The sequence below is a fragment of the Meles meles genome, chromosome 19 (genome assembly GCF_922984935.1).
Source record: "Meles meles chromosome 19, mMelMel3.1 paternal haplotype, whole genome shotgun sequence".
In the NCBI taxonomy this organism is placed as follows: domain Eukaryota; kingdom Metazoa; phylum Chordata; class Mammalia; order Carnivora; family Mustelidae; genus Meles; species Meles meles.
In genome coordinates, this window is record NC_060084.1 from 1,806,815 (window position 1) to 1,923,774 (window position 116,960).

Below are 116,960 nucleotides of genomic sequence, written 5' to 3' on the forward strand. Positions count from 1 at the left end.
ACCTCATTACCTTGCAGACTGCCACCCCCCCCAGCCACCATCTGCCATCTCACCTGTCCCTGGCATATCACCGTCCTCCCGCCGCAGGAAGGGGAAAGACCATGCCGCCTTGAGCCTCCTCGTTCCTAACGGCGCCTGCACCTGCTCCCACGGGCGGCTGCGTGCAGAGACCGAGGTTCTGGGATGCACGCAAGCTGGGGGCCACGGGGACAGGACAAGTGCTGGAGAGGGCTGTTTGCTTTAGGTACGTGATGGAGTTTCCTAGCACAGAATTCAAAAGGCACACAGTGTACCTGTCCTGCCGCCACGCCTTCTGTCTTCTTTGCTACCAGGGTTCTGATTTCGTCTGGGCCATCGAGTCCTTACTGAAACCCCCCATGTCCCAGCTTTCCCTGGGTTGGGCTGTGGGACCCAGCTCCGCTGACAGCCCCTGCATGGCAGGAACAGGCTTCTGGAAGAGCCCTTCCCACTCAGCTGGTTTCTGTGCTCTGCATGGCCCTCCTTCCTGTGTGGAGGCCACGGAGGGCGGTGGTGCAGACAGGAAGACAGGAGCCGGGGGAGGTCCCTGCTGCCCCGGCTGCCTGCTCTGGGTCCCACGATGAGACGTGCTCCTGATTGACTACGCTGAGCCGGGTTCTGTTCCCTGACATGCACACAAGCAGCTCGCAGCCGGCTGGGGAATAAGGTGAGACGTCCCCTTCGCCTGTCTCAGTGCCCAGCTCCCCACAGGCAAGCAACATAGCAGCGCGCCGGTGTCTTGGAGCCGCCCGGAAGCGTGGATGAGCACACACGCACGCAGCCTTACTGTTGTCTGTCCTCAGGAGGAGTCGTCTGCGTCTGTCCCATCACGTCCTCAGTCCACAGCAGTTTCGGGTTGTTTCCTTCCCCACCCGAACGGCGCGCGGCCCACGGTCCGGCCTGGGCCATAGCGCTCCAGTCCCTCCCCGACCAGGCGCCGTGTGTGCCGCCCGGGCCGCATCATCCCCAGGGACGCGAGCAGAACCCCACGGACAGATCCGTTCCAGGCACACGCTTTCCAGGCAAGGATTTCGAGAGGTACTGTTTGGGCCGGTGGCTGAGGTTAGGAGGAAGCACAGAGGGAGCCCCATGAAAAGCAGGCTGGGAGACAGCCAGAGGGCGGCAAGGAGGGCGCTTTCCTTTCCCTTCTCCAACCAAAGGCCTGCCCAGCCTCCTAAGATACACGGCCCCACAGGCAGGAGGACTGGCCCCCCCCTCCACCCCCACCCCAACGCCTGGCTCCACCCCTAGGCTATATGCCCCCACCCCTAGGAGGCCTGGCTCCACCCCCAGGAGGCCTGCCCCACCCCCAGGAGGCCTGGCCCCACCCCCAGGAGGCCTGGCCCCTGCCCCAAGGACATACTGCCCTACCCACTAGGATATACGGCCCCACCCTTAGGATATGCAGCCCGAACCCCCTCCCACAATATATGACTGCCCCTCCCCCTCCTTCCCCCAATGCCTGGCCCCTCCCCAAGGGCATATGGCCCCACCCCCAGGAGGCCTGCCCCACCCCCAGGAGGCCTGGCCCCTGCCCCGGCTCTTCCCGCTGCCGCATCCCTCCGGCCCAGCCCCCGCTCTGGCCACCACCGCGCCGGTTCCTCGCTGCCTCCTTCCTGGACGGCTGCCACGGCCTCCCACCTGTCTCCTAGCCCCTCTCCTACCCCCTTCTCACTCCCAGCGTATGTCACTCGCCCCTGCTTAAGGCCGGTGTGGGGTCTGTTGCCTCCGGGGCGAGGCCAGGCCAGGCCGGGCCTCCGCAGCCGCAGCACATCCAGGCCCAGCCGCCCACCCTGCTTCCTTCATCTCCGCTCGGGTGCGGGAGTCAGACCCCCGCGCCTCCCCGCAGCCGCGCACCCAGCCCCTGCGCCTCCTCCCCTGCGGCCCGCGGCGCCCTCGGTGCGGCCCCTCCCCGAATCCTGGCTCCGGGGAGGCCGGGGCTGCCGCTCGCGGCTGGCGGCAGAGGAACCGCGGCTGCCTGCGGCGCGTCCCCCGCTCCACGCACCGGTCCGGGTTGAAGGTACCAGTGCGGTGGCGGCGGGGCGGGGAAAGGCGCAGTTTCCATAGCAACGGAGAGGCCGCCGCGCCGCGAGCAGAGGACCAGGGGCTGTCCTGGGAGCAGATTCGGTCCGGGGTGTGAGGACAGAAGGGACCTTCAGTTCCCGCTACTTCAGAAGTTCTCAGCAGGGTGAGTTCCCCCCAGGGGCATTTTTGGGGGTCGCTTCGGTTGGCTGGGAGGTGCTCCTGGCGTCGAGTGCACAGGGAGCGGCGCCCCCAAACAGCCTGCAGTGGGCACGGGGCGGAGCTGCAGAGCTCTCCGGCCTGGCATGCCGCGGGCCGAGGTGCAGAAACCCGATGCCAGTCAGGCCATGTCCTGGGTTCGCATGCGCTCTGCATCTTCCCACCCTCTCCAGAGCTCCTTTCAGTCTTCACTTACACGCCTCCAGTGGCGGAGGGCTCACTACCTATGGGATCAGACCCTACACGTTGAGGAGCTGGGGCACAGGCGCCAGAGCTGCCGGGACACCTGGGGGAAGACGTTGTGTCTCCATAGCAGAGAGGCAGCACCGGGCTTGCACTGAAGGCTTCAGGAGGAACGAGCCCGGGCAAAAACTAAGACACCAGCTTCTGTCCTCAGATTCTCCAAGGAAGAGGGTCCTCCAGAAACCAGGGGTCTAGGGGGGAACTCAGGGGGTCCTGCTGGTTCCTGGCCCAGGATCTCTCAGCCTGTGACTGCAGGGTGGGCAAGAAGGGGGAAGAGATCTGGGTTTCCAGAAGTGAAGTGTCTACAGGACTGACACCGTGTCTGTGATATGCATAGCAACGTACTTAGGGGGACAGGCACACACATGGAAATATGTCCAAAAATAAGAGGGTGGCTGGGGCACTGGGGTTAGATGGACCCGTGCTGGAATTCACAAGCTTGAGTCATGGGTCCCTGCCGACCCTTGGTTCTGTCTTCTGTAAAGTGGGCATGACCACGGCCCCTGCCGGGAAGGTTGGAGTGAGGACAGCCTTTCTGAGATATCTGCACTGACTCTGGCTGGTATGCCCGTCTGAAGTCTCCATGGGCAGCAAAGTTGCCTCTTGGCTAATCCTGCTGAGGCTGGGGCCTGGGGGAAAGCTGTAATTCCTTCTCCCATCTAAGTTTACAGACCCCTGAAGCTCTTCCATGAACCCCATAGGAATCCCTGCCCCAGTGAGAATCGACCCTTGCTGCTGGGCTGGCAGACTCTTGAGCCTGTCCTTGTCCTTCCCGAGCAATGGGGACTTTTAAACCTTGCGAGCCCAAGTGGCAGCGGGAATGTTCAGGCTGTTGGAGGCTATGGCCTCTGCTCCTCATCCCATCCCACCCCGAGTCCCAGCCTGGAAACTCTTGGGGTCTCAGACTGAGGCTTTGCTTTCTGCTCTGTCCAGGAAGGAAACAGGGCCAGTCCTGAGCAGAGAACAGGGCAGTCGGGCACTCAGACCTCGTGCCAGCAGCTGGGCGGTCTTTTAGCAGCTGGGGAGAAGTTGGCTATTTCTGTGCCTACCATGTCCCCAGGGCCCAGCCAGCCAGGAAGGCCACTCAGGACCAGGCCCATCCAGTCACCAGCCATGACACTGGTTTTCCAGAAAGTGTAGGCAGGATGGGAAAACGCTGTCTGGCTGGGAAGCAGGGGCGCTACCCAGCTGTGAGTAAGGGGCCACGGTGCCCGGGGCAGCTGGGTGTGAGTGATATGGCCCCAAGCTGGTTGGCAAGTCCGAGTGTGTGGGAAGGGATGTTGCCCACAGAGCAGCCCAGCCCTTCCTCCCCCTCAGGCAGAGCAGAAAAGTGAGGGTGTTTCAGGCAAGGGAATGGCCTGGACACGGGTGGGGCGTTCAGCGGCAAGGACGGAACCGTGGGCCAGGGCGGTCAGGCCCCTCCCGGAGGCAGCAAGCACGGCCGAGCACGCGGCCTCGGAGTCTGGCTCTGGGCTTCAAAGCCTGCTCTGGCTGTGCGGTCTCGGGCGAGTTGCGTAACTGCTCTGTTTCCGTAAGATGGGGATTACCAGAGCGTCTAGTCTAAGGGCTCTGGCAGGGAGCCCACGAGACAACAGTGAGGACACCGTGAGTGAGAAAGGAGCGTTAGTGCCCCTCGGCCTCGGTTTCCCCGTGTAGCAACTGGGAGAGCAGACTCTGTCCCATCTTCCAGGGCCGTCTAGATCTGATGTGCCCCTTCCTCTTGTCTGGGGATGGCGTCCAGCTCCCTTCCTCTCAGCCCTCTCCGAAAAGGCTGTTTGATTCGTTTTTGTGTGGGAATCTTCCATTAAAGATGAGGGCAGAAGCAGCCCATCAGGGGGCCGCCCCTCATCTCCCACCAGGCAGGGTCCCCGCCGTCCGCACGCGTCATATACGCACCGAGCACACCCTGGCCGCCCGCCGTCTTGTCCCGCTTTGCAGAACCTCCGCAAGGGTCTGTGGGCACAGTTTCGTAATCCTGGTCAACACTGGCTTTCCTTGTAACATTTATTTATGCGTTTATTGCAAAATAGTTATTTTTCTCCTCGTAAGAGGAGTACGGACGCATTGCAAAATATTCAGAACAGAAAAAGTGTGATGAAGAGAGAAGAAAAAAAGATTGCCCGTAACCCTAATACCCAGGGGTTGTCACTGTTAACCCCCTGGTGCTCACTGGGCCAGACCGATTTTCAAAAACCATCCCTGGAGAAAGGTATTTGCTCACTGATTTACACAGTGAAGGTCCTACATGTGTGCTTGCTGTGATATTTCTGACTTTAAATGTACGTACACACGCGCGTGCACATGTGTGCACGCACATATCCACACATGTATGTTCACACGTGTACACGCAGTCAGATGTTTTACCTTCTTGCATGGTCTCACACAGCCCCCGCGATAGGAGAGCAAAGACGCGAAAATAAACCGTGTTTAGAAGTTCTGCACATACTCATACCATCGCTAAGGGCCGCGGCCTCTGTCCCAGGGCCCTGCGAGGCTGCTGGCCCCACACAGCGGGCCTCCCTTCTTCTCCCCAGGCGGGCGGGGGACCGCGCTCCCGGCAGGCGACGGCCGCTGGCTCCCACGTCCTTTGCTGACCGCCTTGAGCCCCAAGCGCGCCTGTGCAGATCGACCCTCCCCTGAAATCTTTGAACTTGCCCATCTGTCTCTGCGCTCCGTTCCGCACTCCACGTTCGGAAGCTGGTCCCACCGCGTCTCCGCTGGGGGGCAGCCAGGTGGAGTCCGGCTTTTCACAATCGTGGTGAAAGGCTGCGCACTCTCCCTTGGGTGTGCCTTGGAGAGGGCTTCTTGGAAGTGACTTTGCTGGGTCTGGAGAGCACGTGGTAACACTTGTAGCTGCGTCTGGGGACGGCCGGTGACGCTCTGTCTGGAGGAACCGCGCTGATCACTCTGCCATCCCCTGCGGCTGGACGCGTCTGCTGTTCCCAATACTTCCCATGACACATAACACGGGGGGGGGGGGCCGGGGGGGAGGGACGTCTTCAAGCACAAAGTGGCTTTTGTGTCTGGGACCGCTCTCTGGCCGGTCTGGCTTTACCAGGGTAAAGGGACCCTGAGGCCCGTGCTGGACGGTTCCTTTAGAACAGCCAGACGCGGGGGCGCCTGGGTGGCTCAGTGGGTTAAGCCGCTGCCTTCAGCTCAGGTCATGATCTCAGGGTCCTGGGATCGAGTCCCACATCGGGCTCTCCGCTCAGTGGAGAGCCTGCTTCCCTTCCTCTCTCTCTGCCTGCCTCTCTTGTGATTTCTCTCTGTCAAATAAATAAATAAAATCTTTAAAAAAAAAAAAAAAAAAAAAAAAAAAAAAAAAAGAACAGCCAGACGCGCCAAAGTTTACACTGGAGGGACAAATCAGACAGGAATAACTGCTTTATGTTGTGGTCTGCGTGTCCACGGCAGCAGGAGGACAGCGCCCCATGAGTCGCCCAGCAGGTGGGTCCTACAGAAATATCTGACCTTAAAAAAAGCAACAAAAATCGAACCTCAACTTCCCTCCCCTGGGGCTCCAGCTTCCTATTCCCACGGAAGCAGATACTTCTGGCCGTAGAGGGGCCCAGCGGGCCAGACCACGCAGCCCTCCCCTACGTGGCGCCCGGCGCTGCCATCCATGTCCTCCCCCCACCAGGCTACAGGCCCCCCACTTGCTCCTGCCTGTGTTCACTGTTGCCCTGGGGTGTACGGTCAGACCCTACACTCGCGTGCACGGGTTTTCAGGTCAGTCTCTGAAACTGCACCTCTCACATAGGTTGCGAGAAAATCACGTGATCCACTGCGTGCCGTCCCCTCCCCCCACATCACCCCGACTTTGGGAGCCTTCCATTTGGATTCCGTGCATCCGAAGCCAAGGCCGGCTGTGAACCTCACGCACCTGCTCATCCGTGTCCGAAGCTCCGCCAGCAGAACCCGTGTCTCTTCAATACTCGGGTTTTAACCCGCCAGCTGCGTGGGAGCTGCACGTGTGAACCCTGCCCGCAGCGGACTTTCCTTCTCTGGGCCCTCGGGCTGCCCCAGGCCCGCCCCTCCTGCCCGAACCACCGCCTGCCTCCCTGCGGCACGCCAGCCGCGCATGGGTGGGAATCAAGGAGCTGCCGTCCCTCGGCTCGCCCACCCTGACTTCTCGGCCGCACTGCATGCCCACTGTCAGGGTCCGCCGCTCACGGAGTACCTGCTCTACCCACATGGGACGGCCATGTCTGGGGTCATCCTAACAATGGCCCTGTGGGCCAGCTAGGACTGGCCCCTTACAGATGGGACAGCAGAGGCTCCGAGGGCACATCCCTGTCTTGCAAGTGGCAGGCACAGGACCCCTCACCATGCCTCCGCCTGGAGCCCCACTCAGGTGTGTGCTCAGAGCACGCACGGGCCGGGGTGGGGGACACACGGGGACACGTGTGCGTCAACATGATGGCTGAGGGGTCTGCTCGCAGCCGCGAGCTGAGATCTGGGCGGGTCTGGCTAGGAGCCCCAGAGGCGCCCACCTGGCCCATATTTGGCCCCGCCAAGCCAGGTCTCGGAGGAAAAGGTGGGTGGGGAGCCAGCCTGCCCCTCGGGGCTGCTGTGAGCCAGAGGCTCCCTCCCGGTCCTGGGCGTGCCCTCCACAGGAGCAACGCGGGGCGGCCGCAGCAAGCACCACAGCCCAGACTGCGGGGCTGGGCACAAAGAAGTCTGTTCCCTCCCATTCCGGAGGCGGGAGGACTGAGATCCAGGTGTCGGCAGAGGCCTCTGGAGGGGTCCTTCCTGCCTCCGCTGGCTGCCAACGCGGCCACCAACCCCCCGCAGACGCATCCTTCCAGCCTGTGCTTCTGTCCCCACGGGGCCTCTCTGCTGGGTGTGTCTGTCTCTGTGTCTCTGACATCTGACGTTGGCTTTAAAGCCCCCGACTCCATCGGGCAGGACCTCAGCTTCACTGGAGCACGTGTCCAAAGACCCACGTCCACAGTAACTGCTGGGACTCGAACGCGTCCTGAACACACCCCAGCACCGCAGGTAAGGGCTCACTGAGGTGCCCACGTGGAGGGGCCCCAGTGCCTTTGCAGGGTGTCTCGTGTCCATCCGTGTCCCCCTTCTTGTGCACTGGGACGTGCTGCCAGTCCCCGAAACACGGAGACGGAAGAGACCAGGCGCTAACGAGGGAGCTGAGGTGCACAGCCATGACCGTAAATCCCAGAGGGGCTCGGGGTCAGCCGACACGGGGGGCTCCCATGCACACTGGCCTGGATGTGGGATGAGGGCACGGTTTCAGGGCCAGGCACTTCCCACGGGACACGCACCTGTCCCGTCTCAGGGACGTGAACTCCTGAGGGAGCCCTGATTGCTCTGCTCACCCTGTTCACAGCCCCGGGCATGGAGCAAGTCCCCATGAACACTCAGCACCTGTGGGAATGAATTCCTGGTGTGGAAGTCCTGCCTCAGTTTCCCCAACTTGCACACGGGGGGTTGGGCCCAGACCTAGACGTTCCATTGCAAACTGCCTGGGCAGCGCCACCTGCTGGACGGACCAGGTAGTGCACCTGGTAGGAACCTTCTGAAGAACTGGGGACGCGAGGTCCTGGCGCCTGGGCCCATCACAGCGATCTTCCCTTGAAGGCGGCTCCTGGGAGGCCAGCCATCCCGTTCCTTGGGCCCCCCTGTGGCTCGAGCTGCCAGAGTGGCCCGTGCCCAGTGATGGGGACCTCGGGGACGGCCCCCAAGTCACCCGCACTGGGGGGCCGGCCGCTCAGCCTCACGTTAGCACACACTCACACACCCACCGCCACACGCCGCTCACACTACCACGATGCACGCGTGTTCGTGCTCAGACTCCGGCTCTCACGTGTCACACGCGGTCACGCCCTCGCATACACTCTCACACCCCGCACTCGTGTAGGCACGCCCACTCACACTCGCCCATATGTGTGCCCGCGTGTACACACACTGCGTTCCCCACCAACGCTCACCCCCCCACACACACCCCTGCCCCCTCTGCCGGGCACAGTCACCCACACTCACGCATACCCTGGCCCCCCGCGCACACACCGCTACACGCGGCCTCCCTCCCGTCCGGGTGGAGCGTGGGGGAGGGTCGGCTCTCAGCACCCCGCGCAGCTCCCGGGTGAGCCCTAGACCACCTGCCCTGGCTCCCTTCAGACGTGCACACTTGCCCTCGGCTTTTCTGATTCGTTAGGTGGGGGGTTACCAGCTTTCATTCGTTCGTCGTCGAGGCCCCAGGATCCCATTGTACAAATTTACCGTCATCGAGTGTCGACGCTCCCAGGCTGCTTGCCATGACAAACAGTGCCGTGAACGCTGGTGCTGTGTCTGCACACCGGAGCCGTTCCGCGGCCGCCCTCCGCAGAGCACTGGGCACCGGGTGGCGCGTGCGGGGCCTTCCTGCGGCGAGTGCCACATGGCTGCGTCCCCCACCCTGACCACGCCTGGTGCTCTGCCCGTCTGCGGGGCGTGAAACGGTGGCGCGCCGAGACCCGGCCCGTGTGTTGCCGCGGGTCGGCGAGCCCCGCAGTGCGCAGCGCTCGGGGCCCAAGCCCTGTCCTCCGCTTGCCAGACCGGCCTGTGCGCTTTGCTCGCCTCTCGTCTGGTTCCTTGCCTTCCCCTGGCAGGTTTTCAGAAGTTCCTCAGAGGCTCTGGATGCTCCCCTGTCCTCGGCGGCTTATACTGCGAGTGACTTTTAGTCCGTGACTTGTGTCTTCCCTGTGTAATGGAAATCTCTACATTTTAAAGATTTTATGTACTTATCTGGGAGAGAGAGTGAGTGAGTGTACGCGCGCATGAGCCGGGGAGTGGGAGAGGGAGAAGCAGACGCCGCCGCTGAGCAGGGAGCCGGACAAGGGGCTCCATCCCAGGACCCCGAGACCATGACCCGAGCCGACAGCAGACGCCTAACTGACAGAGCCCCCCAGGGCCCCTGGAAATGTTCACATTTTTAATGTCAAAGCGACCAATATCTTCTTCCAGTTTGTGCGCTGAGGATCTTGTTAATTCCTTCCCAGCCATCGGGTCAGGAGGATGCGGCTTCCTTTCCCCCAAAGTTGTATACATTTTGCTTTTTTGCTGTCATAGGCCTCTTTGGTGTTGAAGGCAGCGAGCCATCGCAGAGTCAGACTGCTGGTCACCTCGGTCCCCTCCGCAGCCTCCTGCCACCCGCTGGCTCCTGTCCGCGCTCTCTGCCTCCAGCCCTCCTCACGTGCTCCCCCTCCCCATCTGTTCTCTTGTCCCAACCCCACCCTCCGTCTCTCCTGCAGAACAGTCCCCTCCTGCCAGGTCCTCCTCCTGCCAGCTCCGGGCCAGGAAGTCAAAGTAACGCACAGACGCTGTCACTTGCTCACCCTGCGATTTCGGCCGCATCCTCAGCCACAAAGCTTGACGCTGATGCCCACACCAACACCTGCTCCGACGTCCTCCAAACCCCCCTGCCCGCCCACTCTCCACCCCCGTCCACCCTGCTCTCCGCCCTCGGAGCGACCGGTACGTTCTGCAGAAACAGCCCTCCTTGCTCTCTGGCTTCTGGAGCCCGGAGGGTGCCCTGGTACAAGGTAAGTGGGAAGTTGCAGAAGGAGGTCCAAGTGTCTCCTCCTCTGGACCCTTCCCCCAGGGTGGCGTCTGGCCAGGTCTCTCACCTGAAGGTCAGGCCCTTTAAGGCTATGCCTTCACGTTCCCCCCACATTCCAGCCCCAGTCCCCTGCACGCTGCCCCAGACGCAGCGTGGATGAATCTCGGCAGCCGTCCACGTGGGACCACTGTGTCATCGTGGTGGCGCTCTGCCTGCCACACCCCTGCAAATTATACCCCATAAGCCCCTCCCCACACAGTCCTACTGTGGGTGGGCAACAGCCCCCCTCTCTCCTTCAGAAACCCCAGCTGCCATCAGTGGAGACAGAAGCCCCAGTAAAGTCAGAAAGGCTGTGGCAGGCAAATGCACCAGCGGGTTCTGAAGACAATTTCACTGGCGGTGACCGGTTGGGTCACTGTTCTCCGTGAGACGGGATGTCATAAAGACGTGTGGGGACGGTCAGCACACTCCAGGGCCAGCCTGGCTGCCAGAGAGCCAAGCTGTCCCCTCCCAAGTTCTGCTGAAAGGGGCTGCTGGGTGGTGAAGGGAGGGTGAGCAGGAGGGCGTGGTGACGGCCGGGATCCCCCCCACCCGCACTCTGTCACGGTCAGAGCAAGCCCCTCCTCCCACGCCAGCCTGCCTGCTGGAAAGTTAAATTCCCTCAGAGAGCAGTGACAGCGGCCAATTAGAGATAGAGGGACAGCAGGGGAAGGGCACATGCTTTGAAGTCGGGCCTGCCTGGGCCGAGTGCCCAGCGCTGCCGTGTTCTAGCTGGGTGGCTTGGGCAGGTCCCTCAGCCTCTCTGAGCCAGGTGTCCTGGTCCGTGAAGCGAGGGTGGCCTTCCTGCCCTTGGAGAATTACACAGACGTGGCTGTGACCCGTGCACACTGCGGCACACTTGGTTATGGTTAGCGTGCGTAGCCGCGGCCCGGAGCATTCCTAGGATGAACAAAGAACAGCATTGCTAGCTGAACACCACCTTCGAGCACGAGAAAAACGTGCATCCATTTAGTGTCGAAACCGCTGACTGCTGACCTCCACTGCTTAGTCACGGGTGAGGACGCTGGGACCCACAGAAGGTGAGTAGCTTTGCCCGAGGTCGCGCAGCCGCAGCAGCCGCGGGTCTGGAACAAGGGCCTTCTGAAACTGTGTTCAAGCCTCGTGCTGTGGCAGACACTACCACGGCGACTGGCCGTGAACCACGTCCTGTGGGGTCCCCTCCCGTCAAGTGTGGGCAAGACCTGTGACTTGCTCCTTTAAAAAATAAAAGATTGATTTGCGAGAGCGGGAGGAGGGGCAGAGAGGCAGAGAGAGGATCTGAAGCAGACCCCACACGCACGCAGAGCCCGACGCGGGGCTCGATCCCACGACCCCGAGATCATGACCTCAGCCGAAACCAAGAGTCAGACACTTAGCCAACTGAGCCACTCGGGCGCCCCCGTGACTTGCTTCTAACCAATGGAATGTGGGGTGCCACTACGTTTCGTCACTCAAGGCTCTGTCTTAGCCGGTGGAGGGAGACAGAGCCTCCCGAGGGCCTCGCAGAAGTAAACGGCCGTGCTGGGAAGTGCCCGTGGATGGAGCCGTGAGGCAGGGCCTGAGTGTGGCCTCCAGGTGCAGCCCGTGATGAAGTGAGATCCTGGGTCCTTCAGCCACAAGGAAATAAATGCCACCAGCCACCTGAGTGAGCCTGGAGCCAGCCTCCCCGGCTGACTCTCCGGATGAGCGCGCAGCCCAGCCCACGCCAGGACTGCAGCCCACGGAGAGGCCTAGAGCAGAGACGCAGCGTAGCTGGGCCTGGACTCCTGACCCACAGCAGCTGTTTGCAGCCACTAAGCCTGAGAGAGCGATTATGCAGCCTAGAAAATGAACATGCACGGACCTCCTGAGTTCTCCCGAACTTCCCACCTTTCCTACCCGCCGCAGGCGGTCAGGCCGGCGCCTCTCCTTCGCAGCTGTCCTGTTCAGGGCCCCTGGTTCTGAGCGGGCCCGTGGCTCTCCCACAGAGACCCCGGCTTCCGACAGGCGCGCGCAGCTCACGGTAAACACCACACCGCAGCCAGGGGACCGGGTTCCAACCAAGGGCTTGAGCAGAGGTGAGGCGCGCCGCTCCTGAACGCCTCCCTGAGCCTGGGGGGCGCCCGCCCTTGCACCCCCTTCCCGCTGGCTGGGGTGTGGCCCCACCTAAGCCCACCCGATTAGGCACCACGTGCCCCAGGGAACGTGACCCTTCGTCTACTCCGCCTGCCGCTGGGAGGTGGCCTCGCCTCCGTGCTCTCCGGGAACACCCCCAGCGGAAGACAGAGGCCTTGCCCGGAGCCACAGCCCCCAGCAGTCCCTGCAGGAGACCGAGGCCCAGCCTCTCCCCTCTGCCTGGGACACCTCCAAAGGGCCACCCCAGCCTCAGAACTGAGGTCTCTGCCTAGCAGCGCCCGGGGACCCCTCCGTGTGCAGATCTCCGCCGGGGGGCCTGCAGCCTGGTGGGCAAGCCAGCACCAGAGGACTCGGAGAGTTCTGAGTGAGGACATGCCTGAGCCTTGCCGGCCGGACCTTGACAGGAGAGATGCAGAGAGAAACCTCCTCCTCCGACGCTTCGGTCCTCCTGGTCAGGGTTAACACACCCACCGTGCACGCTGAGCCTGTCTCTGCCTCCTGCACCCACAGGGCTGTGCTCTCCGACCGGCCCTGAGACGTCCCACGGGCCGGCTCACAGCCCACCTGCTGCGTGGCCTTGAAGACAGGCGGGAGAAGACAAGGAGGGCCCCTGCCTGCCCACGGCAGGGTCCGCACGGGCTGGGAAGACGTGAGGTGGGTCGCAGCGAGAGAGGTGGCCAGCAGTCCGAAGTCCTGACGCACAGCAGCGTAACAGAAACGCGGCTCACCCGGGAAGCAGGCGGCTCACGCGGGACCACGTGGTCCCTGCTGGGGCCGGGCCTCCAGCCGAGGGATGACATGCAGAGCTCACACGGCCATGTGGGGAGCGACTCGGGGGGACCACAGAGGCCAGCATGTTCAGGACCCTGCGTACCTGACCTCAACCTTTACTATCCACCACGCGGAATCGATCACCACCTTAATGCCCATAAATGTTTTGTACGCCGACGGCACAAACAGATCCATAACACGTGGGGGCGACTGGGTGATTCTGGAACCGGGGCTCAGGCATGCCGGCCGGGCAGACTGGGTGTTCTCGAGGCTCTGGTGGCAGGGGGAGGGGGGAGTGGGTCGGACAGCAGCCGCCTGCTGGGCACCAGGCTTGGGGGGAATGGATCCGTACTCCGTGGACCCCTCGTACTCCCTTGTTCACGGAGGTCCCCCACAAACTGGTCCCTGAGCTAGGGCAGAGCCGCTGGGAAGCCACCTGTCGGATTCAAACACAGGGACCAGTGTGGTTCAGGGCAGAGGGTCTGGCCTCCTGCCTGGTTTGGGGGGACCCATGCTTGTCATTTCTGTGAACCTGGAGCTTTGGTGCGTTTCCATCTCCCATAGCCAGGCCTGTGGAGACTGTCCGGGGAATGTCCTGGGCTCCTGCAGGCCCTCCGCCCTCACCAGTGAAATGCCTGGGACTTAATGTCACTCCAAGACACGGGCATCCTGTTTGGCCTCCTCCCCCGTGGCCTGTACCCATTTCCCCAGGGGACGGACACACCCAATAGTCACCTGAAAACAAGTCTGCACATTATGTTCGGCTTCTGGGCGAGTTGTCCTAAGAACAACGATTGGGGAAATTGTGCAGGATCTGCATCAGGGGAGATGGCTCTGTGCGGTTCCAAAACCACAGCAGCCACGGCCACCGATCTGGGCACACCCTTAAAACACAGTGTTGAGGCACCTGGGGGCTCAGTGGGTTAAGTCTCTGCCTTCAGCTCAGGTCATGATTTCAGGGTCCTTGGGAAAACACTGGAGTCTCTGCTCAGCAGGGAGCCTGCTTCCCCGCCCCCCTACCTGCCTCTCTGCCTGCTTGTGATCTCTCTCTCTGTCAAATAAATACATAAAATCTTCAAAAAAAAAATAGTGTCGGGGTGCCTGGGGGGCTCAGTCGGTTGGGCGTCTGCCTTCAGCTCAGATCATGACCTCAGGGTCCTGGGATCAAGCCCCTCTCGGGCTCTCCGCTCAGCAGGGAGTCTGCTTCTCCGTCTGCCCTGCGTGCACTCGCTCGCTCTCTCCAATAAATAAGCACAATCTTTAAAAAAATACAAAAAATAAAATAAAACTTCCTGTTAAGTGAAAAAACCAGGTGCCTAAGAGTGGACAGAGTATCCGTATTTTCTGAAAGGGGAAGGACAGAACTTCCATCGTAGGCGTTTGGTCTCCACCCAAAAAACCAGCGGAAACTGAGACGTTAGCAAAAGCGTCCAGGACAGGGAGTAGACGCAAGTGTGGGTGGGCTCGGGTCACTGACTCCGATGGGCTTCCACCCCTGGAAGCCTGCTGCAGTCGGCCTGGGGTAAGGAACCGGCATCCTGAAAGGCTCCACGGCTGACCAACACTTGCCGGGCTTGGGGACCTTGTTCTGGACGATTTTGTCACCAGGTCTGAACAAAACCCACCCAGCAACCAGCAGCTGAACGCTCGGTTGGTGCTGCTTTCCGGGACACATGCCAGCCCTCCCCAGAAGCACGGTTGAAGGACTCCTTTCATTCCTGGTGACCCCTGATGGTGTGTGTGAGCTGGGGGCTCCCGACTGGAGATCAGCCGCCTTCACCAGCCTCCGTGGTCCCTTCGAGCCCAAGCTTGCGCCGCATCCCGGTTTCCACAGCAACAGCAGACACAATGGCTTCTGTGCAGTTCGGGTCTATAAATAATTTCCAGATCGCTCGTTGAGGTGTGAATGGGGTGGGCTCGGCAGGGCGGTTTGCGGTGGTGGCAGGCCTGGCCACCGTCCACGGGAAACGGGCACGCTCGGGAAGCAAGGTCGTAACCCTCTCCTGTCCCTCTGGGCCGGAGCGGCCTAGCCCCATCCCGCAGCAGTTTCTGCCTCAGAGATCATATCTGGGGCTGTTCCATCTTGTCTGTGAACCCCAGAGATGTTCCCAGCCGAGCCGGCTGCGTGGTGACAGGGGGCGACGTGGGTGTTCAAAACCCCTTCTGCCGACCCCGGGACTAAGGCAGGCTCAGAGGAGCACGGGCACGGATGTCGCTGCTCCTGAGCTGGCAAGGATCGTGCCTGTTGACTTCGGTGAAGACCCAGAAGGACCTCACGTTTCTCTGGAGCGAGGGGTGGATACCCTCCGCCCGGTACGGGGAGACCAGCCGCCTGTGCGTAGAGAGAAAGAAGGGGTGCGTCTGTCCAAGGGGATCAGGACAGGCTCTGGGGTGAACGAAGCTTTTTAAAAAGAACAAGGTGCACAGACGCTCCTGTTTGTGTAGAAGAGACACGTGCCGTGTTGTCAACACGCACCTGGGCGCACACATGTGTTCACGGGCACACGTACACACACGCGTGCGGGGAGAGACCATCTCCGCAAACACACACAAGAAACGGATGACCTTGCTTATTAGCTCTGGACAGGTGGGTCCTGCAGCCTAAAAGGTGTCGGGTAGAAGGAGACGTAGTTTTCGAGGCTAACCTCTCTGTAGCTTCCGCGTCTCGTTTAATCATTCGCACACATTAGTTTTTCAATTAAAAAAAAGATGAATGGCAGCGTGGGAAAGAAGAGTGGAGGGCAGAAAGCGAGAGGAGCCGGAAGGAGGGTGGGAGCCGGGAAGGGAGGCAGGGATCGCCACTCCTTCTGGCTTGCAGGGTTGCGTGGCTGGGAGGACGTCCACGTCGAAGCCCAAGGTGGCTGAACGTGCAGCCGCGATCCCAGCTGGAAGGAGTCCCTGGGGGTCCCCCCGCCCTGAGAGGATCAGAGACGTCGGGCAGCGCGCCTGCTCCCTCTGTCGCATGAGGACGGTGGCAGTCTGCACGCCAGCGTCCTCCCCGGAAACTGTGACCTTGGACGACTGGCTTCCAGCGTGTGCCGTTTCCTTAAAGCAGCCACGGGACGCGAGCAGCCCCCACGGGCAGGTGGGGAAGCAGAGGTGTGGGGAGGTTGCGGGCCGCGGCCAGCGCCGCAGGCAGGGGTGGCCTGAGAGGTGGGCTGGGGAGCCCAGCCTTTAATCACACAGAGTGGGGCAGGCTCTTTTGTTTTAAACCTCATAGGGCAATATGTTGGGAAAAGCCTGGAAGCTACCAGACCAGAGAGAGAGCACGTGAGACTCCGTGCGGCAGAATAACCACCCCGCGGTGTCCGGTCCCAAGCGCCCGGAACCCGTGAGTATTTACCTTGCGTGGCAAAGGGGCCCGTGTCCATGTGATGGAGGGTGTCGAGGGGAGTGGATTGATTGTTCCAGAAAATCAGGCGACGCATAAATACAGTTTAGGGGCAAGAGAGGCAGGCGGGGGGGTCAGGCAGGGGCGAAGGCGCTAGGCCACTGGCTGGGAAGATGGGCGCGGGCCAGGGAGCACGGCGCCTGCAGAAACTGCAGGAGAAGCCCGAGAACACATCGCCTCCAGAGGCCCAGAAGAAAGGCAGACCCGCGGCCCACTGTAGACGTGGGACGTCCAGAACTGGATCACGAGGTCTGTGGCACACTCTAGGACAGCAGAAAACCGTTCAGAGGAAAAGCGGCAGATTTCGGGGGCAGGTGATGGAGGGGAGGGTGCGGTTGGGAGAAGGAGCTGGAACACGCAGGCCGAGGGACCTGCCCCTCCATGAAGTGACCGGGCAATGTGCAAAGAGCTTTGGTCCACACAGTGTGGCAGGAGCGACGTGTGACCTCTGACCTCAGTTTTGAGGGCCCCTGCGGTCCCCACTCCTGCTCTCTTGGATGGCCATGAGGAGTCCCAGTCTGCAGAAGGAAGGTGAGGCCGTGGGGAGCCGAGGAGAGCCAGGCAAGCCACACCCACCGCCAGGCCCGTGGCAGCGGCCACCTCTGACCACGCAGCCCCGGGAGCCCCCAAACCACTACAGCCACGTGAGTGATCCCACACCGTCCCACGGAAGAGTCACCGGCTGAGACCAGCCCAAACCGCCCTGCTGAGGGTCAGGAACGTGTAAGTACTGAAGCCAGAACCCAGCCCTGCAGGCGCAGAGGTGGGGGCACCTCCCCGTTACTCTCCGCCTCTTCTGTCCTCAGTCACCAGACAGAGCCCCCGCTGGACCCGCTCTTCCTCACCGCAAGCCTCGGGGTGGTTGATTGTGGCATCAACATTTGAGAGATTGGGCCCCGAGGCCGAGAGCCTAAGATCCAAAACCCAGCGAGAGGAGGGAGTGGGCTTCAAATGCAGATGATCTGACGCTGGGCCCCCGTCACGGAGCTTTTGCTGGTCTGCTCCACTCGCTCACTCATCCCCGATAAGTTATGCGGAGGCTTTTATGTCCAGTGCTTGGAAAGACGAACGAAAGGCCGCGGTCCCTCTGTGAGCAGCTCTTCAAACAGAGTCGCCGTCCTCGGGGATGCTGGGCGTTCCGTTCGTTTCCCTGAAGAACGCGCGTGGACGTGAAAGTGGCTGTTTGGTCCGGGGATAAACTGGGGTTGTGCTCGGCTGTCACACAGAACTCCGTTCCATGGCTCGTCCAGCTAAGCTGTCGTTTTTCTTGTAAGACCCTGAGGACAAGAGTCCTGGGTGGACAGCAACAGGAAGGGGTCGTCCCAGTCTCTCTGCCCCGCTGTCCGTTCCCAACATGGGGTTTGTGGCCGCGGGCTTGGCTTCTGCCTGGCTGGTCCGGGTCACGTGCCCACGGCCGGCCTGATCCCTGCGGCTGGAGCGACAGTGTCGTGTGGCTGGCCCAGCCTGGGTCACGGGCTTCCTCTCTGGACGGAGGATGGGACTGTGAGACAAAGGGGGCCGGGAGCCAGGGAAGGAGTTACAGGTTGTGTTTTTCCCAACATCACTTCCCAGCTGCACGCTCTTCTATACTGGGAGTTTTCTGCTCCTCCCAAAAGACGTGGGGACTAGATCTCGTTCCCTTGAGCAGCGGGCTTGTGACTGCCGTCAGAGTAACGCTATCCCAGACCTGGCACTGGGTCATAGAAGTGATGCACCTTCCGCCCGGTTCTCGTGGGATGCCAGCCCTCGGAAGGCGGCCCCCATGGGGAGGTCCCATCAGCCCTCCGAGGGAGAGGACCTTCCGCAGATCTCAGCTCCCAGCCACGGAATCACCCTCGGGAGCCGAGCTGCCCCACCTGAGTCCGCACAGAGCACAGACCCGTGGTCCCTGCCAAGCCCCACTCAGAACACAGACCTGTCACCATACTGCACGATTTCCTTTTTTCTTCTGCAGACTAGGTTCGGGGTAGTAACCAGAGCAGGTGAGCGCGGGTGACGGACAGGCGAGCTCAAACACATCCTCTCTCCCAGGAGGTGGGGGCCAGCGGGCAGCAGGCGCGTGGAGACAGAGGCGAACGGTACAAAGACGCCAGGCTCGCCGGCGACAGAGCAAGGGTGCCGGGCCTGAGTGGGCCTCTGGCTCGCAAACGTGAATCTGAGCTGACCGTTGGGTTGCAGGCTGGCTGGACTGGAAGAAACCCAGAGACGGTATTTCCGGACCAGTGGAGAGTGAAGCATGCGGTGCATGAGGTTAGCACCAGGAAACGTTTGCTCCCCACCTGCCGTGCCTCCTCTCCGGCCAGGTGGAACCACACCCACCCACATTCCTGCACCAGCCTTGGTGGTGCCTTGGGCACATCTGGTCCTGGGGACCAGGGGCTCTCTGATGGCCCGTGCCCTGGGGCCTCTGCCCAAGTCCGGCCGCTGGCCGCTCTGTCCCGTGGCTCCAAATCCGAGTTTTTAATTATTGGACATAACCTTGAAACTTCAGCTCTTATCATTCCTAATTATTTTTTCTGTAAACTTTTTAAAAAGATTATGTATTTATTTATTTGACAAAGAGAGACAGAGAGAGCACGAGCAGGGGGAGCGGCAGGCAGAGGGAGAAGCAGGCTGCCCACTGAGCAAGGAGCCTGATGTGGGACCCAGGACCCTGGGATCATGACCTGAGCTGAAGGCAGACGCTTTACCGACTGAGTCACCCGGGTGCCCCTGTAGGTTCAGGTTTTTACGCATCACATCATCTGAGAGTACTGAGGGCTTTGTTTCTTCCTTTTCCAACTCGGAGAGTTTTCACTGCCTTTCTCACTCCCTAGGCTGGTAACTGCCCCCACGCATGCTGAAGGATCCTTGCCTTGAGCCTGATTTTGAAGACACTGCTTCGAATGGGCACCGCTAGGAATGGTATTTACTAAAGCATTTTGGTAGGTGTGGTTGATCATACTAAGAAAGTTTAATTGTGTTCTTTTTAAGACATTAAAAAAAAATTTTTTTTTAAATTTTTATCTTACGCAAGCTCCATGCCCAACGTGGGGCTTGAACTCACAACCCTGAGATTAAGAGTTGCTCGCTCTGCTGGCTGAGCCAGCCAGGTGCCCCGGCCAAAGTTTACTTTTGTTCTTCATTTCCCAGTTTTCAAGATAAAAGGAGGCTGAGTTTTAGCGACTGCTGTCCCTGCCTCGGTGTCCTCCTTCCGTCTGCCCCTGTGACGACTGACACAGACTCTCACTTACCAAATCGGTCCTGTACCCCTGCTGTAAACGTACATTTGTTCCGAAGTGGTACCACTTGACAGATCAAAGCCTGGGTCGCCAGAATTGTAGGAATCCTGGGTCTGCGCTCATGGGTAGTGTTGGTGTCCAATTTCCTTCCTCACCGTGTGTCCGGTGTCCGTGTTCTTTCAGCATCGGGATTGCGGTGGCCCCAGAGAGCGAGTCTGGAAATGTTCCTCCTTTTCTGTACTCGCTGGAAGAGTTTTTCGGACCACGGCGGTGATGAAGGTGCTGGTCGAACGCCATCCACGAAACGCCCTGGGCCCGGGCTTCTCTCCGTGGGAGGATTTGGAACGGCTGTACGGTAGCCTCTGGCTGCAGGACCGTTCCGACTCCCTCCTTTGTGAGCCTGTTTTGGCTGATGTGTTTTTTCTAATACCGTCTCCATTTCTCTGCCGCTGCCTGAATTGGAAGAACCCTTGTCCAGCCAGCTCAAGAGCACGGTTCGGCGCCTGCATCCGAGCTGCCCTTGACTCTCGGGGAAGCCCAGTCTCCTTCCATTCCTCTCTGCCTACGTCGGCATCTGAGTCAGGATGAAGCAGGCTGCAGGCAGCAGAACACTGGGCTCAAAATGGCTTAAACAACGAAGAATTGTGACGATTTAATGGGAGCAGTCCAGAGCTGGGCAGCTGCAGGGCTGGTTCGGGGGACAAGGGTGCCCCTGCGGACCCCGCCTCTTTCCTTCTGCTCATCCCTGGCACATTCGTCTGCACATGGAACATGATGGCGGTTGTCGTCAGAGGCATCACGTATGGGGACGTGGAAACACCCAGGAACAGATGTATCTCAGGCGTTACAAGACTTATGGGGCGGGGGGCGCCTGGGTGGCTCAGTGGATTAAAGCCTCTGCCTTCGGCTCAGGTCATGGTCTCAGGGTCCTGGGATCGAGCCCTGCATCGGGCTCTCTGTTCAGCGGGGAGGCTGCTTCCTCCTCTCTCTGCCTGCCTCTCTGCCTGCTTGTGATCTCTGTCAAATAAATAAATAAAATCTTAAAAAAAAAAAAAAGACTTATGGGGGGGAGGAAAGCATTCCCCCAAAGCAGCCCCCACACCAGGCCTTATTGGCTATAGGGTCAGGTTCTGACAGAGGTGTCCACCTCCCCAATGGGTGGCTAGCCCTGTGTGGCCGTGGGGGAGGGGGGCACTGGGCCGAAAACCACGTCTGCTCCAGCACCTTTGGGCTTTGCCCACAGGCCATCTCACCTGAGCCTCTCCTGACCTCTCTGGCCTGCTGCCACTCAGGTTAGCCCCACAGAAAGTTCGAGCACCCGCGATGTGCTGGTTAATGTTTAACAACAGGCTCTCAGGGGCTGGGAGGAGCCCTCATTTGAAGGTTTGCAGATTTCCAGGGTGTAAAGACACCCCCTTTGGTTGATCTCAAGCTACCGATCGAGGTCATTGACTGCAGAGCTGGGAAGCTGGAAGCCGGCTCCAGAGTGCTCCTCCCTGAAACCCACTGGACCCCACGAATGGAAGCCGGTTGAAGGGGGACAGTCTGCCCTCACCAGAGAGCGGCACTTAGGCATTAAAGGGGCTGCCCTCGGGCGCATGAGACCATGTGCTTAACACCTCCTATGGGCTAGTCAGGTACAAAACCCTATCTGATTCCTCCTAACTGAACATTTGCTCTCTGAGGAGACAGAGATGCAGAGACAGCAAGGCACACCAAGGCGTACACAGAACTGGATCCCAACCCAGGCTTGTCCCATCCGTGTCCTTCCACCCCAAGCAAAGGCCCAGATGCGGAAGAGACTCAGCTCACCCGCGTTCAGCACCCAGGACTCGCCGGGTGTAATTCCACCAAAGTGGAGCATTACTCATAAGAGCCCAAACTGTGGGGCAAAAGCACGTGTCCAGCAAGAAATGAATGCCCCGGCAGAGTGCGGTCTGTTCCGTGGAGAGCCGCTCAGCCGCAAGAAGTAGTGACATCCTGCCTCGGGCCGCCCTGGGCAAGAACCCGGAATGTTTGTCAAGTGAATGCGGTCGGCCGTGAAGCACCAGGCACGATGGGGTTCCGCGCACATGAAGTCTGCAGGGACGGAAGCCGATCGGCGCTTGCCAGGGGCTGAAGGGCAGAGGCATGGGGAGTGACTGCCCTGGATTCGGGGCTTCTCTTGGGGGTGATGAGATTCTGGGAACAGGTAGCAATGATGTTTGTGCAACTGTCTGTCCTGAAAGCTGCCGGACTATAGAGCAAATAAAGTACGGGATTGACTGAAGAGGGCTTCCGCACGCACGCGCACACACACGCACCCACACACACCCGCACGCACGCAGGCCCAACCGAGGCCTTCCACAAGCCTCTCGTGATCGCTGAGGAACTGGCCCAGTTGCCCGGGGCCCTGGGCTAAGGAAGCCCTTCACATGCACGTTTCCAACTAAGTCCTTCAACGCCCCTACGGCTGGGTCAGATGACCAACCCCATTCCACAGGTGAGAAAATGGAGGCTCAGAGTGAGATGGAGCCACGGGTAGTTGACAGCAAGAGTCGGGACGTGGACCCTGGTCCGTTGGACTCCAAAACTTGTGTTCCAGGCACTTCCCTGTCATAGAGTGGTACCTGGGTTGCCGCAGGACCCCTCTTTCCTCCTCCAGGATGCTGGTTCAGGTGACTCCGCACCTCGCAAGGCTACCTAGCCTAAGATCAGCCTCCCACCTCTCAGCAGGAAAGACTGTGTGCTGGAAGGAGGGGCCCTCTGTTGCGGGAAGGATACCTGGGGTAAGGGGACAGGGTTCCCGCTTCGAAACTCGGTTCTGTGGCTACACCGTGGGGTGACCTCAGTGAGCCCCATTCCATCTCCAGCCTCCTTTCGCTTACCTTAAAAAAGGAGGGACCCCACATATCACTGGTCCTCCACAGGGACACTACCGCCTCCTAAAGAGTATTCTAGAAATTTGTAGGGGTTCTATGAGTGGGACAGTTCCCCGAATGGAGAATCCCCCAACCTCTCCAACTTTCCAGTCTCCAACCCGACTGTCGTGGGCATGAAAGATTCTCTTATAATTTACGGGTCAAGAAACTAGCTCCATTTCCTGCTTGTCTGCTTTTTGCAGAGCTCGGATGTGCGCTGGGTTGTCCAGGACTACAATGACCACGCAGTGAGGGGGAAATCGTCGCTTCTACTTGGACTTGGCCAAGAGTCGGTCACCATGGACGATCCCATCGCTGGCAGCAATGCCTTCGTGGTGTCTGAGCCTCCGTGGGACACACCGGTGTCACCAAGCTTCCCCCTCCCATACAAGCGACGGACCACTGCATCGCCTAGTAGGGCCAGCCCCAAACACCTGTCTTTGAAATCCATACTGCTTTATTTCAGATGACCTTTCCTTTACGGTACGTGAGGGCCTCATGTGGGTTGTTTTTTGCAGTGGGTGTCCAGATAGATTAGGTTTCCTATGAGCTTCATTTCAGAATAAGAAAGGGAGCATTCACAAAAGTTTTCAAGGTGTTTGGCAGGGCTAAAATAGGTCTGGGGACCACTGAGCGCCCTTGGATTTCTTCGGCTCCCTTCCAGCTTCTAAATAATGAAATCTGACCTCAGAAAACTTTCTCCACAATCCGAACAAAACCGAGCGCGGGGTGCCTTTTAAACAATTCCGAACCCGTCGCTGCGCCACAGCGGCCCACACGCGTCCAGAAGCTGATTTCAACGCGGAGATCCCACGGACCCTCAAGGGGCTTCCTTCTGTCCCCGCGGAGGCCACCAGCCCGTCGGTCACCCACACGCACAGCCAACTTCCTTGCGTGCGTCCTTTTCACCCCAGGAAAGGAAAAAGCCGACACGCCCCCCTCAAACCCCTTCTTACATCACTTCTTTGCACTCTGGCAAGTTCAGTGCTCACCTGGAAGGTTTGCCGAAAGAAGGAAAGAAAATAAAAATAAATAGGAGATGACTTCCGAGGAAGCGTTCAGTGACAAATTTTGCTAAACCCGAGGGAGTTCACGCCAGGCGACATTCCTTCCTACTAATTACTGCTCCTGGGCTTGGCTCCCCTCGTCTCTCCTCTGGCTTATTGTGTCTTAACGGCAGCGGCAGCGAGCGGAAGGGTTGGGGCACCGTCTCCCCCATCTGCGGGGAACAGAATGTTCGGAACGGGTGGTGTCGGGGCTGCTGCGCAGAAATGGCAGATGTGCGGGGAGAGGAAGAAAGCAAACGGGAGGAGGTGAGGAGCAGAATCCACAAAGCCAGGCGGGGAGCAGGCCATGAGGAGGGGCACTCTGAGTTGAAGAGGGTGGCCCCCCAACATTCGCATCCGCCCGAAACCTCGGAACGTGACGTTGACTGGAAACAGGTGTGTAGTTAGGCTATAAGGAGGTCGTATGGGATCGGGGCGGGCCCTAATGTGGGCTCGCTCCTTGCGAAAGGAGGACAAGACACACGTACGGAGGAGGGGCCAGGTGGCAGCAGAGGCAGAGGGTGGAGGGACAGGGCCACAAGCCACGGGACGCCAGGAGGCCCCCGAAGGTGGAAGAGGCAGGAAGGACCCCAGCCCCTGCTGCCTCCAGAGGGAGCACGGCCCTGCCCACACCACGACTTCAGGCTCCAGACTCCAGGACTGAGAGGACACGTTTCTCTGGTGTGAAGCCCTCCGGTTTGTGGTCGTGTGTAAGGCAGCCACAGACAAGTCTTTGAGGACTTACACTGAAAAACCGAAAAGGTAAGTGTTGTGGACCGAATGTCCACAGATTCTTACGTTGAAAACCCTGGTGTGCCATGAGGAGGTGGGGCCTTTGGGATGTGCTAGATGAGGCCGTAAGGATGGAACCTGAGCCCTTCTGAGAATTAGGAGGTGCTTGCTGCCCCCGCTCTGCCCCCCATCACGTGAGGATACAGTGAGAGGTCACCAGAGCCCCGCCGGGCTGCACTCTGCCTCCGGAACTACGGGAAATGAATGCGTTGTTTACAAATACCTCCACACCACCCCGGCCCAGTGCATGGTTTTCTGCTGGAGCAAAGTTAGTTGACTGACCCCCACCCCTCCACCCAGCCACCAACTGCCCAGTTAATCTCAAGACCCAGAGTGGAGTGTGGGAAGGAGGAAGGACCTGCTGGGCTCTTGCCTGGCTGAAGGCTGGGGGCTTACAGGCTCCCTGCGCCCTGGGTGGACGTCAGCCCGAGCTGGCCGCGCCCCTTCCTTCTCCCCACTGTGCGTGCTTGGTACCAACAGTGGCCGGCAGGTACCGCGTCCTCCCTACAGTCCTGGCACTAGCCAAGTGAAAACAGCATGAATGCCGACGTCTGCGTTCCGTATCATCTCCCGAGAAGATAATTCTACTCGCACACACAAGTGTCCGCTCCATATTTCACCCTCAAAACAACTGCATTTCACCAAGTATCAGACGCCGGCCGTTGTCAGACGCGCGGCTGCCTGTATCATCTCGAATCAGAGACTTCCAGTGAGACACGTCCTCCCTGGCCAACACGTTTCAGACACGTTAACGCGCGAATCTTCGAATTGACGGCATGGGGTGCTATCGCCACCCCTCTGTGATGGGTACAGAGATGGGAATCGAGGCCGGGTGACGCCACTCTTACAGGATAGAGCCACTGGACGTTTGGCTCTGGGGCCTGAGCTCTGGGGACACACACCGCAACTCCCGCAGGGAATACTACCAACTCTACCGCTTTGACAGTGTTAGGCGGAGTGTCCTGGCTGTCACTCAATGGCCACTCTCCCCCTTTTCCTTTAGCATTACAAACCTTGGGTTTCCGTGGGCACATGGTCACTGGCTATGAACTACATTTCCCAGACTCCTTTGCAGCTAGCTGGCCATGTGACTGAGTTCTGGCCAATGGGATATAAGCAGAAGAAATGAGTAAAACTCCTGGGCCTTGAAAGGGGAGGGGGCGCCCTTTTCCCTCCTCTGGCTTCCCTCTGCCCTGGCTGGAACGCAGATGTGCTGGCAGGCGCTGGAGCAGCCGTCTTAGATCTCGGGGTGGATACGGCATATTGGGGTTGGCAGCACAGCGAGACAAAATACAACAGAGCAGCGAGAGTTGTCATGTTAGCCTGAATTGTTTAGCCTTGGGCAATTGTGAGAGAAAGAAAGAAACCTCTTCCTGGGTTAAGCCACTGTTATTTCAACCTCTGTTCTAGTAGCCAAGATGTAATCCTAATTAATACACATCATTGTGCGCCAGATGCTGCCCGGGAGGCTCAGTCCCTGCCCTCCAAGAGCTGGGGGCTCACCGAATGAGAACATATATAAAACACCCCATGCTGAGCACACAGCAGGCCCTGGGGAAAAAGTCGGTTCCTCACACGAACACGGGTAACCGAAGCATCAGTTTGCCCATCGTGACGTTCTCCTGCTCTCTCCAGATCCCACCCAAGCATGGCTGGAAAGGCAGTATGACTCTCATTTTGCTGGGTTCCTTTGCCCAGCTCCCTATCACATGCACCTTAATAAATACAACGTTCTCTTGGTGGGCAGAGCAATTCATAAGGAAGATGGGGGGCTGCCTCTACACCCCAGGATGGCACCCTTTCCTCAAACAGCCGCACCCCACTTTTCCTACCTGACTGCTGGCCACGTCAGTGTGGCTGTCTCCGCACCCTCTCTTCACTGGGCCAGAGCGTGGCTCACGACCCCGCCGGAGGGCCAGGGCTCTGCACCCCTCTGGCCACGGCAGCTGCTTTAGAGGAGACTCGGGCCCACGCTGAATCAACCGGCATCTGTTCTGGGGACTAACACTGGATGTGGCAGAGGGGGATCGAGCCCCTCGCTTGAGAGCTGGAGCTGTGGTGATCGTGAGGTCTACCGCAGTCAACTACAGCTACATAACAAATGACCCCAACGCTCATGACAAAAGACCACCGTCTCCCATGCGTATGGGTTCTGTGGGTCAGGACAAAGCACAGTGGGGATGACCTCGCTGCTCCACGATGTCTGGGGCCTCGACAGCAAGTCTTGAAAGCCTGAGTCTGGAATTCCCTGAAAGCCCAGCCTTTCATGTGGGCAGAGGTGGCCGTCAGCAGGGGCCTCAGGTCCTCTCCATGGGGGTCTCTTCATGAAGCCAGCCTGGGCTTCCTGATGGCCTGGTTGCTGGTTTCCAAGGGCTAGAGTCCCCAGAGAAAGTGAGCCACGTAGAAGCTGCTTGCCTTTTAAGGCCTAGCCTCGGGAATCACATGTAACTGCCACCACTCTTTGTGGATTGAGGCAGTTCAAAGGGCATTCAAGGTCAAAACGAGGGACTATAAACCCTAGTTCCTGACAGGAGTACATTAAGGTCACATTTCAGAAAAGCGTGTGGGATGGGATGTGTGTAGATGTGGCCAAGTTTGGAATACACAACAACGTATCCAAGTTTGGAATACACAACAACGTATCCAAGTTTGGAATATACAACAACGTATCCAAGTTTGGAATACACAAAAATGTATGCCCGAAGCCTAGAGCTACTGCCGTCCTTAGTCAAATGTTGAGGCCATCTACAAAACGGGGCCAACACAGAGGAAAGCAGAGCAGAGAGAAGGAGAGCCCCCTGGATCCAGTTATACCTGAAGCTTGACTCACCGGCAGACGGTCTTTTCCAGGTAGTGAGCCAATAAACATTACTTTTCCTTTAGAGATCTGGGTGGAATTTCTATCATTTGCAGCCAAAAATGTCCCAAGCAACATACAGACCGTAAGCACAAACATGCTTGGCTAAGGCAGGACTCCAGCAGTTAGCAGCATGAAGCACTCGCCCCTGCTTTGAAATGACAGGTTTTCCTCTGCTCTTGGCTAACCAGAGTCCCCAGGCCAGCATCCCCAGTATGAATCTGCCACTCCCTGTAGAGGGCAAGAATTGATGACAGTCAGTTTTTTACTTGGCTCGGGCTTAAGCAACCAAAATGTTCCCTTTTGCCACGAGTGCAATACAGGGTAGCATCTGGAAAGTGCTATCCAAGTGACTGCCCAGATCAAGGTGATCGTCAGCACAAGAGAGAGCAACCCCGGGGCCTGGAACGCTCCTCCAGGCTGGTCCTGCAGGGAGATGCCAGGTCTTGGGCAGAGAATAACAGCGCCGTAGCCAGCGTCTGCTCTGGGCCAAGCACTGGTGTCTGCCCACCTTGCTCCCAACCTGCCGCGACCCTGCAAGGGAGGTCTCATGTCACGAAGGAGGAGACAGAGGCCGAGAGAAGTCGTGCAACTTGCCCGAGATCCACACCAGGAAGCTGTGAAGCCAGACGTGTGGGTTTCTGACTGCCTGAATTCTTTCATGCCAAGCTAGTGGGGCTGGGAGGAAACCGCGCAGGGCGTTCTAGGCGAGGAGGACCACATGCTTGCCTCTGCGAAGGGAGGGAGGACCAGCAAGTCAGTCACGTGGCCAGAGCAGGGAGGGGAGGGGCTCGTCACGGGAGCAGAAGCGGATGAGGGGGCTTGCAGGTGGTCAGAGAGGCAAGGACTGGCATCCTGCCAAGCCCATTCTTTGGTGACCTGTGTGTAAATTGAGGCCTGGCCACTCTGAGCAGGTTTTCGGTTGTTGGTTGGCGGCTGCTGACCGGCTCCTGCTTGCCAGCCTCTCTGTTTGGCACTTGGCTGGGTAGACAGAAATGAGTCACACCCCGGTGCTGCCTGAGCCCCCCTCCCTCTTCCTGGGGTGCAGGCCGCCTGCCAATCCAAAATAAGCAATGCGTGGCTCGAGGGGTCAGGATCTGGGAGGGGAAGGAGCCCTGGGATAGGTGCTAGGGCTGTGAGCACCTCGAGCTTTGCAGGGTGGGGGGGGCCCCGGTCATCAGAGACCTGTCCCGCTGCACCACATCAGGAGACTGAGGTCCAGGGCCAGCTGTGCCTCCAGTGAGCCATCTGACCCTGGCAAGTCCCTTCCTCCCGACTCTCAGTTGCTCGTGTGTGTAAAATGGGGCAAGCCCGCAGCGTGCAGACCTCCAGGCCCCAGGCTGCTTGTCGATCCTCCCAGATCCAGGGCGCTGGGCTGCTCCCGTCTGACCTGCCATCAGTATCCATCCTTCCTTTCTGTTCTGCAAACGTGCCCGTCTCCGCCCCGGAACCCCCACCCAGAACCCAACATGGCTAGCAAGCGTCAAGCCCAAAATCCTGGGTGAAAGAGTGACCCAGCTGGGCATCACGTCCTGGGGACAGGACCCAACACAGGAAGTGTGGCCCAGAAGCACCCTTACAGTCGGAGTGGGACCCTTTCCAGAAGTGGGATGTGGCCTCATGTGTCAGAGCTGCTGGGGAAGGCAAGGCAGGATGTGACTAATGTCGGCCGTGGGTGTGACAGCCCGCCAGCCTGCCAGCCCGCAGCCTCATTGTTAGAGCAGAACAAATGCAGCCCCCAGCCCGCTCCCCTGACTGCTGCCTGCTCAGCCCTGCCCTGTGTCGGGTCCCCCTCCTCCCTTGGGGTGTACAAACCCACAGTGCCAGGCACTTAAAAATAGCATCCTACCCGAAACGTAGGCATGAGACGGAACTCCAGAAAAGGAGAAAGCGTCTCCTCCCTTGACTTGGAGCACGTGGACTAGGAGCGAGCGGTGCCTGGCTCTGACAAGGGGCCTCTCTCCGTGCCTTCTGTTCCGCGTAGGGAAGGGAAGCCCATGTGGTGAGCTCCCCATCCTGAAGCCAGCACCGCGATTCCACGGGGTGGGGCGTCACCGCTCCCGCCCAGGGCCGCTCTGCACCCTGGCCGGCCATGAAGGAGGAACGGACACGGGGAGCTACTCATTTCCTACCTTCCTCCCCGAAGGTCACCACTGGCTGGCTGTGACCTTGACCTCTCCACCCAGCCTCTCCCGCTGGGTCAGTGACGCCCCTGATTGCATTTCCTGCTGTATGTTTTTTTCCCCCTCAGCATTGTTGATAATACCAAGAAAGCAGAAGGAGCTAAAGCATTCAAAAATAGGGGTCAGTCAAGGTCATTATAGCAAAGGCACCAAAGAATACGCGTGGCCTTCCAGAAGCATCTTCAGAACGCCCCATTCTGTGAGTCGGAGACACTGTCATTTGTCACCGGATCACCCGTCCCGTAAGCCCCTTCAGGGGAGAGAGAGAGAAGCAGCAGCTGGCACGTTTCTTTTGACAATGATTCTAAAACACAGCCCTATTTCAGAAACATCAAAGTGTGGGGAAATACGCAATCTGGTGAAACGGAACGATTTGGAGAAAATGTTCTCGATACATTTTTAAGTGTACAAGAAGTGGGTTAAGCAACATCATACCCAGTCCTCAGAAAAACTAGCACGCACATGCAGACGTACGCTGTTCTCATTCAGCACTGGTCCCAGCCCGTGAACCGCGCAAGCCCACAAACAGGCCCGAGGGACACGGAGCACAAGCTCACGGCACGCGTCTCCAGGCGGGGCTGTTGGCGCTATGGGCTCTCTTCCTTGACATTTTCTGCACTTTCCGATTTTCTGATTTCATAGTCAGGTGACTAAAGTCCCAGGGGTTCCTGCTCCCTGCCACCGTCCACGGGTCCGCGCTCACCTCTCCTGAACGCCCTACAACGGGGACCCATTCGGGGCTCACAATCACATGTGGCAGCAGGAAATCTTTCCTGTTGCCATTCTGCAGACTGGAAAACAGACTCAGACAGACTGAGCAATTTTCCCACCAGGCTGGAGCCCAGTTTCATGCTCTGGTTAGCGTGAGTCCAGAGCGGAGGCTCCTAACTGTTCTGTGCAGACAGGAGATTCGCTGTGGTCCCTGCGTCTTCATGCCACAGGGCATCTAAGGACAGTGCTACCTCCCCACCGGCCAGGAAGGGAGGCCTTGATGTAGAGCCCGGAGAGAGCCCCTCATGCAGCTACCGAAAGGCTGGGAGCTAGGGCTGGAGCCCCCCTCCCCAGCTCCTTTGGTCCTGAGCCACTAACGTGTTCTATGGGATAAAATGAACACGATCAGGCTGAGAAAACCAAGACCCACCCCAGCACCCAGGCCACCAGGCCCTCCTGGAGGTGGATGTAGGAAATAGATGTTCCCATAGCCCCATGCAAGGAAGCTTTGGCCAGCCCCCCTGCACCCCTTTTCATGGTGTCTTCTCGATGGCTGAAAGGAGTCTCCAGCTTCCCCAAAAGAGAAACATTCCTGACGTCACTTCTTCTCAGCCGGGCAGCCAAGGGAGCAGCTGGGAGCCCTCCAAGCAGGGGGGTGTGGGACCGTGCTCATTTGCTGGAACTCAGCTGAGAATCCTTTCTCTAGGAGACCCCAAGAAACTGTTCCAAACAAACAAAAAGGCTGCTGGGGAAACTGGTGGCCGGGAACCCAGGGCAGTCAGTGTAGCCCTACAGAGAAGGATGGAGTCAGCAAATCCCAGTGTCACTGGTCCTGGGCCTCACCACCACCCGTGGAGCTCCTCGAGGCGCCAGGATGTGTGTCCATGGCAACAATCCGAGGGGGGCAGGATGGTCCCATTGTCCGGAGATGGAAGCTGAGGCCCCAAGAGGTCACGGACGCCGCTACAGCCAGAACGCAGCCTGAGCTCAGAACGATGCTCTCCCAGCTCTCTGAAATGCCCCTCGGGTCTCAGACTCCTTAGGAGACACCTTCGGAGACACCGCGGAAGCCATATACCATCTGCTTTAAAAAAAAAAAAAATGTGCACAGGCTTTTCGTGCAAAACGTGGTGGGTCAGTTCAGGGAGGTCAAGTGCTCCTTGAAGGCCCTTGATAAGACTCTCCATCAACTGTCTAAACACATTCACCGCCACCCCGCCTCCCTGGGCCAGCACAGTGGTCAGGGTCAGGGGAAGGATGCTTGTCTCCGCCTGCTACCGCAGCCTTGACGGGGAGAAGGACCAGAACTGTGTTGTCCCTGTGGTGGCCCTGTGCTCGCAGGACCAGGTCTTTGCCCGGTGGGATCCACCCCTGCCCCCGAACATTTCTGGTTATTGGGAGCCAATTTCTAAGCTTGTAAGACCCATGTCAGATGCCAGACCTCTAGAACACAGCAACAGGTATCTGTGTTGTCTTAAGCTATGGAGTTTTGTGCGTTATTTGTAGAACAATCACAGGGACCCAAGGCACTACCCCCCAGAACAAACATTTGGGGCTGCTTTCTCGGTTTCCTCACTCAGAGCGAGCAAGTCCACAAGCCTGGAAGCCAGCCCCCGGAAGAAAATTTCATCTCTCCTTTCAGAGCATGCCAAGATGCCAGGCGACCCCTAGGAGATCGGCGGGCTCCATGCGAACCCGCTGCGGCCACACCGCAGTCCCCGGGAGAAACGGCCACTGCTCACAGGCGCCAGACACCTACAGGCTGCTGTACTCACCGTCCCTGAGCCACACAGCAGCCCGTTATGCAGACAGGAAGAGGGAGGTGCAGGGGACTGAGTGGTGTGCCCAGGGCCATGTAGCTGCGAACCCCGGTGCCCCACCGGGCTCTCCCAGCCCGCTCTCGTTTCCGACACAGCCAGTGGTGAATGAACCCAGACACAGTGGGGGCGGTGCCGGTACGGTCACCGCAGGGCCGAGGCGGGGCACAGACCGTGCCCCGCGCATGCCCAGGGAGGGAGGAGGAGGAGAAGGCTGTCGTGGAGGCGTCGGCCCCTTGGTTATGGGTGGCAATGGGCCAGTGACAGTGAGATGATCTCGAGGGGGGCTCCCTTCTCACCACAGACAGCCCCTCAAACCTCCCAGAGGGGCTCCCGGGGACACAGAGCCAACAAGCCCCTTCCCTCGCTCTGGGAGAGCCAGCCATAGGGGGGGGATAGGAAGGCAGAAAGTGCCCGTGAGAGGTCGCAAAGTCCATCCCCGCTGGCAAGGAGACGAACCGGGCGGGCATGGCCTAGACCTTGCTGGAAGGGGCCCAGGTGGTCGTCTGGGCTGGCCGTAGGTGCCCCGCTGTGAAATGCCTGATTACGGAGCACAGACGTGACCGGCGGCTGGCTCTATCGGAGCAGGATGGTCCCCACGATGAGGGTAAGGCCCGACGACAGCCTGTCGTGAGAGGAGCCCATCCTGCTCACACCTCAGGCGGCATGGCGGCACGGCCTTGCAGAGACACAGCTGGGTAGGACAGATGGCAGTTAGAAACCCCGCACGACGGCCTGCGACCGCTGACCTCCTGAGCCTCGCTGGCCTCCTCCACAAACAGAACCCGAATCGCGTTCCGACTTCCAAACACTGCATTTCCGTGGACTGTAGCACAGGCAGAAGGCATATCCTGACGGTTCAGGGGCCGTCACGATGGCTCTGGTTCCCTTGTTTGTGGTTACTTTCAGCAGGGATATGGGACACAACCTAGCCAAGGAGAACAGGGGCTTCAGTGAAACATTTCTTTTCCTTAAAATTGATGCGCAAAGAAAGATCATCTTTCTCCTTCTGTTGGAAGCTGGATGTGATGCCCAGAACGGCTGCAGTCACTTGTGAGCAGGAGGAGAACCAGCACGAGGTCAAGGCTGACACCGCGAGAATGGCATATTATAAGGACAGAGGAGGCTGAGTCCCCAGTGCTGTCTGTGAGCCACAGCATGAACCAACTCTGGAGCCTTCCTATCTTGGGACCTTTTGGCTTTTCGAGCTGCTAGTTAGCGGGTCACATGGGTAACGCCACATGCTAACGTCAGAAGCATGCATGAGGAGAGAATAGAACATATCACCACTAAACGTTATCACACTCTTGATACAGAAAAACGTAGTCAAACACAGGTGACCAGGAATACGAAGATGTGCGAATCCTACCAACTGTTCTCCACGGTGGCGATCAGCTCCGGAAGGTAGGCTGGGTCGTGGGTCGGCTGGGCGATCCCCAGTGGCTCCTCTGCCTTTTTTCTCATCTGCTAATTAAGAAGTTAACCTCACATGACCCCCAAATTCTCTTCCAAATCAAGTCCTTCCCACCCTGGGACTCACACTACGTTATAAGGAAATATTAATATTTTGGGGAAAATTCCGCTCCGCAAGCATGAGGGTAGAAACATACTTGCACAAAACAGACCATCTCTGATAGACAAGATGCTGCGCTGATTGGAGAAATTGGCACGGTGCCACCATCTCTACAGAAGAGAAGGGAGACCTTCGGACGAAGCAGTGCAAAAGCTTATTTGGGACGTCGGAACGACCACCAGCAAACGTTTAGCAAGTGTCTGTTCAGGGCGTCCATCTAGAGCTGGAAACCTAAAGTGACAAACAGGTATCAGACCCAGTTCCCGTTCTCAGGGAGCTTAGAATTTAGTTCAGGCTCTAACAGACGTGTGTCGACGGGACTGACCTGCCCTTGGGAGGTGCTGGCACGGCCTTCCCGCGCTTCGTAACCAGGCTGGGCTCCGGCGGTTCCGTGCAGATGTCTGTGTGGCGTGCTGTCCCTGCACGGAAGAGAGAAAGTCTCAGCGCCGAGGAGCCCACGTGTGAGGAGACTCACACGCATGACGTGTGGACCAGTGGTTTAAAGAAACGCCAGCTGTGGAAACAACTCTTCAAACAAGACCGGAAGCCGACGTCAAACACACATGACGCACGGACCCGCAGACACACGTGCGGATCCGGACTGCGGTGGTCCACACGCGAAGGCGAGGCTTCCACTCGGTCAGGAAACCTCTGGCATGATTAGGGCCACGAGTGGTCAGGACGGGGGTCCGTGCGCTGGCTGCGTGCAGAGGGAACACAGCCTCTTCACCTGCGAAAGCAGAACCAGGAGAAACCATACGAAGTACCCAGCCTCTGGCAGGTCCCCACAAGGGCTGCGAGCTCACCTGAGCCAAGTGGAAGGGACACTCCATGAGGACCTTCCTTGTTATCGGCCTCCCGCTGTACCATCCTGGAGGGGGCAGGAGGAGCAGGACTGGGGACCAGGAAGCCTTTGTTCAGGTCCCGCTGTCAGCATCGGCTCTGTTTCCTCAAGGCCTGACGGCCTCCTCGGCCAGGTGAGGATAAGGATCTATTGATTTCAAAGGCATGTCACAGGGTTAAATGAGGCATGAAAGTGCTTTGTCCCCTGGCATTTCTGCCTTTCCTGCTTTGGGTGCCAAAACCTTTAGCTCGGCCGCACTTGGCAGGAGGCACAGAGAGCTCCCGGCCTTGGGGCCTAGCTCTGTAACTTGCTGCCTGTCCTTTAAAAGTGACTTGAGACTCCGGGCCCTGTGCACCAAACCCGCTGGATAAACGACGGCAGGTGTGATAACATCCTGTTGTTTTGCTCCGTGACATGGAAGTGGCTTGGGCCAACCTGGGGGTTGTCCGTGCTGTACACACACACACACACACACACACACACCCCATGCACACTAAGGTCAGGGGGACTCATTCGGCATCAAGAGCTCATTCAGAGTCCAGGTGACGTGGCAGGCTTCTCCCCCTGGCCGTTTCCACTGTTTACAGCCCCGAGCCTGTTGCGGGACCCCTACCTTCATCAGGACACACGAGGAAGATGCTCCTAGAGGGGCCACCAGCCCCCATTTCTTGACGCCCTGCTGAGCAGTATTTCATCTCATTCTCCGGCCACCTTTTGAAGCAGACACTTCTACCTCCGTTTTGCAAAGGGAGGAGGGACGCGGGAGAGGAGACGTACTGCAAGCTGGGGGTGAGAGGCAAGACGAGAATCTGCTCCTCGGACCTCCGCAGCTCCTGCCCTTAACCTCTCTGGTCCACCAGAGGGAACATGGGTTTGGGAAGGCTCCCGTGGGCAAGCCATGGTATTGGCTAAGCACGCACACAGGGAGAATTGTGGGGCGGGGGCTGCTTAAAACAGGAGAGAGCTGTTCTCTCTCAGCTCTGGAGCCACGAGCGCAGAGTCAAGGCGGTGCAGGGTCTGTCTCCCTCTGGAGGCTCTACGGGAGGTCCTTCCAGCTCCCGGGGGCTCCTCGCCTGTCTTCACATGACCTTGACCTTGTCTCCTCTTCTGGAAGGGCACCAGTCCTTGGATGAGGACCCACCCTCGTGACCTCGACTCGACCCAATTACACCTGCAAAGACACAACTTCCAGATAAAGTCACATCCACAGGAACCAGGGATAAGGACTCCAAAACATCTTTTTTGGGGGACACAACCCCTAACAGAGACTGTCAGCCTGCTGTCTCTGGGAGGGGATATAAAGGACCACACCTGCCCCCTTCAGAGGCACAAAGACGTCTTCTTCCAAGATCAGACCCCACCCCCTGCCCCTGTTCCCATGGCCTTGGGTCAGCCTTGCCTCAGTCGGGGGTTTCAGACGCCCCCTTCTCCTTCCTCACACCCACCGTCCGCCAGACGCCATTGATGCAGGGCCTCATCTCTCCTCCTCCCGCCTGAGGGTTTTCTTGGATCCCCAAATCTGTCAGAGACGAAATGGTTTCCAAACCCTGAACGGCCCTGCTCGACGTGGACCTTACTGCCCATCTGCAACCTTGCACTTGCCGTCCACGTGGCCCCTCGGTGCTCAGGGCTCCTCCCCGGCCCAGCACCGGCTGGGCTCCCAGTCCCCAGGTGACACACCTGTGCAGCCAGAGTCCCTTCTCCGGTCCTCACCTTTATGGCAAGGAAACTGCTCTTGGGGGAGCAGCCTGGGGACAGGCAGCTTTACGGCATGGGGGTGGGGTGAGCTACAAGGAACATTTCACCCGAGGACCCGATCACCACCTGCTAGTGCTTACCGAGCACCTGCTCCGAGCCGAGTGGCTCACGCCCACCGCCTCCGAGTCAATGAGGGAGGAGCTCCTGGCCCTCAAGCCAGGGACACCTAGAGCAAAAGCCTTTGCTGTTTGCTTCTTTCGGGGGTGGGGGGCAGAATGCAATTTTCTGGGTCGTTACCCCGAAGACGGAATTCGTTATGTTAAAGGACTCTAGCAAGAGTGCTGCGGGTCCCCAAAACCTATAAAACAGCAGGATAAAATGGGGTTAGACCCACTGGGCTCCCTCGTCTTCAGTAACAGCTCGAGCACAAGAAGAGAGGACGTGTGTCTGATTCCCATCAACCTCTGAAGCCACCGAGGACGCCGCGAGCCGAGTTCATTTCGTGCCTCTGTGTCTTTGCAGGGGCCCGAAGTTCTCCTGGGCGGGAGGCTGAATGCACACAGGGGCCAGGGGAGGGGAGCATGGCATCGCCTGACCGCACACCTTCAGCCCCTCATCATTCTCAGAGTCCCCATCCTCAGACCTTCCCCAGGAGCAGAGGTATGTTAATTTGTGTGGCTGCAGAACCCATTACCCCAACTCAAGGCTGGAACAGCACCCATATAACAGCTGGCAGCTGCCCATGCGAGAAATCAGAACAGACGCCACCTAGGATCTCTGCTCAGGGTCTCAGGGGCAGAAATCAAGGTGTCAGTGGCTGGGTTCTTGCCAGGAGGAGAATCTGCTTACAAGCACCAGGAGGTGTGGCAGAATCCTCTTCCTTGAGGCCAAAGGTCTGAGGTCCCTGTGTCCTTTGCTGGCTGGAGGTTAGGGCCACCCTCTGCTTCCTTCCCTTACGGCCCTGTCTGTTTTACATGCAGCAATGACATCTCCCATCCTCCTGACCCTTCTGACATCCCCGACACCCCCATCTGCCACCAGCCAGAGAAAACACTCTACTTCTAAGGCTCACCTGATTGGGCCAGGCCCACCCAGATTAGATTAGTGTTTGGATAATCAGGGGCTGGAAATCCTGGCAGGGGGGAGGGAGGGGAGGCATCCTTGGAATTCTGCCTACCCTGGGAGGTCTTACAGGGAGAACTGTTAGAGAGCCCCCTACTCCCATCTCTTGGCAGGGAAGAACCATCTTCCTCCCCCTCTGGTATGAAATGGGTGCTTTTGGGGGCACAGAGGAATTTGTAGAAATTCACCCCTTACCCTGAAAGAAAAAACAAAACAGACCAGGCCTCCGAGGGGAAACCCAAATATTCGTACTGAACAAGCCTGTCTTCTGCTGGCTGTGGGGCAGGCCATCCGTTAGGTCACACTTGGTTGGCCAGATTTTTTTTTTTCCTTTTTTCAGGGCATTTTAAAGTGACAGGCTGTCAGAGACTTTCAAAACTGACAATGAATGAATGAAACACAAGTGACCCAATACAGCGACTACTCGTCGCCGGGCGCGGATGACTGCAGCGGCAGCAGAATGCCCTCGACGGTCCCCACGCTCTCAGCACACAGGTTGTGGGGGCCCACAGTGCCGCCTTTCCCTCACTGAACTGGGCTGAATGGTGTCCCCCCAAAACCCACGTCAACCTGGCACCTTCTCTCCCTCGGCCCCTCTCCCTGCTCATGCCCCCCCCATCTCCCTAAAACTAAATCTTTAAATTAAATAAATAATAAATAAAAATAAACAGAAACAAAGATGCAAAACCTGATAGAAAAATGGGCAAAAACGTGAATAGGCAACTCATTAAAAAAAAAAAAAAGATACAAAAATGGCATTCTCTGACCCTTCCAAAGATCTGAGTCCCTGTTGTAATTTAATAAAACTGTTTCTTCTCAAACCAGACATAGTGGACTCTGCTGTTTTCGTTTTGTTTCATAAGCAGAGGCTGTTTCCAGATATCAATCCACCTCAAAGCACAAAGACTTTCCCGCCTACAGCGTCTCCAAAAATTACTTACACAGACCGTTGGAGACAACGGTGTGAAAGAGGAGTTCATGGATGTATTTTCAAGCAATCACAGTTTTATCACAACAGGAGCACTGCCTTCTGGGGTGAGCACCTTAAAGGAGGGAGCGTTATTGGATTATTGGACTGGGTGAGCTCTGGTGTGTTTGCTTAAAAAGAATCCTCCCATATTTTAGAGTTACACCTCTCACCCAGACAATATGTTATCTGCCTTTGGAATGTGTTTTTCACCTGGACTTGAGTCCGTCCTGCGTCTTGAGCCGTCAAACCGGGCGAGAAAGCCTCCACTGCGATGACACTGGGAAGAAACCCAGTTCCTTCACGTTGGCCCTGCTTCTGCTTCTCAGAAGCACCCAGGGGATCTAGAGGAGGTAGATCGGGTTTCAGCCTGGTGCAAGGTCCAGGTGAAGCAGAACTGCCTTTCGAAACTCTATCAGCAGAGCCCAGAAACAACCTGAATGCCCAGCTACAGGGGATTAGTAGAAGATACAGCAGCGCATCCAAACAACAGGATTCTGGGCTGCCCTTGAAAAACGGGACTTACGGCGGAGTCCGTGACATGGAAAGACGTCTGCGATACGTTGTTATACGGAAAAAGGAGATCGCAAAGTGTGGAGAACAGCCTTATTTCTGTGGAGGATACCACTTCTGAGAAAACAGGTGTGCATAAACACATGTGAATACAAATACAAATAAATACAATACAATAAAAATAAATATATTTCTATTTTTATTTTATAAAATTTATTTTATGAAATTTTATAAGATTTATAAATTTATATAAATTTATAAAAAATATTTTATAAAATTATTTTATTTTATAAAAATAAATAAATACAATACAATGAAAATACAATACAAATAAACATGTGTTTAGACGGATGTGTTTTAGAATGCTGATGTTGGTGATCACTGAGAAGTGAGATTATTTGTGACTTCTACATTGTCTTTTAGCAAAAAATAATCTCTGTACAAGAAGTATATATCACCCCATAATCAGGCAAAATAGCACTAATATATACATATATTATTACTTATATGTGTATAAAACCTCGAATTTCTTTGCTTTAAAATAGTCCATTAGAAAAACGTCCGTCTGCCGGGGTGGCATGGGAGCAACAGATGAACCATGGCTGGGGAAGCTGGACGACAGGGACACAGGGAACCGCTACACCAGTCAAATGATTTTGGGTGTGCTTGAGAACTCCCACAATAGACAGATAAGCAAAACACACAAAACCAAAAGCAGCAGGGAATTAATTGTGGGCTTTTAGAGATATAACTGTGGTGTGAGAATGGGGAAAATGTGAAAAATGAACAAACACACAAAAGAAATAGGGCTCGAGACTTAGCGAGAACCCACGAGCTCCTGGTGGTGTGACCTCTCTAAGCCTCCGTTTCCCCCGCTGTGTAGGAGGGAGGGTCCTTGCGCACAGGCAGGCCTGGGATCTGGACCTAAGCGATTATTGTGGGGGTTGCTCTGGTCCAAAGAAGCAGGTTACATGCCCGAAAGCCAAGCCTCTACTCCCCAAGGTGATTTTCAAATATCAGGGTGACTGGGGTTACCCAGAAGCTAGCGTAATGCAGAGTCCAAGACCCCAGCCCCTGGGAGTCTGACTCCACACCTGGGGTCAAGCTAAGGAACGTCCACCTTAAGTAAGAGCCCAGGGCAAGTCCCCGCTCTGGAAATGCCGCACCTAGCCAAAGGTCAAAGACATTCAGGAAAGCACGTCCTCCCTGGAGGTAAACGTGCAGCTGTGTACAAACGGCGCCAGGCGCGATGGGGACGACTGCCCATTTACGACTTCAGGTGGACTCGGCAAAGTCCAGGCTGGGAGAAACCGGCTGCCACACATGGGACCAGTCTCTGGTGCGCAGAAATAACGAATAAATGACAGCTCACCTTCGGGCTTTCCTCCAGGACAGAGTCTGGGCAACTGACGGGTCAGGGCGGGCTTCCCCCACACACCAACGGCTCCGCCCCGGGCCCACGGTGACCGGGCGGCATCTGTAAAATGGAACAGCAGCAGCTCAGAACCCGGCTGAGAGCTGCGGCAAGCACACGAGGTGATCGGGAGCTGAGGCACCGGGAGAGGCTCCCGTCAGTGACTGAGTAGGGACCTCACCTCTCAAGGCCTGCACGTAAGGGGTTTTGGGCCCCTTTGTCTTCTGTCTCAGAAAGGCAGGGCCTTGGACAAAGGAAAAATGAAACTCAGCAGGTGTCTCCAACTGGAGGCCACACACACCCCTCAATGAACCCTCAGGACCCCGGCACCAAGCCTGTGTGTGCGTGTGGACCCCGACTGTTCAGGGAGCGCTTGTCTTCAAGGGAGTCTCAACCGTAACCCTCTGTTTTCATTTTCCTGTCACAACATGGCCTCTAGGCTCCTGCTCTGGGGTCGGCTTGCGAACGAGACAGGAGAAGTGGGGTGACAACGAGACGGGAGAAGTGGGGCGACGGGGCGGGGTGGGGTGCGGGATCTGGAGTCCAGGTGGCCGAGCTCTGGCCTCAGTCCTGGTCCTGCCGCCACGGCCATGTCACCAGTACGACCTTCTAGCCGCAGGAAGTCGTCCCAGGCACATCACATCTTCATCGCAGAAATCATTTGTTTGGGGCATCTGGGGTGAACTCCCAGTCTCTCTTTCTCTAAAAGAGTATTAACGTATACTCCATTCCAGCTCTATGGAAAACAAAGACAGACATACTGTTCTGACCTAGACCTAGACGGTGAGCTCCCGAGGGCAGGGCCCATGGCACTGGGAGCCCCCGGCTGGAGTTAGGCACGTGGCGGGTATGTCCACTCCTGGGCGTGAACTTGCTCTTCCACTCAGCGTCTTACTGGGAATCTCTCCTGGTCTCAACTCGTGGCCCGCTTCCCTTTGACCTAGAACGCCTCCGATGGTGTGGAGGAACGCCTTGCTGCCTGACTTACCCCACGTCGGCCCCCCAGCCCCCTCCCATGGATCCTCAGGCCCCCCACTTTGAAGGTGGTGGAAAAATGTTCAAATCCCACTTGAAGCCAGGGATCACCTTTTGCAAAGAGAAGGAGAGAGACCAGCTCCCAACAGCTCGGAGCTGGAGGCTGTTTCAGGGAAGGAGCCCAGGGTGGGAGGGAGAGCAGCAGTGGGCTACGAGAACCACAGCCTCGTGGCCAGCGCTCAGGGACAATGTTGGGAGGGGGAGGCAGGTCAGCGTCCACTCTTGCCTCCGGGAGGCCCCCGGATGCTTCCCGGGGAAGAGGACAGTGCTGGCGCGTGGGCTATCTGCTCTGGAGACGGGACTGCAGGCCATCTGTTCCTTAAAGCGGAGGAGCTGGGCCTCATTCCTCTCGGAGGGGCCCACGTCCTTAGCGGGGTCTGGTCCTGCAGGGTCGCGGTTCACCGTCCGTGGGGCTGAATTACACGGCACTGCAGTGAAGCTGAGGGGAATCGCGCTGCAGAAGCGTCCAGGGGGCGGCCAGGGGCAGCCGCAGCCAGTGACTGCGGGCTGGGGGTTTCCCACGACGGAAGTGTCCTGCAGTCGGACATCCAGAGGCAAGAGGCCGCAGGCCTGTGCTCCCTCCGCAGGCTCGAGGGGAGGGTCCTTCCTCCCTCTGCCTCTGTCTTCAGTGGCGTCCCCCAGCCCAAGTCTCTGCTTGTTCTTTCCTGCTACAAGGGACACTGTCCATTTGATTCTCAACTAGAGTGTATCTGTGAAGACACTATTTGCAAAAAAAGTCACATCCTGAGGTTCTGGGTGGACATGACCCTTTTGGGGACCTCACCGTTCAGGCCAGTACAGGCATTCAACAGCAAACAGCACAGCCAAAAGTGGCAAGAAGGCAGGAGGAGTCCTCCTGGTACGTGTGGCTCAGTTGTCCCAGCCGTCCAGAGCCCCTGTTAGCACCTCTGACACCCACTGCAAGCTGGGAGTGGGGTCCTGGCTTCCTTCTACCGATGGAGGCCTGAGTGAGTGGCCAAGGTCACACAGCTGGCCGGAGCTGGGACAGGAACGCGGTCAGCTTGATGACCTGGGGGCTTCACAGCCTGGCTGGGCTGGATTGGAGGAACCCTCCACGCTGGAGGGCCCTGAGATCCTTCCGCTCCGAGGAACCTAATTAACCAAGAGAAGGCAAAGGTGTTGACTCGCCTTGATGTTCACATGGCTTCACTTCCACATAGCATAAGTTCTGGAATGTGGCTACTCTCCTGGAATCACTTGGAAAGGTGAGGTCAAAAAGAACAACGATTCATTATTTACAGAAATGAGTCTGTTCTGGGGAAATGAGGCAGGAAGACCCAATGAGGCCAGACTTCCCCTGCTGTCTATGCGGATTTTACACTGCCTAGAGTTGTCGCCCAGATGCTGGGATGCCTGGGACTGTCACCCGCACGCCGGGATGTTTGAGTCACCTAGTTCCTGGGATGCCTGGAACTGTCACCTGGTTGCTAAGATGTCTGGGGCAGTCATCCAATTGCTAGGATGTCTGGGACTGCCACCCAGTCGCTAGGATGCCTGGGGTAGTCACCTGGATGCTGGGATGTCTGGGACTGTCACCTGGTTGCTGGGATGTCTGGGACTGTCACCTGGGATGTCTGGGGTTGTCACCTGGAGGCTGGGATGTCTGGGGTTGTCATCTGGTTGCTGGGATGTCTGGGACTGTCATCTGGGATGTCTGGGGTTGTCACCTGGATGCTGGGATGTCTGGGAATGTCATCTGGTTGCTGGGATGTCTGGGGTTGTCACCTGGAGGCTGGGATGTCTGGGGTTGTCACCTGGTTAGTGGGATGTCTGTGGCTGTCACCTGAGATGTCTGGGGCTGTCACCCGGATGCCTGCTCCTCCTGTCACTGGCTAAGAGCCCCAGAGTGGCTCTGGGAAATCTGCCCAAGGAGTGGAGAGGGGTCAGGGATTGGGAAGCACATTTTCTTCTTGTCCCTAGCATGGCTCTGCAAAATCTGTCCAATCTTGAAGTCCCAAGGCTGGAGAAGGTCCTGTCCGGAAGTGCCCAGCGTCCTGGACCGTGTCCCGAAGAAATCCGCACACGGATCCGGTCCTTCGTCCCGCGCGCTGCCGAGAACCCGGGTGTGAGCTCCGCCGGGCGGGGAGGGCAGGGCAGGGCGCGCCCCTCGCCCCCGGCTCTCCCGGCTGTGAACCAGTGAGCCCGAGCGCGGGTCACCGACACCCGCACGCGGGACCTGAGGGCAGGGCGGGGGCACGGGGGCTGCGCGGGGCAGCGGTCTCCGCACGCACGGCCGCCGCGGGAGGGGCCCGGGAGCAGCCCGCAGCCCGCAGCCCCGCACCGGCCGCGGGCACCTGCGCCGCCCCGGCTCCCCGCTCGCGGACCGGAGGCTCACAGTGGCTCCCCGGGGGCGCGGCTCGCCCCGGTCAGATTGGGCGGGCGCCGGCCCTCTCTCCGCTCACGACCTTCTCGCGAGCCCCCGGGGCGGGACGGATGACCCCGAGCTTCCGCGGAGGCGCCCGGCGCTCAGAGAGGCCAAGCGACTCGGCCAAGGTCACACAGCCTCGCGGACGGGGCGCCGAGGCCCCGCTCCAGCAGCTGCGCGGGGACCCTCGCCGGCTCCCGACGGTGACGCCCGGGAGTCGCCCGGGAAGGCGGGACGCCCGGCTTTCGCCTCAAACAATGCTCGGCGCAAATCTGCGGGAACAAAAGCGAGCGGGAATCCGGCCCGGGTTTTCCGGCGCGCCCGCCCCTCCGGCCGCCGAGGGGCGGGCCGGGGCGGCTCCGGCGTGATCGACAGCCCCGAGGAGGCGTGGCCGCGGCGGGGGCGCCTGGGATTGGGGACCCGGGACAATCACGGGCCGAGAGGGGGCCGGCCGAGCCAATCAGCGGGGGGGGCGGGTCCGGCCGGCGCGGCTGTCGCGAGAGGCGGCCACCCCGCCCACTTGCGCCTCGTCCGGGCGCCCGTCAGCAGCGAAGGCGGCCGCGCTGGGTCCGGATCCGTCCGCGGCGCGGGGAGAGGCCGGAGCGTGAGGCCGCGCGAGTGCCGGCGCAGATCCCTCCGCCGCCGCCGCCACCGCAGCCGCAGCCGCCGCCGCCGCGCCCGCCGGTCCCTGCGCGCTCCGCGCCCGCCCGCCGCTCCCGACGCGCCCGCCCGCCGCCCGCGGCCTCCGACCCGGCAACGGCCGGCCGGCCCAGGCGCGGCGGCGGCGGCGGCGGCGGCGGAGGACGAGGAGGAGGAGCAGCGGCCGCCGCGGGCGGAGGAGGAGGCGGAGGCGGAGGCGGAGGCATGGCCCGGGCGGCTCCGGCGGGGGGCGGCCCGCAGTGACAGACCCTGCGGCGCGGGGGGAGATGGGGGCGGCCGCCTCCCGGGCGACGACGACGACGACGACGAGGAGCGGCCGCCGCCGCCGCCGCGCACCGGCCGCCGCTGGGGACGGGCGCGGGCCAGGAGCCCGCCCGTGAGCGGGGGGCCCGCGGCCGCTCGCCGCCCCCGGCCGCCCCGGCCGCCCCGGGCCCCCCCGGCGCCCCGCGCGCGCCCGCCCGCCGGCCTCTGGCGGGGGTCCCGCCCGCGCCGCGCGCCCCCGGCTCCGGCCCCGGCGCGGCCCGCGGCGCCCGCCCGCCCTCGCCCGGCCCCGGCCCGCGCGCCCCCGGCCCCGGCGCGCCCCGGCCGCCCGCGCCCCCCGCCCGCGCCCGCCCGCGCCCCCGGCCCCGGCCGGCAGCGGCGGCCCCCGGCCCCGGGGCGCGGCGCGGCGCGGGCGGCAGCATGGTGGAGAAGCGCTGCCCGCTGCAGAGGGACGGCGTGTACCGCTGGTTCTCGGAGCTGCCGTCGCCGCAGCGCGTGGAGTTCCTGTGCGGCCTGCTGGACCTGTGCATCCCGCTCGAGCTGCGCTTCCTCGGCTCGTGCCTCGAGGACCTGGCCCGCAAGGACTACCACTCGCTGCGCGACTCGGAGATCAAGGCCAACAACCCGGCCGACCTGGGCAGCCTCACCAACCTGACGGACGAGGTGGTGCGCAGCAAGCTGCTGGTGTCGCTGGCGCTGCTGGGCTCGGAGCAGCGCGAGGCGGCGGGCGTGCTGTACCGCACGCTCACGCACATCGACTCCATCATCCACAACTACGGGCTGCAGCTCAACGAGGGCCGCACGGGCGATGAGTTCCTGCTGCTCTTCACCATGGCCTCCAACCACCCGGCCTTCAGCTTCCACCAGAAGCAGGTGCTGCGCCAGGAGCTCACGCAGATCCAGAGCAGCCTCAGCGGCGGCGGCGGCAGCGGCGGGGGCCACGGCGGCAAGGGCGCGCTGCCCACCTGCCCGGCCTGCCACAAGGTGCGCGACCTCCGCCCCCGCGTCCGCGTCCGCGCCCCGGGGCCCCTCGTGGGCGGTCGCACCTGTCCGGGGCGCCTGGGCCTTGGGGAGGCCTGCGCGGTCGGAGTGCGCTGCCCCTTTGTGCTTCTCCTTCTTGTGTACTGTGGCCGCAGGCGCGGTGAGGCCTTTGTCCCCTTCCTGGGGCCCTTGGGCGACCGATCGGTCACGCTTGGTGTCGCCGCGGTTCTCCAGGCCTGGTGTTTCTTAGCGGGAAGGGAGGGCGCCGTGGGGAAGGGGGCCTTAGCGGAGGGCGCGGGCGCCGTGCGGGGCCCTCCCGGCCTGCGTGTCCTTTCCCCTGGTGGGCCGGGTGCCGCCGCGGGGCAGGCTGCCCGACCCGCACAGAAACACGTCCGCAGCCTTGGGCGCGTGCGGCCGCCAGAGTCCCGGGTGCTGGTCTCCTAAGGAATGTTGGGTTAAGGGCTCCGTCTCCAAACTAAACAGGAAGGGCCTTGTGGTCACCCGCTTGGAAATGTGAACTTTTGTCTACATGTTTTGAAACTATGTAAACACCAAGCGTTTGGGGCTCAAACTCCTTTTTCACAGCCCCTTGGGACCTAGTGCCGAAATGGGGCTCCGAGAGAACGGGTTTCTCTTTGACCCGGTGTGGCCTGTGTTCGGATGCCACTGGGACTCTGGGGGACACACCGCAGTCAGGACCCGTCGGGCTGTGTGCCTTTCTCCGTGTCAGGGCCGTTCAGGGCCGTTCTCGTGGAACCCTCGGTTCCTGTCTGTTTGCGGCTGCTGGTGGTCAGGCTGTCTCAGGCTGGGCTGTGGCTCTGCTCCGGTGTTTTCTTCAGAGATGTGGTCGTGCCGTCCGCATCAGGTTAACCCGTGTCTTGTCTTTCTCCGGTGATGGGGAGCTCCGGGCCGGTGGCTCTTCTGTTCTGTGTTGTTTTCAGCGTGTGTTTAAACGCCGGTGTGCACCTCCCGTTGGGCCCTGGTCGAAGGACGGTGTCCAGCCACGACCAAGGAGCAGCAGCGTGCTGGCAGGCGGCGTCAGTGCCGTGTCCCTGGGTGGGCTCTCGGGCCCCGATGGTCAGCTGCACGAGCTGCCGGCCTCCTGTTGGGACGCCGGCCACTGAGGTCTGGGTTTCCCTGTGCCTGTTCGGCTCTTGAAGGCGATCCTTTGTGTCTACACATTCACCCCTTGCTGAAGGGGAAGATGGCGATGATTATCTTGGTGGGGCGGCAGCTAACGTTAGAATGAAAACGTGCTTTGTAAAGGAGCCTTTCCGTCAAGTGAGAAATCCCTCTGATGACCCCAAGGGCCAGGCTCTCTCTCACCCCTGCCCACGCACTTGGAACTGGCCAGCTGTGTGACCTTGGCCAGAGTCCCGCCTCCGCTTGGTGTTTCCCTGTGGAGTCGATGGCAGGTTCCCTGCCCCCGGGCCTGTTGGAGGGCGACTCGCCGTCACGCGTGACGTCCCCAGCCAGATGTGCAGGGACTGCTCCCTCCTCTGCCAGGTCCAGCCCCTCGGGGTTTGTGGAGGAGTGCTGACTTAGGCGAGGCCCGTCGTTACAGACTGAAATATTTATGTCTCAGAAGGTTCCTGTTTTCTAAATTGATTTTTGAATAGTCACTTGGAGCTGACCGTGTTTTCTCTTCATCCCTGGGAAACTGGAGAATTCTGCCTGACCCTTAATGACAGCGTTACGGTGAGTAATCTGAGGGCTGTTGCTTCCCTGGTTCAGAGCAACCGCGGTGTCTAGTTTTCCCCACGTCCCCTCTGTCAGTCTCGTCCGTGTGACTTTTACTCTGGAGCCTGGCGACCCTCTGCTGCTCCTGCCGGCAGTTCCTCTGCTGAAATCTAACGTCCAAGCGGCTTCCCTTCTCGGTGTCCGGGGTCTCACCTGTGCGGTCCCCCGGAAGAGCAGCCCCGTTGGAGCCCTGCTCGCATCTGCTCTGGGAGCTGCTGTCCTTCTGTCTTGAACTCTGAGCTTAGAGCCCTCGTGTTTGTCCTTTAGGGATAAAGACACGGGTTCGATTTTTTTCTTCACTTTGTTTAAAGCCATAGTTCTCATAACCATGTTTTCTGAGATAGTCACGATTTGTAATCACGTCTCCCAACCCTCACTGTATTATTTGATTATTTTTCCTGCTTGGCGGACGAGCAGAAGGCGCTTAGGGGAGTGAATGAGTTAAAATAGACGTTTTCACGTTCAGAGAGGAAAGCAGTCGACGCAGCCGGGCTGATGGTGTAGCCGGCGGGAGGGTGGCTGTCCTCGCGGGCTCACGGGCACCGGGTGCCTTAGGTACACTGTTCCTCGGGGTTCAGTGTGAGCGTGCCATAAAGGTTGCCTGGGACTCTCCCTCCCTTCCTAGTTAAGTAGAAAGCCATACTTTGGGGAAAAGTTTAACTTTACCCTTTGCAGTCTTTTCTTTGTGTAAATGATCATGGATTAGAAGTACATGCTTGTGTTTTTTTAATTTTTGAGATTTAATTTTTAAAAATCATAAAATTCACCCTTTCAAAGTGTACATTTAAGTAGTTTTTAACATACTGACACAGTTGTGTGACCACAGCAACCGTGTCCTTCCAGAACATTCTCATCACCCCCCCCCCCCCCCCCCCCCCCCCGTACCTATCGACAGTCCCTCCCATTCCCTTTCCCCAGCCCCCGACAGCCAGTCGTCTGCGCGTGCATTTGCTTGTCCCGGACATTTCGTGGCAGCGGAGTCAGCCAGTGGGTGCCCTCCCGTGTCGGTGGCGCTCGCTCAGCGTCGTGTTCTCCCGGTTGACTCCTGGGGTAGCGCGCGTCACTGCTTCTCCACCTTTTCAGGGTTGAGTACTGCTCACGGCGTGGGTAGACCCGTTTGGTTTACCCACTCATCCGTGGATGGACACTGGGCTTGTTGCACGAGCTCATTTGTGCCCCCCCCCCGCCCGCCGCTGCCGCGGTTAATAGGCGCTTGTTCTCGTCCCTTGCCCCGCGCACGGAAGGAGTCGTCTTTGAGCGTTGTGCACACGTGGCCGTCTGAGGGACCTCCTGGCGGTGATGCGAGCCTGCCTGGGGTGCGGGCGCCCTGCACACCGTGGCTGCGGGTGGCGGGGCATGTGCTGCTCTGACAGTCGAGGCCCGGCGTGGTCTGCAGTCCATGTTGTGGTCTAGAGCTGGGTGGCTGCGCCCGCTGTCGCCGGGCAGGATGGCGGGAGGCTGCCCCAGCCTGCTGTTTCAGGATCCTCAGGACAAGGATCACAGCCGAACACCTGCTCCAGGATCTTGCCAGGGTGTGGAGCCTCTCTGAAGGGCTGTGGTGGGAGCGCCGTGGCGGACCCCTTTGTGGGGGGGTGTTCTCTGGTGCCCACCCCGGGCGCTCTGGGGTAAGCGGGGTGGGAGCGGGCGCGCACGTCCCGGGAGCCGGCTGCTAAGCAGGGCTGGCCCAGGGCGCTCTGTTGCACCGCTTGCTGCCGGCGGACAGAGATCTTGGGTTCAGAGGTGGAGGCGTGGTAGTTCCTGCGGGTTGCCATGTGAGGTCTGCATGCCCCTTCCGGTGCTGCCGCTGACAGTGACGCAGCCCTCCCCGGGCAGGACTTTGTGTCCTGCGGCTGGTGTCCGGCTGGTGTCCTGGAGGAGCTGGGACCTCAGAGCACAGTGGGGGGCCCCCAGCTCCAGCCCTTGCACTCTGGCTGTGGAGGAGGGCGCGGGCCTGCGCTCACTGCTGTCTGGCTGCCTTTGCTTCCTTAGTTAGCTTTGCTAATGGTGCTCCAGGAGATAATGTCCTCCCGCGTTCTGGATTCTTCCTTTTGGGCCAGCCTTTATAGGCTCCCGGACTGCCCTCTTTTTTTTTTTTTAAAGATTTTATTTATTTATTTGACAGAGAGAGATCATAAGTAGGCAGAGAAGCAGGCAGAGAGAGTGAGAGGGAAGCAGGCTCCCTGCCGAGCAGAGAACCCGATGTGGGACTTGATCCCAGGACCCTGAGATCATGACCTGAGCCGAAGGCAGTGGTTTAAACCACTGAGCCACCCAGGTGCCCCCCGGACTGCCCTCTTTTGATGGTGCACACATGATGGGATCGCTGAGACGCGCTGGCGTGCACCGTTGCTTGGTGCAGAGGCCTCCCGTGGTGGAGATGGCGTTCCTCACGCTCCTCAGCATATGTGCTGGGAACTGGTGCCCGCCAGGGGGGGAGCCCCCCCCCCCCCGGCGACATCAGGACCCCCATGTGCGCTGGTGCACCGGGGCTGTGTCGGACTCTGCTGAGGCTCGAGCTCCCGCTGCTGTTCTGGAGCGCCGCGGTGGAAGCTGTGCTTCATCTGTCCGCCTCTGCCGAGTGCCATGGTGATGCCCCTTAACGTGGTTAGAACGCGGTTACAGACCCACGCCCCGGGTACAGACCTACGTCTGCGCTTGCCGAGTTCCTGAGGCGCTGGACCTTTACCCGGTATTGGGCTTGGGTTTGCACACTTCCCCCTTCATCCTGCACACTTCCTTTACCTTCTCTTTGCACCGAGGACATTTGGGATTGATACATATTTTCCCCCAAATCAACAGAGGCATCTTAGGGCCTCAGCAGCAAGCTAGCAGAGGGGACATTTTTGGTCAGTTGGTGGCTGCCGACAGCCCTGCTCGTAAGAAACAATTTCTGTTACGTTTAGGGAAAAATAGTTTCTATATAAGTGTGCTCTTTTTTTCCCCCCTGCCTTGGATGGATTACATTTCAGAAAAAAGATCCTTTGGAAGTTTCTTTCTTTTTTTCTTACTTGTTTATTTTTGAGAAACCACCATTTAGGACACCAGTTCTCTCGTGAGTTTGGGACGCGTTGCCACCAGCTCTCAGCGAGCGCACAGGTCACTTGGGATTCTGTTTCTGGACTCTGGCCCACCCTGTGCCCTGCAGGGATCCGTGTCCGCCAGGTGGCTCGCCCCCGCTCCTTGTAGAGGTGCTCCCCGTCGCCGTGCAAAGCCGTAATCAAGAGCCTCATGAAATAGGTTAATTCTTTCTCTTCTCTTTTGTTAGTACAGCCAGAGTTTGTTCCGTCACTCTTGCACTGAATGGATGGGCGTAAAATCGGTTCATTCTTGAAGTCTGTGTCGCTCTGAGTTACGAGGCCTGGGGTTCTTGAGACTGAAGACCAAGACTGACGCCTTTCCCGAGCAGTTCCGGGGTGTAAGGAGGTGGGCCTGCACTCGCCGTGGGCCCCAGGGACTGGCGCAGACTTGGGGTCATATCCCAGCAGCAGCGAGGAGCGCTCTGGGCCTTGGGGACGCTTCTCACTGAGCCTTGCCTCTGAGTGGGGTTTGAGATTTTAGGTGAGTGTTTCTCAGGTCCATAGGAAAGTCACGAGCCCCTGGAAGGTCTCATGTGTGCCCTTACCCTTCCTTCCTTTTTCTCCTGGTTCTGAGACAGAGCCTTCTTTTGGTCACAGGCGATTCCCTCCGTCTCTGTTTTGGTCACATCTTTCTGTTTTCCTCAGGGGTGTTGCTAGCTCAGGTGTCTGAACTTCGCCGTTTCCTGCCCTCCCTGCTTCCCCCACCTCAGTCTTTGACCTCTGTTTTTCCACTTGGCACATAAATACGGTGACGGTTCCTCCCTTTAGCGTTTTCTGCCTCTGTTAGCCGCTCCTCTGTCCCGTCGTCACCAAGTCCTGCCCCAGCCAACCTCACTCCTACTTGCCAGGGGTGGTCCAGTTTTCACAATCTGGTGTCTGTCCTTATGACATTTTAATGCACAACTGTGGTTCTTCTAAGACATTCTGTGCGCGTATTTAAATAATACAGGATCTTCTGACGGGAGCCCTTGTGCAAGCTGCCCCCGCCCCCCGAAACGGTGCGCTGCAGCCCGCGCCCCTTCAGCCTATGCCTCGGCCTCCTGGAACCTGGCTTTTGCCCCCAACTTCTTTGACAAAGTCTGTTTTTAGTAAAGGGAACTCCGTGATCTCTTTAAATTAAAAAAAAAAATTAGATGACGTAATCAGAGGTAAAAATTGATAAGATACAAAAGAATATTAAGTGAAACATCTCCCTTTCCCCAGACACTGGAGAAGGGCACGTGGGACGTTTCAAGGTGTCGGCAACGTTCCGTTCCTTCACCTGGCTGTTGATCCCTGTTACTTTACATTTTAAAAGACAAGATTTCCTACCCTTACCCCAGTCTGCCCCTGTCTTTGTTCCCTCTAGAACCTTCCAGAGAAACTTGCTTTGTCTTTACAGAGCGGTAGTTGGCGTCTTCCTCCTGACACAGGTGTGTGCCCTGCTTTCTTCTCCCGACAGCTCGCTGGACGTGCAGTCCGCGGCAGGCCGTGGACCGTCTTTATTCTGGTTTCTGGCCAGCTGTCGAGTGAGTCCCTACCGGTGGACATGTGGTTCCCGTGTTACTCTTTCCAACAACTCAGTCATTTGCAGATGATGTACGTGACACCTGTATGGTAGGGTGTATGGCCTTCTCGAAGCCTGGAAGTGGGGTTGATCGTGGACCGAAGGGGGGGAGCCTCTGTAATGATTCTGGACGCTGCGGCCCTGCCTCTGGCGCCCCCACAGCAGTGTGTGTGAGTGCCTGTCGGCACGCCTCGAGCGGTTTGGGGTGTGTGAGCTCCCCGCGTCCCCGTCCCCGCCGGCGGCTGCCCCTGGCTGCGGGGGTGCCTCTCGGGGGCTGCAGTTGGCTTCGCGGGCCCCGAAGAGCGAGGTGGGACATTTCAAGCGAGCTTTGTATTTTTGGCAAGCTCGCCATAGCCTTTGCCCACTGCGTTTGAGGGGTTGCTCTTTCCTTCATTGTCAGGAGCTCCTGAAGTTTCAGGGGAATTGTCCTCTGGTCGTCCGTAGAAGCGGCGAGAACTTGTTTTCCTGCCTGTCGACGTTACCGTGCGGTTCCTTTTATCGGTCTCGCGCGGCTTCTGGGCTGCGCGTGGTAATTAGAAACGTGGCCCAGCTCGGGCCTGCGGTGTGCGCGGTGGTCGGGCGCGCCGGATGCACGGGGCGTGGTGGAAGCGTCGCCGTGGCGGCGTCTGGCACAGACCTCCGTGGCTTCTCATCTTCGGTTCCGCAGACCCGTCTGGAATTTATCTGGTGGAAGGTACAGCGCGAGTTTGACGTTTTCCGAATGAAAGCCCCGTTGCCCCAGCGCCGCTTGCTGGATAACCGGCCTTTTCCCTCTCGCAGTCGAGGCGACTGGACGGCCTCCCAGTTGCCTGGTCCACGGCGCGCTGGTCAGTCCTTACCTCTCCTCGCTTCCATGGGCTCCCACGCAGTGCAGTGCCCAGGGGAGGTGCTCTTTTCTGCGTGTAAGCTCGTGTGGGCATGGAGGTGCCTCCCCCACACACTGGCTGTCAGACTGGTGAGGCCTGAGTGCCCGTGCGGAGCCCGCCCCGTCCATGCCCAGCACTGCTGGAGTTGCTCCGGCTTCTCTGAGGCTTCTCAGTGTCTCTCGGCTCTCCTGCCCTTCGCGTGACGGTGTTCTCACTGACCAACCTCAGATCTGCGTGCCCAGCCACACCTGAGCTCCAGCTGGAGGGGCCAGGTGACTCCGGGTGTCCAGAGGCAGGCTCCCCTGTCCGTCTGCTTGACTGCTCTCCCCGTGCCCCAGCCGGAAGCCCATGCCTCTCCTCCACTTGCCTGCTCTCCTGGTCCCCCAGTTAGGCCCTCAGCAACTCCGCGGGCTTCTTTTCTGTTGACGCCACCACAGCCCGAGTCAGCGTTTCCCTGTCTGTCTGTCTGTCCCCTCTCTCCGTGTCTTTCTCCCCATCGCACTTGACACAATGGTCCCGTATATGGCACACTTCTGTGGAGGCGGACTTAGCTTATGGGCCATTTGCCAGAGAGCCAGGGCGTAGATTAAAATAGTTTTCAGGGAACAAGCACAACCCTAGCCTCACGTAACTTCATTCCTTCCCCTGAGTCAGGAACGCGTGCTGGCAGGCGAGTGAGTGATCACCTCCTTTTAGAATTCAGCTGATGTCATTGTTTGAAGTCCACGAGAAATAACTTGTAGCTGTTCTGTTGGGTCTTTTAATGAAGTGATCTGGAAACTTTAGTACCTTAACTCTTAGAAATAACAGTGACGTGTCCAACTTCTCATCTTGACCAAGACCCCTGGTCTGGCCTAGTCTGTTATGACAACCTGTCCCCGGGTCTGGGTCCTGTCTGCTATGACAGCCCATCCCACAGTGTGGTCTCCATCTGCTCTGACACCCTGTCCCCTGGCCTGGGTCCTGTCTGCTATGACAGCCTGACCCCCTGGCCTGGGTCTAGTCTCCAACGACAGACCATCGCCCCTGGTCTGGGTTTAGTTTATTATGGAAATCTGTTCTCCCTAGCCTGCATCTAGTCTCCTGTGACAACCCATCCCCCCTGGCCCTGCTCTTAGCCTATCGCAGCAGGTCCCATGGTGTCCCTGGAATGGTCTTGGTCTCCAGCGTGCAGGTCTCGGTGGTGTGTCCGCCTCCTGGTCCATACTTACCTCTGTCCGTGCCTGAGTCCCCTTGTGTTTGCTGCGGTCCCTCCCTCCGAGCGTTGCAGGCTCTGTTCTCTCAGACAGGACACCCGGTACCTGGGTCCCCCGGTTCTTGGCTCAGACTTACAAGCCTTCTGCGGCCTTCTTCTGTCCTAGACCTTGTTGTACTCCACTGAAGGTGGGTTTCATTAAATTTCTGTCACCAGATTTGACTTACTGGGGGGCAGAGACGGTCTCTTTCAGTCCAGAGTCTCGCGGCCCTGGCCACCCAGCAGGAGCTGCTCTGAGCATCTGCGGAAGCCGAGTGGGCGGGAGGCTGGGCGTTTATGAAAGGCCACTCTAGGGGAAATGTTTTTTTCCTTCGTGCTTTTGTTCCCTGTGGTCCTGCCAGTAACACCTGTTAGCAAATGACACTCTTCTTAATGGCGTTTGTGGGTGTTTCTCTTAGCCTGACATAGCGTGGACTCTGGTGCGTCTTTAATATCCGTATTCTGCTTTGTAATTTTTCAGAAGTTGGTGTGCAGACGCTTCCTGGGGGAGCCGCGCTCTGGGTGCCGTAGTTCCCATGGTGGTGCCCACGACAGGGAAGTGCCGGGCCTGGGCTCTGGGTGCTGGAGAGGCGCGGGCTGACCGGTGTGCGGTGGGTGGGCTCCGCCACCTGCGCCGCTGCGCTCCCTCTCCTGCTTCCGGAAGAGTCGCTCGTGCTGAGCCCTGGGGTCCGAGTTTGCCCCAGAAGGTGACAAGCCCAGCAGATGGTCCTCGTGCTGGCCGAAGTGTCGTGTGGCCGCCGTCAGCAGGGACAGCATTGTGGTTAGGAGGGAGCGCTACGGAGTCATGTCCTGACCGTCTGGGACTGGGGTAGAAGCTTCAGTAGCATGGCTAGGAGGAAATCGCGTGCTCAGGTTCTGCGTCACGGCGAGCCTCATTGAAGCGTGCGCGTAGGAACGCCTTCTGCCAAGGCAGCCTAGACCAGAAGAAATTACCTGGTGGGAGGAGCAGCATTGACTTACGGGGAAGCAGGTCCCTCCTCCCCTCTCTTTTGGGCATTTCGACAAAATACGAAATCTCGGTGCCACCAGCCTAAACCCGATCTGGTCACTAAAACCCCGGGGGTCCTTGAGAGAACCAGGCCAGGAGCTGCGGGGTGACGCGGCGAGAGTGCTGCACCTGGACGTCTCGTCCTGCGCCTGCTGGCCCCGGGGCTCCGGGTCTCGGCTCCCGCGGCTCCCGCGGCTCCCGGCGGCTCCGCGGTCCTGAGCAGAGCCCTGGCTGTGTGGCGCCGCTCTCTTTTCTGAGGCTGAGGCAGGAGGGCGGGAGCCGTGGCGACCTCACGATCACAGGAGTTGTCCTTCCAGAACGACCAGGAGCAGAGGCCGCAGGGGCGGTCGGAGGGGACCTTCCCGCGCGCTCCTCGGTCTTGGTCGCGTGCAGCCACCACAGTGCCGGTGCCGGGACGTTCGGTGGAAGCAGTTTGCCGCCGGTGACGTTAGAAGTGGCTGTTCTTACCCCGTGAAGCCACAAGCGTACTTAACGATGTTTCCACGTCTTCGTGCAAAGTGAAGGGCAGAGCGAAGGTGCTGACGCGAGAAGGCGTCTGGGGCCCTGGTGGCCCGCGAGCCCCCATGTGTGGTGTGAGCCCCCGTGGTACGTGGGACCGCCACCGTTTTGTCGCCGGCCAGAGAGCCCGATGGCCCCCCCATCCCCACAACCGTGTTTTCCTCGGGCGGTTGCTTGTGTGTTTGTGCGTGTCGCGTGCTCGCTCCTCCCTGAAGTCGAGTCCGCAGTCCCGCTCCGGCTTTTGGCTCCTGCGCGCCGCGAGGCCCCGCGGTGGGGCAGGGCGGGTCATGGCGCAGGTGTCAGCCCCCCATGGCGCACGGGGGGGGGGGGGGGGGGGGGGGGGGGCGAGCGCCGCCATTGTCGGGCAGTGACATGTGCACCAGGACCGTCCACCTCCTCTGGCCTTCATGCGGGGGTCGTCGCAGCAGTTACTTGTACGCGCGACACCCCAGGGGAACTGAAGCGCGTTCTGCTTTGCGAGTGTGGATTCAGAGATGCAGAGAACGGGTGCGCGGCCGGCTCGGTCGGGGAAGCGTCTGCTTCCGCTCAGGTCATGGTCCGGGTCCCCGGGTCGAGTCCCGCCTCGGGCTCTCTCTAAACAAGGAGTCTGCTGCTCCCTCTGCTGCTGCCCCCGCTTCTGCTCTGTCAGGTACAGAGATAAACTATTTTTTACAGATTGAGAAAATCCAGTCTTGTATTCGTCCACGGTTGCTCTTAGCCGGTTCCGTTCCTCACCAAAGAGCTGTGGGTGGCTCTGGCCCTTCCGGCCGGGAAGCTGTCGTTCAGCTTTTTCAGGGAGCCTGAGTCTGTGGCTTAGAAATTCCCGTTGTCTTCTCCCGGCCGGGAACGTCTGCTTCTTCCTGTGCTGTGATGGGCACTTTCCCCGCCCGTGCGAGCCTCTGTTGATGGGCTTTCTCCGGCCCTGAAGGGGGGAGGCCGAGCTCTCCGGTGGCCGCCGTCCACGTGCCTGTCCCCAGCGTGTGCCGGCCTGGCTACAAGGCGCCCGAGCGCTGTTGGCTTGAATCTGTCTTGCTTGGTGTTCTCTGAACTTATTGGATCTGTAAGTTTATGTCTTTTACTAAATTTGGGAAATTTTCACTCATGATTTCTCCATAGTTGTTCCTGGCTCAGTGTCTCCTTCCTTTTGCGACTCCCCCTGTGGGGATGTTAGGGCTTCTTCTGATACTATTCCACAGGTCCCAGAAGCTTTTTTCCCTTCCCCAGTTTTTCTCTCTCTCTCTCTCCTTGTTTTTTGGATTGGATGCTTTCAGTTGATCTGTCTTTAAATTCTACAAGTCTCCTGTTAATTCTAGACTGCTGTTAAGCTCATCCAATAGATTTTTTTTAGTTCATAACGTTTTTTCTCATTTTAGAATTTCTGTTTAAATTTTTTTTTGTGATTTAAGGCTTTATTTATTTATTTATTTATTTAGAGCAGTTCTAAGTTCGCAGATGAATTGACCGTCATGATCCGCTGAAGTCTGTGGTGTCTGTCAAGGTTCCCTCTCGCCGTGGTTCTGGGTGCGGACAAACGTCCCCCACCGTGGTGCCTCGTAGAGTATTTTCACTGTCCTTACAGTCCTCCAGGCTCTCCGCCTGCTTACCCCCGTCCCCCCCGATGTTTCTCCGTCTCCGTCGTTCTGCCTTTTCCGGAGTCGTCCGGTGAGGTCACGCGGGTGCAGACTGTCAGGTGTGCGTTTCATTGTCCTCAGTGCCTCTGCACGACTCGACAGCTCCTTGCTGCTGCTGCGTGACGTTCCTGCGCGTGGGGGGACACACACGTCCGGTGTTCATTTATGCGTCCTGGCTGCGGGCATCTTTTTTTTTTTTTAACACTTTTTTTTTTTTTTAAGATTTTATTTATTTATTTGGCAGACAGAGATCACAAGTAGGCAGAGAGGCAGGCAGAGAGAGAGGAGGAAGCAGGCTTCCCGCCAAGCAGGGAGCCCGATGCAGGGCTGGATCCCAGGACCCTGAGATCATGACCTGAGCCGAAGGCAGCGGCTTAATCCACTGAGCCACCCAGGCACCCCGGCTGCGGGCATCTTGATCGCTTCTTGAATTCTCACATTTTGAGTTTCCCTTTCTCTCCTGAAGTGTTGGTTTGGTTCTTAGATCCCAAATGTTTTCTTTTCTTCTGCTGAGCTCCGTTTCTCCTGCCGCGTCATGCTGCTCCCTCTCGTCCCGGCGTCTGCCTGCCTGGTGCCCGGCCTGTTGCTCCTTGTGCGGGTCACGTTGTTTCCTTACGTGTCTGGGAGTTGGGGATTGCTTCTTGGAGTTTGTGAAGGAGACACCGTAGAAACCCTGGGGTGTGTTTGGTCCCGTTTGCTTTAGCAGGCAGTGAATTTGGTCAGACTCCGACCCCGGAACTGCCTGCCTCTGCCGACAGCCGCCACAGCCTCTGGTGCGAGCCTGCCTTGTTGGTCCTGCCCCGCGTGTGCCTGTTTCCAGGGCTCACGCACAGGTGTGGGCAGAATTGGTATGCAGAATTACACATGTTCCCTTTCTTTTCTTTTTTCTTTTTTTCAAGATTTTTATTTGAGAGAGAGCAAGAGCGCTCGCGTACAGGTAGGCGAAAGGGCAGGGGTAGAGGGAGAAGCAGACTCCCCCTGAGCAGGGAGTCTGATCTGGGACGCGATCCCAGGACCCCAGGATCAGGACCTGAGCCCAAGGTGGCCGCTGCATGACGGAGCCCCCAGGCGCGTTCCCCTCCTGAGGCGTCAGGGGCTCCTCCCTCACTCTGCCGCCGGTCTCGGTTTCCAGAATTCTGACCTCGGGCTCCTGGGATCAGCAGGACCGTGGAGCTGGAGCCGCGCTTCAGCCGCTGCTTTTCCCGGCGCGTCTGCAGCGCCTGAAACCCACCCAGTGCGTCTCTGGTTCCAGGTGTCGAGCTTCCTCTGGCTTCCGCCTGCTTTGGGTCACGTTCAGCTTCTACGTGGTCCGTAGCGTCTGGTCACCTGGAGGAGGCTGGTCCGAGTACTCGGCCCTTCTGTAGACCCCGTGCTTCCGGTCCCCGCGTGTCGCGGTAGCTCGGGGCCGCGTGCTGCAGGAGGGATGAACTCTCTGTAAGCAAGTGTAGCCGGGAAGGAGGGTCTTACGCGGACTGTGACGTTCGTCCTTACAAAGGATGAGGCTCTGTGTGGAAGAGAAACGCGCTGGCCTGGTGGCTCGAGATCAGAGGGTCGCTGGAGGATGTGAGGGGGCGGTTGTCGGCTCTCCCGGTCCGGAGAGGGAGGCGCTGAGGACCTGGGAGTGAGCTGGCGGGAGGGGTGTGGCGGGTGGCGTGGGCTGTGGTCCCCGGCTGTCGCAGGCCTCCTGTGCTGACATACCGGTTCCCGGGCGGGTGTGGGGTTTTATATCTGCTGGAGGAGGTCAGTCTTTTCTGTCGGGTCCCGCTGAGCCCTTCCTGGCCTGACCTTTCCCTGCGTGGCTAACCGTGGACGCCTCCTCTCCGACTCCCGCTCGCGACTCACTGCGTGGCTTCTGTGGCTTCTGTGGAAATAAAATCCAGGGCGTGTGTTACTGACGCTCTCTGGACCTTTCGTACTTCTTGCTCGCATCCACATGCTTCCTGGTCATTTCAGGCTCGTTTCAGTGCTTGTCCTTTTCCGTCCTGGACGTCCGGACGCTGTACCCGCTGTACTGCCACGGCCAGCGTCTCCTGGGTCCCGGAGAAACCGTCATCCGGCACTCCGAGCCCTTTGTCTCCGCAGTTGTGTGTCACGTGGGGACCCAGAGTGGTCCTCACGGCACTTACCTCTCGGTGTCAGCCACGCGGCCAGTTTCTCAAAGAAAGCCCCAACACTGACACTCCTGTCGACCGAAACGCACGTCACAGCAGCACCGGGCACGCTGCCCTCAGCGTCGGGTCTGGATGGTAGAAGCGACCTGTGGCCGGTGCCTCCCGCTGCCCTTCGGAGGTGGCGTGTGCGGAACCGGGCCCCGCTTTAGTGGCTCCGTGTGGTGGGGGAGGGGCCGCGGCCTGGGCACCCGAGGCTCGAGCTGGTGTTCACGTCTTCCACAGCAGGCCGGTCGCACGATTGCAGTGTTTCTGGAAGGGACTGTCTTCCTGAATGCTCTGTTCTGTATTCACACGCGGTGTTGCCCTCGAGATTGTTAAGACTGGGTTGTTCCCGGACGGCCATGCCTTTTAAGTGTCTGTCACTTGTCGCTCCTTCTTCCTTCCTCTAGTAACCATTGGTTTCTTTGACTGCCCTGCCTTCACCTTAAATCCGCTGCCTCTTCTCTGGAGAACACGCCGCGCCTGTTGGCACACCGTGTTTGGAGTGACCGAGATGCTGCTCGTGCGGCTGTCCGGGGGGAAGGGCCTTCCTGCGACACCTGCTGCCCAGCTGGGCGTCTGGCCTGGGTCCGGGGGCTGTTTGTGGAGCACCTGCTCCGGCACAGGCTCCGCAAGAGCCGCTTCCTGGGCGCTGGCTGCTCTAACCCTGCTCAAGCCGAGGAGGCGCGTTGGGGCGCTGCTTTAACCCCTTTCGTAGGTTTGCGTCAGTTCAAATCTCGTCTTTAGCCAACCAGGCCCTTGACTTTGCACCCAGGCTGAGTCTGCCCTGCAGGGTCTCTGGGCCGGGGGTTCTGGGCACTTGCAGAACCGTTTGGACCTGGCCCCTCCTCTCACCGCACAGGCTCTAGTTTAACTGGTCTGGGGGGTGCCCTGCGGTCTGCATCGGGAAGAGCTTCTCCGGTGGGCGGGTGGAGGGCCGGGAGCTCCGGGAGAGGCCGCCCTGCTCTGAAGGCTGCTGGCGGAAGGACGTGGTTTCACAGTCCCTTTGCGGGGCTCGTGTAGCCAAGTGCTTGGTGCCTTTGCCGAGGTTTTGAGCAGTAATCGTTTCCTCTTTTAACGGTACAGCTCCAGGGTAAGAAAGTTTAGAAGGAGTGTTTTTACGCGGAGAATGGTTTCTGGTTAGCACTGGCTTGCACTTGGGCTAAGTCAGCACATAGCTTTCACTACCAAACTATCTGTTTTCCTTTTCTGGTTTTTAGAGACGCATAATTACTATTTTAGTAAGATGCTTACAAATCACTTTTCTTTTTGATCTCATGTATTTTTTCCCACTGAGTTAAAAGTATTTAACAGATACTCTTTCTTGTATGGAGGTGGGTTGCTTGGAAAACAACTGAAAATAAATGAGTCCATTTGTCGAACTCTGGGGCTCAACACTCTGGAGCCCGTGTCTGAGCCTGAGGGCCTGGGCCCACTGCCCCTCAACGTTTACAAGCTGCAGGCAGGGAGGCCTTCCGCCTCAGGGCTCCACACTCTCCACCCCTGTGCCCCAAAGGCCGTTCCTCAGCCTGGCCGGCTCCTTCTCTGGTTCAGCCTTCAGCCGAGCGGCCCCTGCGCCCACGGAGTCTGTGCCCTGCCCCTTGGAGTTGCCGTACTTGTCGCCCTGTCTGCCCCCAGAGCCGGTCCCCTGGCAGCATCTGCCCCACCTGCCTGGGCCGCTGAGCCCCTCAGAGTGAGCCATTTGGTTCTAGAAGCTGCTTCTGTTTTCCTGTGTTGTGTTCTTTTCTCATAGGAAGTTACTTACACTGAGACTTAGTAGTCTCTAACTTGTGTTTCCGTTCTAATAGTAACTATTCCTTGCAGAAGCAGAAAATAGAAAAATACTTTTTAGGAAAGCACCCAAAGATGATAAATGCTGTTAGTATTGTGGTGTATTTTTTTCTGTCTTCAGTGCCCGTGTGCACACTCCGGTGACACCTGCCTCGTTCCCAGGATCCGAGTGTGAGCATTCCCGGGAGCCTTTTGTTTTGTAAAATTATCTTTTAAAGGATGCATAGTGTTTAGTCATATGGATATAAGTTTACTTATGTGTTTAGATATTAATCTTACTGGGTATTTCTGTCATTTGTAGATATATATATTTTGTTCTTTTTTAAAGATTTTATTTATGTATTTGACAGAGAGATCACAGCAGAGAGAGAGGGGGGAAGCAGGTTCCCTGCTGAGCAGAGAGCCCGATGTGGGGCTCGATCCCAGGACCCCGGGATCATGACCTGAGCCGAAGGCGGAGGCTTTAACCCACTGAACCACCCAGGCGCCCCTATTTCGCTCTTTTAAAACTAAAATGAACCTCCTTGTGTACAGACGTATGACTGTATCACTGATTGCGTTCTTAGGGTAGATCGTTCCCAGATGGTTTAGTAGATCCAGCGCTCCTGGACTGGCGTAATAAACCTTATTTGTGTGAAGAGTTGCCCAGTTTTGTCCCTGCTGGTTGGGGCTGAGGTTGCTCCCCTTGTAACAGTAGGAACATCGACTCTTACAAATGTTTTGTCAAACTGTACTTTAAATGATACCAGATCGTTCTAGCTGCTGTGTGCTGGCTCTAGGATCGGGGATCGCTGGTCGTGGTGCAGTCCGTGTTGCGGCGGCCTCTCTGTGGAGAGAAGGCAGCCCCCAGCTTCTGGTAAAGGGCCACGGGGAGTGGTGGCCATGGCCACAGACCTTTGACTTGCTCTGTGCTCAGGGAGAGTCAGCCTCCCGGGAGCAGGTCTCTGCCAGGACATCAGAAGTGTGCGTCTCTTCTAGGTGTCCCCACGGAGCCGGTGTCCGCCGGGGCGCTCGTGCTTGTCCCGCCGCGTGCCAGCCAGACTGGCGGCCGTGGGGACACAAGCAGCCAGCGGTAGCGTCGGAACGTTGACTGTTTGGTGAGCACACCCCTTTCAGTGCCTTTTCTATGTGAGGTACGCGTCGTCACCCCACTTTGTGCTGCGGAGACTGGACCGGAGCCGCGTGGATCCCGGCCACCTGTCACAGCCAGCAGGGACTGCTGGAACCGGCACTGCGGCCTCTGTAGGCGGGCCCTGCTCTCCCTGGGTTTGACCCGCACCAACCACCCGTGAAGCTTGGTCCCTGCGGGGCTGCGCCCTGCTGGTCCGGTGACCTTGGGGAAACTCCTGGTGGGCGTTGTGGCTCCTCCTGAGCAATCCTGAGGATTCCGGGGGTTGAGTGGCTTGGCGTGGTTACGAGCAGCTTGTACGCATGACGGGAATGGTGCACGGTGTGCTCATACCCTGTTGCTCCCATCGTTGTAGCCTCTGTGGTCTCTCCCGCGCGCTCACGCCCTGGGCATTCCGTGCGCGCCCGCGCTGTGAGCTGCGCTGCCGTCTTCACCGCCCTGGCGGGCACTGCCTGGCTCGCCGTGCCGTCGGCTGCCCCGTTCGCAGCGCGGCGCACCGCCGTCGTCTGTCTTCCGGCCCTCGGGAAGACAGCATCATCATCGCCACCGTGTGCATCGCTGCAGGGGAGACCCTCAGAGATGTGCTGTCGAGTGGGTTTGGGCGTGTCTGAGGGTAGACTTCGGAACGGCTGACTTCCTGGGGGGGCGACCATCGTCTTTTGTAGGCGTTCCCCAAGGATTGTCTGCGGGGCACTTGCCGTGGAGAGCCAGGCCCATGCGAGTAAGTACCCGGGGCTCTCCCGCCGCCCGCCGCAGCGCCTCCCGTCTCTTACCGGATTACTGAAGGCTCGTGGCCCCGGCGGCACGGCTGGGAGGCCGAGTTTGGGATTTTCAGCAGAGTCACTCTCGCTCTGCCAGGTTTTTCATGAAAAGTCCCGGCGCTACTCAGATGTTGAACATTTGCACGCTTGCTGCCTGCTTCGCCCTCTGCCTGCCTCTGTCCCATCCGATGACTTTGAATCATCTTTAATGAAATCAATTTTTAAAACTGAAACCTTTCCGGTAACAGTTGTGGTCCTGGTCCCTGAGTCTTTAAGTGAGTTTTCAGCGCAAAGCCTCAGGCATCCTGTGTTGCTTTGGTCTCTCTGGCCAGAGCCCAGCACTGAGGAAGCCTTTGAGGAAAGCACCTCTTTGAGGGAGCGCACGGACAGGCAGGAGCCCCGCCGCTGGCCCCTCTTGCGTCTCCAGGCTGACGTGGTACGCTTTGGTGTCTCCGTCCCTTACCCGTGGAAGCAGCCTCGGAGCTCATCTGCGCGGCGCTGGGGTTCGGTTGTGCGTTCCGCCCGGGGAGGGGTTGTTGGGCCTTCGCACGTTCTGACCACAGTGAGCTGCTTCACCTTGAAGGCCTTGCAGCGCCAGCAGCGCCTGAGGAGTGCAGTCTCCGGCCCACCTGACCTTCTCAGTCTGCTCCTGCACGTCAGAAACTGCGGAAGCGTCGTGCACACAGCGGTGCCAGTGAGAGGGCTGGCGCTCAGAGCTGCAACACGGGCTCCTGGCGTCCCAGGGCTGGCATTCAGGCCCGTTCCTGCCTGCTCACCGTGCAGCGGCTGGTGGGCCACGTCACTGTCCCGGAGCGTGTGCCTCATGCCCAGGAGCGCGCTCTGGGGTCCGAGTGCACTCACGCCCCTGGCCCGGTCCGTCCTGTGTTGGCGTGGGCCGAGTGTCCTGTGTCGCTGAGAACGCCCACATTCTGCTTTGGAGTACAGGTGCCGTTTTGTCTGGTTCGTCCTGATCTTGCTGGAACGTGGGGAAATGGTCCGCTTTTGCAGACACCCAGAGGCGCTGGTGTCGTGCCAGGCACTGTTCCAGATGCAGAGGGCACAGCAGCAAATGAAACAGACAGAAGCCCTCACTTCTTCGAGGTTGACAGGTCTCACTGAGAAGGTCACACAAGTGTGGACGTGACATCCGTGAGGGGCCGTGCAGAGACATACGGGTCTGGGGCCGCTGCAGCAGATCCTGGCTGCCAGCCCCACCCTGGCCGTAGTGCATTCCGTGGAGGGGAGAAGGGAGAGGTGATGGGTCCCCTGTGGGTCGTGGCAGAAGCCGTCTGGCGGCGGGATGCTGATCAGCCGGTCCTGGGGGCCCAGGGAGTGTCCATCGGGCGAGAAAGCCAGGTGCTCACAGGACAGAGGGCCTGGGACTGATGGGAGTGGCTGAGTTGGGCTGGGCGTTGGAGAGCATCTTTTCGTTGGCCCTTTCGGCCAGAGCAAGAGGCGACATTTGGAACTGATTAAGCCTTTATTCTCGTGTCCATCAGGCTCATGACTGGAGCTCTGCTTGTGAGCGTGAGTCAGAGAGCATCTGAGTTGAACTGTGGAGGTCACATGGGGCAAATTAACTTAACCAAAAATAACCCCAAACACAGCATTTCTGGGAAATGCAGGGAAGAGCGCTTTCAGTGTAAACAGAGGAGCAAAGTCGGGATCCGGGCTGGGTTGGAAAGAGTGAGCATCGGGAAAACTCGGAAGAGACGCACAGCGGGGCGAACATGTGCTCCTGTCCCGCTGGTCATAGTGGAGTTCTCTTTCGCGGGTTTGTGTCGTCGGCGCGGCCTGGGCTTCCGTACTGTGGCTCCTAGGCTTTCCCCTTCTCCTGTGGGCCGGGGCGCGTGGACCTGCACCCTTCCCTTCCCCGTCAGCGCACGGAAGGATGCGCTTCCCGCCCGCGCCGCTGCCTCCTGGTCCTCATAGGAGTGACCAGACCACGGGCCTCCGGTGCTTCGCACCCTGGCTGAGGCGTCCAGTGCACGAGACAAGAACGCCGCCGCCGCCGCTGTCCCGCCCCGCTCTGGAAGTGCCGATGGGTGGGGGTGGGGGACCCGTGTTCGTGCTGGGCCTCGGGGGTCCCGCACGCATCAGGGTTGAGAACCACCCGTCCGGTGCAGCTGTCTGTGCCTCCCAGGCTGTGCTTGCGGCTGGCGTCCTGGCTGGGCTCCCTCCTCTCCCCGTCCCTGCTTCTACCGCCCCAGAGGCTGGCTTTCTGTTTGTGCCTGTTTGGGACACTTTGGGCGGGTGTCAGCGTTCGCCTGTGTTTGTGCGGGACCGGTTTGTCACTGGCGGGGCCGGCACTTCATGGCTGGTCGTCTGGACAGCTCAGCCTCGCTGTCCTGCGGGCGAGGACTCAGCCGTGCTTCCCAGGGCAGCCCAGGGAGCTGGAGGCTCGTGTGGCCAGGCCAGACCCACTGGCCTCCGCTGTGCTCATGTTCCTCGCAGGAGTTAGAATGTTAACCTCCTGGGCTGTTTCCCAAATAATAGCTCCTGTTTGAAACTAGGAATTGCTCTTTGAGTAATTACTTGGAACTGTTACTTCTGTTGCCTTATTGCATAGGAAAGAAGTTCATTTCTGCAATACTCAGACCTTTGGATGAAACCTTGCCAAAGCTGAGAGAAATAATCTAATTTAGTTAAATGACAAATAAAAAGTAATTTAAAATTTTGACTGTCCTGATAATATCTTGGTAATGTTATCTGAAAAATTGACTTTTTAGAGGAGCCATGGATGGTTAGGATTTATTTCCTTGGGCCATGTGACCTTCCAAACTTAACTAGACTGTGCTGGGCGGCTTTTCTTGCGTGGGTAGGACCTGTCGGTCCTGTGCTGTGTGCCTGCGGGGAGGCCTTCCTGCCATGGCTCGGACGCGCTGGGTGGCTGGGAGGAGGGGGCTCGCCGCGTACCCGCAGGGTGCCGGCTGTCGCTGTGCTGCGGGCTGGCCGCCTGTCCGGCCCCTCCTGCTGGCTCTCTGCCTCTGCTGTCGTGGCCCCCCGTGCCCGCACTGGGCTCCCAGGCTCCGAAGGGCCGTCCCGTGCCTTCCAGGGAGCGAACCAACTGATGAAAACCAGCGGCCCGCGAGGCGGGGGTCCCCCGCAGCCACATCAGGACGGAGACCAGCAGTCACGCTCCCTTCCCGCCGACCTTGCCCCTCCCAGTGTGTAGCACAGCGGGTCTCACCCTCTCAGACTCACACCTCTCGTGATGACTCACACCTCTCGCGATGAACTTTAATCTCAACGTTCCTTTGAAATTTTTCACAGATTAAATTGCGACTGTGAGGAAGTCAAAGCATTGGTCACTTTCATTCTTCTCCGTCTTACAAGTGCTAGATAAAGTTTGGCTGTAAACTTTCTAGCTACTGATCCTTGTTAAGAAGGAAAAATGGAAGTTCTTGCCCCCGCCCCAGGCACCCGGGGGTCTCCTCTCTCCTCCGAGGTCAGTGCGGTTCACCGCTTGCCGTCTCCTTCCACCGTGTGCTCGCCCCGAGACACGCTGGGCACGGGCGGAGAGCGGGGGTCGGGGGCAGCCTGCCTGAACTTGGCGGGGTGCTGCAGAGCGAGCGCCCGGGCACCTGCCGGCCTTCATGGCCGGAGCTCTGTGCACCCGTTTCGGGGGCTTTCTGCCTTCCACTCTCGCAGAAGCTGCTGCTGTGAGCTCCCCCGCCCCATACTTGTCTCACGTGTAGGAACTTTGTGTGACAAATTCCTAGACGTGGGGTTGTAGTGCGTTAGGTTGTGTACCCCACGTAGATCGAGTTGTAATCTCTTCTCGACTGTTCTTTTCGGAGCATTTTGTGACTTATTCAAGATTTATAGGACAGCGTTAGGTCCAGCTGTGTAATTAATTTTATAGGGAACTCTGGTCTGAAGAAATAGGAGAGAAGGTTTTGGATCAGGTGGAGATAGTAACTCACGGAGCGCGTGACTCCGTCTGCCCCAGCAGGCGCCCAAAGCCGCGGCACGGCCCTGCTCCGACGGGCACTCAACCTGGCAGGTTTTACATCTCAGTGGTGAGCAGGAGACGGGTGATGTTGTCTTTGACAGGGAGTGGTTATTGTTACACTACCGTGTAAGCAGCGTTTTACTTAGAAAGTTTTTATGTAAAATTTTTATATGCATGTTTTATATGAAAATTGAAACTGTAATAAACATCATTACTTTCAGGTAACAGTGAAAATCATTCCACATGGACCAGATGGAAGAAAATAAGATTTTTTTTTTTTTTTTTTTGGTCCTCCCAGGTAACGCCAAGAACCGAGGCCCCGATCGGCAGCGTGAGCACCAGTCTGGAGAGCGCCCTCCACACATCGGTCCATTCCACGGAGGACTCGCCGCCCAAGAGGACTGTGGGGAAACACGCCAAAGGTGAGTGCGCCGGTGCGAGGGCTCTGGGGGAGGAGGGGCACCAGGCTGGGGAGCAGAGATGTTTGTGATGCTCTTTGGCGAAAGACTTTGAGAGCTTTCGTCAGCCGCGGTCTTTTTAGTGAGGTGCATGGTTTCTCTACGCTGTGCACATATGTGAACACATCTCTGCTGCGAAAGTCTCAAATACGGGTGTTTACTCGGGGGGAATGAAGGTTGCTACACTCTCCTCCCTGCCCCATGCCACAGAAGTCCTAGGTTCCAGAGCGGCACTGTCCTGCGGAACTTTCTGCGGACCCGGAACATTCTTTCTCAGTAGTACTGAGTCTGTCGCGTCAGCCACGTGTGCCTTTTGAGCACCGGAAATGTGCCTCATGCGACCAGGGACCTGGCATTTTATCTGTATTTCCTTTCCAGTGGCACCACGATAGCTCTGCGTGGGTCAGGGCCACCATATCGGACAACGCGGCTCTGGAGATGACCCAGGGCACGTGTCACGTGAGGCAGAGTCTCCTTGGTTCCTGGGCTAGTGGGACAGTCACAGCGTCACACTTACCATACACTGTAGGCTGAGTGTCGGTGACACATGGGGCTCGTGAGGGCCAGGGTGGCCCCAACTGGGCCCTGTGATCAGGAGGCCCAGGGCACTCGAGGCCACTCATTCCCGCCCTCCCTGGCCTTTGTTCTCCGTTTGTCCGTGTCTCTGGCACAGTGTGCCTCACGGGTGCCTCATTAACGCTTCGTTTTCGACATAAAGCCCCACTCTGACGAGATCACAGAGCCAGCTGTCCCACCTCGGGTCACAGTGAGCCTCCGCACTGCTGCCCCGTGCTCACGTGCAGAAGCGCCCGGGAAACTGAAACTGAGTCCTTGTAGGTCAGCCCCTGGGTGGGGCCGCCGTCGAGAAGACACAACGGGCTCGCTTCACGGGATGGGTAGTTGTCACTCCCGCTTGGGGACTCTTCTCCCTCGACAATGCTCTTGTCCTCTTCCCTTAAACACGTCATCCTGGGACAAGTGTCCTTTGTCCCTCGACTGTCCAGCGTGGGACCTGCACCTCTTTGTGTCGGGGGGAAGGCTTCCTCTTTCGCACAGTGCTTTTTCCTCGAGACATAATTATCAAGACCCCCTCGTTCTGTCTTTTAAACGTAAGCGCAAGACACGGGACTGTTCTCTCGGTCCTTCCCTGTCCGCGAGCCGTGGGCCCCAAGAGCCCGCGTGAACCGTTGTCGGCAGCAGCTGCGGCCAACGAAGCCTGGCGGGCCGGGCGCCGTGAGTCGTCCTCGTGTTCCCCGTGGAGCGGTTCTGAGTAAGAACTTTCTTCTGCCCAGAATTTGGCAAGCAAGTGAGGCTGGTATTCTTAGTCACACTTCTTGTGATGCTCTGCCGGGCCTGGGCGGTCGCTCTTGGCGAAGCCTAAAGTCACTGCGGGTGTTATTACTATAGCGTTTTCTTGCTGCCTCTTCTGTGTTCCACTTGGGGTTGGATTCTTCCCTGCTTCCTTGGAAGTCCTCAGCGAAGGAAGAGGTTAGACTTAGGTATAAAAGTGCAGGGACAGCCGGAAACTGGCCGCTGTCGTCGGGCGCCGTTCATGGTGGCAGCCGCCTTCCCTGTGCTCTTCGTTGTGAAAATTTTCAAGCATGGGGGTAGAGGGACGAGGACAGTCGTTCCAGCATCCGGCTTCAGTGCCGGTGTGGGCCTGAACTGCTCAGGACCAGCAGGCAGCGCTGCCCTGCTCGCCGAGAGCTCAGAGCTCCCCCCAGACCCACGCAGCCCGGCCACTTCGCTGACACGTAGGGGACGTCGGTAACGAGCAAGATGAGGTCGAAGTTACTTGCGGTGACGCTGTCCGTGGAAGGAGCTGTGGAAGGAGCTCGGTAGCTCGGCTTTCTGGGTTGGAGGAGTTCTGTTTCCAAATTACCCTCATGTGAGACCGAGTATTGCAGGAAGCGTAATGACGCCGCAGACGGCTTTCCAGACCTCTGTCATTCTTAGAGCTTACGGACTCCTAAGAGCTTTTGTGCCTGTAGGTTATACCTGTAGGTGTTTATCATATTAGGAGTTAAAGCTGGGATTTCTTTTTTTTCCTAAATAAATGCATTTTGTTGGGTGCCATTGTGGTTTTGTGTTTGTCGTGTAGCAGCGTTGTGACACAGGGTAACGTCAAGTCTTGTCCGCCACAGAGAGCTAGAGTAGGGATTCTGGTAAGAGGCGGGCGGTGAAACCTGGCTTCCAGACGAGTGGTTGGCTGCCCTGCTGGGGCCCGAAGGCGCGTTGGCAGTGGAAACGTTTGGTGACTTTGTTCACTCTTTCAGCGTTTTACTGAGACTTTGAAACCTACAGTAAAGTTCAGAGAATTTTACGGTGAACACCTGTCTTTTTTTTTTTTAAGATTTTTGTTTATTTATTTGACTGAGTGAGAGAGAGATCACAGGTACGCAGATCACCAGGCAGAGAGAGAGGGAAGCAGGCTCCCCGCTGAGCAGAGAGCCCGATGCGGGACTCGATCCCAGGACCTTGAGATCATGACCTGAGCCGAAGGCAGAGGCTTTAACCCACTGAGCTACGCAGGCGCCCCCTCCTGTAGCCTTTTTTGCTGTTTTCTTGCACCATTACTTTTTGAAGACTGGCTGTTTGCAGCCTTCCTCAGCCAGCGAGTTTCATCTGAAGCACAGAACAGAGTTGTCTGAGTGACGGTTGCTTGTCCCCTGAAGACAGGGTGACTTGGAGAGGTAGGAGTCGAGCTGACCGTCCCACAACGGCTTCTCTCAGAGAGCAGCTCTGTCCGTGTCTCCATCGAGGAGGCATCCAGGGATTACGCATCTGTAACTTTTCAGGCCTTACCTTGAACTCCCAGCTGACCTCTTGATGGGGGGCGGGAGAACTTGCCCTGTGCTCAGGGCTGTACGGAGGCCAGGGCTTGCTTGCCAGCAGGGTCAAGGCTTTTAGCCTCTTGATGATCTGTTGATGGCTGGAAATGAGCCGTGCGGGAGTATTTACACCTTGGAAGTGGGTACAGGCTGCAGACGAGGTGCTGTCCCACGGCCAGCTGTGACACACTGTGCAGAGGTCCCCTGCAGCGGCCCCGCCCCCCCACCTGTCCTGTCTGCTGCGGTCATGTTCCTCCCGTGTGTGCCTGCAGTGCGCCCGCAGCCCGGTTCAGGGAGGAGCAGGGGGTGCTCTGTGGCCTGTGAGCCCCTGCACCCTGACTGCAGTGCCCTCCTCTCTCGGGCGGCCATGAGAGGTCACGACAGATCAGCCTTCGTCTTTGCTTGGCTGACCCTCCCCACCACCACCACTACTCTGTCCTCTCAGTTTCTTCCTGTTTTTAAACCATGGACCATCATACCTGCAGAAGCACTGGGGTGGCGTGCTCTGTGGGTCCCCTGGTAACGCACATCCCGGTTCTCCTGCCTCTCCGTCTGCTCATTCCCCGTGAAATCTCCTCTGTCTGCCCCGAAATGCTGGTGCAGTCAGGGCTCCTCGCTGGCACCGCTCACACTCTGTTCGGGTGTCTTCTGTGCCGCTGATGACTTTGAGATCGGAGCGATCTGTCAAAGACGGAGCGATCTCTGTCTCTTGCCCGGGACCCCGAATCCCCGTGAATATTTCCATCGAGGTGGCCCGCTGGTGGTTCTGCCCGTGTGTCCAGAATGGATCCATCACTCCCATTGTTTCCAGTGTATGCGATTGGTACAACCTTCAGGCGTTTGGAGCCGCACTGCCAGCCCACCCCAGCTCGCCGCCCCACACGAGCAGATGCACCCTCGTAGCCCCGGCAGGTCTGGCTCTGCGGGCCGGCACTGCGGCCGCCATCCTGGTTCAGGCCTCCGGCCCCTCTGCCGCCTGTGGGTTCTCCATCCCCTAGCAGGGACCTGCACTACAGCGGGACCACAGTGTCCTTCCATAGGAAGCTTGTCACAGGGCTCTCAGCGGCAGCTGCTGGCGGCTGCTGTCACCGCACTGACCAGCATGAGGCGCCCCGTCCGTGGGTGTGCACCTCGTTGATGTCGCACCGGCCTTCCTTTTGTTCAGAGATCCAGTAACTGCCCAAGGTCACCGAGCTGGAAGGTGTCTCATCTCTAACAACCCGTCTGACACAGAGCCCACGTGCTTACCTTGACCTGCCCGGAGGAGGCCTGTCCTTGTGTCCCTGCTCTTGTCTCTTGTCACTCCTCTGAACTGGGGGCTCTAGCCATGAGCAGACTTCTTAGACGCCCCGCCCTGTCCTGCCTGGGCCTCGATCATTGCGTCCCTCTGCCCAGATGGGCTCTTCCCTTTGAAGTCCAGCTCACATGGCTGTGCTGTGAGCTTTGTACTTTTTGTGTCTCTTTTGGTTGGTGCTGTCCCTAAAACGTACTAATGCCGAATAAAATGTTTGCCCTAATAGTTAAATCAGTGAAAACTCCTTGGGCCCTTAGGTTCAAGTGCCGTATCACTAACCCTTCAAGTAGAAGATGCGCGTGTTCGTTTCCTGTTGTGCTACTGGACAAGTACCCTGTAGCAGCGTCATGTTTCCAGACCGGGCCGTGCACGACTCTGGTTCCTGTTCACGTTTTTGGAGAACTCACAGACCAATTAATGCGCTGTAGCTAGATGATAAAAAAAAGGCAAAGAAAAACAATTTGGGGAAATCTTAAATAGAAGGCGACGGGTCCTAGGAAGGGGTGGAGAGGAGGCAGTGCGGGCTGATGGGCAAGTAGTGGAGGCTCCGGTTTTAGCAGGAGCTGAAGAGCCGCTTCTGAAGTCCTAGGATCAGTCTGGGATGAAGTCTGGGATCGTGACCTGAGCTGAAGGCAGACATTAAACCCACTGAGCCACCCAGGCGCCCCTAAGCAGGAAGCATCTTAAATGTTATTCTGGTTCCGTTTCTTTACTTTAAGTAAGAAGACGTTGAATCCTTCTGTGTAAGACTCGGGCGAAGGGGGGTTTGTGCGGGGGCTGGTCTTCTCCCGCAGTCTGGCCGTGATGGCTTGTAACGTCGTTTGGGTTTTGAAGTGGTTTCCTGTGTGGGGCACGTCGAAATTAAACTTCGACAGAAGATTGACTTGATCGGAACCAAGTAAAGCATCTATGGCAGGAAAGTGCCAGCGACTCCGTTTTTTCCAGGAGAGTCTAGGGTAGAAGGGGAAGATGTTCCAGAGGAGTGACTTGTTCTTGGAACACGTTGAAGCTGTCATCTGTACGTGTCCGGGATAAACGTGTGGCATCACAGCTCTCACAAATCACTTGAAGATGCTTGGCGTGACGGTGACCCTTAGAGCGTGGCAGTTTGGACTGGGAACTCCCAGGACTGCGGTCACGAGCGTGTTTCTGGGTTTCTGGTCTTGGTTTTGTCACTGCTGGCTGAGAGGCCTTTGGGTCTGGCTCAGCCCTAAACCGTCTGCGACTTTTTGCCAGCCCCTCCCCCGTTCAGATGCCCAGTCGCGTGTCAGGTGTTTCGACCTCTGGCTTGGACTGCTCGAGCAATGTCTGTGTACTTCCCTCCCACGCAAATGCCCTCCTGCCTTTTCCAATTACATTAGCGCACTGGTTTTTGAAATTAGGTATTGATCCAATTATAAAATGGTAGTTTGGTGGAATTAGATGTTTTATTGAAGGCTGTGCGGTCTGACTTGCAGGACCTGGAGCCAGATTGCTCATGTGTTTCTTGAATGAGAAAAGAACGAAAGTTAAAACAAACTGTCTTAAAAGGAGAACACCCGTCCGGCTTTGCTTTCTCAGTTCAGCATGAGTGAGCAGGCTGGCCTGGGCTCGGGTGCCCTTGCCTGGGCCCCATCAGTCCTTGAAAGACATGCCTGCGTGCAGTCCAGACGCTAGCCTGTTTGCCCCACACAGGAGCCCCTCCTGCCTGGTCCACCTTCCCAGGGTGCCTCTGGCTGTGGCCCTTCTCCCTGGGAGTCTTCGTGGGCGATGCGAATCCCATCCCTTCCCGATGGACCGATTTCTAGCCCACCAGACCTAGCCGTGACCGCTTGCACTCTTCAGAAAATCATGAGACTTCCCTGAGCCAGTTAGATGACCGTCTGCAGGACCGACCGGGGCAGCGCGAGGAACAGAGGTCGCTGCGTCCGTCAGGAGAGAAGTGGGTCGTAAGCAGATGTTTGTGTGCATATGGGAACGAGTGCCCTTTAAAATCATGAAACTGCGTGATGGAAATTTGGGATAAATTACTCGTCATTCCACCACCAAGCACAGGGATTCTTGCAGCTTTGGTAACTTACTTTTCAGCTTTCTTTTACTTTTAACGGCTCTGGCCGTGTCACACGCACACTTTGTCATTTCTTAGGTAATATTACAAGCTCTTTTCGTTTTTGTTCTTGAAATCGTGGTCTCTAACGTGAGCTCCAGAGCCGAGAAGCGGCTTCACGTCTTCGAAGCCTCATGGAAGGCCCCATAGCGCCTCCCACATCAGCCACTCTTGCTGCCGCACGCCTGGAGGGCCCCCGTGACCACAGGTGCCTCGGCGGGGACAAGTCCCCCGCTGGCGGAGGAGCAGAGCCCCCCGCGGTGCCTGGCACCCGAGCCACGCACACTGCCCACAGGTGGGGTGGTGGCACTGGCCCACGGGGTGGCTCACTCCGGCCGCCGTCCCGGCCAGGCCTCCCAGACTGGAGCCGCGGAGTCCCAGACGCCTGGGTCCCTTGTAGACGGCTGAGTAGCGTTCGTCTACTTTCTACGCTCTCCTGTCCAAAGATGAGTCACTTCCGCCTTCAGGCCAGTTGGGGTTTTCTCTCTGGACTTTTTTTTCATAAATCCCAATATTATCCAGTCCTGGGACTTTTAGGTTCACGTTGCTGTCTCGTGGCAGGGAAAATGCTGACTCTCTTTTTCTGTGTTCGTTGACTTCATATATTTTCTTGTGTAAAAAAGGAGGAAGATCTGGATTAGAGTGATGTCATTGTGGGTTAGTTTTTAAAAATACGGATTGGGAAAACATAAAAGCTATTAATTTGCTGACAGTCTGATGGAGGAAGCCAGACCGGAACAGCAAGTGGTCTCACTGAGTGAAAACGGGGGTGTGCGACCTCGAAATGCGGTCTTTGTTTTTCCAGAAAGGAAGCAAATACCTTTTTTTTTTTTTTTTAAGAGTAATTCCTTCCTGTAAGGTACTATTTTAAGCTTAAAAATACTTCAATTTAGGGCGCCTGGGTGGCTCAGTGGCTTAAGCCGCTGCCTTCGGCTCAGGTCATGGTCTCAGGGTCCTGGGATCGAGTCCCGCATCGGGCTCTCTGCTTGTCAGGGAGCCTGCTTCCGTCTCTCTCTCTCTGCCTGCCTCTCTGCCTACTTGTGGTCTCTCTCTGTCAAATAAATAAATAAAATCTTTAAAAAAAAAAAAATACTTCAATTTAGTGGCTTCTTGTATCTCCCAAGATGTATATTGACCCTGATGCGACTTTACAGAATTAGGTCGAGGAGGAGTTTAGCAGGTAAAGGGTCTTCTCCAAAACAGCCACAGTGACCTCTGCATGCAAGGTCCTATCTGTCACGTTCCCAGCCCCTGGAATCTGACCTCGTGCATAGCAGGAATCTGGTAGGACATGTCGGTGAGCAGACAACTGTTGGTTTTAGACGAAGATTGCACATTTTTCTGCTCAGGTCCAGATCGTGAATATGTTTGTCTTCGGGAGGCCTGGGGTTTCTGGCACAGCGGCCGGGCTCTGCTGTCGCGGGGTGGAAGGCGGCCGCTGGCGGTGCGTAAACAAACGGCGTGGCTGTGCACCAGCAGAACCATTTACACGAACAGGCCCAGGGCAGCCTCCCGTCTGCCAGCCCCGCTTTGCCCGCGCTGTCCGGGAGAAGTCTTGGCGGTGATGGGATGTCCCATGTCTGCTGCGCCGCACGGCGGCCCCTGCCACATCTGGCTGTGGAGCACTTCGGTGAGATAAGCACACCCCAAAAATTAGATTTTTCATTCTGTTCGGTCGTAATTAATACACACGTAAAGAGTCATGTGTGGTTAGCAGCTGCGGTGTTGGGCATGGCAGGGTTAGAACCTTCCCCGAAGCGCGTTGCCCACAGCGGTCTGTCGTTCCGGGAGGAGTGTACACGGTAGGGAATACAGAGTTCTGTGGCCCAAAGAACTGAGGACTTGTGAATAAGAAAAGACTTGTGCCTTCAGGACTACAAGAGCCTCTAGGATTCCGTTGTGCCAGTCTCCCAGGAAGTCCTGGGATTTTGCCTCTGAGCTGCTTGACCGTGAGGCTTTCTAGGCGTGTCCTTGAACACCTCAGAGCACCCGCGTTCTCAGGGAAGACCTTGGGAGACGCCGGTGCGGCAGGCCGGGACGCTGGCTGTCTGCGGGACGTGGAGCTTCATGGTGTCAGGGGTCTTGCTGGGTGCTTGGACAGTTAGGTTTGGAAGGTCCGTGGGACTCCCCGTGGTCCGTGGCCCAGGGTCGTCGGGGACCGGGAGCACTGACGTGGAGCAGGACGTGTGTCACACGCACGTTCCGAAGCGCCTGGTCTGTGGCGGGCTCTCCTCCGTGGCCGCAAGGGGTGACTAGACTGCCCGTGTCCGCAGACGGTGTGGACACCTCAGGAATCCGTTCCCTTGGCACGTGAGAGACAGTGTCACTTCGAGCACAGCTCAGCGTGGCTGCGCAGGTCGGAGCCCGCACCACCTTCGTAAGTGGCCGTTCTGTGTTCAGCGGCTGTTTGTGCTCAGGCGTTTGCATTTTCACCCCGATCTAAGGGCCGGAGGACTTCATCGCACCCTCCGAGAAGTTCTGAGGGGCTGCAGCAGGCGGCCGGGTCCACGCCGGCGGTGGTTCGCGTCCTCCGGCGCCGGCGCCCCATGCCGCCGCCGCCTCCCAGGCTGCCTGCACCGTCACGGGACTGTGACACCGTCACTGGGGACAGGAAACTCCCCCCGAGACGCTGTGCGGGCCCCATCACAGCCTGGAGCGCGAGTTTTGGCGAAGCCGGAGCGGGTCCCCCCTGGTCTGCCCTCATGGCGGGGATCTGTGCCCCAGCGCTCGTCACCTCCTGCTGTCCCTCCAAGGACGCTGCTCTTCCTTCCCTGCCGTCTGTTGTGATGCTCGGCCTGCCGTCCCTGCCGTCCCTGTCCCTGCGGTGACGACTATCTGCTTCCCTCTCCAGCCCCCAAGCCAGCCCCCGGCGGAGGAGGGCCAGCGGCGCCGGCGTCCGAAGCCTCGTTTTAAATTGTTAAAATATCAAATGCTAACTAATGTGTACTTCAAGGTTTGATTTCATTTTTATAATCTTGTTTGTTGTTGTTGTTTTCTGCTTTTACAGTGAGTGTCGAAAAGATAGACCTGAAGGGATTATCACACAAAAAAAATGACAGAAATGTTGAATGTTCCTTTGAGGTAAGATGCCAAGTTTTTTTTTTCCCTTTTCTCCTCTAAGGGGCAGGAAGGAAACATTTGCTCTGAGTAGATACGTGGATTGATCTAAGTGGAAGGCGGGCCGTCTTGCCAAGCACTGTGCCAGTGCTGGGGACACAGAAAGCCGGGCCTGGGCCCTGGGTGGGCCGCCTCCCGCCTGTGTGCTGAGGGCTCTCTGGACTGGCGTGCTCAGCTGCTGGTGGCTGGTCACCAGAGTTGGCTGACGCAGAGACACTGTGTGACAGTTGAGACACACTGTGGTTTCGGATCGGAGGCCCCCAGGAACCGTGGCTCGTCGCCTCACAGGGTGCCGGGAGCTGGGCTCCGTGGGGTCCTTGGGGGCCCGGGCTCCCCGCCATTGAGTGCTTTGATACCCCCGGGGTGTGCGCCCTCAGCCTCATGGTCCAGGGTAGCAGCCAGGGTGCTAGTCTTCACGTCTGAATTCCAGGTAGCAAGACACAGGATGAAGAGGGGGAAAACTTTACTTTTCTCTTTCTTTTAAGAGAGAGAAAAGCGGCCACTAGACATTTCCACTTACGTTTTGTTGACCAAAACTTAGTTTCTTGATCCTACTTAGCCGTGGAGGAAGCTGGGAAACGAATCCTGGCTGACCACCCCCCCGGGGTTCTGTTCCACGGCTGCCCTGGGGCGTGAGGCTGTCCTTTGGCTGTGCACCTGCCTGAACCCTGGGTGATAAGGAGAGCCTGCTTCCTGCGCTCCCAGGGAGGGCTCTCAGGAATCAGCTTCTGGTTCGTATCTAGTGTCCGTGGTCCGATCCCGTGTGTGGTTCACTGACTTTCCAAGCGTATGGCTGCATCAAAATACTTAAACTACTTTTGCCACTGAAAGGATAGCCTCTTCACTTGATTCCCGAGGGGACCGCATTGTGAGAAGCCTTGTTTCACGGTGCATGTGTCTTCAGAATGTATGGGAAAGCTTGCAGGCTGTCGAAACTTGACCAGCACCCAGGTCTCAGCACCCGGAGAACCTTGGAATCCTGACGTCTTCAAGGCCTCATGGGGTGGGAGCCTAGTGGGTATCTGGGACCCCGAGCACATTGGTCCCCTCCACCACGCTCTGCGTCTCATGGCCAGGCCTCCCCTCACGGTCACCACCTCCATCGGCCGGAGCCGTTCTGGAGGCTGGGCCCCACTCAGCCTGTCTGGTCGTGCTGGGCTTTGACCCGGCCCCGTCCATAGGCCCACAGTCTGGGCTTGTACAGTGTGAGATGTGACTGTGGCCCGTGTGACTGCCTGTAGCTCCTCTTGGAAGATGTGAGCTTTGGCAGGATAGACACTTGGTCTCTTCTGGCCTCTCGTGCCTCTTAGGAGGAGATGGGAGTTATGGTCAGGAATGGCGGGGGGCAGCAGGCTGGTGAGGACGGGGACATGGTGCCCTGAGTCCTCAGCAAAGGGAGCCTGGAGCCCTGAGCTTGCAGCGCCAGACTCAGGAGTGTGGCCTGGTGTCGACGCCGTCGCACGGGGGAGGTGTGTGGTTGAAGACCCTTCTGCCCCGGCGGGTGAGTCAGCGTGTTCTGAGACTTTAAGCCAAAGCTTCGGTTATCTGCGGATCTTACGTTTCTTGAAGTGATAACTGACAAAAGTATTTTCGTATTTAGGAACGTGAGAATTCTTCTCTCCTCTAGAAGTCCAAACTTTTTTTCTTTTGGGGTACTTTTAAAAAAGGTTTTATTTATTTGAGAAAGCAGATGAGTGGGAGGAGGGGCAGAGGCAGAGAGAGAGATGGAATCGCAAGCAGACCGCGCCCTCAGCACGGAGCCAGGCCTGGGGCTCAGCCGCTGAGATGGTGACCTGAGCCGAAATCAAGAGTCAGACGCTCAACCGACCGAGCCACTCGGGTGCCCTTTGGAGCACTAACTCGATGTGCCCTCAGGGATTCCCAGCCCAAACTGTGTTTGTTGAACGGTAACTCCAGGCATAAAGGAAAGATAGGATCAACGTTAAGAAAATTTCTACTTTGTTATTACAGTAGTAACACTGCTCATTCACGCAGCTGAAACTGTGCTTGTTTTGTGCGGGGCTCCTGGGGAGCTGCTTGTGGCTGTTGTCCACAGGTCAGGCTGGGGACTCCTGCCATGCGAGGAAGGGAGACTCCTCGAGGCTGTGCACCTTCGCGAGTGTAAGTGCAGGCGTCCCGCCAAGCGCTGCCGGCACCGCGCTCTGGAGAGAGCACAGCGACGAGCCCGCCCGTCTCCCCCGTCTGCTGCCGTCTGAAATGACTCCCCTCCAAAATGAGCCCCAGTAGGGTTTTTCTGTCTTAGAAATCAACAAGCTAGCCCTAAAATATGTACGGAAGGAACAACGGAGTAGTCAAAACAATCTTGAGAAGAGGGATTAAGTTGGAAGCTGCCCGTTGCCTGTCTTGGAGACTCGCGGTCAGACTCGGGACACTGGTGCGTCGGGTCGCCGTAAGCGTGGGCACCTGTGAGCGGGTCGGAGAGAGTCCACTCAGACCCGCAGGTCAGTGGCCGACTGACGTGCACGCTGTTCAGGGAAGAAAGGACAGTCTTTTCAACAAATGGCTCCAGAACCCTTGACCAGACCTCTCACCTCACGTAGAAAACTAAGTCAAAACTGATCATAGTGCGAGATGTACAGCCTAAGAGGATGAAAGTTCTGGAAGAAAGCAGGCGAGACTGTGGCTAGGGAGAGATCTCTTTGCTACGGTTCCGAGAGCATGACCCACGAAAGGCAACATGAACACGCGAGCCTTGATCAAGTGTTGGACTTGCTCCTGGAAAGGCACGGGAGATGGCCGAGCAGGGCGCAGCCTGAGAGGTATTTGCATGTTGCGTGCGCGACAGTTTTCATCCCAAACGAAGAACTCTGACCACTTGGTGATGAGAGAGCAGCCGGGTAAAAAACGAGCTGAAGATTTGAACAACACTTGAGCAGAGAAGATGTTCAGAGGGTGACGGTCCCACTCGTCAGTGGGAGGATGACCGTGAGAGGCACAGGGGGGCGCGGCTGCGTGCCTGCGGGGTGGCCGAGCTGGAGACCCTGGGCCGGTGGGCTGCTGGCAGGGGTGCGCGTGGCCGAGCTGGGCCTCCCCGACGGCCGGTGCCCATGCTCTGGCCTGCGGCCTCTTTGCAAAGCTGTTTGGGAGCTTTATAAAAAGCTAAACGTTTCCCTAAAGTATGTCCCATTAGTTCCACCACCAGGTGCTGACCCACAGGAGAGGAAAGCACTGGGTGGCACAGAGACTTGTGTGTGAACGTTCACACCACTTGAATGTGGACCCCCCGGAGTGGCCGTCTGCAGGAGAATGGGTCGGCACGGCGGTTCCGGAAGTACCGCGGAAGGACCGGCCGGGGCGCAGAGCTCTGAGCTAGTGTTACTCGAGCAGCGTGGAGGAAACTCAGATGATTACATACACTGTGTGAAAAAACCAGACCTTTAGCCAAAAAAGGTGTACGGTGTGGGCCCGTGTACATAAAACTAGGAAGTGCAGACTGTGTCCAGCGACAGAAGGCACACAGTGACTTCCTGGGGGTGAGGGACACGCTTGTGGCATTGATGGGAGTGGTTTCCTGGACGCAGACACAAGCCTAGACTTAGCACTTTATGTCCTTTAGATGGGTGTGGTTTATGGTCTGTTATCTGTCAGTAAAATTAAAAAAAAAAAAAGTTACCTGAGGATTAAGCCTTTCCTTTTGTCCACAGACCCTAACTAGTGAAGGTTACATAAATTGTCCTTTAGGGCAAGTGTCTTTTCTATGTGGAAATAAAGAGCTACCCTTCTGGGACCAGAGCCATCCCGGCTCCGTCCTGGGCGGTGGCGGGACGGCCGTGCTGGCCGCAGAGGAAGATGCAGAGAAACGTTGCCTGCCGGCCTCCCTGGCTCCAGGAGGCCCGGTGGCCTCCGCCCACCCTCCTCCGTCCCGCTGATCTCAGTTCCCCTCTTACGGATCAGTGTTTTCCAGGATACGCCCGAGAGGCTGCTCTCATAGCTGAAGGGAGAGGCTTCTGGTAGGCCGGCAGGTACCGCACATGGACGTCCGCGCTTCTGGCCCGCTTCTGTGGGGTTGGTGGGTTTCCGCCCGCGTCGGAGCTGCTCCTTCCTGGCTCCTGAGGGGTCAGATCTCAGCGTGCAGGAAGCCAGTGCCGCAAACGCAAAGTCGGCGCGTCCGGACGTGCTTGGGAAGCGTCCACGTTTTATCTGTTTTCCCATATTCACTATTGAAAAACTGGAAACGGTTAAAAAAAAAACTTTAATAGAAAGATTTCTCGTTCCAAGTGAAGGACAGAGAGGGAAAATACCAGAGGATGAATGCAAACCCTTAAAGCGCCCGCCGGACTGCAGAATGTCAGCAGCGTAGAAAGAACTGCAGAGCAGGGCTGAGCAGAAGCGTTCCTTCCCGAGAACCCAGGCATTCGTGTTTCCTTTAGCGCTCGGTCTTTTCCTCGAAAGTTTTATTTTTTCTTCTCAAGATAATCTTACGTGTCCTAAATACCTTACAGCCGTTAGCAGAGAGGAGTCCTGACCACTATTTTTTTTTAATATTTTATTTATTTATTTGACAGACGGAGATCACAAGTAGGCAGAGAGGCAGGCAGAGAGAGAGAGAGAAGCAGACTCCCCGCTGAGCAGAGAGCCCGACGCGGGGCTCGATCCCAGGACCCTGGGATCATGACCCGAGCCGAAGGCAGAGGCTCAAACCACTGAGCCACCCAGGCGCCCCTGACCACTATTTTTTTAATGTAGTTTTCGTTTTCATCAGCTCTTCTCGCAGAGCGCAGAGCCCGGGAATCCTGCAGACGTGGCCGCGAGCAGCCGGGAAGCGTTGGGACGCGCGCTTCGGCGGCCCTGTGGCGTCCGTGTGCCATGGGAGAGCGGCTCGTCCCGGAGCCGCACGGTGCGTGCTCCTTTGTGTTTGCTGGTTCGCTTCTTGCGTGGAAACAAGTCCTTAGAAAGGACTTTGCCCCAAAAGTCCGATGATCTGCGAATCCCCACCTTGTGCTCGGACAGGCCCAGAGCCCGGTTGGTTCCGTCTCAGCGCTGTGGTTCTGCCGCCACGTGCCCCGGTGGTCCCTGGTGGGACCCAGATCGGCCCCTCATCCCCACCCACGTGACCCGCCCCTCCCCCCCACAGGCACCATCCCCTGTTGTCAGGTCGTCTGTCATCGTCTGTCTGGTCGCTGCTTGGAAAGGGCCCTGGGGAGGTTCCGCTTCTGAGGTCTTCCCCGTCTGCACGTGCCTCGCCCTCCCCGAGCGTGACCTAGAGCACCGGCGGAGCTGGGCGCCGCTCTTCCTCGGGGGCCGAGAGCTCTGCTGGCTTCCCGCCTGCTGATCCCGAGCTCGGGCACTCTTGCCGGTTTCCTCCGTCCTGGGTGTTTGTGTGCCGCTCCCCCGTGCTCGGCTGTGGGTCTGTCTCCATCACTGGGCTGGGACTCGGTGGGCCCTTTTACCCTGAAAGCTCACATCCGTAATCGAGGGGTCCCGATCCGAATCCTCCTCTTTGATTTCCTCTGCTCTGTGTCTCTCTTGTCCTTGCTTTGGGACTCCTGCTCTCTGCATACTGGACCTCACGCCTGGTCCTTTGTTTGATTTCTTTCTCTCTTTTCTTTCCCTTTGATCATTCGATCTACTTGATGGAGGACTCTCATCTCCCCTCTTCGTCAGTGGGATTCTTCACTCCTGTCCTGGGTTTGATTTCAAAGAATACTTGTCCTCTGACAATTCTTTTTTCGTAGCATCCTGTTCTTGGGGGTGGTTTTCTTCTCTTAGACCCCTGAGAATATGAACGATAGCTTTTAGTTTTCTAAAACTGTGTTCTTCTCCACACAGGGTCTGTGTTTCTGCCTGGCTGCCTTGAGCTCTCCGCGGCCGGTGCTGGGTGTTCGGGTGCTGGGCTGCCGGCTCATGGCCGAGGTGTGGCAGGAGCCGTGGGCCGGGCCTCCGGCTGGGCTGCTCCCTGTGCAGAGAGAGCATTCTGCTCCACATGCCCGAGTCGAGTGCCGTGGGTGACACGGGGACGTGGGGGATGGAGCTGACCCGTGAGTCAGAGGACTGAGATGTAGCGGGCTGTAGTCCTGAGTGTGTGTCTGGGGCACGTTTTGATTTTTGCGTGTATTTAGGGCATTTACGGTCTGGCTTAGTGAGGCTGTGTAGCTGTTGGAACGAGTACAAGGGACAGGAGACCACGGTGCCGTCACGCGTCTGGCCAGTGTTTCCTTGGTGGCATATAATGTAACGGAGTAGCCTCCATTTGGTGCCGCCTTGGATATGACGGGACACGTGGGTGGCATGTGGCATGCCGGGAGGCTGCTCAGTGTCCCGTGCCCCTCCTGGGGCCTGTCCCCTCCTCCGGGGCGGGGGCCCGGCCTGGCAGGCGAGGCCGAGGGTGGGTGGGAAGGAAGCCTGCGCCCACTGTGGAGCCTGGAGGTGCCACGGGCGGCCCGGAAGTGAGCCCGTGCTTTCTGCCTGCCCGAGACTGGAGTTCCCGCACCTCCGGGGAGGACAAGTGAAACGTCCGGAGCTGCCGGTCTGTGGCAGCGGTGCCTGCGGGAAGCACGTCGTTGTCGGGGAGGCGGCGTGTCTGTGCTGCGCGCGTCGCTGGGGCACTGCATGTCGTGTGTTGGGCTTCACCACACATTCGTGCCCTGTGAACGTGGACCGCGAAGGATCGGGGTTGTCTTGGTGTGAGAGTCACCAGGAAAGGGGTCCCGCAGCACGTTCTGCACTGCGACCGACCAGGACGTCGCCTGGGCTTTGGGGCCGACACGGGAGGGCCACGGAGTTTCCGCTTCTGTCCTCAGGTGGTGCTGCTGGTTCCCTGGGTGGCAGCTTGCCCCACCCAAGCAGGTGGGGGTCTGCAACGTGGTGCAGGTCCATCTGGGCGGTGAGGAGCGCGGGCGCCTGCCTCGTCAGGGAGCCCCGGGCGCCGCACCCCTTTCTCCCCTGGTCTGTGAGTCCCCGGAGCCCGAGGAGACGCCCCCTTCGTGGTTGTTCTGTGGTGCGCCAGCTGTGGGGACGGAAGGGCCGTGTGTGGGCTTCAGCAGGGGAAGGGGGACGAGCGGTCTGTCGGCAGCCCCAGTGGGCTGTTGGTCGGAAGGTGCAGGCGCGTGGCGGGAGCAAGGGGTCTTCCGGACCACCACGCCGCGTCCGCATCATCGCTGAGAGTACAGTGTTTTCTTTTTGTCATTTGACCTCCTGACTTGAAACCCTCCTGCGGCTTCTGGATCTGAGGGCCAAGTTCCTGCTTCGTGGCCTCACCCTTCTTGTGGCCCTCCCCCCTCGCCCCTGCTCACCCCTTGCTGGATTCCCTATTCCCAGCCCAGCTCCCACCCTGCACCCGTGTCTCTGTGCTGCTCTCCCTCCTCCCCGACAGTCCTCAGCGCCCTGAGGTGGTCAGGAAACACTGGAGAAGCACTGGGAAGACGGAGGGAGGAGACCTTCCCCCAGGACACCTGCAGTCCACCCGGGGCACTGGCCAGGACACGGTGACAACACGAGGCTGCCCACCTGCCGCATGCAGTGTGGACACGCGGCCGTGTGCGGCTCGGGTCTCGGGCACCTAGAGCTGTTTGCTGAGCCCTTCCCACTGGCCCCTCCGGAAGGTGTGCGCCCCTGCCCGCACCCCCGCTGCTCCCCGAGCGCTGACCACCCCCTGCCCCCTGTTCTGTCGGGTTCCCGAGGGCGGGGGCCTTGTCTCGTTTTCAGCTGTGAGGAGGTGCCCTTGAGGACGGTGTGCCTGGCACACACAAGCCGGCGTGATTGTCAGTGACTGTGTATGCCTCGGGGGAGCCAGTCTCCGACTCGGGGCTGTTTGCATGATTGCACAGAACAGGAAGTGACGCCGTCAAGGACTTGAGTGACGTGAATTTTTTCTCACGCGTCGGGGGCTGTGTAACGACCCCGTTCAGCAGGTGCTCCCCACGTGGGGCTCGGCACGCTCACTGCACCTGTGCCCACGAAGACGCCCGCACAGGTGTGTTGTGAGGGGCGTACGTGGCGTCTGTTTTTAAGGTTTGTTTGTTTGTTTGTTTTTAAGGTCTTGTGGTCTGATTCTTCAGTAACATCAGTAACCAAATCTCCCTCTGAAGTGACTGAATTTATTTCAAAGGTAAGGTGGTTCAGGGCTCCTCTGGAAACCCCCAGGCTCTGTGTAATTCCGCAGTGACTGGACGGCCTCCCTCAGCCGGCAGAGCCGGCGATGCGTGTGCGACCGCCTGGACGGGGTCCTCCGTGCCGCGGTCCGTGCCCCTTGCCGTTGTTGTGAACGCGAAGAGGTAGGGTGCTGAGGCCAGTGCAGGCAGCTGAGGGCGGTCTGCCTCGGCTGCCCTGCGGAGACAGGCAGAGTCCGGTCCCGGCGCCCTCTCTTGTCCGTACGATTCGTCCTCGGGTCGCTTCTGCAAGTGTCATCCAAGCAAAAGCTTCTGCTACTGAGTAGATGCAGACACCGCCCTCCCTGCACGGACACGCGACACACACACACACGTGCGTGCACACCTTCACGGTTCACACGTGTCTGTCGCCTGCTGGCCTGGGCTGTCACGGAGAACCGCGTCTTTGGCATCTTCGTCAGTCCTCTGTGTCTCACGGGGTGACATACTGAAAGTGCCTCCAAAGCGAGTGTCCGTCTCCGCGCTAGGGTCAGGACGCCGTCTGGCAGGGGCGTCGAGTTGGCGGACATGCCTCGAAAGCTTGGGCAGGAGTTGTTTGCTGACGCCTGTTCTCTGGCCTGTCAGCTGTGCTCTCTGGGACGACTGACCCCGCGCTGGCATTCGCAGTTCCCTCTGTGACATTGAGAACGCGGGATGTCCTCCCTGTGTGCCCGCTCGCCTCTCCACCTGCAGAGTGTCCACGGCTCTGGGCCGCGCTGGTGCTGGCGGGAACGCTGACCCCCTGGGCTCTGACGGTGCATCACGCTCCCCTGGCTGTGCCTTCTCTCAGCTTCCTGGTTCATCGTCTCTTGTTCATGTTGGAGAATTCTTCCCCGTTATCTCTTCAGATGTCTCTTCCGCCCACCTCTCTCGCCCTGGGACCTGAGCTCTGTGCACCTGCACCTTTGACCTCGTTCACAGCTCTTGGTGCCCTTTTGTTTTTCTGGTTCTTTCCGCTGTGTGTTCTGGTCAGACGATTTCTATTCCCCTGCTCTCAGGCTCCCTGACCTCCAGCCCGCAGCTCTGCCTGGACTGATGAGCCTGTTGTGCACTGACTTCATCTCTGGGACCGTGGTTTCTGTTGTTCTGACGTCTTGCCTTTCCTGGGTTTTCCATTTGACACATCCTTTCAGTAAAGTTTCCTCTCTCCGCTGAGGTTTCCATTCGTTGTCCTGCGTGCTGTCCGTTTTCTCACGGAACCTTCCGTACGTGAGTCGCGGTCGTTTCACACTCCGGCCTGGTAGTTCCCGCCTGCGGTTATCGCTGAGTCGGGCTCTGATGATTGTCTTCACGGTACTTTTCCTTCCCCTTATTTTTTCCTGTATCATGTCATCTTTGATGGAGTATTAGACATCGTGTTTAGAGAACGTAGAGACTGAGGGAGAGGGTCCATCTGTCCGGGAAAGGGCGTGCAGCCGCCTCTCCCAGCCCTCAGTGGGGTCCTCGATCGGTCTGATCAGCGCTGGGGCCGGGGCCGGGTTTTGTCGCCGCTGCAGTTACGTCCAGCCCCACCCCCACCCCCAGCTCTTGGAGGCTTCGGCTTCCTCGGGCTGATGGCAGCGGGTACCTTGAGCCTGGGGCGAAGGGCCTGCAGTGTCAGAAGTCCCCCTCAGGGGTCTGGCCTCACCTTGGCCCTCAGCTGTTCTGTATGTCCGTGGCCTGGAGGGGCTCTCCCTGTGCTGTGGGGAGACGCCAGTCACTTACTGCCTAGTGACAGACCGATGCTGGGCGTGAGACATTGTCCGTCCTCCTGGTCCAGGATCGGTCCCGGGCATAGGGCCCTTGGGCGTCTCCGCGTCCCTGCCCCGTTCTTCGCCAGCGCAGTTGGCTGCCTCTTCGTACTGGTGCGGTGTCCTCAGCCCAAAAGGGCCTTTGCCCTTTCTTCAGGGCCGGTGGGCTGGCCTGTTTCTTCCCCCGGAAGCAGGGCGTCCTTGCCCATGGCCTGGTGCTGGGAGGACTCCCTCCCCACCCCTGCCCCACGGAGGCAGGACAGGAGAGCTTCTGCCTCATCCCCTGAAATGGAGGGTCTGCTTGGGCTCTGGGCGCAGGAGCAGTCCTGTCCCTCCCCGGTTTGCGGGCTTTCGTCTTGCATTTAGAGAAGGCTCCAGGGAAGGCGTAGGTCGGGCTCCCGGGAGCAGCCAGCCCCCACCTCTGCTGTCTTGGAGGCTCTCTCCAGTCTCCTGTGGAAGTGAGCTTGGGAAGGGGGCACACTCCCCTTGCGTCTGGGGCTCTTGGCTGACCGGAGTCCGGCTCACGCTCAGCCCGTGGACGTGTCCATCTTCTGGCCTCTTTGCCTGCTGGCTTGACTGCCACCTCTTCCTCGTGCTGGGCCACTGCAGACAGCGTCATGGTCTGGTCTCTCGGCGGGGCAGGTCCCTCCCAGAGCTCCGTTCCCGTGGTGGCCTGCGGCTGAGTGCCCGTGGGCCCGCGGATAGGTACGGTCGTGTCTGCGGAGGTTTTTACTGATGCCGCGGTGGGCGTGATGTTCTTTTGTGGCTTTCCACATCCTCAGTGGGGGTGGAGCCCCGCACGGCTGAGAGCAGGGCGGGTTCTAGCGTCCGGCAGGTGTCAGCACCTGGCGCCTGCCCGTCTCTCAACCGGAAGAGGCCCGTGTCCGGTGAATTTTGACGGCGTCCCGTGCGTCTCCATCTGTTTCAGTTGCCGCAGCTGCACCCCGAGGACAACCTGGACAAGTTCACTCCTTGCTTAGCTGGCCCGGACTCCTTCTATGTCGAGCGCAACCACGTGGATCTGGAAGCGGACCTGAGGTAAGGCCACCCGCGCCTGCCCGTGGGGTGACACGTGGTGGGGCCAGAGCGGGGCTGCACACCTGAGCTGCCTGGTCATCCCAGCAGTCTGGGTCCCGGAGGGGTCCCGGGGGTTTCCCTCGCTTACGGAGAGCCTGGTGGAGCTGGCCACACGGGCGGGGCTCCGAGGACGCCCGGCTCCCGCTCCCTGTGGTCCTGACAGTCGGAGGGAGTCGAGTGCAGTTACTGTCTCTGCTCGGCGCTGGAGAGTTGAGCTGCTGTGGGACAGCAGTGGGGCCTGGAGGAGTCCCGTAAGCCCGTGCCTCCTGACCGTGGAGCATACTGTGGACGGGGCAGCAGAGAGGGCCGGCCCGCTTCCTGGGTCTGCGCCCGGCGTCCCAGCACCGGTGACGTGGGTGCAGCCTGGTGGTGTGCGCCGCGGCCCGACTCTGCCCCCGTGCTGCCGTGCGGTGTGCGCGGGGCATCGAAGCAGGGCGAACACCCGGGGCTTCCGTGCACTCTGCTCTCCCGTGCGTGCGTCTCTTAACTGAAGTCAGACTTGGGCTCCCAGTTAGTTTTCGGTAACAGCAGTTTTAATGCTGATAAACCACTTTGTGTCATTTCCAGGTACTTGGCTTCGTTACCTCCGCACGTGTTAAAAAATGAGCACGTCAGGAAGTTCTTCAGCACTTCGTCTCCCACCCAACAGCTTCAAAGTCCAAGTGAGTTTGCGAGGGGGCGAGGTGAAGGTGAAAACATCTTTATTTCCCGCACACGTGGTGACGTTTGTCTCGACTTGCAGGTGCTGGCGCCCCTCCCCTCTCTAAAGTGGGCACCGTGCTGGGCACGTCCGCAAGGTGAGGCGCCTGTGGCAGCAGCACGTCCCTCGCCAGCGGAGAGATGCTTGTCGCTGCGTATCGATTGTTGTTTGTACAGCGCGGCCGTCCTGGCTCTTAGTCTTGACCCTGTCGCCAGGGCGGTGGGGCGGACACTCCCGTTGACGATGTCTCTGTGTGAAGAAAGTGGTTCTCTGAGCCCCGGAGTTGGAATTCCCCAGGACTCTTACTGCAAAAGCCAATTTCCGGGCCCTGCGCGTCCTCAGAAACCAGAATTTCAGAGACTCTTCATTTGTGTAGGCTCCCAGGGAGCGATTGTGCGCGGGAGGTGGCAGGGCCGCTGCTCCAAGGGCGCTCCGTCAGCAGGGGGCCTGATGGTGACCGTGGCCGTGCTCAGCTGGCAGGCTGCCGTGGGCCGGCCTCGCAGACAGTGACACGCACGCACTCTCGCGTGAACACGGGGCTTCCCGAGGGCTGCCTTTTCTCTTCAGCCCGGCCGGCTACCTCCCGAGAACACTGTGGCCGTGGCCGTGGGCAGTCTGTGCTGAAAGGGCCCGGAGGCAGGAGGCCGAGTGTTCCTTCCAGCCTGCTGCTGGACACGCGCTCGTTCAGACGTTCAGGGTCAGGAGTCGGGTGTAACGGGGGTTCTCAGTATCCCGCTCTGACTCAGTCACAGAAACCGGGCAGCTCGGCCCGGAGTCCAGAGTCCGGTGGTGACGCAGCCGCACACGTCCCCACATAGAAACACGCGCACCCCTCCAGGGGGTGGTGTTGGGGGGCAGCGGCAGGAAAGGACGATGGTGATGCAGTGGGCGTGGCCTCGGATATGGCCCAGCACGGGGAGCCGGCTCCGGCCCACTGTCCGCCTGTGGGGGGGGGGGGGGGCACGGTCCTGGGAAGACCACCTGTCTGCTGTCCCCACAGGCCTGTGTGTGGCGTGGCCGGCATCCCCTCGTCTCAGAGCAGCACCCAGCACCATCTGCAGCACGCGGCCAGCGCGGCCGCCTTGCCCCACTGCTCGCACACAGGGGGTGCAGGCTCGGCGCTGGCCTACCGGGCCCAGATGGACTCCTCGCCTGCCATCCTGATGCCTTCCGCACTGCAGACCCCGCAGACCCAGGAGCAGAACGGGATCCTAGACTGGCTTCGGAAACTGCGCCTGCACAAGTACTATCCCGTCTTCAAGCAGCTCACCATGGAGAAGGTATGTGGCCGCGTGGCTGGGCAGCGAGGCGGGTGTCTACACGGCCCCCGATGGGGAAGTCCCGCCGCCTGGTATTCAATGCCTGTGTGTGCGCCCGAGTCCTGCGCGCCACCGGGGCTGGGGGGTGGATTGGAAGTCCTCTTGCTGCTGAGGCAAAGACTCCAGCTGGATGGGTCCTGAACAGCTTTGTTTTTGTTTTTTTTGTAAGATAGGCTGGGGTCCTCACGGGATAGATACTCTGCGTGATAGGAAGGCCATTGTGTCTCCTGCAGCCGTTCCGTAGACTTGGCGAGCTCCAGGGCACGTGCGCCCTTTGTTAGGTGCCCTCTGCCTGCGCTGTGCGGGAGCAGGAGCGCGGTGCGCGAAGGGCGTGCTGTGCCAGGCACCCAGGCGCTCGCCTCCAGGGAAGCTGCCGCTGGTGATCAGCTGATGGAGGGTCGCACAGCTCCGAGGAATAGACGAATGTTGTATGTCTTTGCAGCAGTCCTACGAGATTTTTTCTTTTAAGAGATGGGGGCGGGGGGAGGGGCAGAGACAGACAGACTCCCTGCTGAGCGCGGGGCCTGCCCTGGGGCTGATCCAAGGACTTGGAGATCACCTGTGCTGAAATCAAGAGTCGGACGCTTAACCCACTGGGCTGCCAGGTGCCCTGGAAATCATTTTTTACAACAGAGTTCTAATGAGCATTTTTTTGTTGTTAAAGAAAATTCTGGAATTGGTGAAGTCTTGGCGTCAGTGAGAAAACTGAATTTGTCCCATGGCCCTGTTTGAGCTCTGATGCCCCCTGCTGGACACAGTCCCTTGGTGCTTCTATCTCTGAAAGTCTTTGTCCGAAAGTCTGCCGTTGAACCTGGAGTCAAGCTTTTAGTACAAAACAGGCAGCTTCGAAGTATATTTGTAATACTCGTGGCTTAAGATTCGTGAAGCCTAAGAAAACAACAGATACTGCTCTGATGGGATGCGGGAGTTAAATATTAGCCGTAAAGTAAAATCACAAAGCGCGTTGTGAGCGGTCGTGAGAACCAGAGTTTCTGTTGCTTCGTAGAAGGCGCGCGGGTCAGTCGCCCGTTCAGTCCCCACGGCTCTGGCGCTTCTGGACCACTTGCTCCCCAGCGAAGTTGCTTTGCCCCTAAACTGAGGGTGGTTTTCACACAGAAGCGCTTTTAGGGGCTCCCCTGTTTACAGGAGCATAAATGGCTGCACCTGAGGGGGGGGTCCCTGGACGGGAGAGGTGTACGCGGGAACTGCAAGACATTCTCTTTAGTCCCTGCCCGCACAGCGCGGCCCTTCCCGCTGCCCTGTCTTCTCCAGGCCGCGTGCGCAGGGCCCAGGGGACGAGGCCTCCGAGCCTCATAGGCAAAGTGAGCATTTTGTATTTTGAACAAGGGACACCATGTCTTTAGCAGTGGACTGTTCTGGTGTTCCCATGGCCTTTTTTTTGGTCCTAAAGATCTAATTTATGTATTTCACAGAGGGGTGAGCGGGAGAGAGATCAAACACAAGCAGGGGGAGCGGGAGAGGGAGAAGCAGGCTCCTCTGAGCAGGGAGCCCGAAGCGGGACTCAATCCCTGCCTCATGACCTGAGCCAAAGGCAGACGCTTCACGACTGAGCCCCCAGACGCCCGACTCCCAAGGCTTTCCTTATCCAGTTAGAGTCGGTCTGTTTGCACAGGCTACTGGGAGAATATATTTATTAAATAACGTTTCAGGTTCTTTGTTTTCAAGTCCTAATTGAGTCTCAGTAACTTTGTAATGTGTTTCTTCTCTGGAAGTTTCTGAGCCTCACGGAGGAAGATTTAAATAAATTCGAATCCCTCACAATGGGAGCAAAGAAGAAGCTCAAGACGCAGCTGGAGCTGGAGAAGTACGTGTGGGTCTGCGGACGCGTCCCCCTTCCTCCCGCACTCAGTGCGGTCTCCTGACGCGCTGTCTGATCGCGTGGGGGCCCCCAAGTGTGCGTGACCTTCGGGTGGCCTGGGAGGTGAAAGACCACTGCAGGCGGAAGCCAGGGGACAGGGTGCCGAGGAGAGGCCGTCCGCCATGGGGGTGGGGCTTTATGGAAAGAGGGGAGGTGGGAGAGTGTGGCCTCTCCCCCGTTTTTGGTACCCGTGCCGGTCGTAAGTCGCCCAGTGGCCATCTGGACCCTCAGGAGGTTCTGAGATGGGTCGCCTCATGGGCCTGCGTTGAGCCCGAGGGTCGTTCCAAAAGCCCCTCTGTACTGAGCCGGGGCTCACGAGCACTTCCCGCCAAATGCCCTTGACTGGACGGCATGGTTCGGTGATCAGAGCTTCATTCATGCTGTCCCAGTCACACGGGTGTGGTTTGGGTCTGCTAGGAAGGGCCCTTTGCACCCACCAAGTCAGAGTGCATCGCGTCCCACCTATGAGGACAGTTGGGGGCAGTCACCCCGCTATGGCCCCTGGGCCCTGCAGCAGAGCCTGGGCCACGGGAATCGGTTTAGTGGCCAAAGACCCAGATGCTCACTTGTTCGCGCGCTCTCTTGTGGCACAGGGAGAAGTCGGAGAAACGGTGCCTGAACCCCACAGCCCCGCCCCCAGTCACCAGCAGCGGCGTGGCCCGTGTCCCCCCCACCAGCCACGTCGGGCCCGTGCAGGGCGTGCGAGGCCCCCACGCTGCAGGTGGGTGAGGGCGGAGCGGCCTTGAGCGCGTCGGGCTCTTCTGAGGGGCGTTGTCAGCGCGGCACACACACACCCTTTGGCCACGTCTGTCTTTTTGAGCGTTTACAGTTTCTGTTCGTTATTTTAGCTTTTATCATTCCCACCGTTAGAGAATAGAAGGGACGCTGGGGTTGGAAGCTGGAGACCGGTGATTCACCTGGAGTTGTAGAAGCGTAAGAATTAGATCCAGAAGCTGCAGCGCGGGAGGGAGAGAGGAGGAGGAACCCCGAACAGATGAAGATACGCTTCCTCCCTGGGAGGGCGCAGACAGGCCCCGTGTAGGTCCCTGCCTCGCAGGTCTGTGTCGAAGCTCCCAGGCTGCGTGAGCGCAGCCGCCCGTCACGGGTGCTGGGAGCCACGGGGCCTCCTCCGCTCCCTGCCTTGGCCCGCACGGTCGGGGCGCCGGGTGCTCCGTACGCCCTGCGAGCGTCACAAGTGGCAGGACGCCAGGGAGAACAACATGCCAGTGTGTCTTTGCAGTGGTTATCTGACTAAAAAGCTCCTCCGTCCCTTGGCCTCCTAAAGTGGGGTGTCTCTCGGTGTCGGAGATGACTTCTTTCGCCCTGTGGTGGCCGGGGACCCTTGTCTCTCCCTCTGCGGCCTGTGAGCCAGGCGGCATCGCAGCCCTTGGCCGGAGCCTGGCTGTGTCCACACCTGTGAGGAGGCGGGCCTGGGGCCTCGGGCTGCTTATTGCCCCCCGCATCTCCGGGTCCTGTCACCCCCGCCTCCCTGGGGCCGGCGCAGGGCTCCGCAGGACCGCGTGCTCCGAGGCGGGCGGGGAGGGCGCGGGAGCCGCGGCCGGCATGACCCACGCCGGCGCCCCTTTTCCGCAGCGCTGCGGGTGGACGTGGAGCCACCGCCCCAGCAGACGGCGCGGGAGGGCAGCTCGTCCGAGTGCTCCAGCTCGTCACCCAGCCCGATGGGGCTGCAGGCCCGGGACGAGAGCTCGGACAGCGCCGAGGAGAGCGACAGACGTAAGGATGCCCGGCCGGCCTGGGAGCGCTGTGCTGCCCCTGCCCAGGCCCGGGCGCCCGCGTTGACCGCTCTGTTTCTGCCCGCAGGTGTGGACGTGCACGGGGAGGGCTCGGAGAAGGAGAAGCCCGTCATGCTGCTGAACCATTTCGCGTCGGGTTCCGCCAGACCCACGGCCCAGGTTCTCCCCGTGCAGAATGAGGCCGGCTCCGGTCCGTCCGGCCACCACCCCCTCCCCGCCCAGATGATGGCTGCGGCCTCGCACCTGGCGCCCATCCGGATGCTGAATTCCGTGCACAAGTCGGAGAGGGGGGGCGCGGACGTGAAGCTCCTCCCGCCCTCCGTGCACCCTCTGCTGGCTCTTGAAGAAAGGAGTAAGCTCTCGGGACCAAGAGGCGGCATCAAAGTGGACAAGAACTTCGGCCACGCCGTGATGGACGCGGCACCCACGGCCGCCCCCCAGCAGCCCCTGCAGGTTCTGTCCGCCCTCGCCGAGAGCAGCTCCGTGTCACCCACGGTCTCCTTCGGTCCCCGCACCAAAGTCGTGCACACGTCCGCGCTGGACAGGGCGATGAAGTCAGCCCCGCAGCCCGCCCTGGCAGGGGAGGCCAGCACTGCTGCCGCGGGCACGTCGGGCGCGGTCTTCCACGCGGCGCGGCCCCCCCTCAAACTTCTGGTGTCTTCATCTGTCCCCGCGGATTCTGCCATTTCGGGGCAAACTGCCTGTTCGAATAACGTGCAAATAAGCGTGCCCCCTGCAATAATAAAGCCGCGGGCTGCCGTGTGCGCCGCCAGCACCAAAGCTGCCTTCTCGGCGATGGGCAGTGTGCCCCTGGGGCCCCTGCAGGCCGGCTTCTGCGCGAGCAGCAGCACTGCCGCCTCCAGCAGCCACCCCTCCGCGTCCTTTGCCGGCATGGCCGCCGTGCCCAGCTGCCCGGCCCCCAGCTCCAGCCCCGCACTCTCCTCGGCCCCCGAAAGCAGTTTCTACAGCGGCGGCGGCGGCGGGGGTGCCGGCGGGGGCAGCGGGGGCAGCGGGGGCTCCCCCGGGAACCTGCCCTCCTCCAGCCAGAACCACCACCACCACCACCACCACCAGCCGCAGTCGGCGCCCCAGCAGCCCGCGCCGGGCCCGCCGCCCGGCTGCGTCGTGTGCACGTCGTGCGGCTGCAGCGGCAGCTGCGGCTCGGGCGGCCTGACCGTCAGCTACGCCAACTACTTCCAGCACCCGTTCTCGGGGCCGTCCGTGTTCCCCTTCCCCTTCCTGCCCTTCAGCCCCGTGTGCGGCAGCGGCTACGTGGGCGCCCAGCAGTACGGCGGCGGCGCCTTCCCCGTGGTGCACTCGCCCTACGGCGGCGGCGTGGCCCCCGAGCCCGTGCTGGCCGGCCAGTCCGCCTTCGCCGTGCCGCCCATGCCCGGCTTCATGGCGGGCGCCGCGGGCGTGTACCAGGCGCCGGGGCTGGGCGGCGGCGGCGGCGGCTCCGGCCACAAGAAGAGCGGCAACCTGTCGTGTTACAACTGCGGGGCCACCGGGCACCGCGCTCAGGACTGCAAGCAGCCGTCCATGGACTTCAACCGGCAAGGTAAAGGGGGGCGGCCGCTGAGCGGGCTGCGCTGGGGCCCAGAGCGCCCCCGTGCGCGGGCGCCGTGGTCCGCGGGCTGCCTCTAGAGCACGGACGCTCCTGGGAGCAGCGTGTCCTTGCCGCGGGGCTGGCCGTGAAGGCCTCCGGAAGGGTCGTGTGGTCTCCAGCTGCCCGTCGCTGCGGCCTGCTCCTCTCTCCAAGGGGCCGGCCGGCCGGGGGAGGGCACGCTGGCCCTGTGAGCCAGGCGGCCCGTGGGGTTGACGGAGTGCCCCGCCGGCCTGGTGCGGGGGTGCGGGTGCTGCCCGGGGACCCGGCCGGCGGGGCGAGGAGGCTGCGCGGTGTTCCCTGCGGCCACTCATGCCCTCCCCCCCGTTTTTACTCCCACTCGCTCTTTGTCTCTAGGCCAGGTCCGGTGTGTGTGTGATGTGGGGACACGGGTGTGTTGTTGCTGTTGGCTTGGGAAGGGAGATGAAACCAGGCAGGAGCAGTCTCTCCCAGCTCCGTGGTACTCACGGCGCAGCCTGGGGTAGTCACCCGGGCTCTGGAGACGTTTGATGGTTGCCCCAGACCTGGGATTCCGCAGCCCGCCTGTGCATCGTGGTCAGCCAGAGAGCGTTGGAGGCGAGCCAGCTCTGATGGCAGGTGGGGCGGGTGTCGGTGTGCTCGCTGCGTGGCCGGCTCCTGGACCGGTCAGCTCAGGCCCCTGGCGAGGGTCAGGCCTCCCTGGCCCCCTGCTCGGCCGAGCTCTGGAAACAAGAGAAGCGGCCTGGGGACCGGCCGTGTTACCCCTGAGGCTGATCGACCTATACGGCCTAGTTTTGGGGGCGGGAGCGAGGAACTGGGAGTGGGTTGGACAGGTAGTCCAGACTTCCCGCCCCTACCTCTTGACAGTGACTCTGGCAGGAGCTTTGGGCAGCTCAGTCGTTGGTAGGAGATGCACAGTGATTCAAATCTGGTCTCTTTCCCCCCCCCTCTTTCTAGGTACTTTTAGGTTGAAATATGCCCCTCCAGCAGAAAGTCTGGACTCCACAGACTGATACTTTTCTCTGGCAACAGAACACTATTAAGCCATGGAGACATAAGGAAACTTAAATACAAAACTGAGAAGTCTAGTTGCTGTTGAGCTTAATATTTTTAATCCAAAGGTGCTTTACTTTACTAGACTGGATAGAAAACCTAGCGTAGGAGTGCATCAGACTCAGTTTTATTGCCAAAATCCTAGATTGGAGCTTGACGTCAGGACTCGCCTGGTCGGGGTCTCCGCCGTGGCTGCGATGCAGAGACCTCCGTGTCCCGAGGAGCATTGCCGCCGTCGGTCCTTCCAGGCTCACACGTAATTCCCGGGCAGCTACGCAAGATCGGAACCGAGAACTGCAGGTCGGAGTGCTCCGCGCGGAGTTCCAGCAGTCGGACTCTTGATACCCCTGCGTGAGGGAAAATGTCGCCTTTGTTTTGTTTTGTTTTTTGTTTTGTTCCTCAAGTGGTTGGACACTAATCTCTCTGGGCTTTTTAAGGATTGCACTACCGAAGAATGTAAACTGATGTCACTCTCTGCCGTTCTGGGAGACAGACTCCCCGAGACCCGTCAGTGCAGGACACTCAGAGAATCTGTTTTCAGGAGTCGGCACCAGCAGGCTACGAGACGTGGTACACAACAGAGATTTTCGCATTTCCTTCCCTCCTTAAGACACTCGTAGCAGTTTCAAGGTTTTAATTTTTTTTCCTGCAAATAAATTTAAACTACGTTTATTAAATAGAAATAGTTACTCGCAACAACTTAACGTCTAAGGGTCCAAGTCCCAGAGAGTCCCTAGTTGTCAAAGCCTTGAGAACCCTTCCTTCCCGGCCCTGCATAGCTTGAAGTCCCGTCGCCTTCCACCGCGACGAAGCTCTCGCAGAGACACGGTGACCGCTCGGCCTTCGTGAGCTGGCTCTGAGGGTCGCTACACGCCCTTAGCAAAGTTGGCAAGTTCTGTCCTCTCCACACGGATCTCCCAAGGACCCCAAGGCTTACGGCTAACGGATTCACATTCGAGACAAACATTTCAACAGTGATACAGTCCTATAATTACGAGCAAAAGATCTGAAATGTTCTCCTGTCAACTTCTTTTGTATTAGGCTGTGTAATAGTGGTTAGTTCTCTAGAAATTTCCTGAAAACTACAACAGAAAAGTGGTAAGACTCTGAAAGAGCCCACACCAACAGGACAGAGCTCCAAGATCTGCAGAAGTCCAGTTTTATCCGAAGTGGGAAATCAGGCCTCACCATACAGCTCTGTTTCACCCCATGACCATGACAGCTGCTTGGTCCGAAATTTAGGGACTTAAACCTTTAAAGCTAAAAGGGGATTTTTCTGCTCAAATATTATTGCTTTAAACATATAGCCTTCAGTATTAAAATATTGATTGGTAAGGCCTTGCCCAGGGATTTTGCAGTTGAATATTTATTTCAAAAACAGAAAAACGTAATATTCAGACCTTTCTTAAAATGGGACCATCAGCCTCATGCCAAATTGGTGTAAATCAAAAGAATACCCTAGAATTTGAGGCTCTGTGATGTGAGGCTTCAAATTTTATGGTCAGTTTCCTGGCTGGAGGAAACTAGAGCAGAGTTGTTACCTTTTTTTTTTTTTTTTCTTAAAGGCTTTTGGTAGAACTTTTTAGAGCTTTATTTTAGTAGAGTTTCATTTCTATGCAATGCAGAATTGACAGACCTCTGTATGCGTCTCTCTCTTCCTGGTACACAGTATTACATACAGTTTTGAAGTGATGGTGATGCTTACAACAGCTTTTTTGGGGAATGTTACATTGATCTCTTAATTATAAACACTACAATATGTCAAAATAATGAGAACTGACACAACTTTGCCTTAAAGAGCAGGAGCCTGGAACTTGTCAAAGGAAGACTTGGGAGTGTCCACTGATGTTTACGATTTTAATATTTCTGAAGGCCGTCATGGTGGCCTGGACATGTGCTGAAAGCCAAACTTTTAAATTTTTTGGTTTTTTAAACAAAGAAATATTTTAAATAAATCCTATTTCAACACAGTGAAATTGTTGAAAACTGTCTCAGAGCAAAAGAAAAAAAATCATATTTAGGGTTTCTGTTTTAGTGGTCAGTCTCGGGGAATGAAAGTGTCTGTTGTTACCCTTATGACTATTTTGATAAATATGAGAGGTTAGTGTGTTCCATACAACAACAAATTAAAATAGGAGCTTCGCTTCGAAGTAGGACATTCAAATGGAGGTAAATAAGTCCAGACATTGTGCGGCTGTGTTCCAGTCATCCAAGGTCTTAGAAAAATTCCCACTTGTCTTTGAAAGTGCATGTGCGGTATGATGTCCCCAGCGAGGCCATTCCAAGGTGAGAACTGAGAAACGTAAACGTGAGATACACGGGACACCAAGCGTCCAGCGGCGCATCCGCGAGACTCTTCCCAGGTGAACGCTTGGACTTGGGAATGTTTGCTGGCAGCGTCATCTCTGATAAGTTTCTCTCCAAAAGCAACCAAAGTCTGTGAGCCTGAAGAGCAATTTTGCATTTCCTCAGATGTCCTCATCTTCTTAGAAACACAGATCTGACTGACCCTTCCAACCACGTAGTCATTTCCCTGAAATCAGGGGCTCAGTTTGCAAAGGCTGTAGCAGCCGGTAGGTGTGGCCCAGCCACTTTGCTCTGTGTCGTCTGTCATAGATCAGTTTCTATCCCCGTTTTTTTGTCTCCAAGAATGGGGGAAGTGGAATGTACAGATTGACATGGAATACAACGTTGGGGTAAAAGAACTATTTAATCTTTTTTTTTTTTTTTTTTTTTAAGCACACACTCAGTTTTCTACCTTCTTTTCTAAGTTTTATTTCATGGTAATACTGAAAATTGGAAACGTGTTTAAACGTTAAAACTTGTCATTGCTGAAGAGCACTGAGGAAATGGGAGCTAGCACTTACAACGACGACAAAATTACTTTCTTCGAAGCAGGTATGTGTGATTGGGTGTGAAAAACCACCACCACCAACCAGCATCGTCTGTGATCTCCAGATGACAGGAGTCGGCTCGTGGGTATAGCAGCGAGTAGGTCCGGTGTTCTAGTTCACTATTCAGAAGTCACTGTAGCTAGTTTGCACGACACTGTGCAGGGGCACGGAGGCCCAGAGGCAACCCCGCCCGGTGTCACAGCTGCTGCGGCCGGGGGGGGGGGGGGGGGCGTCCCCGCGGGGGCCCCGGCCAATCTGATCCATCCGGATCGGACCGAGGCCCGCTCTGGGCCTGCTCCAGTGTTGCTGGAGAGCGCTGGCCCGGTGGGATCGGGTTGCGCCTCCTCACTCCGCCATTTTGTATTCTTCCTGCTTCTGTGGCGGATTATTTGATGCCTTGCTAGTTTTACGTACTGGTTAGCGATGGCCTATGTATTGAGTCTTAAGGATGGTAAGGGAAACCGTGTCCTTCCCAGAGGGTGGATGGGCCTGTGGAACCCGAGCGGGCGGATGTCCTTTTCAAAGTGCAGATGACTCCCAAAGAATGAGTCAGGGGACGTTTAAAGCCGTGGGTTCTGAAGAGGCTCAGTTTGCAAAATCCTGAGGTTCTTGAACGAAAAAATTCAATCAATACTCGCAAAACCACATACTTGCTGGTTGAGGCCAAAGGTCAACTTGACTACACTGTTCTTGGGGGAGGGAAGCTCAGTGTGGCTCATCAGTCGGTCCCGGGGATTCTACAAGCCCCTCACACGCATTAAGTTCTTACATGCACAAAGATGAAGGCTTCGGTACTGAAACCAGAGACCTCGTGTACTCGAGAATCTTCACAGCTAATCTTGGACAGATTTTCTTTTTAGGAATGAAGGAAAATTCTCCCATTTTTGAGCCATTCTTTTATGTCAATTCTACAAAATTGCATGTAACTTTATAAATATTTTTAAAAGATATAGTTTTGTAAATATTTAATATTCTGCTAATTTGATTTTGAATTGTAAATGTTAAGTATTGTTTTTGAAGTTTTTATGTTTTATTATACTTTGTTAAAAAGGAAAAATTGTACATTTTTAGAATGTTTTTATGAGTAAATTTAATGTACTGAAAATAAAAATTAAAAAAAGCTGTTTCATTTTATTAGGTCTTTGTCTCCTAGAATATGAAGCACACATCCTTTCAAATAAATCGCCAGTTCCTGGTCTGCAAACTAGGGAGTCAGCCCTTTCTGCCTTCCCCACTTGGCAAGAGAGATAGATGGTTTTAAATCCATTCTCTGTCAAGTTTCCCTGGTTTTAAAAAAATATCCTTGCTGTGACCAGAAACATTAACTCTTGATTTGGGAATGTTCCAGCTCTAGGTTCCGTAGGAAGTCAAGATTGGCATGAATCGATATGAAGTTTCTCTGGAATGTTTCCAGACACACAGTACACGTGGTACGAACATGCCCCAGCATTTAAAGCTCTGTCATCCCGCGATTTGGGAGGGTGGTAATGAGCGTAAGCTGGCACAGGACCGTGGTGTTCTCATGAGCCCTGCCAGACACGAGGGAGAAACCTGGTGCCTCTTCCCCTACAGAGGTCCCCAGCGCCTCGTCGGGCTTGTGGCTACCCAGAGGGAAATGTTCGTGCAGCCCCTGTGACTTGCTGTTAGGTCAGGCCAGGCCTCTGAAGATGGGGGCCACAGACACCAGAGCAGCAGACTGGGGCAAGTAGAACATTTCCTCCTCTTGCCCCCGCATTCTTCCCCGGACAGCTGAAGTGCCCGCTTGAACTGGGAACACGTGGAGTTTTCCCAGCGAGTGATGCTGGCCACTCGGCCAGCCGATGTCTGTATGTGTCTTTCCCCGCCACCGCGTGGCAGGTTTTCAAGTCGCTTATTCCCACGAAACACCCAGGTCCTGCATCTGTCCGCTCACTTTGTTAACAAGTGTTTTAGTTCTGAAAATTTACTTGTACAAGGACAAGACCAGCTGGCAGAACCTTGACCGAGGTGAGGGAGGTGCCTGGGACAAAGCAGAGAGAGACCTTCAGAGGTGAGTGTCCCTGCCCCACCCCCCACCCACCCCACCGCCCGGCGTGGGGATAGTGTAGACAGTACACGGCGTTGCACGCATCAAACACTGATCCATTAAACTGAGCTTGAGGACAGTTTTTAGTTGTGCCTTTATTCACCTTAGTTCATTAAAAATGTACTTGGTTCAGAGAGCCTAGTGACCACCCACTAAAGTGGGGCAGAAGTCACCCCTCCCTGCATGGTACTTGTGATTTTAAAAAGCAGGATTTCTTCTAGGAATCTTACTGGTCACACAGCAGTTACAAGAATGTGAGTGAGAATGGTGGGTACAGTCTAAACAAGACAGGCCGGTGCGGAGTTTACATACTGTGAAAGCACACGCGTGCCAAGTGAGCCGTGGACAGACGCATGCAGCGCGAAGGTCGGGGGTCGAGTGCGCGCTGGCAGGACTGTGGCTTCCCCCACCTCCGTGAGGAAGTGACTTCCACAGACGGGTGCAGGTGCGCCGCACACGCCCACGTACACAAGCGAAGGCGCGACCTGCTCCGGTCCCGTACGAAGTGGTCGCGGGCTCTCTGTGCTCCTCCCACAGGAACAGGACGCAGCGAGCCCCACGCAGGCCGCAGAGTTATTCTAGCTGAACTCGGAAAAGGTTTACCGCCCGAAACTAATTGTCCGTGAAGAACGCTAGGTCTCCTTTTGCTGCTGTTTTCCTCCGCCATGCGCCCGGCAGGGAGGAACTCTGACGGTCGGACGACCCACAAGGACAACGGAAATACTCTTCACACGTGGTTACTTTTTAATAAGAGTCACACACTTAACATACAACACAGATCATCTACAGCTTTAGGCCAAAAGGGAGAGGGCGCGCGTCTGAACGGGACGCTTCATCTGTCCCGCGTTGGCCGGCACCGTCCTAAGGACGAAACTGACAGAACCGCTGGTCCCTGACGGACGCAGGTGGCAGCCGGACCTCCGAGAGACCACACAAACCCGGAGAAACGCCACACCTTCCTTCTCTGGGTGCTTTGAGAGACTAGACCAAAATTTTACATGATTCAAGGTCCGTACCGAGCAGTGGTGCTTTTCTCTGTTAGCGTCTGGAAAAGCAAACGAGTTCACCGGCCCCGCGAGAGCACGCGCTCGGGCACGCGCACACTAGGAGCAGGAACCCCGAGCAGCAGTTCGGAGCTTTCCTGCCCCGTGTTCCCTGCTTTTTGCCCACGACTACAGCAAACTGGGCCGGGGGGGGGGGGGATTGACAACTCATGCTTACAGATGCTCTCACAGGCATTTCCCCCATTCAACAGAAACCCTCTACAGAGCGTCCGCTGGGTCAGTGAACCTAGTGAAGAGTGTGTCTCTGAAGGCTTAAGTACAGGCTCCTAATAGGGGAAGAGCATGAAAATAATGTGAAGGTCTGTTTTATTGGCAACTCAGAATGCAAAGTGTTTTATTTTTAAACTTCTAAATTTGAAAACAAAACAGCCTAGGTTAAATAATAGTTTCCCAAAGCTGGATCTCCTCTCCGAGCTCAGTTTTTCTGCTTGTGGTACAAAACAACTTCCTAAAACTCCTAGGCAGGAACACTACTGTTTGGATGATCTGATCAACCTCAGCTGCTAATATCCCTTTTTTTTTCCTTGGTAAGGGTTTAAAAAAATTCAAGAACAGATGCGTCTTTCTAGTCTTACACAGACAATTTCACTCCAAACGTTTCCTGAGAGGCGTAGACCATATAGAGGAATCCGTCTTCGTCCTTCTCACTCTCATACACTTCAGAGATCGGTGTGGACACACTCACCATGCTGTGTCCGTTCACTAACAGGAAGAAGGCCTGGTTAGCGTTGAGCTGTAAACGCCTCCTGTCGTAAGAAGACAACGTGAAGAGACACCAGCACATCGATTTGCACGGGAAACGTAAAAATATCACTCACCCCCTCTGACACAAAGTATAAAGCTTCTGTAAATGCTGCTTCTGGCAAAATTCTGCGCAGGCCTACAGCCTGACTCTCACGGCTACAACTTCTCGTAAAGTACAGCACATCTCTAGCATCACGTTCGTGCCTGCTGCCAGCGGGAACGCTTGCGCTATCCTTACCGCGTCCCCCAGGCCAGCTTGAAATGAGCACACGCTCTGAACAGCCCCGAGTGTCCAATGGGAGAGAGAGTTCAAACTATAATTTACAAATCATTTATTACGATTCTACCAAGTCTGCATTGTCTTTTACTAATTTTGCCATACAAAACTTATCTAGGGGGTGCCTGGGAGGCTTGACAGTTAAGCCTCTGCCTCCGGCTCAGATCAGGATCCCAGTGTCCTGGGATCGAGCCCCGCATTGGGCTCTCTGCTCGGCGGGGGCCTGCTTCCTCCTCTCTCTCTGCCTGCCTCTCTGCCTACTTGTGATCTCTGTCAAATACATAAAATCTTAAAAAAAAAAAAAAGCATCTACAATAGATGTTATGACGAAAAAAATCAGAGGACAAGAGATCCAGCAGATAAGAGAAGAGCTCAGCAAGGAAGGAAACGTCTTTAGGTTTTCTTAAGCTTGCAGAGATGTTAACCAAAACTAAAGCTTTATCTGTAAGTCTGGTACATAACGAGCAGTTACCCGGAGAAACGGTGATTAAATACCTAATGATCTTGATGAGCTCACTCATGTTGACATGGTCAGGTACAAGGAATTTGGTTTTGTCCAGGACAGGAAGCTGCTTCTCACCCTTGTACCGTTCGATGATCACCTAGGAAAGGAGCCAATGAGAGATTTTAAAATGACCATTAACAATGAAGAGACGAAATACTTCTGTATCGTAGCCAGCACATACCAAATGGGGTTTGAGACAGAAACAGGAGCTATCAGTTCCGCACAGACCTCCTGTGAAGAGCGATCGCTTACCCCCAACCCCCACAGGGAAGCGAGCCTCCAGGGAAGGGAGCAGGGGCTGAAAGGAGCCGCTCCGTACTGTTATTTGGAGCCATGAAAACACTAACTGGTCCAAAAAATACATCAGATGCCAGGAACCAGCTTGGATCTATGTCAACTGCGGAGCCGCTGTCTCCTCCAAAGCGTGAGCGACCACGATTCCGCAGTCCACCCGTTTCTTTCGCACAAGCCGGGTTTCTCTGCCTGATGTGGAAAAGTGCTGAGTAAATATCTGATAAGTACAGACAACGATCAGCTGGTTCTGGAGGGAAACTTTGTGCAGAAAGGCTTGAAGATCCTTTCATTTTGACAAAACACTCCTGGTATTTCTCTGATGGGTTTTGAAAGTCAAGAATCTTGCACGGGTGCCTGGGTGGCTCAGTGGGTTAAGCCGCTGCCTTCGGCTCAGGTCATGATCTCAGGGTCCTGGGATCGAGCCCTGCATCGGGCTCTCTGCTCAGCGGTGAGCCTGCTTCCCTCTCTCTCTCTCTGCCTGCCTCTCTGTCTACTTGTGATCTCTGTCTGTCAAATAAATAAATAAATAATCGATGCAGGGAACAAAAATACTTCCGCATCAGGAACGGAAACAAATCCATGAGCTCCTTGACAGACTTCCTCTCCACAGAGGACAAACAAGTTCTACTTCTCAGCCACTGTCAAAGCTGCCCCCGGGGTGCCGACTGCCCATGCCTCATCGTGTTACGGAGTACCAGAGACACTCTTCTCCAGGTAAAGCAACTCTCTACCTCACCGCAACAAGGACAAGTGAGAGGAGGAGTGGAAATCTTCGCATCGTGTCTCTCTAGGAAAGGGGAAGATACTCGTCTGCACGTTGTTCCACTATACAGGGCCCACAGAAGGTTCTATACGGCCAAATCAAACCGCTGTTCCCTTCCTTGGTAAGACCAAGGACTGTTATCCATGGGGTGTGTTCAGAACATGGGAGCCACAAGGCAGATTCACTACACAGACTACTTTTGCCTGGGTGTGACCAGCATCAGAGCTGGGGCAATACAGAAATCTTACATCACTGGCCCGGGAAGAGCAGAAACAGAATGAGAAGAGAATCTCCTGACCTTAGACCATATTCATTAAAGGAAGACAGAGCAGCAGCCTTGAGACAAAGGACAACATGGCCTTGGGCACCTCCCTCCTCCTCTCAGTGTCCCTGACTCTTCGGTGCCGCTGAGCTCCATGAAAACAATCCCCGGTATAATGACTGGTTGACTGTTCGGTTCTTTTTTCTTTCTTTTTCCTGAACTTTAATTTGGGAGAGAAGTCACGTTAAGTCCCGAGTAAGGCATCTGGCTAGACCTGAAAAGTGCCTTGTCAAGTGCTACAGACAGGATCGCAGAAGGCAAAGCCGTCTTCGGGGAGTGGAGACCGGGGTCTGGAGAGCCAGCGAGCTGCCCTGCTTTCTCCGTCCGGCCGTGCTCTTCCCAGTAAGGAGTGCCTCTAAAGCTGTTCAGGGGCCAGAAGCCCACGTGGGAAGTACAAGCCTGTGATTTCTGCCAAAAGCCTGAGCTGCTGGCAGAAAGGAGGACGCTAACGTTCGCAGGTAGTCACGCTTCACAAGGAGACTGCGGGAGCAGAGCAAACCCTGGCAGACTGCTGGGCTTTTCCAACGGCACCGAAAAGTGAAGAAAACCTTAATGAGGGAAACCCCCGGGCCAAATGCTGACCCCAAATACAAGGAAAGACTGAAGTTTCTAAGCTGCCGAGGAAAACAGACACTGTGTCTTACTGCAGAGTTCTACAGCTGGGAAAATGCTGGGCGGACGCGTCTTCTCTTTTCTGTGCACCTTACAGCCGGAAGCCCTGGACCTTCTCTCTTCCCTGAGTTCCATGTGAGAGGACACGTCAGAAAGCCAAACGGGAAAGTCTCTACAGAATTTCTAGCAGCGGCGTCTTCCTGAGAGGGCTGCGGCATCTGGAGGCGGTAACAACCGAGGACGCAGAACTCGGCTCATCTGTCCAGTACTGTGTGCGGTGGGGATCTCTTCCCCTTACAGATTAGGACCTGGCAGCCCCTTTCAGAATTTTAGTAACGAGCTCGGCATCACTCAGCAACCTCGAATCTAACTAAGGCCCGAGCTTAGCCTCTACCTGAAACCGGAAGCTCCTCTCACCCACTGCTGCCAGACCTGGCGCCTGCAGACACCGTCTTGGCGTCTGTCCGCCCAGGCTGGGGACAGAGGCAGGAAGCACCCGCGCCGCACACACAGGACAAGGAAGAGCAGGGGTTCTCCGCCGTCTCTGCAAAGCAGCCAAGCACCACAGGCCTGCGCAGGGCAACCACACAGAGCCTGGAATGTTCAGTCCCCCTTCAGTGCCGACAGCTGGTTTTCCCAGCGCGGTCCCCCTGCCTCTAGCCGAGCGGACACTTCCTCCCGCTGATAAAGCTCAAGCCGCCCCAGCCCCTCCCCGCCTTTCCCCCCAGACGGGTACATCTGACGTGTGTGTAACGTTAAGGCGGCCAACCCGGCCTCAGGAGGACACAGAATGTGACTAGATGAAGGAGCTGCGTGTTCAGCCATCTCCACTCTAGGTCACGAAATGGACGCTGGCCGTTCCTCGTCTGAGGAGCTCTGCGGAGACCCGTCCCGCGGTCACAGCCCGCGTCACTGTCCTGGAGGACTTAAGCAGTGCCCTCCTCTGCGAACACTGCCAACGACTGAAACACAGGTGCTGGAGACTACCTACTGGGATTTTGGTGGGATGCTGCTCTCGGATAAGTCGGACATCTTCTACTCTTTGCTCTGCAACGAAAAGGAAGAGACACGCACATTATTAAGGGCCAAAATGTAGCTCCTTTCCTGCATTTTTACTGGTGGTTTCTATAACTAACTTCAGCTATCCCTAGCTGTGGCAGAGCAGTAAGGACATCTTCCCTAGAACTGAGAGGAACCACACGCCGGCACTTTGTATCTGGCACAAGCTGGTATTTAAGGTCAAACGCCATTTCCGCGTAAACCAACATGCAATTACACTGCTCTCGCGGGTGGTAAGACACGAGACCAAAAGTACAGAACTCCTGGTTTCAAGGGTTTGGGACCCCAGGCTTGCAGCCAAATGTAGAAAGCAAATTAACAGCATGGCGTTACCAAACTTTCCTCCAGTGATTCCAACAACCTGTCAATTTTTGTGAATTTTCCGAAATTTAAGTTGGTATAGGAATCTGAGAGAAAACATATGCTCTTCAATGCAGTTTTCTCTTATGATTTCCTGCTTTTCAATGATACAGTGCCTACTAGAAAAGAAACTGCCCAAAAGAGATGGGGACTGGGGAACAATGCCCTATTTGACTTTCAAATAGTTTTGCTCAGGGATGCCTGGGTGGCTCAGTCATTTAAGTGCCTGCCTTCCACTCAGGTCATGATCCCAGGACCCTGGGATTGAGTCCCACAGCAGGCTCCTTGCTTAGCGGGGACCCTCCTGCTCCCCCTGCTTGTGATCTCTCTGATAAATAAAACCTTAAAAAAAAAAAAAGTTTTGCTCAATGCCCACCCCCTCTAAAAAGTTTATTTTATTTAATTTATTTATTTATTTATTTGACAGAGAGATCACAAGTAGGCAGAGAGACAGGCAGAGAGAAAGGAGGAAGCAGGCTCCCTGCCGAGCACAGAGCCCGATGTGGGGGCCCCATCCCAGGACCCTGAGATCATGATCTGAGCTGAAGGCAGAGGCTTAACCCACTGAGCCACCCAGGTGCCCCCCCATCCAAAAAGTTTTAGACCCAAAGTCTCCTGCTGAATACTTGTTTTGAATGATTATCTCTGTGCTCCTCCCCTTAGTATAATCACTTACATGAATGATCAATGTCAGGGACTTCCTGAGCCGTCCCAGCGGCTTCAGAAAAAAAGCTATGATCTCTAAATATATTCTACCGCTGCCTATTTTTCTGGATCAAAAAAGTACCACTTAGTATCATTCTTCATAAAGATGACTGAAATAATCCCCATGTTCAAATACAAGCGTACAGCTTCTGTTTCCGTTTCCCACCCAGAATTCTGAATTTCTGAACCAGCCTCCAAGATAAAGTCACCAACAAACCTGCCGCAGAAGACTGAAAACTCCGGCCTGTTCGGTACGTGAGAAGAGAGATAAATTTAGTCATTGTTAACAGAGAGCTTAGCCTAGTGGTTCACAATGCATAACAGAGAGATCACTAACAAAAAAATATGTACTTGGTCCTGGCAGAGCTTCCAAAACGCTTGGAATTTTCTAAATACCAAGAGTGGTACTGATAAGGGCCATCTCTTTTTATTCATGGCAAACCCCAGCCAACCATATCTGAGTTTATGTTAATCCCGTAACTTCTGGAAAGCTCCTGAAGATGGGGGACTGGTTGTCATGGAGAAAGAACAGTGACTTGGGGTTTGAAATTTTTAGACCCCACCCCCAAACACCAGGGAGGGGAAAGCGGCTTGGAGGACGAACTAATCCCTGATGACCAATGCTTTAACCAGTCAAGCCCATGTCATGAAATCGCCATCAAAAGGACGGGACTCAGGGCTTCCAGGTGCTGGGACAGTGGCACATACCAAACTGCCCAGACAGAGGCTCCTGTGCGCAGGACTCTCGAACTGACCCTACGCACCTTTCCACCAGGCCGTTCACTGGTATGCTTTAGTATTCTTCGTCATAAGCGGGTAACCTAGCAAATAAACAGTTCTCCAGTGAGCCACTCCAGCACTGTAATTAACACGAGGGGGCCATGGAACATCTGATTTACAGCCTGCTGGTCAGAAGCACACGCAACGACCTGCACCGGCAGTCAGTGTTTGCCGTGGGGGGTGGGGAGGGCAGCATTGCCGGGCGGAACTCAACCTGCGGCACCTGAGACTATTGCCAGGTAGACAGAATCAGAATGGACTTAAACTGTGGTAGTCATTGACTTGATCTCAGAGTGTGCAAAGATTACTCAAAAAAATAAAATAAAATAGGGATTCCTGGGTGGCTCAGTTGGTTGGACAACTGCCTTCGGCTCAGGTCATGATCCTGGAGTCCCGGGATCGAGTCCCGCATCTGGCTCCCAGCTCCACAGGGAGTCTGCTTCTCCCTCTGACCTTCTCCTCCTTCATGCTCTCTCTCACTACCTCTCTCTCTCTCAAATAAATAAATAAATAAAATCTTTAAATAAAATAAAGCGTTTTTTTCTATTGTAGGACAGCCAGCTTGATTGCATGACTTTGGAAACTCCCACGTCTGGGGTCCAAAGTGAAGCAGCTGATTAGGAGAATCCGGAGAGTAGAGAAAACACAGGAGGAGGAGGATTTTTTCCGTGGCATAATCCTTCAAATCCTTCTCTATTTGTGAGGGTATCACTGATTCCCCTTCAGGGCTCCTCTCGGCTTTGAGAGCGGTCCCTACGTCTGTCCTCCCCCCCAGGAAAAGGTGCTACACCACCTAGACTCAGGATCAACCCTCTTCACAACAAAACCCTCCATTCTGTCAAGGACATTTATTTCAGAGATTAGAGGAAATCACAGTTAATTCACTCTAGCACATGAATGGTAATTCCTTAATATACCCTGGACTATGCTTCACACTTAAAAGCTTCTCCTAGGGGCACCTGGGGGGCTCAGTGGGTTAAGCTTCTGCCTTCGGCTCGGGTCATGATCTTGGGGTCCGGGGATCGAGCCCCACATCGGGCTCTCTGTTCAACGGGGAGCCTGCTTCCCTGCCTCTGTGCCTTCTTGTGTAAATAAAATCTTTAAAAAATAAAGGAATAAAAGCTTCTCTTAACTGGGGCGCCTGGGTAGCTCAGTCGGCTAGGCATCCGACTCTTGATTTCCATCCTGGTCACAATTTCAACATCACGAGACTGAGCCCCCTGTCAGTGTGTGCACTCAGCAAGGAATCTGCTTAAGATTCCCTCTCTCTCTCTCTCTCTCAAAAAATTAAAAAAAAAAAAAAGCTTATCCTAATAAATCTGAAAGGTAAGTGGAAACATTCAGACAGAAGGGGGAGTTTCTTTTTAATACAAGGAAACAGGTTTGTTTTGGCAAGTGGAAAAGGAAATAAGCAAAACAGGCTTTAGATGTGAGGCTTCAAATCAGAAACTACAATTTCTGTACTGTTATCAAAAGTTTATCCTGATTTATCCTTGAAATATGACCCAAAAAAGACAAAATCATTATTTTCATTACAGGTGGAAAAACCTGAGGTATGAAACGAGTTACTTCCTTGAGATAAAATCCAGTAATAGCGAAGTCATGGTACGACAATAGGACTGTCCTAGTATCGTGACCAGCTGCGCGGAAGCCCGTGGTAAGCCCGGAGTAACCGAGCGGAGACAGAGTGCACCCGTGCCGCACTCTTTCGAGCAGATTACCACTGCCAGAGACTAACAGTATATTTAGTGAAAACATTACTAACAACACAAATCAAAGGCACACAGGGGCAATTCTTTTACTCAAGTTTTTTTTTTTTTTTTTAAATGTATCTTCTCCAACAGCGCACCCCTGGCAGCCGGGACCTGCTTCTAATTGTCTCTGTATTTGCCAGGGCTCAGCCCTGCACACAAGATAGTTAATAAACAAAGTTGTACAATGGAAATAAACACTCGTCCAAATGTGTATCAAGATACACTTCCTAGACTCCTTTTCTCCTGTCTCTGAGAATCCTTGCAAGACTTACAAACCTACGGGAGGAGAGCAGTCCAAGGTGTCTTATTTTTACCAACAGATCATTTGCAAAGCTGCCTCGAGACCCCCCCAGGGCATTCAGAGTAAACCTGATTTCACAGAGCGAGTGGAAGCACAACAGACGCCGCCCCACCCGTGTGTCAATCACAGACATACAGCGAGGGACCCTTGCTCGACTGTCCACCTGTTGGAGTAGTCTGAGCTACTTATTTTATTTTTTTCAAAGATTTTATTTACCGGACAGAGAGATCACAAGTAGACAGGCAGGCAGAGAGAGAGAGGAGGAAGCAGGCTCACCGCTGAGCCGAGAGCCCGATGCGGGGCTCGATCCCAGGACCCTGAGATCAGGACCTGAGCCGAAGGTAGAGGCTTAACCCACTGAGCCACCCAGGTGCCCCTGAGCTACTTATTTTAGACCAACATATAAACTTCCCCCAAGACATGCTGACTTTTTTTATATTAATGGAGAAACCTGCCCACCACTAAACCACAGCAGAAAAGTGTCATTAAGTAACCTGGGGCGATCCAGAAGCTGAAGCACATTACTCCACGTGAGCAGACCAAATCCAGAATTATTTGCTCGAACACAACTCTGGGAGTTCACGAAATTCTTCCACACACCTGCAGACACACACTACGCCTCCGGACTTGGTGTTGGCCATCTCCGGCCCTGGAAATGACGGCCACCTAGAGGAGGCTGGGAGAGTGCCCGGCAGGAGACGACGTGCAGGTCCAGACACCTGCCACTAGATGGACCCCACCCAGTTCTAAAGGGGCTATTTTGGGTGAGCCCCAAGGCCCACTTCAACCCTCTCAATCCTCGTAGGATCAGCAGAGAGATATTCGATTCTGAATAAACCTAAACTCATCAGCTTGGCAGAGAGAAAGAACCGCGCAAGCTAAGTGGGGCTGCTCTTGGGTTCTACTGAAGAGGTTCTCTCCGAAGAATTGATTTCCCTCGTTTACTGGGCTGCAAATCAGTGAAAATGGTCAGCAGTACCCATTAAATGATATTTGATCCTCTGCAAAATGACTCAAAGATCGTTTTCAAAGGGGGGGAGAGCGGGCGCCCCAGTGGCTCAGTTGCTTAAGCGTCTGCCTTCCGCCCAGGCCATGATCTCAGGGTCTGAGACTGGGACGCACATCGGGCTCCCTCTCCCTCCGCTGCTCCCCCTGCTTGTGTTCTCTCACCATCAAATAAATAAATACGATCTTTAAAAAAAAGTGGGGGAGGAGGAGTAAAGGTGAGCTAAGGGGCAAGCCCACAAACGGTGTGCGGTGTGCGTAGGATGAACTAATGGGAGAAAATGGGCGCACTCCTGGTTTAGCCTCAGGGCCACAGGTTCCAGGTGAATTAGAATACGTTAGTCTCACTTTTCTTACTCTTACCATCGACTCTTCAGATATTTTTCTAGAAAAACCTAAAAATACTCTAAGCTAAAGGAAAGTAACTATATTTCAGTCGTGAGAAAATAACCATCTTTCCCACACAAATGTCCCCAGTTAACTTCTACTTATTTTTTTTTAAGTAAGTTCATGCCCAACCTGGGGCCCGCACTCACAACCCCAAGGTCAAGTCACGTGCTCCGTCCACTGGGCCAGCCAGGCGCCCCTCAGGGAGCTTTAACGTGTAAGAGTCAGTGGGGACGGGAGCCAGACCGAGGGGAAACGTGCTTCCGAGGCGGCTCTCAGGGCTGCAGGGACCCAAACAATACTGAGTTCACAGAGGTCACCACACCCCCAGTCGCCAAACAACACATCCTGAGGGGCTGAGGAGGAGCCCTCGGAGCTGCCAGGGACAGGTCTAGGACCCAGGTCTGCGGCCGACGCCCAGCTTCCGCAGACCTCAGGCAAGGGAACCAAACGGGGACGGGCCCCCTGGGCTGCGAGAACACCCCGACCGCACGCTGCGGGGAGAGGGGGGCCGGCAGGGTGTCGGCCCAGGACTCTCCTGCTGCTGGGACCCCGTCCCTGGGCAATACTGTGGACTTTCAGTTTCCCCGCGGCTGGGAAGCTCAAGTGGGTCTCCAGGCCCAGTCGGGAGGGCGGACCCACCGCCCTGCTGAAGCCAGGGCAGGCCAGAGACGCACACCCGGGCTCTCCTGCCGCGCCACACCCGGCCTACAGCGGAGGGTGCAGGGGTGGGTGCTCCGGGCCACCAGCGCCCACACCCCTCTTCTCAAGCAAGGAACGCCCGCCTGTCAGCCGCCACGTGCGACCACGGCCACTTAGCGGCACACTAGTGTCCTCCCTCCACCGTTCCCGTCGCAGCAAGGCCTGCGGGCGGCCGCCCCCACGGGCACCCTTCCCAGGAGGGTCTGCGCCTCCCGAGGGCCAGCGAGCCCCAGGGCTGCAGGGCTGACGCGAGAGCCCAGCAAACACCCGGCCACGGCCGCAGGGGCCAAAAGGTGATTCAGCAGCAGGGCCGCGGTGCGCCCTGCAGGAACCTCGGCGGTGACCGGGCGGGGAGGGGGACTGGCCCTGACCGCGACCACCTGGACGGACCGCTGCGGTCGGCCCGGACACCGTGGGGGGGGGGTTGGCTACCAGGGTCCACCCCGCTCAGGCCCCCGGCCCGACCCGCAGCGGACGCACAGCCGCCCGCACCCAGGACCCGCCCGGAGAGTGGGGGAGAGCTTCCTGGGTTCGCCAGCGACACGGCCGCCGTGTTTGGGGGGACGGCGTAGGCCCCACCGCCAGGCCCGGCCCCCCGGCCCGACCCCAACCCGGACCCGACAGCCGCCCTCGCCCGAGATCGGCCCGGGGAGGCGGGGAGGGGGAGCGGGCTCCCTGGATTCGCCCGCGACTCGGCCGGCGGGGAGCTCCCCGGAGCCCCGGCCCCCCGTCGGCCCCCGGCCCCGGCCCCGAGCGGATGGACGGCCGCCCTCGCCCCGGGACCCGGCCGCCGGAGGGAGGGGGCTCCCAGGGTCCGTCCCCGCCCACCCCCCGGCCTCCTCGGCCCCTCGGTCCTCCCCTGGCCTCCTCCCGGCCCCCTCCGCACTCCGCCAACCCCGACGCTCCCCGCCAGCCGCACCACGTCGTCGGCCCCGGCCCTCGGCCCCGCTCAGTCCGCCTCGGCGCCCGGCCCGGCCGCCGCCTCCCCGCCCACCTTGGGTCCCCGACCTCCGCCCCTCCTGGGTGCCCCCGCTCGCCCCCACGTCCAGCCCCGTCCCCCGCTCAGCCCGCCGCCGGCCCCCACCCCGGCCGTCGCCGACCCCGGCCGCCCCGGCTGCCGCTTCAGCCCCCGCCTCGGCCCGCGCGCCCCCCGCCCGCGGCGGCACCCACCGAAGGTGCGGCGCTGCTTGAAGGTCTTCTCCGACGGCATGGCGCGGGCGGCGAGGCGGAGGGTCCCGGAGGCTGCGGACGGCGGCGGCGGCGAGAGAAGACCCGACTGTGGCGACAGCGACTTCCCTTGTGTCTCTTCAGCCCGCAGCCGCGTCAGGTGACCGGCGCGGCGTCCCGGGGGGCGGGGCCAAGGCCGGCTGCCTCCGCCGCCATGGCGGGCGTGGCGGAAGCGGGGCCGCGCGCAGGCGCAGCGAGGAGCCGCGGTGCGCAGGCGCGCGGATCGCGGCCCCGGCGCGGAGGTCCGGGAGCAGAGCGGGGGGGTGCTCCCCCCTGTCCCCGCGCCGAAGTCCGCGTGGCCGGGCTGCTTTGGCGGACCCCGCGTCACTCGTGCGCCCGCTCCGTGTGCCGACGCCGAGAACGCTCCGGCCCGAAAGCACGGTCGTTGCGCGCGGCGCCGCGGGTCCGGGGGCTGCGGGTCGCTCGTCGGGATCGCGCCGCGGTCGCCGTCGTGCGTGCGGGCAGCGGCTCCCGGGCGGCCCCGCTGTCGAGCACCCTCCGGCGCCTGGGGGTCGTGGGCGAACGCGCGGCAGCGTGGGGGGGGGGCGCTTTGGGGCCGCCGCCCCCGCCCGCGGGCCGGACTCTCGGGCCGCTGGCGCGCTGTCCGCACACGCGACACCCCGCCCCCGTCCGAAACGTCGTCTCGGGACGTGACAGCGTGGCCCGCGGGGTCCCGCGGCCGGAGCCACGGAGTCCGCTGCGGCTCGTCGGTCCGCGGGTCCCTTCCCGCCGCGCTCCTCCCGCTCGGCCGCGCTCCTCACCTTGCGGAGCCCGGAGTCAGCCGCGCGGGGACCCTCGGGCCGGGGCCCAGAGTCGCAGGGGAAGGCCGCGGTTCCACGGGGCTGTCTCGAGTGTGTTGTGTCTGTTCTCTGAAAATGGGAGGAACAAAAGTCAGTCAGTGCCTGTTACCTACCTGCCTTCCGCCAAACAAAGTGGTCAGGGTTGCAGTCTTGTGTTTTTAGGATTTTACTTATTTCTTTGACAGGCGGAGATCACAGGCAGGCGGGCTCCCTGCTGGGCAGAGCGCCCGACGCGGGGCTCGATCCCAGGACCTCAGCCGAAGGCGGGGGCTTTAACCCACTGACCACCCAGGTGCCCCAGGGTTGGAGTCTTAAAGAGACCGCAGGGGCCCCTGGGTGCTCAGTTGGTTGGCCAGGGGACTCTTGACTTTGGCTCCTGTCATGATCTCCTGGTCGTGAGATCAGTGTCAGGCGCCCCCGCCACCACCGCACCCCCCCCCCAGCAGGGGGTCTGCTTGAGAGTCTCTGATTGTCTGCCCCACACCCCACTCTTTCTCTAAAATAAATCAATAAAACTTAAAAGAAGAAGAAGAAGAGCCTGGACTGTGCTTTCTTTTCTGGAGCTTTGTTGTTGTTGTTACTAAGTATTGACCGGTGAGCTGCTTTCTTGGCTTAACGCCTATTTTGTAAGAAATGGACTTTTCGTTCTCTTGCTGGACAGTTGTTCCAAATGCAAGAAGAAAAAAAGATCAATTATCTGGCATATGGAGGTTGGGGGAAGGGAAGGAGAGTTTCATATTTCCCCAGTCCCTTAGGCTTCCATAAAGCTTTACCAAATTACCCCAGACCTTGGGTTCACAGCCACAGGGGGATAGATTTCAAGGGCTGTGCTGGTGATGGGACTGGATCACTGTGGCTTTCAAGTACTGACGTCCACGTTTACGGTGACTGCTAAAGTCATCCCCTAACCTTGAATTCCTGCTTGATCTGAAACCACACCTCCCTTTGTATGTTTCTCAGAAAATCATCCAAGGCTGTAGGCAGGTAAAGGTGTCTCATACGCATAATTTCCATGTAAGAATAACATATTCGTTATATATATGTATTATATATATACATATATATATATAAAGTTTATTAACATATTAACCTACAGATAAAGAAGTAGCTTAAAAAATTTTCGTGTGCCCTCGGACTGCAGTTTCATGGAAGTCTGATGTAGTGAACAATTTTCAGAGTGATATTATTCATGAATTATTTTAATCTCGTTAATTAAGCGTAGTATGGGGATATCCGCCTGGGTGGCTCAGTTGGTTAAGCGGCTGCCTTAGGCTCAGGTCATGATCCCAGCGTCCTGGCATCAAGTCCCATATCGGGCTCCTTGCTCAGCAGGGAGCCTGCTTCTCCCTCTGCCTCTGCCTGCCTCTCTGCCTACTTCTTGTGATCTCTCTCTCTGACAAATAAATAAATAAAATCCTTAAAAAAATGTATATATATGAGCATAGTATGATGTATTTTTAAATGAAAAATAATACTGTTTTTTAAAATAATCCATATAAAGTAGGAAAGCAAGAACACATCTTTCAATTTATTAAATGTTTTCTCCAGGAATCTCATGGTGCCTTTAAACTACCACACTATTATTCTAGAAAGCCAGATGGTGTCAGTTTTAAAATAACTCGACCCTCTTCCCTTTTCCGTAATAGGAAATGACCATAACTGTGGACAAAATAAGGTAACCTGAAAACTGAACATGCTGCCTCTAGCCTTAGTGACCCCACGGCTGTAAACCGTGATGTCTAGCTATTTCTACGAATCTATTAAATGAGGCACGAAACGTGACCCCGCGTGGGGGACATATTATTTTTGCCACACACGACATGGAAGACAAGTCAAACCAAGAAGCTGTTCGGCTCCCCTGGCCCGCCTGGCCTGTCCCACCTCTCCTCCCTCTGATTGGAAGAGATAGTCCAGCCTCGGGGACGTCTGGGCAACTATTGGCCCGCTGTCCTATCAGTCCTGTGTCAGCTGCTCCTTAGAACAAGTACACAAACAAGTATTGCTCAAGAGCGGGCGCAGGGGCTATTCTCAGAAAGGATTTGGTCAGGAGGATAGTGAGGCCGCACCTCGTGGATGGCCGGTCGGAGCAGCGTCTCCGCTGGGGACCTGCAGCTGGGAGAGGCATGTTGTGCAGCCTGTCCTCTCCCGGCGAAGCTGGGTCTGATGGACCTTCAGAAACCTGCAGGCAGTCGTGGGCAGGAAAGCCATCACCAGTCACCCACACAGCCTGGTACTGTTTCCGAAATGAGCGTAAACAGCTGACCTGGCATTGCCCAGGTTTTCGTTGCAGCTTAATTCTAAGCAGACCCTCTGGGACTGCTGTCGGTCCAGCTGTTACGGGAAGCATCTCTTGAGAGTCTATGGCCCTCTTGTTTGGCCTTTGAACATTTTCCTTTCTTTCCATTACCTCGGCTGTTTCTTCTGAGCAGCGGGTAAGATGTCACTCTTCCCATCTGGGTTGTGAGAACCACAGTGGGTAAAGTTAACAGTTTACTCAGGTCCAGGAAACACTAGCTTCTGGGACTTCTGGGGAACCCACTGAGAAATAGCCTGCCCGGTAATCTGCTGATCTCCTTAGCCGCGA

The 116,960-nt window shown here is 57.5% G+C and overlaps 3 protein-coding genes and 1 long non-coding RNA gene across 9 annotated transcripts; 2 read left to right on the top strand and 2 right to left on the bottom strand.

Moving 5' to 3' along the window:
* The first annotated feature begins 1,584 nt into the window (after positions 1-1,584).
* On the top strand, positions 1,585-18,350 carry LOC123931064 (mucin-7-like). Of its 5 annotated transcripts, XR_006816216.1 has the most exons (6): positions 1,585-2,206; positions 6,263-7,503; positions 9,574-10,046; positions 10,363-11,142; positions 16,209-16,319; positions 18,334-18,350. XR_006816216.1 is itself a non-coding variant. In XM_045987748.1 (4 exons), the coding sequence occupies exons 2-4, from the start codon at positions 6,919-6,921 to the stop codon at positions 10,400-10,402; spliced, it is 1,098 nt and encodes a 365-aa protein (XP_045843704.1). In that variant the 5' UTR covers positions 1,585-2,206; positions 6,263-6,918; the 3' UTR covers positions 10,403-13,926. The 5 variants fall into 5 exon arrangements, 3 of the variants coding, with proteins under 3 accessions (XP_045843704.1, XP_045843707.1, XP_045843705.1); XR_006816215.1 differs by lacking the exons at positions 16,209-16,319; positions 18,334-18,350 and adding an exon at positions 11,571-13,926; XM_045987748.1 differs by lacking the exons at positions 16,209-16,319; positions 18,334-18,350 and having other exon boundaries at positions 10,363-13,926.
* An 11,203-nt stretch (positions 18,351-29,553) lies between these two features.
* Positions 29,554-41,108, bottom strand: LOC123931065. Its single transcript, XR_006816217.1, has 13 exons — positions 40,219-41,108; positions 39,996-40,100; positions 38,637-38,740; positions 38,284-38,454; positions 38,085-38,186; positions 36,162-36,379; positions 35,769-35,842; positions 34,937-35,494; positions 34,043-34,470; positions 33,805-33,898; positions 33,517-33,710; positions 33,276-33,373; positions 29,554-32,834 (listed from the first exon to the last, which is right to left on the bottom strand). It is a non-coding gene; the product is annotated as an uncharacterized LOC123931065 (long non-coding RNA).
* A 3,626-nt stretch (positions 41,109-44,734) lies between these two features.
* On the top strand, positions 44,735-98,490 carry ZCCHC14 (zinc finger CCHC-type containing 14). Of its 2 annotated transcripts, XM_045987746.1 has the most exons (13): positions 44,735-45,363; positions 67,067-67,190; positions 76,445-76,518; positions 84,551-84,622; positions 87,321-87,430; positions 88,037-88,131; positions 88,212-88,266; positions 89,170-89,449; positions 91,222-91,313; positions 91,961-92,088; positions 92,961-93,101; positions 93,189-94,679; positions 95,661-98,490. In XM_045987746.1, the coding sequence occupies exons 1-13, from the start codon at positions 44,800-44,802 to the stop codon at positions 95,714-95,716; spliced, it is 3,282 nt and encodes a 1,093-aa protein (XP_045843702.1). In that variant the 5' UTR covers positions 44,735-44,799; the 3' UTR covers positions 95,717-98,490. The 2 variants fall into 2 exon arrangements, with proteins under 2 accessions (XP_045843702.1, XP_045843703.1); XM_045987747.1 differs by lacking the exon at positions 84,551-84,622.
* Positions 98,491-100,785: 2,295 nt separating this feature from the next.
* MAP1LC3B (microtubule associated protein 1 light chain 3 beta) lies at positions 100,786-113,672 on the bottom strand. The gene is made up of 4 exons (XM_045987512.1): positions 113,520-113,672; positions 106,288-106,343; positions 103,296-103,402; positions 100,786-102,525 (listed from the first exon to the last, which is right to left on the bottom strand). Exons 1-4 carry the CDS (start codon positions 113,557-113,559, stop codon positions 102,351-102,353), a joined length of 378 nt encoding a protein of 125 aa, XP_045843468.1. The 5' UTR covers positions 113,560-113,672; the 3' UTR covers positions 100,786-102,350.
* Positions 113,673-116,960: the final 3,288 nt, after the last annotated feature.

Bases quoted from the DNA above. Each gene is read 5' to 3' on its own strand.
- LOC123931064 (XM_045987748.1), top strand. From the start codon at position 6,919: ATGATGGCTGAGGGGTCTGCTCGCAGCCGCGAGCTGAGATCTGGGCGG. The intron at 7,504-9,573 runs GTAAGGGCTCAC...TTGCTGTCATAG, and splicing joins AACACACCCCAGCACCGCAG to GCCTCTTTGGTGTTGAAGGC. The intron at 10,047-10,362 runs GTAAGTGGGAAG...TCTCTCCTTCAG, and splicing joins GGAGGGTGCCCTGGTACAAG to AAACCCCAGCTGCCATCAGT.
- ZCCHC14 (XM_045987746.1), top strand. From the start codon at position 44,800: ATGGTGGAGAAGCGCTGCCCGCTGCAGAGGGACGGCGTGTACCGCTGG. The intron at 76,519-84,550 runs GTAAGATGCCAA...TTTGTTTTTAAG, and splicing joins ATGTTGAATGTTCCTTTGAG to GTCTTGTGGTCTGATTCTTC. The intron at 94,680-95,660 runs GTAAAGGGGGGC...CCCTCTTTCTAG, and splicing joins CATGGACTTCAACCGGCAAG to GTACTTTTAGGTTGAAATAT.
- MAP1LC3B (XM_045987512.1), bottom strand. From the start codon at position 113,559: ATGCCGTCGGAGAAGACCTTCAAGCAGCGCCGCACCTTCG. The intron at 103,403-106,287 runs GTAGGTAGTCTC...CTCCTTTCCTAG, and splicing joins AGCATCCCACCAAAATCCCA to GTGATCATCGAACGGTACAA. The intron at 102,526-103,295 runs GTATTTAATCAC...TTCTTACGACAG, and splicing joins GAGCTCATCAAGATCATTAG to GAGGCGTTTACAGCTCAACG.